This window comes from Anguilla anguilla, chromosome 2 (assembly GCF_013347855.1).
Source record: "Anguilla anguilla isolate fAngAng1 chromosome 2, fAngAng1.pri, whole genome shotgun sequence".
In the NCBI taxonomy this organism is placed as follows: domain Eukaryota; kingdom Metazoa; phylum Chordata; class Actinopteri; order Anguilliformes; family Anguillidae; genus Anguilla; species Anguilla anguilla.
The window spans coordinates 31,954,773-32,096,793 of NC_049202.1; the positions used below are offsets into that span (position 1 = coordinate 31,954,773).

At 40.1% G+C, this 142,021-nt stretch overlaps 8 protein-coding genes and 2 long non-coding RNA genes across 15 annotated transcripts; 4 read left to right on the forward strand and 6 right to left on the reverse strand.

Moving 5' to 3' along the window:
* Nucleotides 1-28,460: 28,460 nt before the first annotated feature.
* On the reverse strand, nt 28,461-30,154 carry LOC118221539 (oligodendrocyte transcription factor 3-like). The gene has a single exon (XM_035406693.1). The coding sequence runs from the start codon at nt 29,696-29,698 to the stop codon at nt 28,943-28,945; it is 756 nt and encodes a 251-aa protein (XP_035262584.1). The 5' UTR covers nt 29,699-30,154; the 3' UTR covers nt 28,461-28,942.
* Nucleotides 30,155-36,694: 6,540 nt separating this feature from the next.
* Nucleotides 36,695-37,913, reverse strand: LOC118216600. Its single transcript, XR_004763039.1, has 2 exons — nt 37,746-37,913; nt 36,695-36,955 (listed from the first exon to the last, which is right to left on the reverse strand). It is a non-coding gene; the product is annotated as an uncharacterized LOC118216600 (long non-coding RNA).
* A 24-nt stretch (nt 37,914-37,937) lies between these two features.
* On the reverse strand, nt 37,938-42,053 carry LOC118216605 (G-protein coupled receptor 4-like). 3 transcript variants are annotated; one of them, XM_035397947.1, is made up of 3 exons: nt 41,526-41,961; nt 41,183-41,253; nt 37,938-40,881 (listed from the first exon to the last, which is right to left on the reverse strand). In XM_035397947.1, the coding sequence occupies exon 3, from the start codon at nt 40,672-40,674 to the stop codon at nt 39,769-39,771; it is 906 nt and encodes a 301-aa protein (XP_035253838.1). In that variant the 5' UTR covers nt 40,675-40,881; nt 41,183-41,253; nt 41,526-41,961; the 3' UTR covers nt 37,938-39,768. The 3 variants fall into 3 exon arrangements, with proteins under 3 accessions (XP_035253838.1, XP_035253847.1, XP_035253829.1); XM_035397956.1 differs by lacking the exons at nt 41,183-41,253; nt 41,526-41,961 and adding an exon at nt 41,968-42,053; XM_035397938.1 differs by lacking the exon at nt 41,183-41,253.
* A 1,983-nt stretch (nt 42,054-44,036) lies between these two features.
* Nucleotides 44,037-46,454, reverse strand: LOC118219717 (proteinase-activated receptor 2-like). Of its 3 annotated transcripts, XM_035403054.1 has the most exons (3): nt 46,338-46,454; nt 45,902-45,963; nt 44,037-45,620 (listed from the first exon to the last, which is right to left on the reverse strand). In XM_035403054.1, exon 3 carries the CDS (start codon nt 45,411-45,413, stop codon nt 44,508-44,510), a length of 906 nt encoding a protein of 301 aa, XP_035258945.1. In that variant the 5' UTR covers nt 45,414-45,620; nt 45,902-45,963; nt 46,338-46,454; the 3' UTR covers nt 44,037-44,507. The 3 variants fall into 3 exon arrangements, with proteins under 3 accessions (XP_035258945.1, XP_035258943.1, XP_035258944.1); XM_035403052.1 differs by lacking the exon at nt 45,902-45,963; XM_035403053.1 differs by lacking the exon at nt 46,338-46,454 and having other exon boundaries at nt 45,902-46,095.
* A 1,620-nt stretch (nt 46,455-48,074) lies between these two features.
* Nucleotides 48,075-50,395, forward strand: LOC118219745 (general transcription factor II-I repeat domain-containing protein 2B-like). The gene is made up of 2 exons (XM_035403123.1): nt 48,075-48,310; nt 48,533-50,395. The coding sequence occupies exons 1-2, from the start codon at nt 48,179-48,181 to the stop codon at nt 50,045-50,047; spliced, it is 1,647 nt and encodes a 548-aa protein (XP_035259014.1). The 5' UTR covers nt 48,075-48,178; the 3' UTR covers nt 50,048-50,395.
* Nucleotides 50,396-65,643: 15,248 nt separating this feature from the next.
* LOC118221367 (serine/threonine-protein kinase 17A-like) lies at nt 65,644-83,155 on the reverse strand. Its single transcript, XM_035406388.1, has 7 exons — nt 82,815-83,155; nt 77,917-78,129; nt 70,857-71,001; nt 69,644-69,770; nt 69,486-69,534; nt 68,964-69,143; nt 65,644-67,314 (listed from the first exon to the last, which is right to left on the reverse strand). The coding sequence occupies exons 1-7, from the start codon at nt 82,925-82,927 to the stop codon at nt 67,026-67,028; spliced, it is 1,116 nt and encodes a 371-aa protein (XP_035262279.1). The 5' UTR covers nt 82,928-83,155; the 3' UTR covers nt 65,644-67,025.
* Nucleotides 83,156-108,547: 25,392 nt separating this feature from the next.
* naglu (N-acetylglucosaminidase, alpha) lies at nt 108,548-117,971 on the forward strand. The gene is made up of 6 exons (XM_035404802.1): nt 108,548-109,060; nt 111,106-111,253; nt 112,916-113,062; nt 113,149-113,234; nt 113,461-113,717; nt 113,921-117,971. Exons 1-6 carry the CDS (start codon nt 108,579-108,581, stop codon nt 115,126-115,128), a joined length of 2,328 nt encoding a protein of 775 aa, XP_035260693.1. The 5' UTR covers nt 108,548-108,578; the 3' UTR covers nt 115,129-117,971.
* Nucleotides 117,972-118,452: 481 nt separating this feature from the next.
* On the reverse strand, nt 118,453-119,606 carry LOC118220695. The gene is made up of 2 exons (XR_004764000.1): nt 119,529-119,606; nt 118,453-118,670 (listed from the first exon to the last, which is right to left on the reverse strand). It is a non-coding gene; the product is annotated as an uncharacterized LOC118220695 (long non-coding RNA).
* coasy (CoA synthase) lies at nt 119,283-132,371 on the forward strand. Of its 2 annotated transcripts, none has more exons than XM_035404804.1 (10): nt 119,283-119,432; nt 120,421-121,161; nt 122,576-122,790; nt 124,572-124,703; nt 126,928-127,117; nt 128,936-129,000; nt 129,093-129,177; nt 129,288-129,385; nt 129,620-129,766; nt 131,564-132,371. In XM_035404804.1, the coding sequence occupies exons 2-10, from the start codon at nt 120,462-120,464 to the stop codon at nt 131,633-131,635; spliced, it is 1,704 nt and encodes a 567-aa protein (XP_035260695.1). In that variant the 5' UTR covers nt 119,283-119,432; nt 120,421-120,461; the 3' UTR covers nt 131,636-132,371. The 2 variants fall into 2 exon arrangements, with proteins under 2 accessions (XP_035260695.1, XP_035260696.1); XM_035404805.1 differs by lacking the exon at nt 119,283-119,432 and adding an exon at nt 119,468-119,622.
* Nucleotides 132,372-134,406: 2,035 nt separating this feature from the next.
* Nucleotides 134,407-138,293, forward strand: si:ch73-141c7.1 (coenzyme Q-binding protein COQ10 homolog, mitochondrial). Its single transcript, XM_035403246.1, has 5 exons — nt 134,407-134,676; nt 135,244-135,396; nt 135,719-135,911; nt 136,368-136,469; nt 137,759-138,293. The coding sequence occupies exons 1-5, from the start codon at nt 134,573-134,575 to the stop codon at nt 137,915-137,917; spliced, it is 711 nt and encodes a 236-aa protein (XP_035259137.1). The 5' UTR covers nt 134,407-134,572; the 3' UTR covers nt 137,918-138,293.
* The last annotated feature ends 3,728 nt before the right edge of the window (nt 138,294-142,021 follow it).

Below are 142,021 nucleotides of genomic sequence, written 5' to 3' on the forward strand. Positions count from 1 at the left end.
AGAGAATGGACTACAAGGGTCAGAAGAGCATGCCCTTTGACCTCCAGCCATCACTTCATCTGTCAGGTCATTAAGCAGTCCCCATGGGTCAGCATGGGAAGTAAGTCATACAGATAGCTGAAATGCTACAACGCGTCCTGCAATGCCAAGCAGTGGTCCAATGTTTATCTCCTTCTCACTTGTGGCCCACCCTCTTTTTCACATCACATACCGAAAGGGGGGTTGGGGTGGGCGGGTGCTCTTTGTGAAAGATCAAAAGCTGAGTAAAGAGACATGGGCATTCATTGTTCAGTTTTATTCTTAAGACAAAAGCCAGCCATGCATCAATTTAGCCGGCATTCAATAGAGGGAAAAACTGAATGTGAAAACAGAATACTAATTCATTCGGTTAATGTATTGGATGATGGAAGTGGCATGGAGAACATATTTCCTGGAGATCAGGCTTTCAAATTGCACATGCAGAGCACTTTCATCTTTTAGTCATTGGCATATAAGACCTGAAATCCAAAAACTTGGATTATGCCTTAAAATGAACAAAGAGACAGTTATTTAGAGCTTTTATCATGCTTTTATTGTTATTGAAACCAGCATTGAATAACTTTCTGGATGTAAGAGCCTTACATTTGGAACAGACTCACAATATGTCATTCTTACCTGGACTAAAAGCTGTAATTCTAACCCTTTATCAATTTGCTGCCAATGCCCCTCTAAAGATTCAAACAGAGGTTCAGAGGTGTACATCACTTTTTCCCACCATCATCCAATTAATGAGTTCACCTTTTAACTCCAGGAGAGGAACTGTGCCCGGCTGCATCACTTGATTTACACAGCTTGTCAAAACAAAGAAAGTGTTTTTGTTCCTAATACCAATTCCTCACAACTCGTATATGCTTTGAGCGGAAACAACATTCCAAAATCTACTGTCGAAATGAAACTAATTTCAATATCCAAACCATTTAAAATATGATTCGAAAAATGTAAACAAAAAGTTCATGCATATGAAGGTTACCAAATGAGCCAAGTCAGAATGTCTGATAAAACTGTTGTATAACGGAACACTATATAACTGCTAGAAAGGTTGTGATTAAATGAGCCATACCAATTTGTTGTGATGCATTTGTTTTTGATGAAGCAAAGCAGTTTTTTTTGGAGATGCCAATTAATAATAATGATTAAAAAAATAAAAAATAATAATAATAATATATTTTTATTTCTTCATACACTTGGGGTAAATTTGGCTTTTCAATTGGCTTAATGTTACAAATCTGGCCATAGGGATAATGTCCTTGTAGCACCACATTTGACAGTTATAAATTGTTCATCTATCAGTATATCTTTCTAGAATTTTGGAGAGGAGTCTTGGCACAGGTCTCGTAAGCGTATATCGGAGAAATTTTTCTTTTTCTCTGATGTGAAAGACTGCCATTGGTTAGACGGTTACTTTGATTATGTATAATGCCTAATGGTGGGAGCTGAAGGGAGACTGTATACCATGTCGAATTGGCCTTTCTGCTCGGGGTCGAGACACTCTGTCTGGTCCATGTTTTCTTCAGGATTGTTCCCATTTGGTCACACAGTGTAATGGCCAGCTTAACAACAATCACCTAACCGAGCAGGCCAGCCATATGAATGCTATGGGGTGCCATATTGAAGCATGTCATTAAAAGTATCTGCTGGGCTAGAGACTGCTCTGTCGGTCTTTTACTCTTATACAGGGCTTTGTTTTTATCATTTCACCATCTAATATTTGCTGACTTTTGCATTTAAAAACAGGTCTGGCAAAGCCTACACAGCCAATGTAAAGACATAGTGACTTCATTAACTCTCAACATGACATTCACTCACACTTTGCAACTGCAGTGCATTTCTGCTACAAAATGTGAGAAAAATCAAATACAATAGTACAATGGCTATGTGCAGTATTACTTGTTATTGTAAGGTCTGTCAATCTATTATTACCACTGGAGTAAACTAGGAATAGCAGAACAAAGTTGAAACAGGCCTAGTAAACACTGCATGTAATGAGAAGCACTATGATATGATATGCATATAAAATGGTTGTCAGTATAGATTTTTGTATATGGTTTTAGTTCATAGCATATGTGACTGAAATAATATAAAATAATACCTTGTTCAGCCTTCATTGAGGACCTTATATATAGTTTATGGCAAAGTTCAATGGCACATTTCATGTAAAGCGATGTGTACAGTATCTGTCACAACAAAAAACCCCTTCAGGAAATTTGAGTGTGAGAATCAACTGAGATTGACAAATGCCGATGAGGGCCCTGTGTTCTGCTTATGGTCAGATCAGACCTGACACCACCCCCCACCCCGACATGGTGGGAAAATATGCTAGTCCACCGACCCATGACGGATTCATGTTGATTCCCCCAGTGATAGACTGATACCAGTGCATTTGATTGACACTCAATTCATGCCTATTGACAAAGCACAGCCTGTCAACCCAATGACAGGCACTCTGGGCAGTCACGTCTGGCCAAGCCACCTTCACCTCTTACTCAAACCCCCACAGACCTAACCCCAACAGCTTGGATTGAGGCTGACGCTTCTTGGATGAGTCCTCAGGTCATTATAGCCTCTGGTCATCTGGCTTTCTTCGACCTCAAAAGTATCAAACATTTAGGTAAGAAAATCACAGGGGTGCTGGGTTCACATGGTGCCTGTGGACCTCACACAGGGTAGCCTTTATCTTAAATTCCACCCTCACCTAAATTTGCTTTGATTCTGTAACGTGGCAGTATACATCTTGGGAACAGACCAAAAGGAATGACAATATGCAGGTATTCCCAATATTCATTGCAAGCCCCATCTGCAGCCCCTAATGCAACCACAGTGTGCATGCATGCTGAGAACCAACCTGGATTGGTCTCGGCTGCGCCGGCTGGTGGGGAGAGCACACGCACCTGAGTTGCGTTAACTAATCAACCCAGGTGCTTAAAGGTATGCTGCTCTCCACAGTTTGGGGCCGAGAATGGGAGCTCATACCGAGAGTGCATTATGATTTTCGTTTCAGTTTTGTTTATCTGAACACAAGACCAAGAAAAAGGAAGTAATCCTTAGCTGGAATGCTTGAGGGGCTGGTGCCGGCTGGGAAGTAGGTGGCGCACGGGAAAGTTGTTGCGCCGTTTTACTTTCTTTTGTCTTTGTTATTTTAGCTTGTTGTTTTAGTTCATTGTTTTTGCCTGGAACCCATGAGGGGGAAGGGTTATGATGGTTTGTGCGGGTGTGCTCTTTCTCTCTATGCGTCAACCAATGGTGTTCCCTGGCAGTGCCGCATCTCTCTCCCAGGGGTGTCACACTGGCGTGTGAATGGGATTTACATATCCCATTCATATCCTGTCTATAAGGTGGAATGTCGAAAATATTGGCAGATCGGAGTGTGAAGAAATTTCTCAAATTGTGAAACTGCAACTTTAATTGAAGAAGTTCATAACAGAAAGAAAATTATCTTTTGAGGGCCTGCATAGTTTTGTGTGAAATAAAAATACATATGTGGAGAGGCAGACAGTCACTGTGGCATTGAATGTTGCCAGTTCAGAGAAGCGCATATTAAAATACATTTTAAAAGTGGTCAACAGTTTACATTATGCAACTTGATATATGCACGTTGCCAATTTAGTACTTGATCACACATGAAGGTAATCAGAGATGGCGAATTGTCTGTCCATCAAGTTAGCTGGCATAATTATCTGTGTATATTTTGTGGAAAAACTGATCACATGTAATTTCATAACTGCACCATTCAGTGAGGGAAAAAGTGAAGTAAGCATGTGCAATTAAAACAGATGGATGGTAAATTCACGGTACTCTACTGGAATCAAACATTAGGCCATCACATATCACATATAATAAGCTAAATAACAAAAAGAAAATCATATTTACAATTCTCTTCCCTTAGCATTTTTTGATCTCTGCATAGAAAGTTGCTCAGCATCCTTTCCATGCGTACGCACCCTTCATACATGCGGCCCCATGCTCTTATACTTTGTTTTGTTTAGTAATATAGCCAAGAATTCCAAAACTGTGACTGTGTTCCGAATGCCACAGGGCCCTGTCAGATGAGATAAAATATTTCCAGTGGAATTTTGGCAAAAGATAAGGACTCTGTGCCATGAAATCTTTACCCTGTGAGAGCTCCTATTGTGGTGAGCATTCTTATTATTGTCTGTGATCACTCTGGAAGAACTGGCCCAGTAGAAAAGATCACTCTGGGGAGGAACAATAGCTGAGAGAGAGAGAGAGAGAGAGAGAGAGAAACCAACCCACTAAACTCCCCTCCACCCCCTCACCTCTCAAAACTCCAATTGTACCCCTCCACCCTCCCCTGCTGTGCAACAGCACCCCTCCAACCCCCAAAACCCAAAAAACCCCTCCAAGTCCCCCACCAACCTGTAATAAGCGTGCTCTATCAACAACCGCCTTGCCACCAACCCCTTAAACACCTGCACTGGGTCCCCTCCCCCAATCCCTTCAATTTTGTCCCGTCGTGTCAGCCAAATGGCCATTTTCACCTGCCCAAACAAAAAATTCACCAACGTGATCCTCCGCTTATTCACCACTCTGTATATTGGCCCGTGCAAGAAAACCTCATCTGAGTATTCCTCCCCCAACCTCCCACACCACTTCCTTACTAGCCTAAACAACCCCCCCAACCGTGAACACTTAACAAAAATGTGAAACACACTCTCCGTAATCCCACAAAAAGGACAGCCCTCCCCCACTGTCGGATCCAGGTGCGCCATGTACCTGTACGTGACTATTGCCCCATGCACAATCCTCCACTGAAGGTCGCTCACGCGCTTCTCAATGGGTCTCTTGTGCAGGGCCCGCCAACTACCTTTCAGAGAAAGGTCCGACCCTACTTTGTCTATTGCCCTCGACCCCTTCACCTCCCCCAGTGTTCGGAGATGCAGCACCTTCACGCACACCAGGTACAGGGCCTTCTTCGATGTAGTCTGGAAGGTTTTCAGCTGCGGCGTCCGGTATAGAGCAGCTTCTGGGCTGCACAGAGCCTAAAAGCCGCCACCCTGCTCTCTATGTCCACCAGGCCTTGTCCGCCCTCGACCAGAGGCAAGTACAGTGCTGCTGCCTTAATCCAGTGTTGCCCTGGCCACAAAAAGTCCACCAGCTTCCGCTGGATGTCCTTAACCAGCTGTCGAGGTGGGTCCAGCACTGCCATCTGATGCCACAGGGCCGAGGCAACTAAGTTGTTGATGATCAGGACCCTTCCCCTATACGATAGCTGCGGTAGCAACCATTTCCATGAGGACAACCTGGCACACACTGTCTCCTCTAAACCCTCCCAATTCTTCCTTTTAAACCCCTCTGTGCCCAGAAAGACCCCCAAAAACTTAAAACCCTCCCTACCCCACCACACCTCCCCTGGGAACCGTGGCAAACCCGACATCGTGTCTCCCCCTCCCGGCCCACACCATAACGCCTCACACTTGGCCCAGTTCACCTTTGCAGAGGATGCTTTTCCATACAGGGTCAGGCCCCTGTACACCGTGTCCACATCCCCAGCGTCCCTCACTAGCACAGTGATGTCATCGGCATATGCTGACAGTTTAATTGCCGGATCCCCTATTCCCCCATTGGCAACCCACCCCTTCAACCCACCCCTTAGGTGGCATAGCAGCGGCTCTATCGCCACCGAATAGAGCAGACCTGACAGGGGGCAGCCTTGCCTAATCCCCCTCCCCACTGTAATTGGGACACTCAACCCCCCCCCCCCCCCACCTTTACCATACACACAGCCTCCTTATACAATAATTGCACCCATGATACAAACCCCTCCCCCACACCAAAAGCCCGAAGTGCATTAAAAAGGTACCCATAATCAACCCTATCAAACGCCTTCTCCTGGTCCAGTGACACCAACCCTACCCCCTCCTCACCAAGGTTAACCCCATCAATCACATCCCTCATTAAAAACAGATTGTCCCTGATGGACCTGTCTGGTACACAATACGTCTGGTCAGGGTGTATAAGTGACCCAATATAGTTCCTCAGTCTGTTCGCCAGACATTTTGATAAAATCTTGTAGTCTGCACACACAATGGCCACCGGTCTCCAGTTTTTAACAGGCAGAGATCACCCTTCTTTGGAAGGAGTGACAGCACTGCTCGCCGACAACTCCTAGGAAATAACTTATCCCGCAACCAGTCCTGAAAGACCTCAAAGAAATCCTGCCCCACAGTCCCCCAAAATGTTTTATAAAAATCGGAGGGGATCCCATCAATCCCTGGGGCCCGCCCTGAGGACAGCTGCTGCTCTGCCCTGGTCACCTCTTCAAATGTGAACGGCATGTCCAACGTCTCCCTCTTCTGTGCTGACAGTGATGGGAGGTGCTGTAAGAGTTCAGCTGCGCACTGCTGGTCCGACCCTGCTGGCCGCATACAGCTCGCTGTAGGATCTGACGTCTCTTGCCCGTCAGGAGACCTCAAACAGTGAATTAGAGTGTACTGCCCTGTCTTGCGTTCCAGATTAAAGAAAAACGCAGTCGGAGCATCCATGTCCCTAATGGAAACCTGCTCCTAATCATGGCCCCCTTAGCCTTTTCCTGCAGGATAGAGCTCAGCTCCTGCTGCTTGGCGGTCATCATATGAGCCAGATTCAATATCACTGGCTAATTTCTGCTGCAGCTGTAAAATGTCCTGCTCCAGTGTGCAAACAGCTTGCTTGACCTGTGCTGCCAACTGTGCTGCGTACTGTCGACCTGTATTTGCACCTTCCCCACATCCCACCATTGTGTTAAACTTGCATATTGCCCTTTAAGCCCCCACCAATGTCCCCAAAACAAAACAAACTTCTCCTGGAAGCCCACATCGTGCAGAAACTTAGCATTAATACGCTAATATGTGCTCCTATGCTGTTGCACCACCATAATAAAATCAACAGTAATAAGCTCGTGGTCAGAAACAGCACTTGGCCATATAGCAGCACTTATGACCCTATTCCTCGCACTCTTAGAAAAATACAGCCTATCCAGTCGAGCTGAATACACTCCCCCCACCCCATTCTTCACCCATGTGTACTGCTGTGCCCTTGGGTTCTTATCCCTCCACATATCCGTTAAGCTAAGTTACTTTATGATTCTTGCTAAGGTCTCTGCAGATTGCAGATGCGGTTCCCCCCCATTCCTATCCTGTGTAAAATCTAAAGTGCAGTTCCAATCCCCCCCAACAACCAAAAATATCCCCAGAATCAAATGTCTTCAGAAACTGTGATATTTTCTTGAACAGTTCAATTCTCTGCGCCCCCCTATTTGGAGCATACACATTCACAAAAATAAACACAAAACTATTAATTTCAGCCCTCACTACCAAAAGATGCCCATCTTCGACCTCCCATTTAGATAAAATATTCACCCCCAGTGCTGGAGAGAACAGCACTGCCACCCCTGCACTAACATTACTCCCATGGCTGAGGACATACTGCCCCTCCCACCACAAACCCCAATCAACCTCATTGCTGTGATCGCTATGCGTCTCCTGTAGAAACGTCACCTCTCAATTTTTTTACCGTAGCAACTCAGCTACTAGCACCCGTTTCCCTCCATCTCTGAAACCATTCACATTTAGGGATCCTATGTGTAAAATAGACCTATCCATAGGGAGGAAAAGAACAAGGAACCAGCACGCGTGAAAGATGAAAAAGCAAGAGACAGGAATCACCATAAAGTTCATTTGCATTTTATTTTCTTGTTCTCTTTCCTTCTGGTTTCCCTACCCCCTTCCTCATTACTACCCCAGCCGACTTTCTGACACGCCTCGCCATAGTAACGTGCTTTTTCCAACGATATCGCTGCTGCTCCGACAGTAAATCGAAACCAGCAGTCTTCTGCCAAACTAACGCCGACAGTATAAATTTATCAAGGTCCGGAAAATAATCCGACAAATTTACTGCCTTGCCCTTCGTCTCGTCAAGAAAATTACGAATGTCATCAACGGAGTACAACGCACCCTCCGAGATATCAGACCGATATATCCGACATCGCATCGTCAAAATCAATTTCTTGAGACTGTGTCTCTTCGTCCCCATTCCCTTCAGTCTCTTCACCTCCCTCACCTGAGACTGAAGCCCCACCGTAAACTCCCTGCCCCCCCCCCCCCCACTCGCTAGCACCGCCGGCACTCCCTATCTCCCCTACGCCAACTTCCGACTCTAACCCACCGCTCCCGCTCCCTCCATGCCCCTCCTCACCAACCCCAGGCGCTTCCGTAGCCCCGTCACGACTGTCCGTGCTCACAAACACCATAAACATTTTCTCCATGAAACACACGGAAAGAGGCTTCCAGTGTTTTTGACGGCGTATTTAAAAACATAAAAACATGCCGTTCCCCACAACTAAAGCACCTCATAGTTTCTGAGCTAATGTATATTGCATAATTCTTCCCTTCCTCCGAAACGGTCACTGAAACCTCAAGGTTCTCATCAGGTTTATTAAGAATCATGTAGGTCTGTCTGCGGAAGGACATTACATGTTTTATTTTGGGAATTTTACACCCAAGAGGTATCATCTTAATCGGCCTAACCAATTTATCATAGTAGCTTAAAATCCACTCTAACACCCCATTTGCAATAAACGGGGGAACATTCCCCACCTGGTGCAAACTCCTGCCCCCTACCCTAAAAACCAAAAAAACAGTGAGAAAAACTTATCTATCCTAAAACCTAAAAAGAAAGAAATAAAGAAAGCCCCTCCACCATAAACGGGAGACCAACCACCAAAGAAAAAAGTTATAGAAAAGGGGGGAAATACAGAAATAAAGATCAAACACACAGCTCTCACTCACACAGCACTCTCACTCACAGAGAGAGAGAGAGAGAGAGAGAGAGAGAGAGAGAGTTTATGATTTATGAAAAGTTTCTGGTGATGAAACAGAAACAGAGCAGAAATGATGGTCAGATAGATGAGAGGGTGATATTGAACTCTTGATAAATCTGGTTATATTATGTTTAAACACATAAAATCTATCTAGTCTTGCCCCTGATATCTAGTTAGAGTTTACCTTAACCCGTGAATATTGTGTTTCAGATGGATGCAGAAACCTCCACACATCCACCAAATCAAAGTATTTCAAAACCGATTTTAAAAAGAGACCTTGGGGGTGGGGCTCTTCGTGATTCCTATCTTGCATGTGGTTGATAGTGCAATTAAAATCCCCAGCCATAACCATTTGAGAACAGTATTTTCTTAGATAGAGTTGGCAATGGTTGAACAGGCACAAAAGATTCTTTAAATCACAGTCCACTTTCCACCAATTTATTTACTAAATTCACCTCACCAAGAAACACAACAATCGCCTTGTTCATTCGCGAAGCAGATTTTATATTTTTAGAGAGAGAGACAGTTCAAAGACAAAGTAAATGATAGCGAGCCAGACCTGCATTGTGTTAAAATCTGTTTCAGCACAAAATTATCAAATGCATGTTTTCAATGAAAAGATTGGTTGAAATGAAAACCAGCTTACTTGAAATGAAAACCAGCTTACTTTGGGGGTATTCTAGGACAAGGGCTGGGAACGACTGTTATAGAGTGTATTTCATTCCAAAATATGGAAACTTGTCTGTTCATGTTTTTTGGATCTAAATATTGAGAATAAAAAATAATTCTTTGTAATAGAATTTAGTACATTACTGTGAAAGTAGGCTAAATTTAGCAGACTAATTTCAGAATAAATTTGTAAAGGTCTCACTCCTCTTCATGGTGATCTTATAACCCATTGATTCTCAGTAAATATAACTGTACGAGCAGTGTGAATTAATTCCAGCATCAGAATAACTTGCATTGTGTTTACAGCGGTCTCTCCTACAGGTCAACAAACTGGTCAACAGAAATGAAGTAAAGCCCTCTGCTGTATTGTGTTGAAGAACCAGCAGAAATATGAGTCTTTACCATCACTATGGTATGCTTTGCTCATTATGTTCACATTATGGTTTGTTGTGTGCACACTACTAGTGTCCAAATGGTCAGCTCATGATTTGCATTTGCATTGATCCTATCTCAGCTTCCTTCCTACTGTATGAAAAAGTATTTCAATAGAGTTAGTCTATCTGTTATTTTCCAGTCTATGTCCACAAATATGCTCAAAAGGGCATGGCAATTTGATATGTATTGAGAACTGGTTTAACTGCTTGTTTTAAATGGGTAGCGATACATTTGTTAACTCCAGTTGCCACTCAGATGAGTCACACTTCCAGTAAAATGCTGAAATCCATTATTAGGCTTGACGTAGTGAGGAGCTTAGATAATGTCTCATAATTCTGAGCTTTCTTTAAATGGTGTCGCATGCCGTGACTACTCTGGTAGAGACAGAAGAGATGAACACAGGGAGATGCGGGAATTCCGGATAACTCCGGCATTTTATTTTCAATAGGGAGAGAGAGCATTTTCAGACACGAATATGAACAAACAAAAAACCTTCGCCCATCACCCTCACGGGATTTGGGTGAAAATAAAAGAAAACTAAAACAACAAAGACAAAATAAATGAAATCATAAATCGTCACTTTTCAGCCCGTCACTGCCTTGACGTGCTCTCTTGCACCGGGATCCCCGGTCTCAGACGTCTACTGTGAAAAGAAGCACACTTTTAATTCCTGGACTGATTCGTAACATAATCCAGGTGTGTTTACTTAACCAGTCCTCTAATTGCCCTGAATTCCTCCCGCAAACCAAGCCTTGCCACAAATGGTAATAAATATTTAGACATTCAAGGCTAAAAAATGACCATGAAAAGCCCCCTTTCATACATGGAACCCACAACATAGGTCGGCTTAATTATTCAGGTTAGGTACTAGTTTTCCTTGTTCATGTATAGGTCTCTTTCCTTGTTCATGTATAGGTCTCATGTATAGGTTTGTGTATATGGAAATATTCTGTATCGAGTATGCTTATACATGACATGACCATTATGGATAGATTAGGCAAGGCAGGATGTCTACCCTCCGATGCAGGGCAAATTTTAAGTTAGTTAATCTTAAAAAAGCCAGATGAGTAATAGTTTTGGCAGAGATGTAAATCCTACTCATTAGAACAACTCATCAGAAGAGTGATGGTTTTAATAAAACTTATGGTAAAGTAACATCTTTAGCCAATTATCTCAGTTATATGATTCCAGATAGCTAATTCTAGAATCATCCTTTTGAATTTACTCCACTTCTCTGGAGTTTGGCCATCTCGAAGTTGTACTCAGTTTGTATTATTTAAATTCTCATGCATCTGATGAAATTCAGCTCATATAAAGTTAAAAGATTTTAGACTTGGAGGAGGTGGCCATTACAAAAAGTATATCAGGACTGACTCTACCATGGTGACTTGTCATGAGTGGCTGCACTAACTCTGAGTGGCACATTCTGTTGGTTTTATAACTCAGAACCAGATCCAAAGTTTCCTTCTCGTAGGATGAGGGGGCACTTATCTGCCAAATAACAATCATTTATAAAATGAAAAGCGCTTTAAAACTAAAAAAAAAATCATTAATATTTAAACTGTCATGATAATGAAAATGAAAATGTTCCAGTTAAGTCACTCATCATAATTATATGTGTTATGACCTTATCTAGGTCAGACCATAACAGATAGGAAACGAGTGGGGAACGGGTAATGGCAATGGTACTGCAGACTGACGATTAATTCCAGGCCCTATCTGCCTATTGAAAACTTACTAAACCTGGCTAATTTTTAAACAAACTCTGTGTTCTAGCTTTATTAGTACACGATACACTACAATGATGCCAATTACAGAGGTTCTAATTGCCACCATCTTTGCGTAATTTGTCAATTTGACAAGCATCCCCAGCCCAGTCTCATCTGCAACTAAACCAACAAACTGAAAAATAGCATCTGTCTGGGAGTTCATAAAAATGTTCTTTTGCGATCAAAAATTTGTGTTCCATCATAGCAAAAAGATAAATTCATCAGTAAGTCCAAAGTATGCCAAAACTACAGTGAAAAATGTTGCACACTAAATAGTGAAATAAACAATTGAAGTACATTACATTTAATTTGGCAGATGCATTTAGCCAAAGCAATGTACAACAAGTGCATAACGAAGACCATTGGAATAACAACAGAACGCAGGTCTGAAGGTATAATTCTCATTAAGCTTCAGTTGTCCATTGCCATGCACATCAAGTCTAGATCAAGCAATACGCATAGGCTAAGTCAGTAAAGTTATGGTAAGTCAAACTATTAGTGAGGCATGATTATCAGAGACATGATAAAGAGCTACAACATCAAGATGATAGTAGAAGTGAGACATGATTACAAGAGATATGATAAAGAGTTACAACATCAAGATGATAGTACATTACATTACAAGTGCAACACAAAAGTGCTGGATGAAGATACAAGTGTAACATGAATATGTTGAAGATCAAGATACAAACATACAATTGATATAAGATAGTGATCAGAGATTGAGAAGAGATGCATCTTCAGACCACAGAGGAAAATGGGCAGTGACCACTTGGTGCATAGAGGAATGAGGATTTCATTCCACCACTGGGGAGCTAGGGTGGAGAAGCTCCATGGTTGAGACGAGCAAGAACCATTCATCCAGATGGCAGGAAGTGCATCAAAGCAGAGTGGTCGAGCTGGTGTGTAGGATTGAATTATGTCCTGTATGTAGTAGTGTAGTCCATATTCAAGACTTTGAACCTGGTTATTGCAAGAAATTCTTGTGTAATTATACTATGTCATTCTACTTCAATATCACCGACTACATATGGAATACACAATGGTACCATTGGTTTTATGCATAGATATGTCCCTTTCAAGATTAAGTGGTCTTGAACAATCCATTGGTGAAAAATACACTTGTTTGCAATTCCTATGTAAACCACACATTCTGTTTATGCTGTTGTGCCCATTCCAATTAATTCTGGTTTGATCGACAATTATCCAATAGAGAACAGTATAGGTTTTCCAACGATGTATGAGATTTCTAATTGCATTTGGAACTGTGGCAATTTAATGCCACAGTGTCAGCAGGAAAAGACACGTACCCGGTGAGGCGTAATTGTTGTTTTCCTTCAATTTTTGGAAAATACTATTAATCTTGAACGTCTCACCATGGCTAAAGCATTTCCTTGCCTAGCTGATATGGATTTGGGGAAGGAATCGGAATAGGAGTGAGGGTGGCTCCTCTGAGCCCAGCAGCACTGATTCTCTCTAAGAGGAAATATACAGATGTAGCAAATATATCCTCCTCGATATGTAAGTATTACTGTTTGAAATATTTCAATAATACACATTACATTTTTCCACTCCACCTTTGCCATATTTTTGATATTGTTATATTCACTTCGGTCACAATTATCAGTTAGCCTTTGCTAACATTGCTGAGCATAATATTGCTGAGAATATTTGTATCGCAGGCTAGCTAATGGCTAGTCGTAGTGGCTCATTCAGCTTTGTCAGAATTTATACCATTCACAATGAACCTGAGTGTCTTTGAAGAGGTTAGCACCATTCTGTAATGAGGACTTTTGAAATACTGCAATGTAGCATTCATAGGTGACTCAGTCATATGTTGATACACCTATTTGCTGTGAACCTAGACATTGCCAGCATTGTCCTCATGATGGAATATTATCTTTTTATCGTACATAAAGTAGACTGTGGGGTATTAGTATCTGAATGGGCATGGAAAGTACTTTTAGTACAAATTTACTGTGTGCAGATATGTGTTAGATAAATGTAACATGTCCCTTTGACTGATTATACATAGCAACATTTGTGAAACACACTGCACAGAAATGTCATCCTTGAGCATTCACAGCAACCTTTTCAGAAACGATATCAATCCATGCTTACCATAGTCAAATAAACAGAATTAAAGGCTTAATCAATGAAGTATAATATGGGTAAAGTAGTAGTCAATCACCAGATCATGATGATTAGCTAAAGCCGTTAACTATCTTACGTTAAATGAGCAATAAACAAGTTAATCAGGTAGAATCGGCACTCTCTCACTGTGGAGTGCAGTAGGAATGATGCATGAGTCAATATTAAAGCAGGCATTTACGTGATCATATGGAATTATTATTATAAATTTTTATAAGCAGTTTGGTTCTAACTATCCAGCAGAGTAGAATAAGAATTACCTCTCCCTACATTGAACATACAGTAAATGACTTCTGGCTGCCGCAGAGTACAGAAATTGAAAAAAAATTTTGTACAGGAGTTTATGATTGCATATTTAGGTGTAGTTACCAATGTGTGTTATAATGCTTTTCCATTATGTCATTTGTTTCTATTCTAACATTTCTAACAGGGCTCTGGTGAAAACAGTTACTAATTTAAATGCTTTATAATGGACAAAAATCATTTAATTAATTTTCGGGGAAGTTTTGGATAGGTTTTTGGACCCCTATAACCATCACCTCATACTGATGAAAGGACAGTAATTCCCACTTGAAAAGGATGCAAAAGTGAGTCTTATGAGTCAAAACAGTTGATTGGTAGAGAAATATATTATTATTTTATTATTTACAGCAATGCGCAATTTAGCTATTTTGGCTACAATTGGAGACACTAAGGGACACCACTGCTTACATTTTGCTTCATAGTTCTTTAGTAGGTCCACATATCACCCATTTGCACATTTGTTTTCAAGGAGTTTCCAGGAATCTGGGAAATTTATATTTTTCCCTGTTTTAAATATGTGCCTTAGTATTTCATTGCAAAATAAAGGTGAACAACTTCATTTTTGTCTAGATTTTGTTTTTGTATTTGTGCCACTTTTTTCATAACCAAATTATGAAAATACACTAAACAAAGTTAATATTGTAAAACCCTACAAGTGTCTGGCAGAAAATATGCATTTTTCTAACAATGCCAGAACTTGTCAACACGATTTAAGATATGAAGCGTGAGAAGTTACATTTTTATGGTCCTGGAAGCCTTCTTTACAGTACGTGCTTCTCTACCAAATAACGGTTTTCAAGGGAAAGGCTTATAAATTTGGCAACTGAATTGGTGAGAAGGGCATAATGGACTGTTCAAGATACAATTAAAGCTACATTGGCAAGTTTGCTGCCAGAAAAGACAATTTTACATTAATAGTGTATTCCAGTACATTAATGTGCATCACTACAGTACAACAATTACAGTAAATTAATGTTTTATTGTTTTAATGTTAAGCGCCTGACAGATAGAAAGCGTCAATGACGCGTGTCAAGTGAGGCCACTTGTTCACATCGAAGGTGGGAGAATTTGAAGCGTCAAATGTCAACAGAGGAGATCACGATGGGTATGTATGCAGAATATTTTTGTCCTACACTTTTTTCTAATTATATTTTGGTCTGTAGAATCCTGCGGTGTGCTACAAGCTATAAAATACAATTGTTTAACCATGGTGCCATAGTCAAAGTCCCAGTTGTTCATTATAGCTAGCTATCAGCTAACAATCACTGACTAGCTAAACAACAAACAAACAAAAAAAAGGACTGTAAAGGACTGTAAACACATTATTTAATGAAGCAGTCACACCAAGATTCCACCCACTCACTTGATTGCCTACTGTGTTCCTCTCAATTGACCTTGGCCTGGGTGAGATTTCAGTGTGTCTAACAAAAAAACAAACAAAAAACCAAAAAAAAAAACACGAGTTACAGCAAAGATATCAGATTAGTGGTTCGTTTGGGCAAACGTCGTATTCTAGTAAAGTAATAAATTACAAGTTTAGCACTAGTAAATTGCACCCGAACAGCCAGTACCTCAAATTTTGAGTTTCTCCTCATCCATACTTTTACCGTTTAAAGCGCTGACGTCACCAGCTAGTACGTGCAAAGGAAGACGGGACTACTGTAGTTTCACAGACAAACCTATTATTTTTCAGGATCTGTGCAGACCTTCATCTATTTAATTTAAAAATGGACTTGTGTTTCTCAAAAGAGAATTTAGAATGGTCAAACAAGTGAAAACACAAACATACATACACACTGCAATACAAGTTTGAAATAAATTAGATTACTTTTTTCCTTCTGCGTTGATGCTCCAACTCGTCAGTGCCGGGATGCCATATACACATTGTAGTTTGGTGGTCTGTGCCCCGCGTCAACACGCAAAAATAGAACCGAGCTCTGAAAGGCGCGTCAACAGGTTTTGCCGCACCCACTTGACACCTCCAGTTTGTCTACAGCCGTTGAAAACAATGAGTGTGTCTGACACTTTGTATCTGTCAGGCCCTTTATTGCTAAGTTCAGCCCTTGGTTTTTAGCTGGCAGTATAATGTGGAAGGACTGTAAACACATTATTTAATGAAGCAGTCACACCAAGAGCATCAAAATGCTGTTTACAGTACTTTTAATAATAATGAGATTCCACCCACTCACTTGATTGCCTACTGTGTTCCCCTCAATTGACCTTGGCCTGGGTGCGATGTCAGTTTGTCTCCCTCTGACCAAAAAGCTGCTGGATGATCAAAGCAGATAAATAATTATTTTAAGTTTGTAGGAAAGGTCTGTGGTCTCACTCTTACAGAGGCTCGTTGGGTCAGTACCTGTCATGGGAGATAAATTAGGTTCAACATGTCCCAGCAGGCTGTTTTATCATTCCTTCAAGGTAGGTAGAACAGAGCCCCCTCCCTGAGTGATGGGGGCACTTGTTGTGCCCTTTACTGTGAGGGACAGAAGAAGGAATCAAAGAAGAGCAAACATAGAATGTGCACAATGGGCATTCTCTTCCTCTATAGCCAAATGATTAAAGCCTCTTCTTTCAGGCCCCCTGGAGATTATAATAAATGTGTGAGTTTACTCACTACTCATTTCTACTGCCATTTAAAAAAATTTTTAAAACAAAAGACAAGCACTTATATAGACACAAAATATGCACTCTATTAGAAAATGTAATACAGTGAATGTTTTCTGGAATAGAAAAAAAATTAAGAACACAGCTTTTGATATTTCAGTGGCAAATGGCCTGCTCATCATAGATTAGAATTTTGACACCTTTCTGTAATTGAAATTAAGTTTAATGGTAGTTTTATGGGTCCCAGAGGGTGGGTGCTCTTGTAGAGGTTGTGCAAAACCTTTCAATACACGTTTAAGGATTTTGAAAATATTTCTCAAATTGAAACACTAGGGGCCATGTTTTTAACGGATTTGCAGGATTTTTATTGACACTAACAAGACAACTAGCATTTGTTCATATTTACTAAGTTCCTGCACCAGAGTTTTGTGCTGGTAAAATTAGAGAAAAGCAGCATCTGTAAAAAATAGTGTGTTTGGGTTAATACATATGTATTTTGGGGTGTTCTGATATTGGACTGCAAAAATATGGGAGGAGAGAATGTAAATGTATGCATATGACCTGCTGAAGCTGATTCATGGCTAGTGGCCATTGCAGCAAAGGTAATTGTGTCTGTTCTTTAACTTCTGGGAACTTCTGGGAAAAGAAGGCGTTTTCTTCTTTTCGGCACAAGATCGACATGTCCCTAGTTAAATAATGAAGCAACCAATAGAAACCATTTTCAACATTTAATTCAAATAAGAACCAGAAAATATAAATATAAATAAAATAAATATAACAATAAATTTGAAACCAAGGTTGGTTGACACAATTATTTTGAGATTTTGTACAAACCAATCATGGTATAGGTGTGCAGTTGACAATGTGATAACACATGCATTATACATAGTGCTATTTTCCCAAATGTGCTAGGTGCAATTGACGGTACACATATTCAACGGAAATCCCCATCAGCAAATGAATGTTTACAGAAACAGAAAGCACACACATTCTGTCAATGTCCAGGTTGTGTGTGACTACCAGAATTTCATCACAAATGTGATTGCAAAATAGCCGAGTTGCACTGCTTCATCTTTAGGAGCAGGTACCTATTCGAGAAGCTCAGTGACAGTGACTATGGAGATGGTTGGTTATTGGGTATGGAATTGAAACTTGAAATATTAAAAGTTTTTTTTTTTTTTGAGTGGGGGTGTTTTTGCTGATGAGACATGTTAACAATCTCTCTGCGCATTTAAAGGTGGCAGTGCCTATCCATTGCATCCATGGATCCTGACCCCTCCCAAAAACCTGACTTCACCCGATATGAAAAGCTACAATGAGGTGCACATCCAGACCAGAAATGCGTAGCCCACTGGTGGAGAAATGTGTCTGGACCATAGCCTACTGGTGGAGGTGGAGGTGTTTGTGGTCTGCAGCAGGCTCCTCAATATTGCTGTGCACAACGGAATGGCAACGGAAGTGTTGGAAGTGAGAGAGCAGGAGAACACACATACATGGGAGATGATGAGACGGAAGCATGCAGAACTTTTTTTTTCTTGTGAACATTATTTGAGATTTTCCCCTTAATTTTTCCCACACCAAAATAAGTCCAGTTTTATAGGGATAGTTCACCAAAATAGCTGTCTATGGGCAGTACAGTAGTTTCCATAAACTGGCCCTTTTGCTTCTGCTGCTACGTTTCTTCTTTACAGACCTTACTTTGTGCATGGGGGCATTGTCATGCTAAAACAGAAAGGGCCTTCCCCAAATTGTTGGCACAAAGTTGCAGGTGCACGATTCTCTAGAATGTCATTGTATGCAGCAACATTAAGATTTCGCTTCACTGGAAGTAAGGGGTCTAGCCCAAAATATGAAAAACAGGCCCACCAAACTTTACAAATGGTACTATTTGGACCAGTATGGTTGTCATGCTAAACTCAGATTCGTCTGTCAGACTGTCAGATAGTGAAGTGTGATTCATCACTCCAGAGAACGCATTTCTACTGCTCCAGAGTCCAATGGTGGTGTGCCTCACACCACTCCAGCTGATGCTTGGCATTATGCTTGGGGATTGTGTATAGCTGCTCAGCCATGGAAACCCATTTCATGAAGCTCTTGATGAACAGTTCTTGTGCTGACATTGTTTCCTGAGATAGTTTGGAACTCTGTAATGAGTGTTGCATCCAAGGACAGAAGATTATTTTTATTTTATGCACTACATGCTTCAGCACTCGGTGGTCCCATTCTGTGAGCTTGTTTGGTTTATCACTTTGTGGCTGTTTTTGCTTCTGTACATTTCCACTTCACAATAACAGCACTTACAGTTGACTAGGGCACCTCTAGCAGAGCAGAAATTTGAGAAACTGACTTGTTGGAAAGGTGGCATCCTATGACATTACCACATTGAAAGTCACTGAGCTCTTCAGTACAACCCATTCCACTGGCAATGTTTGTCAATGGAGATTGCATGGCTGAACCTTATGCACCTGTTAGCAATGAGTGTGGCTGAAATAGCCAGAACCACTTATTAGCAGGGTAGTCTGCATACTTTTTGAAAAGTAGTGTATCTCCAAACATTATATGAAAATACATGATACACAGCCATTTGTTTTTCTTGCTTCAGACTCCCATAAACCTCCTTCAGTGGGCACTCACATGTTCTCTAATGTTGTTTTATGAGCTCGCTGCCAGTGAGTGCTCAGTAAAGCAGACCAAATCAGTTCCTTGGTTGAGGTACCTAAACATCTCTATTAATCATTGATTAAACCCAGGAAAAAAGAGCACCTGTGCTAACCCATCACTTGGAATGAGACTGGATTAAATATATGTCTGGCAATTAGAACATGCTGTCAGACTCCACACCTGGTGTGAGTCCCCATCTGTCAGTCAGTTTAATCATGATTAATTTTCCCTAACTGCAGTAAGAGTAACAGACTTGGCAGTTTGCTTTCTGCTGTTGATGTGTTTCTCTTATTTGCTTTCACACCTCTAATGAAGAGCCTACATAATAAACGGCTGCAATGAAATTAGAAGCCTAACAGCGAACTGGTTCATTATAAAAAATATATATATATATATATATGTGTATATATATATATATATATATATATATATATATATATATATAAAAGAGACAAGAGGTATAGACACCTGGCAAGCACAGTGGTTGTGCAACCTAAGTAGACAATTCTGAAAGTCACCTTGTCATACCCTTTTTATGTTACATTTGCCACTCCAAGTGCTACGGTTTCCCCTGCTGCAAATCCCAGCTATGACCAGCTGGGATTCCAAGCGGTTTTAAGATGGTTTAAGCTCTTTTTTGACACCTCTTGCTGGTCGTAGCTGGTCTGTGGCTGGACAAAGATGGTCAAAGCTGGTTAAACTGGTAGAATAAGTTTATGGTCAAACTGGTGGACTAGCCAGCTATATAGGCTAGTCAACTGGTTACCCAGATAAAAGTGCTGAAAACACAGTTTAAACCAGCTTGACCGTCTTAGGCTGGGTTAAGCTGGAATTTTCAGCAGTCAGAAGGCTTCCCATCTGATTGCATCCCTCTGAATTCCATTCAGACAAAACTGACATGCGCGAGCAGACCGTATGCTTAATCCCATCAAAACGCCTTTCCTCAAAATTGAGCAGATGTTCGCAGGAGCATAATCAGATTGTATTCTGGACAGGTATGCATGTATTAGCACATCAGATCATCAGCACTAATACAGATTTGATGATAATTAATGACTGCATTAAAGCTTCTATCATGGCTATGATAGATGCATGGTACGAGGCTTGATCAGCTGGCTAGTACTGTCATCAGACAGACATTCGAGCCTGTCAGACATATTGAGAAAATACTGGAGGAATCAACTTTAGTACAGTAGCATGGAGGACCTGGGTGGTAATGAGGCTAAAAAAAGTAGCAGTTTAAATGCAGTATAAATGTCTAAACTATGAGTCAGCATCTGGCCTACAGCATACACAAATAAACTTGCATTTGAAACAAATAAAAAACAAATTTGATTCCCCTGTATTTCATGCTGGGCAATGTCTTTTGCACCAGCTGTAACAGAAATCTTCAAACTTCATCATAAATTTGTGCTAAAACGGTTATACTTACGTGATTGTTTCATTGATTATCAGTAATATTCTTATTTTGTGTGGATTTACAGGCATACTGTATACATTTTCATTTATGTGAATCAACATGTTCTGTACACTTGCTTCATCTACTTTTTCCTTGATTAATGTTTGTGTGTATTTGTGCCTGTTTTAAAATTGTGTTTCTCCCTTGCCTCCTCTAGATTGTGATTGTTGGATGTGAGAGAGATGCTTATGTTGGGATCAGACCTGGGTCAAATACGTATTTGTTTTGGATTCAAATAGGTTTTTACACTTTACTGATCTTGTCTGTTGTATTGGAACCAATGAAATACACTCAAAAAGTTCAAACCTCACCTTCTGGCCATATTGGCGGGCTCAATCACACCAGGGAAAATCAATACAGCACAGAAAAGTATTTGAATCCAAAACAAATACATATTTGACCCAGGTCTGGTTAGGATATAGGGCAGAAGGCATTTTGCCCATCATAATTCTAACAGGCAGTTTAAATTCCCCCTTCCACAACTGCCACGCAGGCTCAGATGTCCTGTCGAGCTCCTCTGTCATTAGGACAGCTTCCTCTTGCATCCTTGGGCAGCAGAGCCCAGTGAGAAATCGCCTTTGTCCCCCCCACTTAAAAGGAAGACACTTGAGAATAGATGGGGAGCTACGAAGGACTGCACATACCCCCCTCCCAGAAAATAAAATAATAGATACTTGCATTTATGCAACCATAAATCAGGCACCCACTGCTCAAGAGCAGCTGGCTCATTTGCAAATAATTATAATTATCAATCATGCTGATTTCACAGCCTTCACATGGGTGTGGGCTTTCTGTTCTGTGTCAGCACTGTCACTTGGGGTCTGGCCACTGAGCGGGGCTGGAGGCCTTTGATGATTGCTTTATGACACCTTTGAAGAATGCACAATGAGCAAAGATGAAGGTCACCTCTCCATTTGGTCCCAGTTTGGTGTCGGCACTAAGAAAAACTGCCAGTTAGCCAATATTCATGATCCTCAAAGCCTTTCATGTCAGCAAAGGACTTCGGTTTAGGAACAGCCCCTTGTGAAAATGATAACGAGGACAAAAATAATTGGCAATGTTGGTGTAGGTCAGCATGTGATCTTGTCATCTCCTAGTACGAGGATGAAAAACAGATCAGAAAATCAGAATAGGTCTCTATGATTGTTCTGCTATTGTTTTAAACTCATTTTCACTCGTGCTTAAGACAGCAGATGGATGGGGGATAAGAACTGCTCATGCTGATGCAAACCACCATAGTTTAATTGTGCATTTCCAGTGTTGGCGAGTAGTATAACTACATGTACCTAAATTTCTAGTTTAAAAACATTTTGCAGCAGTGTGCTGGTAATTCAACTCCATTCAGATTGTGTAGTGGTTGTAGTAATTAATGACTTTTTAGTCATTTGAAGGTGTAGTTAACTTCGGGAACTACCAAATACTTTTGACCCTAAAATATTTATTTTTCCCCAATCCCTTTGAACTGCCTGCTCTTTCTCTTTTCCTTCTAATCCTGATTGGTGCAAAGCACTCTGGTCCACTATGGTTGCCAACAGTCAACTACCAACTGCCACACATTGTTGGTTCTCCCCACTGAGCAATATGGTGGTGGTTTTCCCCATCTGGAAAAAAAATGCATTGTTGACATGTGCATTTTTTTTTTACAAAGTAGTTTGAACGGCATTTTTTTTTTGAGTAACTGTAGTTTCACAAGCTGCATTTCTCCTTATTAGCTGGTGACTAATAATATCAAAATACACACAAAAAAGTGCAGGCCTTATTATTTCCTTGTTTAAACATGCAATTACATGCTTGTATGCTTGTTTTTGAATACCTTGTCAATGTTATCAGTCCCGGATCTAGACTGCTGTGACTGCACATGCGCAATTATGCACTTGTGTTCAAGAAGTTAGTATGAGATTCATGTTAACATAGGATTCTGCACAGAAATGAAGAGCCAAAACGCAGGGGAAAAATAATTGCAGTCTATAAACGCAGATATTGGTCTAACATTTGTGTTATTTATTGATCTTATTATTAAGACAAAGCTAATGGCAAACAAAGTGATGCACCGAGCTTGAACAACGTATTTCAGGTTAAACATGCAGAATTACCATTACTTTGTCTCCAACTAATAGCGGGAGAGTTCAACAAATATTTTGGGAGATATTGCCAAAGGTCTGTTTTGGCTATATGCAAGTGAAGTGTTTTTCGGCTGCTGTATTGTACGTATGTCAAGGAATCCAAATCTATGTGATCGTAAACAGTCTTTTAGTGACAGATCACATAGTTTTCATATAGCATCCTAGCTTGCTGGGATTGCTTGCCAGGCGAAATTGCAGACACATCCATTGCGGGGTTAAACCAAATGGGGTTGTTAGCCTGTTGTCAGTAGATATTAATAAACCAGTTGACTGGATTTGTTCAACTCAGACCAGATCTTCGTACATATATTTAACTCAACTTTAACTTTAGGCTACATGGTGACATGTGACATATAGCAGTTTGGATTGAACAGACATTATATGGGAACCAGAGAATGCACAGTCTTGTGATAGATTTTCACTGACATAGGTAGGCCACAAAAATATAAAATGTAATCACAAAATTAAAGAGTGTTTGTATCATACAACATGGAATGAGGATATAGGTTAAGTTTGACATGATCACAAACTGTTGTACAAAGAAAGCGTATGAATCAAGATAATGATCGAGATAAGTTAGCCTATTGAACAATATATAAAACAGACGGGGGCAGGGGGTGGTGGATCAAAGAAAGAGAAATCTGTACATTTGAATGTATATTACATTTCACAAGGATATCACACCCTCAATGGAAGAGGATTGGAGGTGCGACTGTCTGACGTGCTGTAAATGGTGTGTGGGGGCTGTCATTCTACACCTGCTGGGAATAACCATAATTGACACCTGTCATGGGGAGGGGGGTCTCATTGATGGACAAAGATGGATGATCTTGGATGAGCTTCATTCCAAACACTTCAGAATGTAGAGCACAGTGAGGGTATTCAAAGGTTGCTGTTCAATGAAGCCTTCATCCTGAAAACACCACATTAAACGTGCATGATATTTTATAAGCTTTTAAACAAAACAATATTAAAGTCGGTGATGGGCATGTCAGTCATAAGTGATAATTCAGATAGATTGAACAGTGGCCAGGATGCCTGGGGCCTTTGCTGTCAGGAAGTGACCTAGTCATCCCAGCATGTTTCCTCACAGGGAGGTCTCACAGGCAGTTGGCCGCACCCAGCTGGGGAGGATGACACTTATCTGCCAGAATTGAAGGTCTATCAGGGGGAGCTGAAGGCTTTTACTCCCATTAGGTACTCATGTGACAGCATCTAAATGGCTTGTTCCAGAAGTTGTGCATTTATTACATGGCATAGGCATCTGCCAGGTGATTCTGCATTCTGAATTTCAGTGAAGGAATGAAGACAGTGTATGCAATTTCATGTAGTGAATGCACTGTAGTGCAGGTCTGACAGTGTGGTACGTGGCCTAGGAAATGAAAGCACTGAGAATGAATTGTGAATGTTATTCTACATTATGCCAATGCTAATATCTTAATGGACCATCAATCGAGGAACCACATTGTCAATGAACAGTCAAGCTACTGGCACATGATTGGACAGCTTTGAACCATTATACCATCTTGTAGGCCCCTGACCTGATTCTGTGAATTTTAACTATTTGTTACAAGATTTCTGAGGGATTTATGGGTAGAATAGTTGGATGCTTTGACATTTCAACCTTACAGATCGAGATGTGTTACTCAACTCACCATTACATTTACTGTAGACTGGAAGGGCTGCAAACTATTCAGCCACAATTCTAAACAAAATAAATGTGTTTTGCATGCATTCAGACCTTCTTGATGAATGACATGAAATAGACAGAGATAGATGGAGAATGTAACATTTAATGTGTGGTGATGAGTTGTGCTATGCTTGATGGCCATCCCATTGTATGTAATCAACAATTAATAAACAAAGTGCAGATATCTTTACAGTTAACCCCTATGTAAAACTCAATCCAAAACCCCATTCGAGACATGTTCAGCACATTGTCCATGGAAAAACAACCAGTATATGACACAGTGTCTTTTGTGACAGATTTGAATCCACCAGGGTGACACAGAAGTGTGCCATTTGGCTTCTTAGTTTAAATTCCATTGAATGACAATAGCTCTCTCTGGACAACAGCACAAAGCTTGTGATCAGCTATTCACATGCAATCACAACAGTCACATTAGGATCCAGTGGAGAACACTATTCATATTTAAAACCATTTAAAGGATCACCAATGGGCTAATGAGACACATTTGTAACTATAAGAAGTGAACTAAAATTCTGTATTATCAACAGTTTTCTTTAATTCTTGATTTGGCTCTGTACTCCACAATTTTAGATTTGCAATCAAACAATGGATATGTGGTTAAAGTGCTAATTCTCAGCCAAGTACTTTAATACATTTTTGTTTCACCATGTTGAAATAACAGGAGTATTTATATATAGTATCCCCTCATTTCGCGGCACCGCAATTCTTTGAATTCTTTGGCCATCAACTGTAGACGACTTCCTTGGCCTACCAGGCCCTTTGCAATGACTAAACTCACCAGGGCTGCCTTTCTTCTTAATGATGCTTCAAACAGTTGATTTTAGTATGCCTAAGGTTTGGCACATGTCTTTGACAGTTTTTTTAATTTTTCTTCATTTTTTTATTATTACTATTTGTTCACAATTTCTCAGGCTCATAATGGCTTCCATAAAGTTGAAGAAGACTTTATGGTGGGGATGAATAATTGTAGGCATTGTAGAAATTAGTTTATAACTCTGTGGAGATAACCCCGTAGACATATGTTCAGTAATACACTGAAACTGGGACTTTGAATAAACTCTGAAAACATGGTGTCAGACCTGTGCCTCTGACTGTTTTTTTTCCATATTTCTCAGCTTCATAATCGTTTTCTTGACTTTCATTGGCACAGCTCTGTTCCTTATCCTGACAAATGCCAATAACAGACTCCAAAGGAAATCTATAGGCTAGAATCAAGACTAGATACTGAAAGCTCTCTTACACAATACAATGTCCAGTGTTAATTCAACTCTAACAGGTAACATTTGGTCCCCATTGGGCACATAAAAGCATAAAAATCTATAATATATTGACATGGTGAAACCAAAATGCAATAAAATATCCTTTAATAAAAGCTTGACCAAATATGGATTGGTTAATTACAAATCTAAAATTATGGAGTACAGAGCAAAATCAATAAAAAGTATGTGTTTGTCCCAAACATTATGGCACTCACTGCATATATATATATATATATATATATATATATATATATATATATATATATATATATATATATATATATATTGTCGTGTCTAGGAACCGACAGAATTCAAAGTCCAATTTTTAATTTGTAGAAAACAACTTCACGAGGGAAAAGACACCACAGCAGCAAGCTCTTCAGAAAAGTCAGACTTTATTTGCACAGGTGCACAAAGCCGGATCAACTCTGCAGAATTGAACCTTGATTGTCAGTTTTACACCCATTTTATGCACTGTGCACCCCACAACTCCCAAAATGTTCTTTAAAACACCACCTGACCTTCTTGGCGCCACAATGTTTTCTTGTTCTTAGGTGATAACATCATTGTGTCTAATTACCCCAACTTTCCCTTAAAAATATTAGTCTTTATTCTGTATTTTTTCATTACAAATACAAGTCACAGCCTCCTGTAATTTTCTATTGTATTCAGGTTACATAGGGGTCACTTTGTAAAATATTAGTCTCCTAGCACATTTATTTGGCAGTAGCGTATTGTTAGTTTTGGATTATTGTTCTCTGCTGTAGTTATTGGCAGTAGTGTATGATTAGTATTTGATTAGTGTTCTCTGCTGAGTGAGTAAGTGTGATGTTTAAGCCTTCTGCATTCTCTTGTTTTTTCTCTACAGTTGATACTGTGGTTTCTTGTGTTTCCATAAGCTCAGCTGCAATTACTGATATAGGTTTATTGGATTACATATTGATTATATGAGTGTATAGTCATACATGTGATGTATTTTTACCATGAAGCATCGAGAGTTTGGAGGAACCAGTTTGATCAACATTGATGGGAATTCCCTAACTTTAACATGTGATGTCATCACAATCATGGGGAGTCTCAAAATTTTCCTACAATATATATATATATATATATATATGTGTGTGTGTGTGTGTGTGTGTGTGTGTGTGTGTGTGTGTGTACAACGTCCTTCTGCCAGGTATCGACTGTCCAAATAATTAATTTCAAGATGAGATGTTGTCACTGGACAGCTAAAAGTCCAAAGTGGATTGTTATTGATAGTGGTACTGGAGCATTTGTGACGATATATTTTGCAAGAAGGAGAAGTGTAAGAAAAAGAAGGTATGTACAGGTATGGGATATGACCCGCCAAGGTGTAACTTGGTGGATGGCATTCATGCCATCCCAATTTCATTGAAGGGTTATGGCAGCAAAATGAGAGTAGTCTAGCCTAAAACTAGGAAAACCTATGGTAAATAAACCCAAATAAAATAAGAAATGAATGCTTTAAGAATTCAAATTATGGTACTGTATTTTAGAGATTCAATTGTGCATACCTATTTACTCTACACATTTCTTAGATAATTTGACAAGTGTAGAGACAGGGTCTCAACATCCATCAGTCAGTGATCATTTGACTGCCCTGTAGAAGCCATTTCACTATTCGATTATTATTATCAGTTGTTATTTTATTTATTGTATTTGTTTTTTTAAAAATTGTTTTTGGGCACTAGGGGGCATACCTCACTCAGGCAGTATATGTGAGGGCGGTAATTGGGGTAAGGAGATGCACCTGGATGGGAGGACACATGGTTTTTTACCAGAGCAAGAGAGAGCCACAGGGAGAGAGGCGTGGATGGAACTCTGTTTGTTTGTTTGTTTGATTAATGGATTAAAAAGCTGAATCCGTTTGGAAAATGAACGTTTTTTTTTGCCTGCGTACAACATGTTTTTGATGGTGCATCGGTGGCTTTTGATGAAGTTGAAATTTATTTAAGTCAACAAAACGCCACTACATGCCCCATGTGTTCAACGTTGATCGGTGCGCATTCACAGGTGCATCAAAATAGCACAATGCGCCAGCGAGTTGGTTAAAATCACAGATTTGTATACTGCCTTGCTGCATGTTAGGCCTATTATGCAATCAGTTATTTCCATTAAGTTTTAAACCGTATTTTACATACATACTTAATAAGCAGTGTGAGTGATGCAGGCAACAGAGAACAAATATTAATCTGACACAATTTTATTTCATGAAATGCTGTCTCCTGAAACGTTAAATTAATTCTGAAACTCAGCATGGTTGGCATTCGGCTGGTTTAGCACATTTTTGTCCCTTTAATTAATCTTTAAATAAAACACAGACGTCTTGTACGACATGTGACACTTGTGTACCCACGTGATTTTCAAAAAAGTTGATGAAGCCGAAGGTTTAGGTTTAAGTTTTTTTATTGATATATCATAAGCAACGCTGGGGAGTGATAAATATCAATAGATATCAAGGATTTATGAAATAAAGACACCGGGTTGTTAAAGAAACAAGCAAGCTTTGCAGCATATTTGACCACGGAAGAGGTCAAAGAATAACGTTAAACAATAAGACAGAGATCGCTGAAGGAAAACAAAACCAATTTAAGTACTAAACACAAAGTGGAAAAATATAAATCAGTTATATTTATACAGAAAAATATATAAATCATCTCATTTCAGATGTACAGTAGATTCCACGATCCTTGTTACAAGGAACTAAATAGGCTATATTCCCCTTTTGTTCAGCTGACAAATATTGATTAGCGCAAAGCCTACTTTAAAAAATCATATGCATCTTCATAACATGTTTATACAAATATACAGAAAAATAATTACCTGGAAAACGAGTCTTTCAATTAGATCCATGATGAAAATGGACAAAACTGGGTTTATCAGATTAAAATGTCCTGGAGGAATACGTAACAATTGTTTAGTCTTAGATCAGTATGTCCTTGTTTTCGGTGGTAGGTCTTGTCAAACCTGTCGTGGTTAGGGAAAGGTGAGGAGTTGGAGGCACTTGGCACATAGTACAGGGGCAAGGTAACCCTACCCAGGGGTGAAAACCGCTCCCGAGCTGGAGCGAATGTGTTGGGGTATTTTTCAGTAGAGACTGATGTGTACTGCTGGAGGTGAGTCCGGGTAAAGTCGGAGAGATCGTAGAGGACGTGCTGGAAGACAATGCACTACCAAGTACCGGGTACACCTGACGCGTATGGCTACCAGAGTGAACGACTGACCCACAGTGGAAAACAGAGTGATGCCCGCCATAAACCTCTCCAAAGAGTCGCTTCATTTCATGCAAAGAACTGGACAACATGAGAATGTAATTTCTGGCAAGTAGCAATGTCGCAATTTTTGACAGCTTTCTCACAGAAGGACCGTGCGCATAAGGCATCACTTCTCGGAGGCTATCCATTGCCAAGTTCAAGTCGTGCATCCTCTTACGCTCCCGGCAATTTATTTTTATCCTAAGTTGTTGCACGTCCTCCTCACAGAATTGCTTTGTGAGTTCACATTTGCTCCCTTCCGGCGTTCTCTGCCCGAGCATGGAGAGTTCCTCCCTCGTCATCTTGTGCAGGAGTTCTCTCTGAGTGGAGGACACGGAGTTGAGCTGTTCATGGTTGCGAAGATGCGTTCCGTTCGCGTCAGACGACGAGGCTCTGCTGGAGACGGAGCTCGTAGCTGAATTCATTGTATGCTATTACTTGGAATGAGACTGAGCTCACATAGCCTGGTTAACATATATTTTATTTTCACTCTTTTGGTAACCACTCTATTAATGTTCCTTTTTCGCGAGTGCTTTTCTTTAAGGCTCCGTTGCTTTATACACGTTGTTTCTCAAGGGTGGACCTCTTAGCCTACTCTTTTACGAGGGAACACGAGCATTTATAGACCTGATCCAGAGTGGGGGAGACAAAAGCAGCCTACTGTTCATAATGGTCTTGTTAAGATGACGTTCCAGTTATACAGGGCGGTTCGCTTTGTCTGTCCTATTTCCCAACGAACCTCTATTCATATTGTAATACCACTGTCGGGGGACACTTTAGTCCTGAACCCACTGAAACCTAGGCAACTTATAAGGTTGGCTGAAATGCATTACATGGGTTTAACTTTCCTAGTTTAAAATCCAACCTCAAGAATAACAAAGAACTTGTAACAAACATTTGGCAACATGTAATTATGGAATTTAAATAGTCTGAGTGAATAATTTCCGTCATATAAACAAACAAAAAAATAAACAAACAAACAAACGCGCGCGCGCGCGCACACACACACTAGAAAAGATTATTTATCTAAATTGGTCAATTTCTCTTTTATTTACAACACATTTCTGTGGATATATTCATAAATTTCCTACAGAAGTGCTATAACGTTATATATTACAATCAAAAGCAATTCGAAGCTTTCGTCATATGGAAGATGTAGCTTTACATTTTTAAAAACTATAGGTTTTGTCTTGCCCTTCTATTTAATTATATTTTATATAGTGTATTATATATGGGCTTTTGCAGTAGAAATACATGAAATCCACACAAACAAAATCGCTTATCATTCACTTTAAATGAAAAAGCAGTTACATATGTGTTGTTGATTTCAGCTGCAGACAAAGTAAATAATATATTAAAAAATACTTTAATTTGCAATGAACAGAAGGATGAGGTGTGAGAGAATTTCTGCATTTTTATTTTCCAAAAACCTTAAAAATTATGAATATATTCATTTTTGAATTTCAGTTACAATTACTTTAACTATTCAACTGTCCTCTTGCTTCTCTTGCAGTCTCTTCCAATTCCCTAAAAACTAATCTTTGGTCTGCCCTACTTGACCATATTCTGATTCTCCTCAAATTTAAATCTATAAAATGGCACATGTAATAGGTTGGTGTCCATGTCTTCCCCATACACATACGATTTAAAAATGTACTTGCAAACACACTTCCCTGACTGTCTTGGAGGACTTGGGAATTTACAGTAACATTATGCCTGTCCTTGAAAGGCAGCAGTGTAACAGAAAAATGTGTTCCTTTCTTCTGTCTGTGGTATCACTATTATGTTCCCTTCCACCTTGAAATTAAATATCATTTGATGATAAACCCAGTAATGCAGTTAAATAAAATCACAATTGCAACAACTTACAGATCAATTCATGTTATTTCAAGTATGCATTGTACCTCACTGAAGTATTGTAAGACAAATAAAGGGTTTTCAGATTGCTACTGTATCACAACCAGTATTTATTACAGTGATGTGATGTGTTTAAATTGTAAATGCGTATAAACATAGTTAACTACTTGCTTATTCATGTCATGAAAAGTTCCATCAGTTACATTTAAACTTGAAATGTTAACATAACTTGCCAAGTGTTTGGTTAAAAACATAAATCCTGCATACCACAACAGCATGTTCATAAAACTTCTCAGAAATTTAAGTAACATTTTGTTACATTCAAGTAACATGCAAATGCATAGATGTGCTTCTCTGCTCTCTCTTGGTGGCATTTCAAAAGTGTGGAGCTTTGAATACCAATTGCTTGAACTAAAAATATGTGAATCCTCTCTAATTCTACTAATCCTGTCTCTAAGTGTTATGATGTCTATGAGAGCAACATGCATAGATGTAAGTGAAAACCCTGACTAAATGTTTCTAATCTAGGCAATGAGTTAAAAATGACTCAGCATGAGACAGAAGGAGGGAGATGGGGGTTGGAGGGGGGTGGTGTTGGTGGGGGGAGGGGGGTGGGTTATCCTTCAGACCTACTGACAGAAAATTACACAAGGAGGGGGAAAGGAAACTCACCCAGAGGGATGTCCCCTCCCTCACATGCATATACTGAAGGATTAACTTTAGCCGCGTTTCCACCGCAGGAACTATACCCCGGAACTAGGAACCTTTTGAGGAACTCAGTGCGTTTCCACCGCAGGAACTAGGGTCTAAATTTAGTTCTGGGGGCTTTGTTTTACCCCCCAAAACGTTCCTGCTCGGGGGGTAGTACTTTCCGAAAGTACAGGAACCTTTTGGGTGGAGCTCGCAGCGCTGAACATTTCTGATTGGTCGAGTACTCGTAGCATTTGTGTTGTATTTATTTTCCGCCATTACCCGCCATGTTTGAAAATATGCAGCGGCAAACCAATTTATTTTCATAATAACTTCAAATCAAACTTGTATGTTATGCGGCGCAGTAGCCTACTTTTGGTTATAGCCTGTCAACGTCTTGGAATTATAACGTGTGCTCTTCTGTTCTTTTCTTGCTTTAGTATTCGTTTTATAAAATGCTAAGCATTCGTGCTGGGACAGCATATTACGTAGGCTACCAAAACATTCAAACGGATTAATTCGGTTGCTGAATATTTTCTTCCGGATTTTCTTTGTTAGCCTGTTGTAATTGACTCAAAACGTTTGATACAGTTATGTGAGGTATGCGGTAGTTCTGCATAATTAACATTGGTGATACAGTACAAGCAAACTGGAAATCACCTTCCGCACGTTTTATCCGGGTAAAATAACAGGTTAATTCTAGTAATCTTCCCTTTAGCTTTTTCAGACTGCCGTAATTTTACTCAATTTTACTGCCATTTTTCAATTCCACGAAAAGACCAGGAAGACTATGGACTCATTTATGGTGCATGGTTCGCATCTGGAGGGCACACTTCGCTGCTCGGCTAGCAGTAACTTCGAAGGAAAGCAAACGGTGGCTATACCACTACTAATTTACATTTTCACGCAAGTCCGAGTTTTCGTTCTATTCTTGTCATTTTGCCATTAGCCTATATGGAATTGACGACGAGAAAGTAATAAAACAGCAAATTGTTTACAACGTGTGCATGTTTTCTGCTGTTAATGAATGTGTTTGAGAGGATATATGAAAATCAATAAATACAAAAGTAACCATATATAGTCATTGTTGCTAACCCGTTGTAAATATGTGGAATAAACCCCTCCGGGCTGTCCCGGTTATTAGAAAATAATGTAGGCTACTTCGGTGGGAGTATGGGGTTACAGAAGAAATCATATGACAGATGGACCGATGACAACGTCAGTGGGCTAATTTGCCTAATCTTCGCGGTACTTTAGACCCCAGTGGAAACGCAGACAACCATTGGCTGAAGGAACCTTTTAGTTCCTGGTAAAGTAGTTCCTGGGACTGAAAGTTCCGGGTAATTTTGGTGGAAACGCGGCTATTGTCATAGTTCATTCTACAGGAACAGTAGAATTTGGAACTTCAATGTCTTGAAATGCATTTTTATATTTGTCACTCAAAAGTATATACTACAATGTGAACCTTTTAACTTAATGAATCCACAAAAATGGCACCTTTATTTTTTAAACAGTACATTCACTCCAATAATGCTTGCACCATTCTTTTGTCCCTGGTGTTACTTGTACCTTGCAACAATATAAAAAGTTTTTCAGAATTTTACTTCTCATTTAAATCTCATTTTATAAATATATGTGACAAGTCAGCAAATGCCTCATAAATAAATGGACAATTGCTCTATAAAGACACAAAAAAGCAAAAAATTTACAAAAGTAGGTTTCTGTTGAAAATAGTGGATGCTTGTGTGGCAAACTCTGTATACTGTCATTCTTTTATGCAAATAAGCGGATTCTACACAGTAAAATGTCAATTCAATTGTTAAATGTGTTAATTAAACAATTAATTGATAACATTTGGTCCCACAAGGTTACTGGCTGAAATAAAAACTAGAGTGCAGAGCACCCCTCCAGGACCAGAGTTGTGCACCCTGATCCAACACCATATCCTACAAAGTTGGCTAATTAAATGTCCCTGTTGCACCTTGGCCAACTTGACATTATATTATATATTTATGTACTGAATACGCTATGACACTGATGACTTGGTGTCAGCTTTTCTCACTGCCTAAACCTGTATGCATGCACATTTGCAGCTCATTGTGGACAGGGGCACCTGTTAAATGCCTAAACATATAAACAGGTACCATGATCAGAAAGACATTGGGCCTCATTCACAAAACTTTTAAATTATTCTTGCTTTTGTTTTTGAAAATGTTCCTTTGAAAAGCCAATATGGGATTCATGACACATGTGCAGACCTTTGTTTTTGTGCATATCCCAGGTGTATGAGATGCTGAAATGTTATGCACAGTTATGTTCATGTGATTAGCATAATGAATACAAATTCAGAAATCCATGTTTTGACACACAGTTTACGGTCAAATGTGATCGTACGCATGTTTTGTGAGTGAGGCCCAATGTCTGCAGGCCAAATGTGGTCCAGCTCACAAATAAGTACAGCCCTTTATTACATTCATCATGTTATACACTTCAGAAATCATGACACATTTAAAAAAGGAATTCATATTTCTGATCTATGCACTCACTTAATGTCTGTGTGAGCCTAACTAAATTAGTACACTGTGGACCAAAAAGAAACTGCAACTTGACATCACATTTTGAAATAGGGCTTGGTTTCATGAAACAGGGACTAGTATAGCTAAATACCAAATGAGGAAAAACACAATAGCTGCATCAGTACTACTGAGTATCTACCGTATGATGTTCCCGCGCACTAAGGGGTGCATTCAGTGCAAACTGTCACAATACGGGGGTTAGGACGCAGGCGCAGAGTGGGAAAAAACACGAAACTCAAAAATGTAGATACAAATAAAGACTTCACTTACAAAACAGAACAAACAAAAGGCCACGAGGAGCAATTCCAAAAGAAAACTATAAAAAAAAAAAAATTAAAAAAAACAGGAAACACGTAAAGGAACTCAAAATGCTCAAAAGAAGCAAAACTAGAAACTCAAACTCAAAAGCATAGCAGACAGGGAACTGTAGAGGTAGAACAGTACGGGTAGAACACAGACACGGCAGAACACAAGCAGGAAGAACACAGGCACACAGAACACAAGCAGGCAGATACATAAACGCAGGCGGAACCACAAGCAGAAATGCAGTCAGAAACGCAAGGAACCAACACCTCAGTCAGGAAACAAAGAACTTAAATAGACAACGGTAACAAGACACAGGTGAACTCAGAGAACAAACATACCAGAAAAGGAGGGGATAACAAGACACAGGTGGGAACAATTATAGAGTAATTGAAACCAATAATACAATTAACACAGGGAGGGAGAACGAACTGAAACACAAAACTGAAGTGCCGCCATCTGGTGGCCAAAAGGGGAAAAACAGAAACAGAAAATACAGAACCATGACATAAACATCATTATAACACTGCATAATTACTGTTACCATCTCCAGCATATGGAATAATTCATGTTGCTAAAAATGCTATTTTATGTACCTCTGGTGACCTCACCTCTTTGCTTGACATTTTGCTTTTAGCGCTCGAGGATGCGTCCTCAACAGAGGTGTGTGTGGGGTTGACACAAAGTCTACAAGGATGCATGCATGGGCCAGAAGAAGAGTGTCCTTCCTACATAAAATGAGGGCCAGTCTTTACTTTGAGTTGGTACCCGAGCCCTGCATCTAGGTCTCGCATTCAACATTTCAATCCTGGTGTCGATAAAATGTAATAACTTAATCTAGTTGGTTTCATATTTGTTAATGAATATAAAAACGAGTATTGAAAATGAATAAAACTGTTTTGAAAAGATTTTGTGCTGTTTGATGTGTTACATTTTTTTCTTAGAGAAGTATATTGTTAATTACTTCCAGATTTTAATTGGTGCATTGGTCATTTTACCCCTACATGGCTTATCCTACCCTTTGACAAGGATCAACTTACCCTTTACCTGGGGTAAGTTGAGCCACAGAACCACTTTTTAAAAAATATGTCATATTTTCATACCTTGTTTTTGGAGACATATTCTTGTCATTTCATTTGGAAGTAAACATTCGGAAATATGGATTGATGTTTAACACCATTTCTCCTTGTCAAGAGGACATCTTAAGGACAAATTGGGTCTTCTTACCGCAATCTCCCCTAAATGTACAAACAAATACATGGCCTAGACTAATATTGAAAGTATCTGTATGACTAACATTTAGTCACTTTGTGACAATTGCAATTCTACACTTCCATTTTTCATTTTCTTTGCTGTCTCACTTACTACTGGTACAAAATGCAATGGCCTGAGACCCCTGACCAAAACAAGCAGTAGGATACATTTACCAGATCCTTATCCCCATATTCTGGCTACCTGTTTCTTTATGATAAGATTTTATGAAATGCTTTTGAAAGTCCAGTATGGTCAATAACATAAAACTTTCTTTTATATGCAAACTTGAACTAATGTTTTTTAAAACTAAAAATGTGTTTGTATGGGTTCATTGAGTGACATGCAAACCAAACATGCATCAAAAAACCCTTTGGAAGACCAAGGGCAATCACAATGACAATCCAGTTATGTTCAACCAACATGCTACACCGTACCAATACTGATGGGAATAAATACTTAGTACGTAATAATTTGCTAATGATGACATAATGTTGAATCTGTTTAGTGGCAATTAAAGTGAGTGATATTTGCATTGCAATGAATCACAGTGTGAGGCAGCTTAGGGAAATCTAATGAATATTTCTCCAGGCATTCTCTACCATCATGGTCATTTATTGTGGCTATGGATTTAAATAACGACCATGTGGGAGGGAATAAAAAATGTAGCCTGATGATAAAAAATTAAGTAGTTGTAAACTGAACATAAAGAGAACAAATTTAGATTTTTAAGGGTTTGGCCAGCTTTCACTAAGTGAAAAAAAAGAAAGTAAGCCTTAACCTACAGCCCTTGTGGAGCAGTGAGGAAAACTATACCAAGCAGTAGGGTGCAGAAACTGAAATGCCTCAGTAAATAGCAGCTGTATTAAATTAATTGTACACAAAGAAATGTGAGCTGCGTAAACTGATTTGGATAGCAGTATCTGCTACAAATCCCCAATGAAGATGTAATAAATTCAGATTTAGTTTAACCAAGATAGCAATTAAAATGTTTTTTTTTTTTCTCTCTGTCATGGTCCTGTTTTCCTGTCTGTGTTTCCCCTGTTGGGCCGCCAGATGGCGGCACTTCTGTTTTGTGTCCTGCTCCCCCCCTGTTAATTGTATGATTGTTTCATTGTCTCGTTATCCCATCATTGTTCCCACCTGTCTTATCCCCTCCTTCTGGTTTGATTGTTTTTTGAGTTCACCTGTGTCTTGTTACCCCTGTCTATTTAAGTTCTCTGTTCCCTTGACTCGGGTGCTGGTTCCTTGTGTTTGTCTCCTGACTTTCATGTACCTGCCTTCTTGTGTTTGTTCCTGGAATCTGTTTGAAAACCGTATGTACCTGCCTGTGTTTGTTACCTGACGTACATGTACCTGCCTGCTTGTGTTTGTTCCCAACTTGCATATGTTTTAGACCCTTTGTACCTGCCTGTGTTTGACCTGTTTGTGTTTGTTCCACTTGTACTCTGTCCTGCCTGTGTTTGAGTTCCTGTTTCATTAGATATTGTTTGTGTTTGTTCCCGACATCTGTTTGTTTCACCATATCTACCTGCCTGTGTTTTGTTTGACCTTTTCTTGTGCTCTGCCTTCCCGTGTTCTGCCCTGTCTGTGTTCTGCCCTGCCCGTGTTTGTGAGTTCGACTTGTTTTCTGTTTTTATTTCGATATTTTTTGAGTTTGTTTTGGCCTTCGTGCCCTTGTCTGTTCCCTGGTTGTTTGCCCTTTTTGTGAGAAATCTTTGTTAATTTTCCCTTTTGAGTTCGTGTTTTTTTTTCCCCCTCTGCGTTTGGGTCCCCTCTACCCGTACCGTTACACTCTCAGTATAGCCTAGCGAGGTCTTGGCATTTTGAAAAGTATCATTATGAAATTTGGAAATAAAAACGCCATTCGGAAATACGTAATTCGGAGAAGTGTCATTATGAAATGAAAAAATCCATTCAGAAATACAACATGAAATAATTAAATAGCCATGAGGTGGGAATTTAATTATTTCAAAATAAAATGAAGTATTTATTTAATTCTGGCACATTTAGTCCTCCAAAAAAGGTTTGCTGGAGTCAAATAATGGAATTATGAAATACAGACTGACGAAACATCATAACCACACCTTTAAGTTCATATTGACAGTGCACAAATATGTTCAGAAGCATTTTTGCTTCTCAAAATACAGTGCAGTATCTGTAAACTGTAAAATAGGTTGAGTTTTATAAATGTACTGTACAAATAATAAAATGTCCTGGGGATTTTCAGGCAGTGGAACTTTCAGTTTTATCTTACATGTAATTTTGAACACCTAGCGAACACTCTTCAAGCATTGTCCTATAGAAAATCACCAGATGTACAGTTTGTGTGGTGTTTAGCAAGCAAATAGGAAATAGTTGCTATATAAAAAATAAATTAATGTCCACTCCAACCTGAGAGTGCAATATGAGATGGGCTGTTAACATGGTGCCGCTCTAGACTGTTGATGTGCTGTTGCTCTGAGTGGCAATGCTAGATCTACGACCTGTGCTCTACTGAGCCTGACTGTACTCAACCGTACAGAAAGACAATCATATTACTGATTTGATTTGTGCAACGTGGAGCTACCCAAAAGTGAAATTATGATTGAAAAAGACAAAGCCTGAATTTTAACTCCTGTGCATGTTTAAATAAACAGGTTATTTTCTCCAAATCTTTGTCTTCTGGTGTCCTGACAGAACATGCAAGGATCGTTATTTTATTTTCTGGTTTTATTTGAGGGACAAGTGATGTACCCAAATTATATTTGTTAGGTTTCTTATTACTATTAAGAGCCCAAGGAACACAAATAATGGAACTTTAGTGTATTTGTTCTGGTTTTTCTTATTTTTCTGTCACATTAGATCATTTCCAAGTGAAAAGCTTTAAAAATATATGAAGAAAGTTTCTATGTAAAACCAAACCGATATGAATGAAATGAATGTTACAGCATCAATGGAAAGGAGACCATATAGATAGTTGATAATAGTAGTCTATCTATAGCTGCCACATCCTTCACAAGGTACCTTGGGAAATGTCAGAGTTCAGGAAACTTGTGGATAGCTTACTATGTTTAAAACAGGCTGTAATTCCTACACGTGTGTAAATAACCTAAAATTACAGCTGGCAGTCTGCACTTTAACCTTACCTTTATTGTTTCATTTTAAATCCAATGTGCCAGAGTACAGAGCCAGAACAACAAAATTATGTCGCTCTCTAAATACTTATGGACTGCACTATAATGTTTTGAAAATATGTACACTTAGTAAAATGGTGATCCTCTTTGGCTATTGGAGGCAACCAGATTCCCTCTAATGGTCCCTCTCGTGAGAGAGCAATACCCATTCATAAAGTGTGTCTGCCCTCTTCTGGTCTATCATGTTCTGTTCTAATGTCTTCAATCCCATTTTTTATGACACACATTTGATGATTTGTTTATTTTTTCTTGTTCTATATTTTAAAAAATATTTTTAATAAAATATAATTAAATCATAATATAAGTAACATAAAATATCAGATAACAAAACAAATATTTTACATGATTTTTCTAATTAAATCAAAGCTCCTGTAAAATCCAGCTAAATGTTTTTTTTTTTTTAATCTTGTATACGCCACATGAAAGCAAAAGTAACATGAACCAGCTTTCATACTGTATATATGCAACATTCCTCAAATATAAAGAACAATGTCAACCTGAAACCCTTGATTGATTCCTGAAATGACTGCATTCAAGATCCTGAATGCCTTCCACGTATCTGCATTACAAATTCCAACAAGCTTCGGGTCCATTTAATAGTTAAACCAATAATAGTTCAACCTCAAAAGACTTGTGTGATTTTTAAACACTGCTGACAGTTTCTGAAGTAGTACCCTTAGATCTGCTCCAGCCGCTTTCTGAAGCAATGAAATTCCGGCAGCAGGGGAAGGCCTCCACTGTATCTTTGGCACCTTTTCTCATGAAAATGTACAGAAAGGGGTCCACGAGGGGGCTGAGACGGACAATGTTCCGTGCCACGGCCATCAGGCAGTACACAGTAAATGTCTTCTTTTTTGTAACTGCCCGATAAAAAGATATGAGTGTGAAGGGAAGATACAACAGAACGTAGATTCCAAGAACCAGCGCCAGAATTCCCATAATTCTCTTCTTTTCTGCATCAGATACTGAGACGGTGCCAGCCAGAGCTCTCCGGGTTCCTACATACAGGAACACTAGAAGAGGCATGGGGAGTAGGAAAAGGATTGAAAAGACGATGGTGAATGTGATATGGTCTTTCATGAGTACGTTGTAATCAATGGCTGCATATATTACCGACAATACCCAGACAACTAGAGAGGCCAGGACTGAGTGCTTAATATTGCGATAGTAGCGATACCACAGAGGGTGGACGACCACCAGATACCTCTCCAATGAGATGCACACCATGAACCCAAGGCTGGCAATGAGACCAAAACGGACAACAACCAGCAACACATTGTAAGTAACAATATATTCCTTGGACTGTATACCAAAAAATCTGTCCGTCATAAAAAAAATACGAACGATGATCTGGACAAGATCTGAAATGAGGAGGTTGATGACATAGATGGGGGCAACATGATTAGATTTGATGAGACGGTAAAGGGCATAACTGGCCAAGCAGATGGCTGGCAGCCCAAAACAAAAAATGATCCAGGCAATCACTTCTTCAAAAATGTCTACGTAAGCGATGCGCTCATCAACACCATTCACCTTTGATTCATTCATGGCAAAATCTTTCACGTAGCCCGTACAGATGGCAGTGACGTTATATGAAATGTTCTGCACAGCGCCTTGGTTGAGGGCTATTTGTCTTTTCCTTGGTGGGTGTTAATGATAAATGCCCTCCTGCTGTGATAAGGGGAGTACCCACTCCTGGTCAACGTGAGTGCTTCCTCTGTCTCTGAAATTTCTTCAGCTTTGCTGATTGAAGAACTGAAAGAAAAAAAATCAATAATATTTAGGAATCTGTTGATACAGATCTCACAGTGTAAAAGAATCCTAATAGACACTTTCTTCCACAAGATGAAGTACTACATTTTTTAAAACTCACACGCAAGATGTTTTGTGGTTTTTTGAATATATTCAAATACTGCTAGACAGAAACAAATTCCAGACAAGAAAGCCCGCCTCATAGTGACGTGCCTTGTAGCGGCTTTTCCGAAATGTCACTTCTAATGACATATAGACAAGCTCAACTAAGTTTTCTAATTGTATCGTTTCGCATTTTACCTACTTTGTCTCAGCTCTTAGATGTATGCAGATCTTCATCCAAGCTTGGAATTCAGTTCACTGAATGAATGTAGGCTATGCATTGTGTGTATGGCTTGCCACAAATAAATAATAATACCCTTGAAAATGAAAATAAGCCTATGTACATAGTTCAAAAGATTAAAATAAATTAGAAGTTTTCTGAATAACAAACGGAATCAAAGAGGTATATTAATTAATTGATGCATAATGGAACATACAAGCAAGCACTAGTTAAATGTCTAAATTCTATATAGTTATGATAAATGGCTATATACTTATATACTTATTATGTTTCAGAGGACTTTTAATAAATAAAGTATATTTACCACAAAGTGAGGATGAGAAGAGCGGAGTTTGTTGCCGTTGGGTCAGATGGGTGATTATTCACCTATTGTAAACCTTCCTAGCTTTATATACCAAACAAGGAAGAAGGAACTTTGTCCAGTTTGACGAATGGGCTTTTGGACATGTGTTTCCTTTGGCTACATTTAACCAGATTTTGTCCAACTGCACCACGCAACTGCTGCATTATGTTCTGCTGCCCATTAACCAGTGCAGTGTACAAGTTAACCCATATTTGAAGCTGTTCTCTTCCTTCAGGCAAATGCATTTAAATTATGACTGGGCAGCTGTATGTAATTATGTATTGTAAATTCAGCCAACACTTCATTTTCTGATGATATGACAGTGACAGGTCAAATCTGCTTATATTATGCCTAATCCCCCCAACAACAAAATAAATATCTTGACTTTCAAATCTCCACTTACTTGTGATCTGTCACTGAGTTGTTTTTGTCAAGTCTGTGAGCAGCACTACCAGCTAAAGACTTCACTCTGTGTGTGTGTGTGCGTGCATGTGTGTGTGTGCTTGTGTGTCTGCTTGCAAAAGAAAATAGGAAAACATTTTTGCAATCGTTGAATCAAAAACAGGAAGAGTCTTTTTAAAGTTTTGAAATCTGAACTTTCCTAACCCCAGCAAGAAAGCTGAAATCGCACCAAAATAAAAAAATGCCTCATCTTCATGTTTGATTTCTAGATCAGTAGTAAGGAAATTATGTTTACAGATAGGTTTCGTATTACTATTAAGAGCCCAAGGAAAACAGACAATGGAACTTTAATGTTTTTGTTCAGATTTTTCTTATTTTTCAGTCATATTTGATCATGTCCAAATAAAGAGCTTTGAAGAAAAAAGAAAAAGAAAAACCCAAACCAATATGATGGAGTACAGAGCCAAAACAACAAAAAATATGTCCCTGTCTAAATACTTACGGACTGCACTGTAATTTCATGAAAATGTGTAGACTTAGCAAAACGGTGGTCCTCTTTGGCTATTTGAGTCAACCAGGTTCCCACTAATGGTCCCTCTCATGAGAGAGCAATACTCGTTCATAAAGTGTGTCTGCTCTCCTCTGGCAGAGCATGCAAATCTCATGATACACAATGGCTGACAAAGCAGAGCTTCAGCAAGTTCAATCACCATTGGTCCAATAAAACCCATAAGCTACTTTTTAAAGTGTATAGATACAAAATACAATCAATCCTTTCTAATAAAGGTCTTTATGTATATTTGAAGTTAGGATTGAATAGAGATGCAATGGTCTTCAGAGGGTGGAAAATTGTGATATGTTTTCATTATTATGATTGACTATGATCTGAAATGAGGAAAATACACACTGAATTTAGCTCTGCTTTGGCTTGACTCACTCACTACACTGCCACTCTAAGAGTGGCTGGGAAAATATTTCATTCTTGACAAATATATTTGTCATGTCTTTGTAATTATATTATTTTCATTTCCATGCATGTCAGTTTGTGCATATATTATAGAATATATTTTGAAATGTGAAAATTCCAATCAAATAACAGAAAGTAAAATCACTGAAAGAGTAATTCTGTCAGGACCACTGCCATCAAAGTAGATCTTTATTGACAATAAAGGCAATACAGTTATGTTTGGCAGTATGGCTCTGTTCTGGAGCTCTCCCGCCAACCACGCAGCCCGCGTGGATAAGGCTGGGAGGCCAGCAGCCAAACCCCCCTAGAGGGGTACACACAGAACAGATCCAGCAGCAAAGCAAGTTCTTAACACATAGGGATGGAGCAATGCAAATTCTTAACACATAGGGATGGAGCAATACAAATTCTTAACACATAGGAATGGAGAAATGCAAATTCTTGACACATAGGGATGGAGCTGGGGTGGTGGAGGGGATTTACAAAGCAACATGCAGCAGCTTGCATGCAGGAGGACAGCCAAATGAGTAGAGGGAGGCTGTTTAAGTAGACCGCCCTGTTAAGTGAATGTACTGTGATAGGCGAACATCACTCAGCTGAGCCATCAGCTGATTCAGCCGGAGGGCTTGACTCTTGTGGCCTGCCAGAACTACACGATGCTCCATTTAAAAAAAAAAGATTCCCAAGAAAACAACTAATTCTGTTCAGCAGCTGGAAAAAAACTGTGACTTAGGTACAACAATGGTTCTCTTTTTTCATTTATAATTTATTTAAAATAAAAATAATAATTTATACATAATATTTTCATTTTCTCTTTGATAAATAAATAGCACTGTTCTGATCATGTTATAGTGTATCATGTTCTGTTCTATTGTTTTCTATGCCATTTTTATGACACACATTTCCATAAGTGCAACTGATGATTTTCTTCTTGTTTTTTGATGTGAAAGAAAAAAATAAAATAACACACATATAAAAAAAGATTATATATATATATATATATATATATATATATATATATATATATAATTCATCATATAAAGTAACATAAAGTATCATGTAATAAAATCACAAATATTTTACTTATGGTTTTGCTAATGAAATCAAAGCTCCTGTAAAATCCTGATAAACTGTTTTAAAATCTTGTATACGCCACATGAAAGCAAAAGGAACATGAACCGGCTTTCATAATGTATATATGAAACATTTCTCAATACTTAAAAAAATAATAAGAAAAATACAATGTAAAATGTCAACCTGAAAGCCTTGATTGATTCCTGAAATGACTGCAGGCAAGATACTGAATGCCAAATACTTTTCTACGCTGTACTGATCTTGTCTGGTGTATTGGAACCAATGAAATGCTCTCAAAAAGTGCAAACCCTGCCTTCTGGTCATATTGGTAGGCTCAATATCACCAGGCAAGTTCAATCCAGCACAGAAAAGTATTTGAATCTGAAACAAACACATATTTAACCTAGGTCTGCTTCCCAATATCTGCAGTCCAAATTCCAACAAGCTTCGGTCCACTTAATTTGATAATACAGTTACACCTCATAAGACTTCTGTGATTTTTAAACACTGCTGATAGTTTCCGAAGTAGTACCCTTAGATCTGCTCCAGCCTCTTCCTGAAGCAATTAAAGTTTGGCAGCAGGGGAAGACCTCCACTGTATCTTTGGCATCTTTTCTCATGAAAATATACAGAAAGGGGTCCACAAGGGGGCTGAGACGGACAATGTTCCGTGTCACGGCCATCAGGCAGTACACAGTAAATGTCTTCTTTTTTGTAACTGCCAGATAAAAAGACATGAGTGTGAAGGGAAGATACAACAGAACGTAGATTCCAAGAACCAGCACCAGAATTCCCATAATTCTCTTCTTTTCTGCATCAGATACTGAGACGGTGCCAGCCAGAGCTCTCCGGGTTCCTACATACAGGAACACTAGAAGAGGCATGGGGAGTAGGAAAAGGATTGAAAAGACGATGGTGAATGTGATATGGTCTTTCATGAGTACGTTGTAATCAATGGCTGCATATATTACCGACAATACCCAGACAACTAGAGAGGCCAGGACTGAGTGCTTAATATTGCGATAGTAACGATACCACAGAGGGTGGACGACCACCAGATACCTCTCCAATGAGATGCACACCATGAACCCAAGGCTGGCAATGAGACCAAAACGGACAACAACCAGCAACACATTGTAAGTAACAATATATTCCTTGGACTGTATACCAAAAAATCTGTCCGTCATAAAAAAAATACGAACGATGATCTGGACAAGATCTGAAATGAGGAGGTTGATGACATAGATGGGGGCAACATGGTTAGCTTTGATTAGACGGTAAAGGGCATAACTGGCCAAGCAGATAGCTGGCAGCCCAAAACAAAAAATTATCCAGGCAATCACGTCTTCAAAAATGTCTACGTAAGCGACGCGCTCATCAACACCATTCACCTTTGATTCATTCATTGCAAAATCTTTCACATAGCCCGTACAGATGGCAGTGACGTTATATGAAATGTTCTGCACAGCGTCTTGGTTGAGGGCTATTTTTCTTTTCCTTGGTGGGTGTTAATGATAAATGCTCTCCGGCTGTGATAAGGGGAGTACCCACTCCTGGTCAACGTGAGTGCTTCCTCTGTCTCTGAAATTTCTTCAGCTTTGCTGATTGAAGAACTGAAAGAAAAAAAGCTATGCTATTTTGATACAGATCTCACAGTGTAAAAAATATTCCAAATAGAAGCGTTCTCCCACAACATGAAATACTACATTTAAAAAATCACAAGCAAGATATTCAGTGGTTTTTTGAAGATATTCAAATATCGCTAGACAGAAACAAATTCCACCAAACAAGCACTAGTTAAATGTCTAAATTCTATGAAGTTATGATAAATGGCTATATTAATATCAAATACTTATTATGTTTCAGAGAACTTTAATGAATAAAGTATATTTACCACAAATTGAGGATAAGAAGAGGGGAGTTTGTTGCCGTTGGGTCAGATGGGTGATTGTTTACCTATTGTAAACATTCCTAGCTTTAAATACCAAACAAGGAAGAAGGAACTTTGTCCAGTTTGACGAATGGGCTTTTGGCCATGTGTTTCCTTTGGCTACATTTAACCAGATTTTGTCCTACTGCACCATTCAACTGCGGCATTATGTTCTGCTGCCCATTAGCCAGTGTAGTGTACATGTTAACCCATATTTAAAGCTGTTCTCTTCCTTCAGGCAAATGCATTTAAATTATGGGCAGCTGTGTGTAATTATCTATTGTAAATTCAAACAATCATCACACCACATCATTTTCTAATGCTATGACAGTGACAGGTAGAATCTGCTTATATTATGCCCCCCTCCCCCCCAAATCTTCACTTTAAAATCTCCACTTACTTTTGAACTGTCAGTGAGCTGTTTTCTCAAGTCTGTGAGCAGCATTATCAGCTAAAAGACTTCACTCCAAGTGTGTGTGTGTGCATGTGTGTGTGTATGTGTGTGTTTGTACGTGTGTGTGTCTGCTTATGAAAGAAAATAGGAAAACATTTTTGCAATCATTGAATCAAAAATAGGAAGAGACTTTTTAATGTTTTGAAATCTGACGTTTGAAACTTTCCAAACTGCAGCAAGAAAGCTGAAATTGCACCAAAATAAAAAATGGCACATCTTCATCTTTGGTTTCTAGATCAGTAGTAGAAGGAAATTATTTTTACAGATAAATTTGCGAGGTAGCATTTGTAACTGTGGTAATGATGCCTTGATGACCACACAATAAATGTGTTATTACAAGTAAAAGAGAGTGTTGTTGTTTTGACAGTTATCAATACAGCCGTGCAGTCAAAATTAATTTTATAATATTTTAAGGCAAAAAACTACAAGTGTAACTTTAAATAAGATTAGATAAACTGTGCCACTCTGAAATGCCTGATTTGAGGTTTTCATAACTTCCATCTATTTTCATGTCTTGTGTCATTTTGTTATTCTGAGTATATTTGCGAAATACAGTACAGTTACAGCAGCATGATTTAGTAACACGTTTTGTGCATCACAAGAGAGGATAAACCACACAGCATGACCACAAACATGCTAATAGGCACGCATTCACTCACACACACAGGCGCGCAAGCACACACACATACACACAAACACACACACTAAACAGACTAATCTGTTACATGTGTTACGTCTATAAATATAAATCTCCAATTTCCCAGTGTATTTTGCCTTTCATTTAGGTGTATTTGCCCATCGTACCGGTAACGCCAAATCCTATTTCCCTATTTAAGTTGTGAGTAATCAATAACATGCAAAAGCATGCTACTGCATTTTCTTTTTTTTTGTTGCATTTTTAAAATTAGCAGCGTGCCACTACCACCCATTTGAAACAACCGGTTAAACAAACGGACTAGCCTACTGTCCGTGGCATTAGTAAAGAAAAGGGGATTACAACATCACTAATCTTAGCGACATGCTTCAAACAATGCCTGTTTGTAAGTTGTCTTGCTTGACAAAGGAGCTATCGTTAACCATAATTAGCTAGACTAGCTTGCTTGTGGGCTAGTAGCCTATAAGATAACTTAACCTAGTCAAAAGTTGGCAAATCCGATATAAACCGGTTTATTCTATTTTAACTGCGATGTTGTTTTATGACAGTGTAAAAGGGTACACAGTAGGAAATTCACAGTATTGTTACCTGTTATCTACGGATGTACAGCATCCATAACAAGTGGGCAACTGTGTCGATCAAGACAAAATAGCAGCGCCCGGTACTGCAGCTGAGGGGTTCGTGATTTACGCATGACGCTAAAACTGCGGACCCGTGCATATATATATATATAGGTTGGTGGTATTTATAAATTGTATTTTATATACAAGACAAATTATAAATGCCATCGACCAAAACGGCACTCGTCGAATGAGAGGGCAAAAGGGCAGGGGCTCAAGCCCCCCTTGAGGTCTATCTGTGCACGTGCTTGAGCTGTGCACTGGAAAAAGAGAAGTAGGAACGCTATTGAGCAGACCTGGGCATTTTACGGCCCGCGGGCCGGATGCGGCCCTTTGGTTGACTCTGACCGGCCCGCGTAAGGTTCATAAGAAATTACAAAATAAACTTTTTTTTTTTTTTTTTCGTATTTTCTTATTACCTCATACGTGGATTAAATGTGCATGGCTTTTATTTTGAAGTTATACACCCTGTGTTTTTTACGTAGTGCATAGGGACGTAAGGTACGTACGTGATGCGTGTTACCACAGAGCTGAAAAAACTGCTAAAAAAACTTTTCGGCTCTGTGCGTGTTACTGAATGGACGTTAGCTGTCTCGACGACTTTCACCCCCAAAATGTCAACTAAAAAAAGAAAGGTAGACGCTGAATGCAGGGTTTTCAAGAAGACATGGACTGCAAAGTATTTGTTTACTGAAATCAGAGGTAAAGCGGTGTGTTTGGTTTGCGGGAACCAGATTGCAGTGTTAAAGGATTACAATTTGAGACGGCATTACGAGACGAAACATTCAGAGACATATAAAAACTTGAATAATGCTGAAATGGCGCGGATATCGGAAGATTTGGTCGTTAAGCTTCACACATCCAGGGATGCAGCAACCAGGACCAGCTTTGTAATTTCCCACAAAATCGCTAAAAACAGTAAGCCATTCTCAGAGGGCGAGTTCGTAAAAGAGTGCTTGGTGGACTCTGCAGCCCTACTATGTCCTGAAAAAAAAGAAGCTTTTGAGCACGTCCCGCTGTCCAGGCGCACCGTGACAAGAAGGATCGAGGACATTGCGGTAAATTTGGAACTTCAGCTGCAACGTGATGTGGCAAATTTTGACTTTTTCTCTTTGGCTTTGGACGAGAGCTGTGATGTCCGTGACACAGCCCAGCTACTTGTATTTGTCCGTGGGATAACGGACTTCAAGATTACAGAGGAGCTGGCAGCAATGCGCTCAATGAAAGGGACAACGACGGGGAGCGATTTGTTCACGGAGGTAAATGCATGCATGGACACGCTGGGACTGAAATGGGACAGACTGACGGGTGTTACAACGGACGGTTGTCCAAATTTAACAGGGAAAAATGTCGGGCTGTTGAAACGTTTGCAAGATAAAGTGACTGAAAACAACGCAGATCAGAAAGTAGTATTTTTGCATTGTATTTTACATCAGCATGTGTTGTGCAAGTCAGTGCTTAAAATTGACAATGTGATTGATGTTGTAACTAAAATAGTTAACTTTATTAGGGCACGAGCATTGAATCACAGGCAGTTTGTTGCACTTTTAGAGGAGCACGAGACAGAACATGTTGATATCAGCTATCACACAGCTGTGAGATGGCTCAGTCTGGGTAAAGTGCTAAAAAGAGTCTGGGATCTGAAAGCAGAAATCCGAGAGTTTTGTGAAAAGAAAGGCAGAGACATCCCAGAGCTCTCAGATGAGAAGTGGATGGCAGATTTTGCATTTGCTGTTGATGTGACCGCACTGATGACTGCACTGAACACCAAACTGCAAGGCAAGGGCCTTTTCATCCATGAAATGCACAACCTAGTGAAGGCTTTCATGACGAAGTTACAGTTTCTTTCGAGGCAACTGGAGAGCAACAATCTTACTCACATGCAAACCCTGAAAGAAGTCACACCATCAGATGATAACCTCCGCAGGTACTCATCCATGTTAGGAGCACTGCATGATGAGTTTTCAAAGCGATTTAAAGATTTCAGAACAATGGAGAGTGAAATGCACTTGATTTCCTCTCCATTTACCTGCAATGTGGATGATGTGCCTAGTGATGTCCAGCTGGAACTCATTGACCTGCAGTCTGATGCAGTACTCACAGAGCACTTTAAGTCACAACCACTGCTGCAATTCTACTCTTCTCTTAAGCAAGAGAAGTTTCCAAATATGAGGAGACATGCTCAGAAGATGTTTGTTCTCTTTGGATCTACCTACATATGTGAACAAACATTCTCAGTGATGAAGTTTAATAAGTCCAGATACAGATCCTTTCTCACTGATGATCATCTGTCAGCTGTGCTTCGCATCTCAACCTCAAACATTCACCCTGACTTTGATGCACTTGTTAAAGACCAACAGAGACTAGATTTCTCTCACTGAACAAGAAAAAACTGAAAAACGCAGAATGAGTGACAAGTGAAAATGTTTTAACTACAAATGTAGGCATCATTATTTTTCTAATATGATGTATCTTACTGAATTTGGCTGAAAATGGTCACTAATGTAATGAATCAAAAACTGTTCAAATGTTCACATTTTGTTAACCATTATTTTAGGAAATTTTATTGAGTAAATGTCATTTTTCCTAAGACAACCTCTCTTTTTCATTGCTCAATTTGAACTTATACTCTTACCAGTCTTACCAACTAATCAAAACAATTAATATTATGCAGACTTTTGTCCAGCCTTTTGGTCCGGCCCTCCATAATATTTTCTTGTTCTCATGTGGCCCCATGTAAAAAATAATTGCCCACCCCTGCTATTGAGAGACAGGATCAACAACAGTCATGCAAAATCTATTGTGAATTAAGAGATCATTTGCAAAAAGAAAGAAAAATGAGCCAGTTTTCTGAATGTAAACATTTTATTGCATCTCCGCTAACATATGTTTTTAATACGTTATAGGAATATACATATATATATAGTACACCACTATATATCACTGATGTCCAATACATACATTTCAAGGGAGATACTGTTATGAAATTTCTTTAATATTTAGATTTGTTTGTATGATTTACAATTACAGTATAACTCAACAAATAACCTCAGAAATGTAGTTCTTCTGTAACCATTATGTCTTATTTTAACAAACAGTGAAATAATACACCTATACTATACCATCACTGCAGGGAAGACCACTACCAGCAGAATGATTTACAGTCTCTTATAGAAATGGAATATAGTGTCAAGTTTAATGATTTTATATATTTCACTCACATAGACTCTAAATTGCCCATAGGTATGAGTTTTTGAGTGAATGGTGTTTGTGTCCTGCAATAGATTGGTGGCCTGTCCAGGGTGTATTCCTGCCTCTCGCCCAATGCACACTGGGATAGGCACCCAACACCCCCCATGACCCTGCTCAGGACGAGCGGGTATAGATAATGGATGGATGGATGGATATTTCACAGAAGTGTGAGTCCTACTCTATGCTCTCATCATCTCCCACCCGTAGTACTGCAACTCCATCCTGGCTGACCTCTGTGCCGCTGCCAACAAACCTCTGCAGCTCAGCCAGAATGCTGCTGCTCATTTCAGTACATTAGTAATGGGCAGCTAAAGGGACAGCTCTTAAAAACATATCTTATGGCTCTGTACTCCATAATTTAAGATGAGTAATCAAACTAACTTTTAGAATATGGACATGCCCCCCCCCCCCCCCCCCCCCCCCCCCAATTTTGGAAACAGTTAAACTTGCCCCCCCCCCCCCAATAATTGTACCAACAAAAAAAATGCTAGCCATGTACTTTTATTTTGAAAGGCATGCTGGAGTGCAGTCAACAATTTCGCCCTATACAGCAAATATCATTCCTTTTAATGGACCCCAAATTAAAAAATTCACCCAATTAAATCCATGCAGTACTAACCAGTAGGCCCAGTAGGTTGCAATTAGAAGTTTGAATGAGCACAGTATCAGTCTTTAAAAATCACCCCATTCAAATCGTGTATCGCAAGATTTTGCGAGGTTTGCAGTCTTATGGGAGGAAGGGAAGGTGAATGCTGTGCCATTCCTGTTAACATATTAAAACACATTTCTTGCGTTGTTCAAACTGAATTATTCTGAGGCTGGAATGTGTTGTAATGTTAAAAGTAAAGCAGCCCAGTGGCTGACTGGCAGTCTTAATTTCATTTATTTCCAGCATCCTTTCACTTAAAAATGTGGCAACAAAAGCAGTCCAAAAACTGATCCTGTCCAACCTTTCATCTGGCACAACACACCATATTCCCATGTTTGACACACATACACATTGGGCTGGGGAGCAAATGTGTCCCCCCCAATGTCAAACTCACTCCTTTGCCCCTGCTCATCAGTGCTCTCTTTTTTTTTAATTAATGATGGTCCATTAACCTTTTCGCACGGAAGTTCCAAAATACTACCAACAGCGTGAGTTTTTTTCTGCATGCCCCAAACTGTTCCTGAACCCCACTGTTCTTTCACAGTAGCCTTCGCATGGTTGAAGTTCCCCTATAGCGCTGACATCAGATCAGATTATCTAACTGTAATTATAATCTAAGACATACTCACCCCACATCAGCAGATACGGCCAATTTGACCGTACACCGACGTGGCCACCCCGCCCTGAACTGTGTGCAGCTGCATTTTGCACGTTATTTTTTGAAAAGCCTAATTATAACTGGCGTTGGATAACCGACAATGTCATTCAACCCAAAACGACAGCTGTCGTCGTTTGTAGGTCAGTAATTTAGCTGAATGTTTGTATATTCACTTGGACGCGCTAGCTTTTAGCTTATAATGCACACAGTAGAGTAAGAAGTAGTCTAACCATGTGCCTTGCTTTGCAAGAAAATGATTAGCAAGCTAGATACAGAACAGCCGATTTGCGCACCTGGTAATGGCTTCTTACCGGTGCATGCAGAGCAGTGGCATTCAAACTCGGTCCTGGGAACCCCCTGTACATGCTGGTTTTCGTTGTATGGAGCGCATACGGATCGCCTACTTCAGTTAACCTAGTTCACGCGTACGGATGCTATCCTGCAGGCATGAGTAGGAGCTAAGGACACACAGCTACAACCACTGATACAGATGTATCAATCGAACGGTAAATGTGAAAAAACATTGGATTATAGTCAGCGGCACCGAAATTTTCTGTCTCATCCGCAATAAATGGCAAAAGTCCCAGTCGAAGATTGAATTAAATCTTTTGAAGTTATATATTTTATGAAACATTATCGTTTCCGCTTGGCCACAGTGAGTGAAACTAGGCCATCTGAGCATATAGTTTCTGTGTAAATTACGTCAAAAGGATTCAGTCTTGTTGTTTGCTACCTAAACTTCTCAGCACAGTCCGCTATCATGATTGTAGCATGTGTCTATTTTAAAAACCCATTAAAATCATTCACAAATGATCTGGGACTTTGAAGTTAGAAGGTGGGATGTATCAAATCTCCAGTGAAAATATTGCCCTGGCTATCAGTCAGATTTCTGAGAGAACCAACTGCCATATATGAGCGCGCAAAATCAACCAAAAAATATAGTTCGCCCAGTTGCGCCGTAGGTCTGGACGGTTTCGTGCTTGTTATGAATTACGCTCACTTTCCATGCTTAGAGGGACTGTTTACCCATTTAAGCCACGTTAGGTTCGAAATGGCTATACATGTTACATATGAAGAATGAAAGTGTTATGACCACATTGTACTATACAACGATTACATAAAGAGAGGTTAAAATGTTAACTGCTTAAATTACAGACTGAAGTGAATCTTGTTGAAAACTGTATACACCTAGCCACTAAAACGTACAATTTTGTAGACGATGAATTCAAAGACACGTCAAATGACAACGAGCCAAACATGCATCAATTATGAAAGAACTAAAACACATGTGCATAACCTAATTAGGAGCCTATTTATTCACCTCGGTCTGATCAATCAAACATTTTGTGACGTTTATTCTTCATGGCATGCAATAGCCATTTCTGACAGTGTGGTTTAAAAAGGAAAATAATTCCTGTAGACATGAAAAGCACCTAATTAAGAAGAGTTAAAATTTTGGGATTGCGTAGTTGGAATGAAAATCAGCATTCACTGAGGTACCCCAGGATGAGTTCTCTCAATGTTCAGTGCACATACCTGAATACTATAATAACATTAATAATATAACACACTGGAAATAAAACAGATTGAATAAAGACAAATAACAACAGCCATTTTAGTAATTTTATTGAAATTTTAAATATCAAGAGCAAATTTTACCACCTGGGCTGCCCTACCCTGTTCCTGGAGATCTACTGTCCTGTAGGTTTTCACTCCAACTGTTTTGTTCGTTAATACAATGATGAACTGGGCCTCTTATAAACATATAAGAAATAAACTGATAACTGTATTGATCATATAAGGAGGTTACATGTTGTTTATTCTGTGTTCTTATTCTACTACCCTATCCGCTTGCGTACGGAACCATAGCATATCATCCGGTCTAATCCAAACCGCTACTGACACCTTGTGGTAAAAGATACAATACCACCTAATCGTCACATCCCCCTTTCTTTGAGGCAAATACTGTAACGGTAGACAAACAAATTACAGGTGTCAGTTATCTTAACTATTTATTTTTAATGCATATCATTGCAACAAAAGCATCAAGTCTTAATATAGCCTACTTAGTATGAGCTAATCAGCATGAACTGTTTTAAACTGTTTAAACATTAATCTAAACATAAACTTCACACACTCTTGTCATATATATATATATATATATATACAGTCTCTTAATCACAGATTCAGTCTTAAAGGCTTTCAGGCTTACCACAGGTTCACCTGGAGTGTGTTTGTTGGTGTTGCAGTCTGTGAGAGGGGGAGAGATGGACTCAGACTCAATGTGGGCTTCACTGAGCTCTCCAACAGTCTCTTGTGTTTTTATAAGACTGCGGCGATTGCGTCTGAAGATCTGTCCTTCCTCTGTCCTCACAGTGAATGACCGTGGAGCTACTTATTGAAGAACAGCGGCTTTTGTCTTCCATCCATCACGATCTTCAATCCTGACTGTGTCGTTGCTTGACAGTAGTGGAAGCTGCTTGGCTGTTTTGTCATAGAATGACTTCTGCTTCTTCTTCTGTTGTAGCTTTTGTTCCAGCTTTGGACATTTCTTTTGCTTTGAGTAGCTCGGCAGTGTGGTACGCAGCTTTGGATTCATCAGCAGCTCAGCAGGTGACAGTCTGCACTTGAGAGGTGATGCTCTGTAGCTGAGTAGAGCAAGGTAGGGATCTGAGTCACTGTCAGCAGCTTTTTCATTTGACTGTGCATACAGAGGACTAGATGTCACATGCTTGAAGTCGTACTGTTCTGCAAATTCCTGCCACTCTCTGCTCTTGAAGCATGGTCCGTTGACACTCACCACTGTGTTTGGTATGCCGTGTCTTGCGAAGATGGATTTTTTGTGTGTTATGACACAGATTGACAATATGTTTGATAGCAATGCCATTTCAGGGAAGTTTGAGTAATAGTCAATGACCACTAGATAGTTAGATAGATACTTTACCCTTGAGATGAAACAAGTCCATTCCTACCTTATACCATGGTGCTGTTGGCACATCAGCTACCATCATAGGCTCTTTGGTTTTCTTGTTCCTATGTTTATGGCATGTTTCACATCTGCTTATCAGTCTCTCAATGTCTTTGTTGATTCCAGGCCAGAAGACTGTGTCTCTTGCCCTTCTTTTGCATTTCTCGACACCGAGATGACCTTCATGGATCCTTTGTAGTATGTCCTGTCTCAATTCTTGTGGAATGATGATTCTGTTTTGCTTCAGCAACAGTCCATCAACGACAGCCAGTTCACCTCTGATGTGGTAGAACAGTGGACAGGAACCTACAGGCCATCCATTTTGCATGTTCTCAATGATACGTTGCAACTCTGTGTCTTTTGCTGTTTCTTCAGCTATTTGTCTGGACTTTGTGTCTGATACAGGAAGGGCAGCAGACACCATGTTCACATGGCTTTGAACATGCTCTTCAGTTGTACTCAATTGTACTGTTCCCTGTGGGTGCTTGTGAGAGTGCATCGGTGAGTATCAGGTGATTTCCTGGCATGTAGATCAGCTCAAATCGCATCTCTGCATTTTCATCATCAGGTGCTGAATCCTTGGCGACATCTCATTCAAGTTATTTTTGATGATGGCGACTAGTGGACGATGGTACTCCTATGCCTGTAGGAGTACGCCACCAATTCCGTCCTTTGAGGCATCTGTCAACACTTTGATCCTCTTCGTTGGGTCAAAGAATGTCAGCACAGGTGCAGTTGTCAGTGTCTTTTTGAGCTTTTGCCACTCATGCTCATATTTGGCTGTCCATTTGAACTCACTCTCTTTGTGCAGGAGCTCACGAATGCAGGATGTTTTTGCAGATAGGTTAGGAATGAATTTACGTATGAAGTTGACCATCCCCATGATGCGTAGCACACCTGTCTTGTCTGTGGGCCTTGGCATGTCCTGTATGGCATTGATTTTTTCTTGGTCTCGAGCTGTTTCCCAGCGCCTCCTTAGCTAAGGTATACCTTATGAAAGGTATACCTTTAAAAGGGTGGTCTGAGGCACTTGTAAGCTGTCCCTTAGCGATGCGCTCCGCTCATCCTGTCACAGTTTTAGCCTTATTATGCCAACATTTCGCTTTTCAAATCGACAGTTGTACTACAGTGCGCATCTAGTAGCACATCTGCATGCAAAAATGACATAGATAGTTTAATATTAACTTTACGAAAATGAATTATCCAATCAACGTTTCTGTGCATAGCACGTCATGAGAATGTTGTTTCACCTGCCTATTCCCATCATGATGGTAATTAAGTATAGGACCTATCCATAATACTAATCCAATTTGTGAAAAAAAATAATACTTTTTTAAATTTATACGTAGTGGAGCTAACTGTGGATATGGCTTTTCTGACTGCATACGCTGTAGAAATTAATTCATTTGTGTGTAAGTCAATGATCACTCTGACTTGGAATAAACCGCCGGGTTATTAAGAATATAAAACCTGTGTGAGCAAAGCTGACGTTGAGTGAGTCTACTTGCATGACCGAACTAGAGGGAACTAGAGCACGTTGATTGGCCTAGCCATAAACACACATACAGGTGCGGTGGCTCATAATGAACAAACAACAAGCCAAATGATCTACATCCCCTTCCTTTAGCTCACACCTCCTATATAAAACTAAATAGCACTGGGTAAATATCAACATTATTTCTTTCTTACCATGTTACGATTTTCGGTAAACAACCCAATAATGATATTATTGGTTAAACTTAAGATTATCCAACAGCAAATCAAGGTGAACATCAATTAGGCCTATTCATAAGGCATACCCAGTATAGAATTAATCATGATAAATTTCTACAGATGCGCTTTTGCCTTTCATCTACGATCATTTTTGCACTGCAGAGAAAAGTCCGCAGGAATCAGTGGATATGCTGCTACAGTTGCCTATATATTGTGAGACAAAAACAAATTAACATTAGACCTTTGTTTCAATAAGAACAAAATGATTCACCCATATGTAGCCTATATCCTTTTTCCTGGGCTTCCAAAAATTCCCAGACTATGGCTTATATGTCCCGATTGATGCTCTTTATTTATCTTTTGTTGCCTATATTTAGGCTACGTATTTATTGAAACTATCACAAGGTCTCGTCTTGACTCTTAAATAGATTAGCAGATGATCTTTAGTAGGCATATCCTACTCTTCTGCAATATTAGATTTATGTAAAATGATTATGACTACACTTGTTATATTAAAACGTCATTCATAAACCTTTACAAGTGAGACAATCGATTCGCTTGGCATTGATTGAAAAACTTTTCAGCACCACAGTGAAGGCCAGCTCCAACTTAGGACGTACCTTTGGAAGTGTCCCTTAAGGGAACTGTTAAGGTATAGTCTGGGAAACACTCGTAAAAAGTGGTTTCCCTTTTAAAGGTATACCTTATAAACCTTTGTAAAACGTTAAGGTACATTGAAATTGGGAAACGCAGCCCAGTTCTTTGAGGGATGAAGGAGGCGGAAATATACTTGGCACTTTGCGCTCTAATACTTGCGTTGAGGTTCATTGATGTTTGGCGCTGGTTATTGAGGAGGCCATGGATGGCACAGGACTTTACTGTGGTGCTGACGAGACCACACCACAACTTGAAGTTCCGTACCATATCATTTTGAAACCAAAACACTGCCTGCATTGGCCGGGAATCAAACCCGGGTCTCCCGCGTGGCAGGCGAGAATTCTACCACTGAACCACCAATGCCCACATGCCCATGCAAAATGCAGTAACTCAGGGCTGAGGCACAAAGTGAAGGAGGCGTTCCTGCTTTTTGCCACTACTTTCTCTGACAAATAAAAACAGCTGACAGCACCTCAAAGCATTGGTGGTTCAGTGGTAGAATTCTTGCCTGCCATGCGGGAGGCCCGGGTCCGATTCCCAGCCAATGCAGAAAGCTTCTTTTTTTGTTTTCCTTACACCTTATTACTGTTCTTTGGGAAACGCTCATTCCTTTTTCCCGTTTTCTTTCACCACTGGTTCTTCCCTGACCATAACAGCAGAGGTGAGCCATATTCGTCACACTGTAACTAGGCTAATAGGAGCCTTCCGAAATTCAAATACTGTTTTCAGAAATGCACAAATAATGCATTGTATATACCGTGAGCTACATAATGTCTCGGAAAAATTCTCAGCTTTTATAAAAGGGTTATTTTATACATTTTGATTTTACCATGTACAAATTGCAGGACGTTTTATGCATAGTCCCTCCATTTCTGAGCACCATTGTGTTTGGAACAAATGGCTTCACAGGTGTTTTTGATTATTCAGGTCTGTTCAATTGCTTCCTCGGTGCAGGCATGAGAGCTTTCAGTATCTAGACTTGTTTCCGGGCTTTTGATTGCCTTCAGAGTCTCTTACTGGCGTTTGTCAACATGAGGACCAGAGTTGTGCCTATGAAAGTCAAGGAACCCATTATGAGGCTGAGAAATAAGGAAAACTGTTTGAGACACAGGCCAAACCTTATGCTTACCAACATCAACTGTTTGGAAGGTCATTAAGAAGAAAGTGAGCACTGGTGAGCTCAGTAATCACAAAGGAAGGACCAAGAAAGACCTCTACAGTTAATGAAAGACAAATTCTCACCATAAAGAAGAAAAAACCCCAAACGCCTGTCTGACAGATCAGAAACGTTCTTCAGGAGGCAGGTGTGGACGTGTCAGTGACTACTGACCTCAGAAGACTCCATGAACAGAACGGCAGAGGCTACACTGCTAGATGAGAACTACTAGTTTGCCACAAATACTAACTGGCTAAGTTACAGTTTGCTAAGAATTACCTAAAAGAGGCTGCAGAGTTCTGGAAAAGGTCTCATGGACAGAATAGACCAAGATTGACTGGTATCAGAGTGATGTCAAGAGCAAAGTATGGAGGCGAAAAGGAATAGCCCAAGATCCACAGCACCCCCCTGCCATGGGAACTGGTTCACTTGCCTTCATTGATGATGTAACTGCTGATGGCAGCAGCAAAATGAATTCTGTAGTGTACAAAAGCTTCTTATCTGCTGAAATTTAAGCAAATGCCTCCAAACTTGTTGGATGGCGCTTCATTCTTCAGCATGACAATGATCCCAAACATACTGCTAAAGCAACAAATGAGTTTTCCAAAGGCAAAACCTGGAAAATTCTGTACTGGTAAGACAGCTGCCAGACAACATCAGCCCTCATTAGGTGAGTTCACTTGCAGCACTGCAAGCACGCACGGCAAGTGATATGCCATTGATACTTGTATTGAAATGATTTTGGTTGTGCTTGTGCATGTTTTTTTGTTGCTGATGACAAGGTATTCCTTTGTTTAGTAGTGTAAATGTAATGTGTGCTTTAATGTGACGAGTTTACAGTGTTGAGGAAACTACTCCGAAAACGTAGTTGTACAAACTACCGAAAATTTCTCTGAAAGTAATCGAATTACAGCCAAGCTACCCTAAAGATAAACTTGCGTATTGAGAAGGGCTCTATTGTCAGAGAGTGGAGGTGATCTACTAAGACTTTAAGAAGCAGGAGCATCCTCTGCTTTTGCCGTTGCCAGAACGGTTTCTGTCCTTCCTGGAATGCCCTTATACACATTCTGAACTGTTTGTAGTGCGATATCGATCCTTTCTTCAAGAAGGCGAGCCTCCAGTTCTTTGAGGGATGAAGGAGGCGGAAATATACTTGGCACTTTGCGCTCTAATACTTGTATTGAGGTTCATTGACGTTTGCCGCTGGTTATTGAGGAGGCCATGGATGGCACAGGACTTTACTGTGGTGCTGACGAGACCACACCACAACTTGAAGTTCCGTGCGTTCGGGACCATATCATTTTGAAACAAGAAATGCTTTTGAGTAACCTTGATTGGAAAACAGTCTTAGTCAACTAGTAATAGTAACGTTCGCTTGTGGTATCTAGGGAAGCTGTTCACATCAGCTGATCGCCATCGCAGTGTCAACTCAGTCTATAATTCGTTGTGCTAGTAAATAAATAGGCTACGGAAAATAAGTATGGAAGTAAATGAATACAGAAATTAATAAATGAAGAAAGAAATAAACATTAATTCTGATTTTATCTATTCATTTAATCATTTCTATGTCAATTTACTTATCTTTAATGAATGAATAAATTCATTTATTCCTCATTTAGCCATTTTTAAAATGTTTAAATAATTCTGATTCTGATCATTCTGATTATTATTATTATTCATCTTTCCAGCAGAGAGGTATACATTTATCAGCTACAGCAAAGGCTATTTTTATTAAAGTTAGCTTGCTGGCTCAAACTCTTAATAAGGAAGTATCTTTTCTATATGAAGCAATAAAGCAAGTTTTGGTTCAGTAAGCACTGTGCCTAATGTATTGTCCCTGATAATCCTTTTAATGTTACTCCAAATGGTATTAAATGTTGGCAAGAACAAAACATATGTATAAGTGTCCAGCTGTGTGCGATCTAGAAGTTAATAATATAAAGTTATGGATTCATAATATAAATTAATCCATGATGAGGTGTATAATAAGTAAGGAATGAACCATGACAGGTTCTCCCTTTATTGGAAAATAATGCACAACGGTGGTGGTGATGCGGTCAAGGCGAAGCCGAAGCCAGTATGAAAATGAATTTTTTATACTTCTTGCATTTCAAACAAAGACATTTCAATTATTATTTCTAAATTATCCTCTCCCATTCCCTCACTGCCTGCTGCCCCAATCCATGCTTACTAAAATTTGGCATTTGGGCAGCACAAGATTATTTTAACTAGGCACTTGGGGACAGGCAGGTTAGAGAGTCAAAAAGGTTGGGGGGTGCAGGCTACCCAGATGTAAGCTGTCGATGTTACCTATAATAGTAAGAACACTAATAACATCTTCTTAAAATGCTAAACAGCGGCTCCTTCTGGCATAAATACAGACCTTTGTCATGCCAGGACTTTACGATAGTTATCATATTGCATTAATAGTGGTGCTGAAGTAGTGTTTCCTATTTTTCTTTACTCCACAAAGTGGCGCTGCAGGTAAATGCAAATATGACACAAGCATGAAGTTCAAAATTAGTTTGTGTTCATACCAAATATGATAAATACAACCATATTATAGTGAACAAAGACATAGTTTTTAAATTTTTTTATTTAAAGATACATTTTAAAAATGAAAACAGTCAAAATACCTGTTCCAGACAATGACACACACACACGCACACACACACACACACACACACAAAACCCTACATTGAAACATAAAAAAGAGAAATCCTGGTAATATAATCATACAACAAGCACAATTACAGTCCCCAATTGTTCTGAACTCCAGGTCTTTGACCCTAGCTTTAAATCAATTTACAGTAATGAGCTTCTGTAATTTGTAATGTAATTTAAGTATTTTTGGGGACCATTCCAAGAAGCAGGAGCAGAGAATTTGAAGACCTTTTTTTTTTTAACCAAACTCTGTAAGGACCTTTGACTTAGTTAATGAAATATGATCCAGAAATGATGTTATTTTGAGTGTAACGTGGTTAAAGTGCAAATTCTCTGCTTTTATTAAAGCGTATTTTGGCTTTTGGATTCACCATGTAGAAATTACAGCACTTTTGTATACATAGCCCCCATTTCAGGGCACCATAATTTTTGGGACATATTAATGTAATATAAATACAAGTTACTATGCTTAGTACTTTGTCACATATCCTTTGTATGTGATGACTGTTTAGAGTCCCATAGACATCACCAGGTGCTGAGTATCTTCTCTGGTGATGCTCTGCCTGTACTGAAGCCATCTTCAGCTCCTGTTTGTTTAAGGGCCTAGTTGCCTTCAAGTTTGCTCTTCAGCATATGAAATGCATGTTCAATTGCGCTGACACATCCACGCCTGCATCCTGAAGAGTGTTTCTGAACTGTTGGACAGGTGTTTGTGAGTTTTTCTTTTTTATGGTAAGAATTCTTCAGTCAACAACTGGAGAGGTCCTCCTTGGCCTACCAAGGAAGGTGAGTTTTGTTCGGTTCTCACCTTGTGCTTTAGTTAGACTAGCTAAAATTTGCATGGAAAGCCTCATATCTTTTTACACTAAGAAAGAAGAGAGATTCTGGTGCTGTTACCTCTTTTCAGTTAATCATTTAACACTTTAATGAGGTAGCAAACTTGCCATGAAACTACCGCATCAGTGAACGAGCGTTGTTTAGCAAATGGAACTTCACATTGCAAGTAGTGTGGTAGTAGGTAACACAGATTCATGTGCTTGCTAAATCACACAATGACTCAAATCTTCATATGGAACTGAACAAAATGATTTTAATGAACAAAGCAATTTAGAATTGCCACCACTTCTCACAGTAGCCTAGACTATTGGAGTTGTGCTACCGAGCAATATGTTAGGGTTTTTGAAAGATGAATGAAAAATATATTTGGACATAATCACCACAGCACAACCAAACAGTCGATTAAACCTTGATCAATTGTTTGTTTGACAACTGAAAATGAGATTTTGTCCAAAATGTCATTCTAATGATATTTGCTCATTGCTACTCTTTAAAAGCTCTTCAGGGGTCTCCAAAACCCAAATATTCTGCTCAAGACTTGTGCTGGTCTGTGTCCAAACATAAAAGCCTATTTCTCCAGTTTGGGTCCATTGCGACCGTAGTGGGTCTACACATCTTGCTGTTTCAAGTTTGGGGTATGTGCAGTTACAGGTGATACAATCTGCACATTAATTTTTTCTTTGTTCATGTGTTTCATTTATTTGTTGACTTATTTGTTGCTCTAACAGCACAAATAAATAACAGCACAAAACATTTTTTTGTGAAATGAAAATCAATTTCTTAGTTGAGCTGGCAGTTAAAGGGTCAAATATGTGGTATCACAAAAAGAGCACTGCTATAAAAATACTAGAATAATGTGGTACTGTATGTGGAGTAGAATTACAGCTATGATTGCTGCTATCAGAAATGTCAGTAGTATCTGAAAAAAAATACTACTGACATATTTTCAATGTACAAAAATGCCAGGTTACTCACACATACAAAGCACCATAAGTCATTAATACTTGCACAATCTAGGCCTGCCATTAAAAGTACTAATATCAAAATTAGGCCAAGTTACAATACACAATATTGCCTATCTTAGTTAATACTAATTAAACATGCTGTATTCCAAAACCATGCTGCTAACCAGTGTTTCCTAAATTATTCAAGTAACTCGGCCCTGTGTTTTTACTTCTTACCATCTCAACACATTGTAGTCATTCAAACTTTTAAGTGTCACATCAACGAATCACATACAAATAAAATGGCTGCACGGTAGATCACATCATTTAAATGAATGTTTTAAACACCTGATGAACATGGCCTAATGTGACTAATTTTGGAGCCCCCACTTCAGGGCATTAAGTCTGATGGACTTCAGTTGCACCTTTCTGTCAGAATTATGGGAATTTATATTTATGTTCATTCAAATATTAAACTGTCCTTCTTTTTGGGAGAAAATGCTATTTAAAAAAGTAATTTCAGACAATTTAGAGTAGTTTGTATTTTTTTCAAGTGCTTGAATGCTATTAACATGCTCTTAAAGGCAAACTCTCTTGTTCTGTTGCTGTGCCTTCTGTGTCATTCAGCAGCCTATGTTGATTAGAAGTTTTTAAAGAACTGCTGCCACATTGTAAACCCTCTGCTTTGTTTGGTCTTGGGCTGTAGACAGAGGAAGTTATACAGTGAGCAGTCTGGGCCAGCCAAGGAGCAGGGACTGTTAAGGGGATATGGAACAGAATACGAGGCACAAGACTGAGAAGACGTCCAGTCTCGATAGTTTGAATACCTGTCTCTTAGCAAAAAAAAAATTGCCTACTCTGTTTCACGAAGCTCTGGATTTGTTACAGCAAACCATGGGGCAGCAGTGTAGTATAATTAGGGAATTGGACTTGTAACTGAAGGGTTGCCAGTTTGATTCCCGAGTAGGACACTGCTGTTGTACCCTTGATCAGGATACTTAACTTGAATTGCTTCAATTGTATAAATGGTGCTATGTAAAAATGATAAAAGCTGTGTATGAAAAATGGCAGCAGTGCTGTCCCATTTCTCTATACTCACAAAAGACATCCCTCCGAGAGTGTGCTCTACTGCCTCTTTAATGAGGAACATAAGCGCAGAGGCATTTCCACATTATGTAAGGTGTTAGCATGCTTCAGTGAAACAGGAGAAGGCTGAGAACATTCCGATCCACTGTGAACTTATATGCATACCATTCTTGTTTGTTTTCATTTGCAAATGAATTTGAATGTTGGGGCAAATTATCTCACAGTTAAATACTTCAAGGACTGAGGCGGATTGGGAAAAATGTGACCTTTGGGAGCAGATCAACTATGTTAGATCAACACAGTTTGATAAGTCCGGCCACCAGCGACAATGTCTGAAGCTGTTCTTGTGTAGAGGGCAGCAGATCCAGAAATAAACATATAGAATGAAAATGCAAAAAAGTTCACACCACTATCTAATCATCTTACGAAATGGTTATGTTAATCCCATCATTCCTATTTTCAACATGAAAAGCAACTAAAACACCAAAATACACAGCCGAGATCAGGCAGAATTTAATATTGCCCATGTAGGCCTAATAAAATCATTTATCTGCCTTCCTTTCTTTCAAGGTTTTTTTTGGTGCTTGGAAAGGTTTAATTTCTTCACATTTGAAAAGAGCAGGAGCTTCTGTGGGTCCAAGGAAAGGCTGTTATGATCTCCAAACCCACTGCATAACTTTGGGCCTAGAAAGCATGGAGCATGTAGAAGTTCATGTGGGGGTGGCAAGTGAGTGGATAGCAACCAAGGAGAAACAGAAACACCCCCTGAGAAAACAAGCGCAAACTAGGATAAAAAGGAGGGGAAAAAACCCTTTCTTTCATGCCACATATAAAGCAGCAGGATACTCCTGAGGGAAGCAGATACAGATAGGCTCGGCCTCTGGCACAAGGCCCCACCAAGAGGCTCTTTTGGTTTTTGGCTGGCCTAGGGAAGGCCCAGCCCACAGGGCCATACAGAGGAAATGCACATTAAAGAAGGAATTCAGGTCCTTGGCAACTGGTGTGATGGTTCAACCTGCTCTGGGTAAACAAGGAAGGGGGCTGGAGAAAAGGAGATATGCAAGAAAAGGAGATGAAATAGGGAAGAACACGGGGTGTGGTTTGTTTGGAGGGGGCGTGGGGGGTATGGAGTGGTTGGGTCTGCATTTGCCAGAAAAGATGACTGTCACTGACAGTAGTAGACAGGTTGCTCTGCAAAAGTATGAGATATGATTTAAAGAAATTGGCATGACTTTCATGCAAATGGCATATCATTTCAGTGAAAGTGGTAGTAGGAAAAGATTGTTCTGAGGACTGCCTGAAATAAGAGGGATCTGGCTTTAAAGGTTTACTTGCTCCCCTATACCATTAAAACATGGATTAACCGAATCACAGGAACACCAGTGAAGTAAAATGGTGAGACGATGATTTAATATAACAACTTTTATAATTTCATAGCCTTAAAACATCAAAAAAATACAATAGAAAAATATTTTTTTACAGAACGTTCAAATAAAAATAAACAAAAATATACAAAATTCAGTACTCTCTCTGTTGACAATGTCAGAAATTCAAACAAGTCTTGGAAACAATAATACCAAAACCCACAGAAAGCTGATCCATTTACTACCCAGTCTTTGTGATATTGCTGCATTCTGATCTTTATTAGACTTCAGCTTGACCTGATGGTAAAGCTGTAAGAGGAAGGAAGTAAAATAAGCTTTGGGTTTTGTGAATAATGCTATTTTGAACAGTCAAGGAAATGCATAAAACTGCGCAACATTAGCAGCAGGTGTCTTCAAAGGTTAACATCATAAAGGGTGTACTGCTTGGTACTTGGTGTAATGTTATAGAGAACATTTACAAAATGGTGTGTGCATACACATTTGTCTTTACCTGAAACAACAACAGACATGGGTGGTTTGAGTTATGTCACCAAAAGCCATTGCCGATATGAACATTCAAGAACTGTTGCTTAGTCACTAACAAAGTGCTTAGAAGCTGGATTGTCCATTGCTACAAAAGACACCAAACCTTAATAATTTTTAAAATGCTGGTTGCATGGTTCTGATCAGATATGAGACTTGAGTTAAGGGCAATAAGGGTAAAACAAACAAACAAGAAGAGCATTTGACACTTGAAACTGCATTACGACTGGCCATTGTGAGGTAGATCCCATGACCAGTTTATCATTTCTGCACTCTTTTTAAGAGGAATTTCCAACAGTGCAGTGTCTCTCCACGTAACATCTGGCAGCTCTCTAACAGACATTTCAGACATGTTTGGCAAAAAGAAAAAATATATATGTCCTGCAAGGTAAGGAGCTCCAGCTAAGCTTTGATGTGATAGTCCCTGGACATGGGCCTTCCTTTTGAAGGAAGTAGTCCAAGGTCAGCGTTAAGTGGCGTGAATGGGAGAACAAAGAACAAACAACAAACCACCAAAAGCATTCTTCCCACATTCTTCTCATTCACAGCATGGGGAGAAAAAAAGAATGCATCTTTCTTTTTTTAGGGTTGTTTTTGTCCATTTTTTCCAGCACTATGCTCAAGACTTGCTGAGGAGCGAATAAAGAGCAACATTCTCTCCTCCCAATCTCCATCTGCACCACAGAGAAGGGCTAAGCTGTTAACACTGCATTCATATTGTGCCCGCGCTGGCACGTGCACGCATGAGGCATGAGGAATTGCAAAGTGCTGAGAATGGAACCACACTAGGCCTCGCTACGGGCCTTCAGCCTGATTCACTTGGTGTCAGTTGGACCTTCGTGGTCCGTGGTTGAATTGCCGGTGCAGCTCAGCAGATGAGCTCTTGCTTGATCTCGGTTTTAGTGAGGAAGGGCTCATTGAAGCTGAAGGTGCCTCTCCCCGGCTTCATATCACTCAGACTGGAGCACAGGGAGTAGGAGGCCACAATGACCAGGTTTTGGGGTGAGGCTGGGCTCTCTGGCTCAGGGTCAGACTCAGACTGGCTGGCCTCAGGCTCATCCAGGGAGGACAGGTGGCTGGAATGGAGGTGAGGGCGAGGGTGCAGGTGCCCGCTCAACCAGGGGTGCTTCAGACACTCTTCGGCAGTGGCTCTCTCTCTGCACAGGGAAAAGGAGACGTCATGGTTAGGGTCGGGTTCACAAAACCAAGACGGACATCTCTCCGTTTTTGATCAGGTTAGAATGTCTTGGTCAGATGCTTACATGATTTATATAAGAGGTGGTTTATGCTTGGGTTAAAAAAAATACAGCAACATTCAATTATTCTATGATCTTCTATACCTCTGCTACAAATTAATTTTTCCCCTTCTATGATCAAACTAATCTGTTGGTCTACTTGACACTCTGCCAGAGTAGGTATTAATCAGTAGCCTTACAGACTGCACTACAAAACAGTCCTGAAATACTGTACTCAGTTTCTCAAACTGCAATGGATTGGCGACATGTCCAGGGCATATTCCTCTCTCTCGCCCAATGCATGCTGAGTTAGGGTCCAGCACCCTTATGATCCTGACCAGAATTAAGCGTGTTTGATAATGGACGGATGGATGGACTGATGATTCTCTAAAGTAACAGTTGAAGCTATCATATGGTTTTAGATCATTGCCCATGATTAGACAAAATTGTAATATTCTTTCCATTGCATCTAACCTCATCTTTTGATTATGAACTTCTAGTTTACCCACTACAACTGACACACAAAACTGCACATAAATTATAAACCCATCTGTATGCCAAAAACGGATCACATTAATTTCAAACGTATAAGTATTTTCATTCCAAATCTGCAGATATTTCTTTGTTTTAAGAAAACATTCCTTATTCCCCTTAACCATTACTCCTCAGGATATCAGTACCTTTATCTCAGTGTTATTCTGGATATTTTGTGCCCACTGCCTTTACACTGCCGAGTCACACCACTTTTCTGCCAGATCCCATAATGAAATGCCCCTGCGAAACAGGGCTAGGACCAAGGGGGGAGAAACAGTGGTATATGTGCTCACACATACTCCACTTCTCTTATCTCTTACATCTTATAAAGATTGAAATACCCATTTAAATCACAGAGGATGTTATGTCTAATAATGCTGCTTTGTTTCTGCTTAATTTTATCATTTTGTTTGCCACGTGAGAGCAAAGACAACTCTCCAGCTAGTTTAAGAAACACCTGCACAGTGGGTGGATAGAGGCACTGCCAATCCTTTTTCTTCGAACTCATTACAAGTACTGACACTTTTCTTTGAAACAGAAGCATACTTTTGAAATACCATGAAAGCATACTTTTCCGTCATTCTCAGCTCAAAGTGCCCTTTTAAATAGCTTCACCTCATTTCTTAAGTCTACACAACAAGATCAAGATCCAAACCGCTAATTGTGTTAATGATGTTAATCAGAACATTCGCTTCTCCATGCCCAAGCAGAGTGCAGATTTTTCACGATGGGGTCATTTTGCAGTAGTATCCTCGATTAAATGAATTAGGCTAGTGGAGGGAAACCACTCCATCATAAGAATGAAATAGCAGTAGGAATTTGAAAGAGCTTGTAACTGATTTGTACCCTGTTTTGACCCTAGTAAGTACTGTTCCCAAGCCTGTCCTGCTTTGCACCCTTGTGAACTCTAAGCATATTAGCTTTGAGAACATCACAAGACCAGGCTTCTTAAGGACAAACTATTGCAACCACTTGGGTGGGCACTGTGGCTACTGATAAAAGACTTGCAGCACACAACTGCCAGAGTCTGTGCTTACCTTGGGTTCTTGACCAGCAGGGACTTTATGAAATCAATGGCCAGGGACGAAACTCCCTCAAAGACATCTTCGGAGTAGTCAACATTGACCTGAGAGATGTTGAGGTATGTCTCCTGCTTATCATTGCCCAGGAAGGGGGATTCACCAGCCAGCATGACATAGGTCAGGACTCCAATACTCCTGATTGGGAGAGGCAGTTGAAAGGGTCAGTCGAGGACTAAATCAAACTTATTCTCCTAATTCACCAGGATCCTCTTAGGACCTAGGGACATCCCTCAGCTAATGGAGCCAGTCAGTCTAGTATTGGTTGCCAGGTCAAATTTCCTTTTGACATGCATCACTGGTATAATATGGAGATGTTTTTCCAAAGTTATTCACAAAGACTTGCAAGTTTTAAGTTTCATCAAAGTTTAATAAAATTTCCTGAGCTCTAACAAAACCTCATGTAGAAAAAAATGTCACTGTGGTTAATATATTTCCACACAGAACAAAAAGGACCATAGCTTGTTAGCTCATGCTTACCACATGTCTGTTGCTGTGCTGATTGGTTCATAGCTCAGGATCTCAGGAGCTACAAGAAAATGACAGAAACAATTAGCTCCAATGACAAACGGAATACTAAAGTAAGAAGAGATACAAAGACATGGATTAAACATCAAGGAAACGTTCAGTCTGCTTACCTACATACTCTGGAGTGCCCAAGATTTCTCGCACCTCCTTCATGTTGTCCATGCGTCGGGACAGGCCAAAGTCTACGATGCGGATGTCTCCCAGTGGCCGAGCACTGGTCAGAAGGATGTTCTGAGGCTGGAGGAGGACATCAAGCAATTTTAACACATATTCAAACAGAAGGACTCAAACTATAAACTGCAACAGATAATCTGTGATCCGGTGGAAGAAGGATGGTCGAAAGCATTATGTAACCTTCCATTTAAACAGATGCACAGATGTGTCTTCTAACTGGTGTATATACTCTTAAAAAAATAAGCCATTTTAGTTTATTGGGTTCCAGTGTTTCAATCACAAGTAATCATTTGTTTCACAAGCCAGTTTGAATGCAAAACTAAACTGGAAAACCACCAACAGAGCTTGATGCAGGCTGGCTGACCTCAGTGATAAGGTCAACATTGACATTCTGTGGTGAGATTCCTCCATTGACACAGTGGTGTAAAACTCTTAACATTCAGTTTTTTGTATTGGCCTTTTGCTAAGAGCCAACAGCATGGCAGTGTGACAACTCGTTGTGTCTCAGACATCTAGAGGCTAAACTGGGGCTCTAGTTACATCAATCTTGTGTTCATTGGTCTGCCTGGCTCATCCCTTCAACGAATTAGCAAAGGACGATAAATGTCCTGATGGCATTAATTACTTAACGTGTCAATGCTGAGTGATGGTGCCAACAGAAATTCCATGACTGAAATCTTACAAATGAATGAAAAAAAAATAAAAATAAGATTTGGTCTTATCAATGGAGACAAAAGCAAGCCACTGCCCCCACCACTTCACAATCAAGAGACCATTTCAAATATATTAAGGCAAAAAAATTCTGTTTTTCATTATGACATATTGTAGTCATTTACAGTAAAAAACAAAAACAGTTGGACAAATCAGACAGTGTGTTTCCAAACTTTCTACAATGCAATCAATTTTTAAAAGAAACTGGCAACTTTTGTAATCACTACGACTCTTTCACCTTCTAGTGGTAAACATGGGTGTTGCACCATCACCCAGAATCAAAAAGGTATTCACATTCACGTTCTCAAAGACACTTATTCCCAAGATGAATGACTGGACTTCCAAAAGAGAACATCCTGATCGAATGTGGTCACGATGCCGTTTACTCCACCCAGAACACCATGATATCCCCTCTTCATGCCTCCCTTCTCTACTGACCTTCAGATCCAAGTGAACCACATTGTTACGGTGCAGACAGGCCACGCCAGTCAGGATCTGCCTCGCCAGCCTGATCACATCCTGCTCTGTGAAGGCCTCATCATTGTCTGCCACGCACTGGTTGAAGATCTCTCCACCAGCAGCACTATGGACAGGGAAAGGAAAATGGAAAGCAGATGAATTACCAAAAGCTACAAGAAATTCTTAACACTCTTATAAACTGATGCTAAATGATCCGAGCTGAGAGTTAACAGGGGTTGCTTTCCTTCAACACTGGGAAGCTTTAAAGACGTGTTGGATACACAAAGGTCTGTTCTGAACATGAAAACAGTTCACGCTTAAATCTTTATTTCAAGCTTTTCACTGAACACAAACAAATGGTAACTCTTACTGCATATGACAACCCATTTTCCATACACTGACAAATCGCAAACAAAACTAGATAGGATTCAGGAATTTTAAGAAAACAAAACAAAAACAACCATTTGCACCAGCTCCAGAAATATGCTATAATAGTCACTGTATGTTCTTCCAAGAGGAACCACATTGGCTAAACCAATTAGGATTTCTGAGAAAAAAGCAAATGCCCTCTCATTCTTCTCTCTCAAATGTGTAACTGCAGGAACACACCAAACCTCAAATCAGATGGGCTTCTAGGCAATCAAATGAGGGGCAGTCCCGCCAAAACCATGTGTACGGCTTTTAGCCCTACAGATGTGTTTCATCCGCAGAAGGGATCTGTTAATGCCCTATGGGCACAACAGATGTAGCTTTGCCTCTCGAACCCCATCTCCCCCTACCGCATCCCTTCAACTGCTTCCTCCTCACCCCGTGTTCACCCCCCCACCCCCAGCTGTCAAAATATGGGACTTATTTTTGTGGACATCTCTAATCCTCTAATCTCGCAAGGGCACATGAATGGAAAGGGGGATTTCAGAATGCTGTGGTGTGTAACCAAAAAGTTACATAAATCAGGCTGTGCCCTCTGGTAAAACCCAGGTTTACTACACATGATGCTTATCAGCAGTTCAGTTCATAGGGTTAACTGGAAACAGCAAAGTCTCCTTCCAACATACACACGCTCAAACAAAAACAAAAAACAAGCAAGCCTGCATTAATACATGGTAGTACTGCTGGCCACTAGGAATAGAGAAATGATGAAATGGAGCATGAATGTAGTTTGTCCTGAAGGCAATTTATACAACTGCAACATGTGTAATCATAGTTATAAAACTGGGTTCTGATGATGAGACTGAATTAATATATTTAATTTTTAAAAATTAGAACAAACCTTCCCAAGGATGCAAGTTACCTGCATGTTACTATTTACAGCAGTCATGTTTCATTCCATGCCATTCCCAACAGATAAAGCATGTAAAATAGACAAGTTAAAACCAAACCCAGAAACTTAGCATACTTGTTTATCATGGTCATTTTCTCCTAGTAAGGGGAACATCAACCAAAAAATTTCCCAAACACAAAGTACGACACTGCATGGTGGAAATGAATCCACACTTTTGTATCCAGCTGTTTTCAGGGACACGTCTATCGGCCTGAATGTGCCTAAAGAAGATTCAGCACCCTGTGGTTAACCAATGCCCATGAATGAGAAGAGGAAAGACAGAAGGGGAAAGGTATCGTCTCTCTGACTTCCTTTCCCAGTCTGACTTTCTTAGGCTTAAGAGCTCCTAGGATAGGCCACAAGTGGTAAACATGCAGCACCAGTTCCTTCAGTGCAGTCAACTCATGAGGTGAGGCTGCGTACACGGACATCTGCTACACTTCTTAAAATCTGACCCCTCTGGCAAGACCTGATGGCGCTGCTCAGACTGCCATCTTTATTGAGTGGCTCATTTCAGAGAAGCACTCTGGGGCAGGGAACACAATGAATAGAAAATGTGCTGCGCTAAACAGAGGAAAGCGATGCTTGCTTCTTCAATTTGGCATGATAGCCTACAGTGTGTGGCTGGCCTTTGTTTCCTTTTCTAAAACAGATCCCATCCAGACCTTGGGAACAGTTAACATGATCGACTGGTCAACTTCGTACTTTGCTGCAAAGACATTCGCATTTGTGCCGATTTCTTTTTCCTAAAGATGATCCAGGGTGAATTGTTTTAACTTGACATTTTCACGACATATTAAAGTGTTGACGCCTTCTGTGGGCAGCAGTTTCCTGATGAAACCAGACAGAGAGCAATTTTTAAATAGTGACAGTTAAAACCTGTGGCTTTATATGTTGAGCCCACAGGCTTAGACTCTTAATAGTCCAATAATCTTAGATGCCCTTCAAATAATCAAGAACACAAGTTGATGTCTAAACCTGTTAAGGACATTCATTTCTTTTTCTATTTGTGATAACATGCTGTACTTGGCACGATTAACAGTAAAAGCTAACTGAGGTAATCACTAATGACATCAGTGAATGAGCCGAAAGAACATCCAAATAACAAAACAGCCTGGTGTACCAAGAAGAGAACAAAAAAAAAAAAAAAAAAAAGAAAAGAAAACAATGTGACACTGATCAGAAATGCAGGCATTTCCAGGTTACATAAGGATTTGTTAAAGTTGCTTGTGAAGAAAGATCAGATACCATCATGTATGAGCAGATGAAAAAGGGCTCAGAGAGGAGTGGGAGCAAAAGGCGGCATTTATTTAAATTAAAACGGGGCTGAGAAAGATCAGAGTCAGTCATATTAAAGTCCACTCTTAAACCCCAGGAATGCCACGGTCGGTCTTAAAAGTTCAGCCAGGCCTCTAGAATTACACAAGAGATGTATTTTTGTGAACAGATGCGGTTAAGCTGGCCCAAGTGCAGAGAGTTGCAATTAAGCAGACAAGGAGAGAAGGACCCAGGGTTTTTGGGCATTGAGGGGTGGATTGCTGTAATTTCAGGTATCACCCCTCAGTCAATGGCAAAATGAAGGGACACAGCAGCCCACACTCCCGTCCTGTGGGTTCCAGATGAAGGCGCATTCGCGATTGCACAGCCAGCCTTTGTGCAAGTAAATGCCTCCAAAGAAGGCAAAGTCACAGGGGAAATACTTGTACAGAAAGTGACTTTCTGGGATCACGTGCGATTGCTGATGCACTTTTCCCAGCAGGTACGCTGAATGAAAGAAAATGTACAGAATGCAGGGCCAGGACGTTCACCTCTGGTTCACTGCAATTGTTCCAGTTATTCAGGTTTTCGCATTGGTATCCCTTCAGTTTCCTGATCGACGAGGCAACGGCTTCCTACAGCTCAGCTCCACGAAAGGCCTTTGCCATTTCATTGAGAGAACACTCTGGACACAGCGGGAGTGTTCAGCTTGGAGCAATTCAGCGCTCGACCGTGAATATTCACAGTAAACTGCGGCATTTTGGTGAGAACTACAGTGGAAGCAATGGGGAGCACAGCGGACATTTCCACAGTACACAGAGGACATGTAGGCACCAGACAGGTCTTCTGACCTAACTCAATCAAGCCCTGGCAGGACTCTCATTGTAACAGACCCAACTATTTGGGAGGGGGGAGGGTGGTTGGCAAATTTGATGTTATGATTGACGATCAATATCAATGTTATATTGCTTTAAAATTTGTTCGATCTGTATGATGAGATGTAATCCCTTGCCCAACCCAAATGCAAGGATCTTGCATTTCAGGCCCATTAAAAACTGTACCAGACAGGTCTGAACCATAGCTCCAATCTGCCATTATGATATGCATGTGCAAGCCTATGTACTACACTTAAATAACCTGAAAGGCTACAATCCCACCACCCTCATACATGCCTCATTCAGATATGCTTGCTTTTCATGCTTTTGGTAAACCTGATCATCAAATGGTGCTGGTGACCAATGTTGGCCAAGTACAAAAGTCACCTTAAAGAAAAACGTTCAGCTGAGCCTTTTCTAGAGCAGAAACACAGACCATAAAGAGATCTTAACCTAAACCATCTTGGCAACCGAATACTCGAGTCACATTGCAACAATTCTTGTGTTGAACACTTGAAATCTATGGCATGTATGCATACAAACAAGTAATGGCTTCACATCTGATTGCATTACATAACCTATAATATGGACAGGCGTCTCCCTTTTCTCTGTATGGACATAGATCAGAGTGGGTGGCTTCAGTGCTGTATATACTGTAGGCAAAAATCCAGGACAATACAGCCAGAATTACACAGAAAGCAAAAGCCGCAAATTTACTTTAAAACGTTACAGCATATCAGTTCTAAGGTATCGCGCCTTCATTTCACCGAGAAACTGTGTTGGGCCTGCCAGTAAGTGCTCTTTTTTAACATGCAGAAAACGCATCAAAACTGAATGGGGAGAAGGCAGCGCAGCTTCTCGTTATCTGCTTCTCATGCAAGCCTAAGGATGTGGTTGCGGCAGTGCAAGTGCGAGCGTGCTGCTGCTGCTTTTGGGTACGCTCCGGCTCACCGCTTTCACGCCAAAGGAAATGGAACATTTCAGCTTGCTCCGCTTTACATAGAAAAGCACCCACGCTATGGTTGGAGCGCCAAAGAGAGCTGCATCTCTAGCAACCACAGCTGACAGGCACAGGTCACGTGGTTTTCTGCACTCTGGTTGTTTTTTAATTTTTTAAAAGGCTGTGAGGCAACGCTGCTTTTGAGAAGAGCCCCATAAGTGCCTTTTTGGGGGGAGAGATCCCAAAGCAAAGACGGGCAATGCAAGGTCAAACTGATACCGCTGCCCTTTTTCACATTGAGTGAGGCAGATGGGGCTTTCAGTTCTCAGAACATAAGCCATGGGGTTATTAAGAGAGCGTGCAGCGAGGTGTTGTTGGAGCACACAGGATGCACTGGCTTGCAAAAAAGTGTCACAAGAGCAGCTGACTTGAAACTTGTTGTTTGGGGACTGCGGTGTCTGGTCTGCTTCCTGGGGCGGAGCGCTAAGTGCCGCAAGCCTCGGGGCGGTGTAGCCAGGAGGCGACCTGCAGCTGGGAACGGCCCAGGGGCCCTTTCTGCACAGCGGTAATGCAAAGGTGATCAGACAGCTCAGCTTCTCCGCTTCCTCTTTCACACTTTCAGCAATGCTAAGAATGTGTATTCCACACTTTGTTCTCAAGACACAAAAACAGAGTTGGCTGAAGAACAATGATGGGAGTGAGCTGCTTCTTCAGCAGGGGCCAAAGAAGGCCTGTGTTCACTTCACACCACTTCCCTTACAGTGACAACAGGTTAAAAAACAGGACAGTGATATATGCTCTAAACTCATTCCCAACATTTAAGCACTGACCTGACTCTCCAGGGCTGCATCTGGGCCAGAGTAATGGTGCTTTTGAAAGCCAGTAACCATGCATAGCACCAGTGACCTCACGCTATCTCACCCAGCCAACAGTTTCTCAAGAAATCACCAGCTTATTTCAGCATCATGTCATCACAACCCAGCTCAATCGTGATGTCTCACATGGACATGTGAACAAAAAACCCTGAGCACCGAAACAAATGATATCTATTCATTTAAAGAAACAAAAGCCAGGAGAAGAATCAGAAGGATATTGTGATACTCTTAGCACAGAAATCTCAGGACACTCTTGAGGTAGCAAGATGGGCAATTTTAAGCAGGACTGCAAAGATCTCCTTATCTTCTTCCTTATAAGGAAATAAGCTTATTGCTGGGGCCAGCTGTGGTTTAACGGTGAGAACTGTCACGTAGCACTATGACGCCTAGCATCTTCCGTAGAAAGGCATGCTCAGATGTTTCTGAACTGAAGATCTAATCTCTCATTTCCCATCAATGAGAAACCCAAGTCAGCAGCACTACATCCTGCCAGCAGTTTAAAAACCCTTCATGACTAAAAAATCAGTCAAATCAAAACTTCTGAACAATACAAAGAACCACAGACTGCAAACCCATTTTAAACTGATTTTGACTGTCTTTTCAACTGATTTTTTAAAAAGACCAGGTCAAAACCTAGTATATGGCAGGACCTAACTCACTTCATCCGGCCGACCAATGGTGTAACTTCATAACTCGGCCGAACAATGGTGTAACTTCATCACTCAGTCAGATCACTCAGTCACTCAGTCACAGACATTCGCGTTTGTAGGGCTGGCCCCGCTGTTGCAGTCCAGCCAAAAATAATAATTTCATTTTTTTGTACAGGTAGGTCAGTTATCCAATAAATATATTTATATGACCTGGACTTCTTTTTATAAATAAATAACTATTATTAATGTTGCATTTTCTTGTATTTATAATTTGGTATGGTGCTTTGTAGTGATGCTGTGATGTTACTTCTGGTCTATTACAAGAATGCAGACATCAACAAGCCAATTATATCTATACCAAGTAATCTATTGCGATTTTAGGCTCATTACTGAACCATTACATACACCAATTTGTTGCATGGGGGAACATCTACTGTATATCTACTGCTGTAAAAGTTCACAGGAGATACGTCATTGCCAAACGGGGTTAATCACTGCACTCATTTCTAATGCTTTTATATACAATATACAATCTCAGAGAAAACTGAACAGAAAAATGCAAAAAATGATGGAGTGAAAGAATTCCAGGAATAGTACCGTGTTGTGAATTCCGTTCATGGAATGATTTATTCATGCATGGAAACTGTTAGAAGGGAATGCCATGAAAATAAACAATGTGTCAGCCTGTTGTATCTTGTTTGTTATTACTTCCAGAATAAGAACACTGAACTTGGAAAAACATCCAACACATGCTGGCCCTTTCTGATAGAAAGTAAATGCACTGAAGATGAGCAAGTCTCTTCCCAGGAGGGGGCTGAAAGAGCAGGTTAATGGTCAAATCAACAGGCTGGATTAAATCCTTTATCACCATGGTCAATCATGCAAATCATTCAGGGTGAACATTAAACAGTAATTCACAGACATATGGTAACAATGACATGTATTCCTTGAGGAAATTGTTCAGTAGTGGCCCCCCAAACAATGTGGTCAGTAAACACAATAGGGCCCATTTGGCTACAAGCGGTTTCTCCATGGCATTCAGGAAAGCTGTCAACACTGCATTCAAGGTGGGGTACGAGTTCACCTTCCCATTTCTTAGACTAGCGTGGGGATAAACTTACCACTCCAGGACAAGGATGATCTCTGAGGTAGTCTCGTAGACCTCGTGGAGTGACACGACGTAGGGATTGGACTTGGCGAACTCCAGAATGGCGATCTCATTGATGATGTCCAGCCGGCAGTCCTCGCCTTTCCTCCGCTTCCGCAGGAACTTGGCAGCGTGCTCCTTCCCCGTCTTCTTCTCAATGCACTTCTTCACCACCGCAAATTTCCCCCTGTGGAGATAAGGCAAGGTCTTCTTTCAGCAGGAAATTGCCTACCTGTTCGGAGATATGTTCATTAGCGGGAAACCACGTCATGTCTACCAAATCTGAAGACCTTGATTTAAAGTAACTGCATTAAATACTAATGCAGTCAGCTTGATCTTACTGAACTTTTCCAAATGTTACGGCATTTTAGTTACATTTTCTAGTAACCCAAAAGCATTTTAGTAACATATCTAAGCTTGGGCCTCATATATTCCTTGCCTACTAAACACAATTGGACATTTTTTGAGGTCATAATTAAAAAAGGTTTGGAAATGGAGAGCTTGTTGTGAACAACTCATGAAAGGTGGCCACTGCTTGTATTGAGATGTGATGTTTTTAAAAAAAACCTATGCCCATCAAAAACTGAACTCTTGCTACTAAGTGAGCTTATTTCAGGCTGATCAGACACATCCTCCATATAATACTTGCCAGTGTCACACTGCAGACATCACTGTAAGGGAAGAAGAGTCTGACACTCAAAAGATAAAGGGGGACGGTTAAGCTTGAATGCCTGTGAGTGAGGGAGTGATAGGACCAGTTACTGGAGTGTGGATCATTTAAGCCCTATTCATATTTCAGTGTAGACAAAAAATTATTTCTGTCTGGCGCTACCCACTACCGGAAAGTAGAAACCCCTCACTCAATTATACTGACAAACTATTAAAAAAATAAAAATAAATAAATAAATAAATAAATTTAAAAAAAAAAATAACACTAAAATCAGGAGATATTGGAGAACCCAGGCAAACAAGGGGATGACAGCACTGATGGACTGAAATAACACGTGCCCAGTACCTACTTCCCCACACCCCTCATTTCCCAATTCTTGAATTCTTGCAGCTTGTAAAAAGGACAAATGGAATTACCAACACCTCCATCCAAATCAGGGCTGAAACCATGATTCCTTGTGCCAGCCTGACAATGGGACCTCACATGGCTGCTGGGACACATTGCCATCCTTTGCCTGAGACCGACCGGACTCATCTCTGCTAAAGCACTTTCTGTATACTGCACCTACTGAAATCAGGGTGACATGAATACAACCATACCGACAAAGTATATCCAAGCTGTTTCTGCTTTACCAGCCAGTAGAGCCTTGCAAAGGAATCCCTGTACTCAAAGTCTATGGGTTTCTTTATAAAGCTGTTTTAGGGAGGGAAAGAATGATGGATTACTTCAGTGCCCCTTAAGGTTTCAACCTAGACCTATCAATGAATAGCCTGCTGTAAAATGATTAAGTAAGGGCATAGTAAGAGGTCTGAGGCCTGCTCACACTCTCAGCGAGTGGGGTGTAATGCTTAGCAGATGGGAGACAGGTTCAAGTTCACGTTTCCACTACGAGGTGAGGAGGAGGCAGGGGTGAGAGCAAGGTAAGCACTCGAGGAAATCTCACAGATGAAAAACAATGGCCCTATGCCGTGCTGCAGAGAGAAATTAAGAATAAAGTGGATATTCAGCTCAGCAATTGCATTTCACACATGTTTACTCATGGAACGTTGCGCTCTGTAGACTACAGCTTAGCTTTTTATAATAATGTGCTGCATTAGTAACGGGGAACTTGGGTATCCCACAAGTGCAAGGGCGAGCTAATGCTTGTAATTCTATAGCTTTGCACTTCAGTGAGCAGGGGCAATTGGGCCCACACTGTAACAGGAACAGCCTTAAGCTCCCTTTGAAGGTTTGAGTAGAATAATTAGTTGGAAGATGATGTAGAGAGGCCCCAGCTAGGCATATTTGGACCTTTCAGGTATTCCACTGGTTCCACTCAGTGATGTTGAAGCATAATCCACAACACAATAACCGAGGAGTGCAACCGAAACACACGCATTGATTTATTACTTAAAACCATGTCACCAATGCCCTTTTTCTACAATTCAAACCACAGCCAACCAAAGAAGGTGCAAGCAACAGCAAATATTTCAATGAACTGAATGTGCATTATGACCCAGAACAATACTCTAATCTAACACTGGTTTTCCTGTGGAGTCAGTGTTTCAGTCTCTCTCAGTATCAGTCACATCTTAAGGGCTGTAAGTGATTTTTTTTTTTTTTTTTTTTTTTTTTTTAAGAGACACAGAGAGAGAGAACCATCCCGACCACTTTTCTACTTAGACCGGTGATTAATGTGAAGACTTGACACATTAAAACTTCGCTCTTGCTAATGCTGACTGACATCTCACCTGCTGACACACGCACTCTCTGGGTTATGAACTGACACAGTAATCGCATCATTCAGAGAAATGGAGCACATCAGAGCAAACTCAGCAGCAATCTTTCCTGGCCTTCAAAAAAAGCAAACACTAGGCCTACTTGACTTTAAATTTGGCTTCCCGTTCAGTAAATATCAGCATCCCATTGTTCATATTTAAAGCACTGAGTGTAGAGCTAAGTAACAGCAAAGGTGCTGATAGAGATGTTCTCCCACCATTCAGTCTGACTTCCAGTATATCCAACCACTTCAATTAATTAAGTCTAGGCCTGCATTCATTCAGTCACCCCACAGAGACATTTTAGTCCCTCTAGATGCAGACTGAAAGTGATGAACAAAGAAGAAACCAGAACAAAACGTTCAGAACAGGTCTCCCATGCAATCCCTAGAAGTCAGGGAAGTTCCCTAAAATATGTCCTTTATTAATAAAGTGAATAGAGTGAATAAAGAGACTGTATACAAATCAGGATTAAGCATCATATAGAAATGTGTATTGAACACCCGAGAAAGCTGCATAGGCTATGGAATGCCTTACTATAATGCTCACTGGAACAGTAACAACACTTTCAGCAGCTTAGCCTGAGGGGCACTACCTTTATAACCTTTGTATTAGTATGTAGAAGTCTCCTTCGCATCCACAAGCATATAAGCAATAGGGTGCGGTAGCTGGAAGCCCATAAAGCAGTTTCAGCAGCCGGATATGGCTGGATTCAGGCCTAGCAGTAGGTGTCATACCATAGAGATAGCTTGACAGCCTTCACTGCTCCATTACTGACCTTCTAATCTTGACAAGCTAGTCTCCTGGCATCATCTGGCATTCCTGCAGCTAATTAGATTGACTAGCTGTACCTGGAAATGCATGCAGGGGTGAAAAGGGGGCAGCAGACAGAGGGCAGCAGACAAAGGCTGCACAGCCGACAGGCCCTGGGTGCTTGCCCAGAATATCCCATAATGTCTAGCAAGGAAATATCTACAACCAGTTGGCTGACATGGAAGTGTTTATTTATAAAGACCTTGTTATACCACTGAAGTTCTTAGTGAGGGTGGGTGGGATGGGGGGGGGGGGGGGGGGGTCTTCCTATTGTTCTACATAAAATTAAATTATAAGGCAAGAAAAAAAATTTAAAAAGAGCAAATATTACAAGGTCCAGGTATGTTTAATGAAATTCACACACAATGCATGTTTTTTTGGACCCGTCCAGGGTTCTACACTAACCCCCAAGGATGTATCCCATTTATGCTCCTAAATAATTTTTCAAATTAGCACACATCAAATTTCAGGAGCAAATGCTCTTGAAGGAAGCACTGTATAGTCCAGCCAGTGCACATTTTCTACCAGCTGACAATGTGATGAACGAGAAAAAGCAAACAAGTCAAAAAAAAAAAAAAAAAAAAACCTTTAAAAATCCAACTGTGTGCGCAGGCATGTGTGTGTGTTTCTTCCAGAGCCACAGACATAGAAGAGAGATCAATTACACTTTATATGGAAAGGTAAAGGGGAAAATATGGAAGCATTTTATTTCACAGAACCTACAAAAAAAGTTTTTGGAATAACCTAACGCATCCTCAGAGCAGAGCCTAAACTGCAGGGCAAATTACCCGTTTACATCAATATAAATAATGTTCTGAAATGTAATTTCGCGCACCTGAGGTCTTCCTCTACAATTCCCTCATCACCTCTAACGCACAGGAGGGTGCACCACCGTATGGGGCAGTAGATATACTGAAGGCTTTCTTTCCATCGCATATAGTACATTTTTTGGCGTTAATATGTTTTTTTTTTTAAATTTTATTATTGCTGTAAATGCAATTTGCTAGAAATTGGTGGTTGGGCGTTCGGAAGCTGATCATCATGTAATCACACAGACCACAACAACGTTATGAGAATGAACAGAAATGTGGGCGCACAAATGCATAGCGATGAAAAGTCTTTTGCCATGTCATTTCCCCGTGTTTTCCTCGTGTTATCTAAAAGCTCAACTAATAAATAAATGTAACTCAAATTCACAAAAGTCATGATTGATTGCTCTGTAAATGAGTGACCACGTTGATCACCAAATGTTGATTAATATTAGCCTACTCTAATTCTTGATCTAACCATCGAAGGGAGGCACCAGCCGCGGCGCAAAACCAGAAAATGTAGCCTAATGCTTGACATAATCCCACAGAACAATTAAGACTGAGAATGTTCACTCGTTACCGAAACCATTCGGAAAACTTGAATCTGTGCAGATCCGAGAACAATCAGCTGTTAATAATCATACTTTATTTCAATAACTGATGTTATAGCCAACTCCAACGTTAGGACCTCTCGGACTTACGGTTCGGAAGGATTTACATTCAGCTTTAAGTGCCTTCAGTTACATCAATGAACATACAAAAGAAACGGCGTGTCTGCGGCGGGTTTATCGATGGCAACATTCACTCCAACCTTGAGACTTACCTGCCCAATTCTTTGCCAACCAAGTCGTAATTGTTCTTGAATAGATCGGTCCTTATACGGGTCTGTATACTTGACACCATCCCGTTCTTGTTCATCATCCTCGAATCAAGCATTTGTTAAAAAACGCAGAGTTTAGCTACTAGCTTTAAGAAGCCTACGTTTTAGACGACCTCTCAAGTTCGTATAAGGCAACAAAATCAAGCTGATGAATAATTAAATACACAAGCTCTAGCAACTAAAACGCCAAACACGACAGAAAAGTTGTCACACCGGCAAATACTCATAACACTAGTTTGTAACCTGCCGCACATCCCCAAACACCAAGCCATTTCCCAGAACCAGCCCCTTTTAATGACGCAACCGTAAAACACCCAATAACTAACTATAGTTATATAGAAAGGGCGGGGTAGAAGAAATTCACAAATCTGCTTTAAAATCTGTTGGGCAGACAGCAGAGGAATAGACTTGATGTGACAGAAGAGCACAACTGTCATAATAACGCATTCGCTAGATACGTTTGTACATTTTAATAAAAATCATTTTGCATACAGAAAACAAACACAATATTTTACAAATACTTATGATCGTGTTGATTAGTAGGCTAAAGTTAATGCTACACATTCTTGTTATAGTGATAGGCTGTCTACCAACAAAAACAAAAACAAAATTCTCCGGATTAGTAGTAGGCTAGGCCTATGGCTTAAAAGTTTGACAAAATGGTGCACGAAATCGTTTAGCTATTAATTTAGCTAGCTTGCAAATTATGAGGAGAAAATACATTGTTAATGCGTTCAGAACCCCAACCTGAGTTCTGAAAGCTGGTTTACAAACGAACTGCCAATTAATTAGGTTTGTTTGAGATGTTCATTTGACTACTTATCTGTAACTGGTATTGCTTAACAAGTACCAGCTGTACTTAATTAGCCTAGATACTGGCTTTTGGGAGTGCTTTTGCGAAAGATACGGGTGCAGTTTGACTGTACTAGGCTACATAAGGCCAAACCAAAAGTCTTGAGATATGAAATTTACATTTTTTTTCACAAGAATTAATGAGCAGCTTTAGATAATACTCAACAAACTTGAGTTTGCTAGTGTCCACTATGTTAAAGGACTGGTTCACTTTCTTGGGGTTTTTAATATTTAAATTGTTTTATTTTGACTGTTGTATACATTTGTAGGTGTGATGAAGAATATTTTAGATATTTAGAGAAGTGGCTGCGTTGGGCTAATTTGAACTGTATTTTCTTGCTTTACAACCACCACCCCTTGAATAGCCTACCCTATACGTAAAATATCATCCCTCTATTAGCAAATGCACAAAAGACTGAGCTAATATATATTTTTTAATTACAATTAGTGAACTCTCCTTTCGACTTTCAATTTTTATTTTTTTAAATCAACGGAACGTTACTGATGAACAGGCTGTTTCAATGACCTTGTATTTATCCGAGTGGAAGAGTTGTTATTGTTATTATTATTTTGCTATTTCAAATAGATCCTTGTAACTAAGAACTGTCCATCTGAGTTGAGTTTATTGAGGTTCTCTGTGTGGCCAGTTTGATTTTTATGGGAAATCTTTTAATGGAAAAGTAATTTAAAAAATCCCAATAAGTGAACTTGCTTTTTGGAGTGTTAAACCACACATGAACAGAATGCTTGTTATATGATGAAAAAATTGGTGTGATGTACATACTCTGCTATGGCTGGTGACAGCTAATGGTAACGACATGCACGTAAGTTTTCAATTCAGGTAGAAAAGTTCACGTGCACATGTGCAGTTAAGGCAGATGATCAGGACCTTGTTTTCAGTTATAGTAAATACAGCTTCAGATTATACATTGTTTAAGGAATAATTCAGCAATTTTGTAATGGTAGCCAACAATCTTGGCTTTCAACATCCCAAAAAGTATTTACAAAAAATAGGGGTACCTCTCCCCACAAACACACATACATGTATATGTACACACAAATAATAATTTTGATTTGTAGCATTAATAATCACAAATCCCATGAGTGTTTTTGATGACAAAAGGAATGGTCAGGAATGTTACCAGTGCTGCTTTGCATAGCTGCAAACAGAATCCAGAAAGCGCTATTGAAAGTTAACATTCCAGCAGCTTGTGAAGCCATTAGGCTGAGTAATGACAGGTTACATAACTTTGTTGTGCTTTCTAAAATTGTTACCTTAAGTCTGTAAAATGCTCCAAGTTGTGACCCTGTGGCTGCCCTGTTGTTCATGAGAGGTCAGGGTTCAGACAGACCATGGTAGTGAAGGCTCAATTAGTCCCTTGAGGCCCTCAAAACACATACCAGTAAATTAGCCTGTCAGTTCTCAGCTAAACTTGCATAAGTTTGGGAAGTTTGTGTATATCCCCAAGCATTCTGGACAAGAAAAATATATTCAGGTTGAAGTCATTACTGTGAATGATATGCTTGCTTTGCTTCATTTGAACAATGGGTCTAGAGTATGGGTTTTGGATATTTGTCTAATACTTGGTGATTGTGATTCTACCAGGAAAAATAAAAGGTTCAGAAACACCAAAACAAAAATAGTAAGTTAAGACATTTTTATTGAAATACAAGGAAAAAATGTTTTTTTTTTTTTTTTTTTCTTTCAGTTTAGGCGGGAAGGATCCATGATTTTCACATACATGCCTTTTTGACTGACTGTTCAACTGCCTTGAAACTTCAAAATCCCAACTTCCTTTGCCCCTTAGTGTGTTTGGCCTTTCAGTTGCCAACAAGAAAAATATCATTAACAAAATAAATTAAATTGGTCCTGTGGTTGGCTTGTTAATTCTGGCAGTGGCAAGCAATATTTACTTACATTAAGTTCCCAACAATAATTCATTGTACAAGTGAATCTTAAAATAATTATCGACTTGATATTAGTTCTTATTACATTTGGGTTCAACTGGTTAGGAACCTTAACAAGTGCTCAAAATACAAGGGACCAGGGTCACAGGACAAAAATGTATAGGTCTATTCAGAACAACCTGATAGGATGGTTAAGCATTTATGTAGGCTGAAACATCGTTGGACAAATCTATTAGCCCCACTGACAATGTCAAATAAAATCTAGAGCTAGTCTGGATTTAACAATCTCAAGAAGAAATGCAATGAGAGAGTTGTTCACCCAAATGAGAAGATATGCTTCTCATTTTATGTATTGGGATGCATGAGCGATATTGGGTGGACTGTAATTTTTTGTTAAACTAGTTTGTGCAACAAATAGCCCTTTGTTTTCATAGTTTAAGACATTTCCTTAATGAACAGGACCATATAATGAAATGGCTATATATTTTTTTCTGCTGAGATCATGTGATAAACCTCCTGGGGGAAGTTCCATGAGGCGGGGGGTGAGCTGAGTAATAAAGATTTTCTTTGATTATGTTCAAACACTGGTTCTGTTTGACTTTTCCCTTTCTTCTCAGAAGGAACATGATGACCTGATTTTGTGTTAATGAGCCTGCCTGCTAGGGAAGGACTCTATGTCTGTCTCAGTGCTCTGGTTGTGGCAGATGGAACATTGGGGGCAGGTATCGCATTTCACACATACTGCCACAGCTTATGCAACAACAGTAACAATGAAACAGCACTGCAATTCCTGCATACCATTCATGTAACTGACATGAATCCATATGTGATACTGCACATGTGGCTCCTGTTTAGGAGATTTGTCTTCTGTGTTCAGTTATGAGACATAGTTCCTTATATGTCACTGTTATGTCATGTCACCCCAAAAACTGCTTGTATTGTTTAGTATTGTATAATCACACTGCAATTCCAGGACACATCAGACAATCACATATACAATAACAATATTCAAGAAGTAAGAAAAGGAAGAGAAATATTATTCAAGGAGGAAGAATAAAGGAAACATTATCAAGTACCATTGGCCAATGTCTCGAACAACACGATGATATCCTAACTTGAATCAGCTTTAAATTACTTTAATATTTATGGCTGTCAAAATCAAGTCCTCTAGGGGTTCAGAGTCCATAAGTATTTATGATTTCCTTTCATTCAACAGGCAGATCTTGAGAACATTTGTATTTGCATTTAGCCAGAGCCCTCCAGCACTGGATCCTGACATCCGTGATTTAGTAGATGTCATGTAAAGTGACCGAGTACTGCATTAGATGTTGGATGTCTAAGTGGTTTATTTAAGTAGAAATGGTTAATTATGCAGACTAATTGCTTTAATGAAAGGTTCAGGTCACGTATGTTAAACTGTAATCTAACAGCCCATGGGACTACTATGCTAAAGGCCCCAACAAATACAAAACCTTTTTGCCCATGCAAATCACTTTTTTGAGCAATGAAACTTAATTTTGCTATAGTGAACACCTTTAGCATATGATAAGACCTTTAGTAAATCTACTGACAAAAAGTATGAAATAATTGTCACCCTTATTTACACAGAGGCCTCTTTTCTATTTTTTATCTCTTCATTTCCCTCCTAGTCTCTGATCTGCTTGTTTGTTTTTATAGTAAGAAGCGGCATGTCTCTAATCATGTTTGATCATTGCTTCAGTTGATCTCAAGGTGATAATCATGTAAGTGCATCCTGGTTGCTGGAAACCAATGACATTCTTTAGCCTGGAATCAGGAGGTTGATTCTGAGCATGAAGAAATGTCTGCCTGGAAACTGTAACAGGCAGAGATGGAAGGGTGGTAAAGATGGTTGCCTCTTACCCATCCTTTACAGGTCTCTCCTGTTTGTCCCCTGTCCCTGAGTGGAGGACAAAAGGGAACTTGATGCTGTCATGCACTATGCCAATGCAATCACCATTGTTCTTACGAAGTATTGTGCTTCACCAAATTTCTAAAGACAGGTGTACTCATGGCGTACCTGATTGATACACAACGACTGCTAATGCATCATCTGGATGTACATGTCTTACAATCAAATTTGCAGGTGAAAAACAAATAAACCTAATACAATTTGTATTTACTTTCGGAGATAGATGATCGTAGATCCGAAATTATGAAGTACAAAATGATTAAATGAGAGCTGATTTATTTTGCTTTGCATAGATAAGAACCATAATGCAGGCACTTCGCAATTAAATTCAGTAACATGTGTGGATCTTCATATAACCTTGATAAGCTAGAAATTACCATAGGCCATGTGACAACTGACGGTAGGTTATGATATTTCTTGCCAGCCTTATGATCAGCAATATGTCCTCACTGACTTAGCATTATATATCATATGTTTAATGAAAGCAATTGATATATACTGTTGTAATATGCATGTGCACTTATGATTGTAAATCATAATGAAAATATTATGCATGATGCAAATAATTATGGACACTAATTCAAACCCGTTTAAAGAGTAACTTGGAATGCTGTAGGTCAATACTGTTTTCTCTCCAAAACGAAATTAGTTAATGTCCAGTATTAATCCTGCACTGCATGTACACATTTAACATTATGATTTAAAGCATTTAAAATGAACCCTTTAGGCTAACAAATTCACGCATACAAAACACACACACACATACACACACACGTACGTACATACACACAGACACATGTGCAGGCACGCACACACACATACGCACACACAGACACACACACACACTTTAAAGTGTGTCTCAAGCTAGGAATTACCTCTGGGGGTTCCCTGTATCTTTTAAAAGGAATTATGTGTTTAATATTTTGTTTGTACTCCCATGGGCACAGACTTATTGGTTATCCAGACAGGCCAGTTTTTTCAGTCCAAGTGTTTTTTTAACTGCATTCTTCAGTCACAGGCTACCATTCTGGACTGATTTCCACAGTCTTCATATGTCTTGCATGGGTGCAGTATTTTGCAGTTTGTCTATAATACAGGCATTAATTTGTTGAGCTGCCACAGGGCGCATTGTCCACTAATTGCTTACGGCAAAAAAATCAGGAAAACAGCCAAAGCTAACAACTTTCATTATGGATGTATAATATGAGCCAATGTTTGCACTCCCTTGCACTCTCTGCTTGGCAATATTAGTTCACGTGACCATAATACCTGCTAACTGACAAAGAGCTCTCGAGGACATCAAAGATATATGTATCAGTTGAAGTGAACTGGTCCATGACAGGGTCGTAGTTCGGTAATCGTTTTGCCTTGCACTATTTACAAGTTACAATTCTAGCATATTGCATATTTTTCTGTCTGGACCACACTAGTGTATTATAACGTACTGCTTATGCACTGTGAAATCAATATACAGTATTGGCAAGTTTCAGTTGAGAAAGTATGAAGAGCAGCTTACTCTGAAAGCAGGAAGAGGTAAGAGGTATGAGAGTTATTTTGAAAACAGGAAGAGGTTTTTCACTGCAGATGCTGGGCTCTACATTACAGGCAGATACAAACCAGACAAAAGCACAGGAAAGAGAAAATGATAAAGACTAAAGAAGAAAGCCAGAGTTGGGTCATGGTGACAGAGACATCTTTCCACATACTGTTGAACTTCAAAGCTGTCAGAGGTTTGAATCTACTGCTACAGAACTGTTTATCAAAAATCTTTCTCGCGCACCTATTCCCATCACACATGCACAGTACGTGAATGTACACGCAAACACAGATTTGCACTGTCTCTTGTGCAGATACGAAGATATGGGAAACATATGCTTCTGGGTGTAAATTGACCAAAATGCAAATGCATTTTCTGCAAAGTTCCTGATGGGAAACATTAGCAGAACACACATGCAGAGGCAAAGGCAGGGTCTCGTGCATTGTGGGTCGCTTGAGAGCTGGACTGAGGGGAATAGTGAAGCTGAAGCATCTGTTGGGTTTGTTCCCTGTCAACAGAAGAGGCCTAGGCCTCAGCCCATTGTCAAGTGCCTCCAGTGACAGGCCAGCCTGGTGTATGAGACAGGCTCTTAATGCACAGTAATGAGATTTGAGCTCGGATTGATGTGCCACAGGAAGACCAGACTGCAGGGGGTCTGGGCATCGCACCGCTACACAGCCACCACATTCAAATGAACACCTGGTTGGAGAGAGAAAGAAAGAGAGAGAGGGAAAGAGGGAGAGAGAGAGAGAGAGAGAGAGAGAGAGACAGAGACAGAGACAGAGACAGAGACAGTGAGAGAATGAATTATGCTTAAATTGTTAATTGACATCCAAAATAACTATCACATTGCTAAGAAATCTACTTAATTCACCATGCACTCACTAGTCCAAATAACATGAAGCCTTCCCAGTGGTTTATACCATGCATTTCAAAATAAAATTAATATAAAATTAGTTAAAGTTAAAGTTAAAATTTTGTCATTATATAATGGGAACACAATGATTCCCGCTGATGTCACTCAGAATCTGGGGTATCAGCCACAACAGATGGATTTGGTCATGTGATAGCCAGCCATTTTTTTGGCAGTGGAGGAATCTGTGTCCCCTGACAATGCTGCCCCAGTCCTGTATTGTAGCCTCACCCAGACACAAGGAGCATGAGCAATGTGGCAGAAGGTCCCCTTATCTGCCTGGTCTAATCTCCTCCCCCACCATCACAGACAAGACATTATAAATATTTACAAGCCTGGTGTTCCTCAGCAGTCACAAAACTACCTCCAAACCAAACAATGTCTTAATGAAAGTCAGGTTCATCTCAGCTGTTGTTGCTGATGGACCAAAGTTGCCTTGCCTTTGAAAAGTCGAGAGACAGACTGTGGAAGAAAGGGCTGGAAACCTTGCATTCAATGGCATTTCTTTTGTGCATCCTAAGCAGAGAGCTCAAACAAAGCGAACCACCATTGTCTGGATGCACAAGAGCCATTGAAAAAAAGGCATATGGTAGAAAGTCATACAAGAACTCCTTAAAGCATGATCTCCACCAACTGTTAGAGTGTCAATGTGCCTTCCTGGAAAAAATAAATAAATAAAAAATTTTGGAATGGAACTTGACCTGTCAGAACTTTTCCTTAAGGCAAAGCTTCTGTCTGATGCTGTCTGCAGGCAAGACTAGTGCCTGGTGAGAAATATGGATGCCTCCCCGAGCTTGGGAGCCAAGATTCCTGGAGAGATTGAACTGTGTGACAGTTGAAGGGGAGCAAGGGGGAGAAGGGGGGCATACCGCCTTGTCAGTCCAAAGAGAGTGATCTCCTTAGTAATTGGATGGAATCTGCACAGTGTTTAATTTGGCTATTGTGAAGCCCCAACCTGGAAGTGTGGACCACTCTGGTTGTGGAAATACCAAACAGTGGGGACAGCAGCTGGAGTCACTCAGAAATGCTGCTGCTGTCTCATAAAATTTCTAGCAATAAACTTGCACTGTAACTTCAAAGTTTTTCCCATGGACTAGCCACTTTTAAAGTGCACTAATTTTATTTCCTTTTATAGCTTTTTTCTACAGTTGGGGTTTTGCAACTCAAAGCTAACCCAATTGGGCATTTAATTTCATTTTGAAAACTAGTGATACCAGCTATAACGTGCGTATTGCTTTGCAGGTTGAATATTTAATAGGTAAATGCCGGGCACCTTCTTCATCTAAGGCAAACATAATTAACAGCTAATAACCTCTCAATTTGTGTTGTGTTACAGCAACTGCTGGGGATCAGCCTAATGCTAATGATAACCTGCCCAGGTGTATGCTTGTTCTTATGTCTGGCTACCGTGGGAGGAGGCTTGCCCGATGATTGTGTCCTGTAAAACAATGCAAGCGTGCCTGCCTATTTTCTGTCCTTTATTACTGTAGACAGAATAGAGTAGGGTTACAGAGATTACCATCACCTGCATCAATTCTGGACTGAAGATAAATAGTACCTTGCCTTGACACCGGTTTAGACCACACAGATGTATGCCAGGAGAGCCCTACCAAAAGCAGAAAGCTGTGAAACAAAGTATTTCTACACCTGAATACAAAGACATAGAGAACAGTCTTGATATTCTACATGCAGATAAGGTTAAGTGGATGGAAACACTCATTGCAAATGACTGCCAGTACTATAGCCAGCTCTTGTATCACAGAGACCAATAGGAACTGTTTTGAGGATTGGGCTTTTAAGGGATGCCCATTTTTCAAGTGCTGTGAAGAAATAATAACAGAAGTAAAACAAATGCAAAATTAAGGGGTTGTCAGGGAGAAGACTACATGCTGAGATTCTCTCCTGGCCTTAAAGAGCTTTAAGGGATGTGTGATATGTGTGAAAAAACAGCTGAAGCCAAAGTTGTAGCACTCAGGGAGTGTGAGGGCCCCTCTGTCCTGTCAGACCACACAGAGGTATCTGCCATATCTGCATGGTGGTGGGGACATTTGTCTGCTGACAACCTGTACTTTCAGACAGAAGTGGATCCTGTGTGGTCTTCACATGCGAGTGGCCCCTTTGTGTCTCCCTCACAACTGTCACCTTTCTCTGATCTACAATCACCTTCAATATGTGGACCCCTCCTCTTGACCCAGCCAATCTTTTCTGTGTCTAAGTGCAGTTCCCAGCTCGTCAAATATAATGGTGGAGAGTATTCCACTTGTGTTGAGGGCTGGAATTTCTATATTTTATTTGCATTGATTTGCAAAACACAACCATGCCTGACACTGGTGTAATAGAGCTGACCTAATAGAAGGTCTGATGCCTCTCACTGTTTTAACTGCATCTGCACTGTAAAGAATATACACCAGGGTGTTACGCTACTTAACGTGTTTAAGTTTATACCAAAAGCAGAAGCCGAAATAAATTTTGGAACTCGGCTGAATATTTGCGAGAGAGAAGCCTGAGCCAAGGATCGTGAGAGTGGAGGACTTCCTGTCTTTAAGAGGGTGCCTTTTGTCTAGGAGAGTACCTCTCAGCTTATCATCATTTTCAGGAGGTGGTGGCCTCATCTACAGAGGCTCCCCAGCCATAGCTCTGAAACTGTCTTTGTTCTTTGAGAGTTCCAAATGGATTCGAACAGACATCCGTTCAAACACCTTTCTGATGGGCTTCTATGTGGGAACAGCCTCAGACACAAAGGACCACTCAGCCCCTTGTTTCCTGGCTATTGACTGCTGCTCTCCCCAATGCAAAAAGAGAAAATAGCACTGGACATCCCCCGAAATGCACATCCATTCCTGTCTTATTCAACATGGCTCTGAAAATAGCCTTGTCAAGTCCTATTAACTGAGCTATGGAAGGAACTCAGACACCGGTCTAGGTGAAAATGTATGTCCAGTCAGCCAAAACGTTTGAACAGGGAGTTAAAGGCAAGTTCTTCTTGGTCAGACTGAACAAACCTATAGGTAAATGCTTCCTACCCCACTTGACGGCATAAGCTGCCTTGTGCTTGCAGCTATGCTAAAATTTTGTTCATGGATAAAGTAGAACAGGAAGCAAGAAGCCTTCAGTCTCCTACTGGGCCAACTGGACTGTCCTCTAATACAAAGTGTCCAACGCCTGGGTGAGAAGAACTTAAGCTCGAACACAAAAACAATCCTTGTTCCCCCCTGACTCAATGGCCACTGTGGTCTCACTTATGCAGCACAGAGTACAGACAATGTATCAGTCCATTGCTGTTCCAGGGCATCACCATAAATCAAAGTGATTAAATATTCTCTCTCTCTCTCTTGCCAAAGCATACATATAAATAATATGTAAAATAAGAGTAATATTAAAATAATAATGATAAATGTAATAAAATATAGCAATAACAGAAACAACAACAACAGACGTAAATCAATAAATATGTACATGTTTATATGGGGTGGGTGGTCACTCACCGTCCCTCAGGCTTTGGCTGGCTGAAATGAACTGTGCTGCAATTGGGGCTGTTGATCCTCTCTCTCTCTCACACACACACACAGAAAAACAAACACTTACAAACATACTGAAAACATATTAAAAGAAATTCAGTGCCCTGCTAAGAGCCCTTGGAATGCAGGTGCCTGAAACCTGTCTGCTGAAAATATGAGAGGAAGAAATCACCTCTTCTTTCAGTCCTTTGTCAAGGTGAATTTAAGTTGACCACTGGGAGCAGGAGAACAAACTGTTAACAAAGCTAAAGCTATGTGAGCCATTACTTGCCCCTAGCATTTCCTGACCTGAATTTCTCTCATTGAAGCGAGACCGCGACTTGTTATTTCAGGGGGTATTTTCTCTGGGATCTGGGATTTCCTGTAAATTATATTTCAGAGTGAAGAGGAGAAATGGGGAACTGGTCTATTTTCAGCTCACTGCTGGTTCTCCGCAAGCTCCAGGGGACCAGTGTTTTCTGATCTTGCTTTGTAGTTCATTACCCTCTGTGGATATGCATGGCAACATTCATAGCAGCAGTCATACCTCTCTCCACATGCAACTCTGGCAGGGACCCAGCACTGAGTTTTTTTCCCTTTTCTCTTCAGCTCTGTATACTTTATACATTAAGCACTACAGTTAGTGCCCTGGTACTTTGCTATCCCAATGGTTCCTTCTAAAGCTATTTTTCAATTGTATTTCATTACACCGCAAAGATAAAAATGGTATTAATCAGACGTGTTTCTGTCCTGCTTCTTTAATGTTTGCTATTTTACCTCACATTAACTATGATACATTTATTTATGAAAATAATTTCCCTAAAACCACCTCCTGATGAACAATAATGATTCAAAACATTATTTGACTTGTGGCTTGAATGATTTGGACATAGTTTTGGCACAGGAGGTACTCTCTGAGCACTGTACCTTTATATTTGAAATAATTTAAAAATAAAACCTGGACAGCAAAATTTAATGTGTTTTCAATGAAGAGAAGAAAGAAAAGCCATGTAATTGGAAAAAAAGACAGTATAGGTCCGTTAAACTGCTTTTGCTATTTTCTGTGAATAATAAAAAAAACATATTTCTCATGTAATGTGACCCTCCACAGTGAAGAGGGGTCTGAGAGTTTCAGATTTAACAAGCATTGTTTTGGCTCCAGCCCATGGACTATTGGGGCCACTGAATAATATGGCCATAAAATACTCTGGCAATAACTTTATATCTTTGTCTGTTTTAATGATTGCAATATTCCCATGCTGTACACTTTCCAGAGTGGAGATTCAACTCTGATTTATGACAGGCCCTCACCTTAGTGCTTTGAAAACACGCCATTTAAATCATCATAAATCCACTATCAAATTTGATACTCACTTTGTTCTCCATAAGCTTTTTTTGGTCAGGAATGTACACCACATCCTCAATATGATTCATGGAGTTCAACCTACAAAGCTATTTTTTCCACATAAATTGAACTCCAGATATGGGTTTGTGGTTTTACACCACATGACTTTCAAACAACCTATTTATATCTGCAACAATCCCCTATATTCTGAAAGTATCACGCTTCACATTTTAAAATTAATTGTAGAAGTAATGGGTTATTATGCATAGTTTTCATAATAGATATTTGCACTATGAGAGCTGGAAACAGGTAGATTTGCAAAGTTATGGTTCAGAAAACAGTTACCTTGTTTTTTTTTATTGAATTACAGTTCTTCAGCCCCTTAATGAATGAAAAATTGTAATTGTCATGCCTGGTGCCAGGTACTGTCCGTTAGGTAAAAGGATGAAATACAGTAGCGTCCTTTCTATCTACCTGAAAATTAAGAGTCATTCACATTGTTTTTGATAAAACATATTTCTATTAAAAACCATAAAATGGACTGCTTCCAGTGGTGTATTTCCCACTATTGTGTTGCAGAAATTTGACACCTGTAAATCTCTCCTGTTTGGTTTGGCCTGTTGGTGGCTATGATTGACTGAGTGTTACTCTGAAAATAAATGGAATGGAAACATGAATAGGAACTAGTCCGCATTTTGTACATGTAGTTAACTACTCATATTTCTCATTCTCCTGTCACAGGATTCAGTAGTAGAAAACCCTTTACCATTGGTTGAGGAGTTAGACCACTTGCTACACAAGCATTTCAGTCTTTAGAGATATCAGAGATGACACACAGTACAAGCAAGGGACAAAGCAGCCATCACATGGCTACAGTATGTCTCCTGTGGAATATTCATCTGTGGAAATTATAAGACAGAAAGAAATGAGGCTGTGGAGAGCAATCCGCTTGATTACTTTCATAGAAACACTGAACACAAGTCCTGAGCCCAGACATATTTCTTATGCTGTACAGCCGTGTAACCAGGTGCTACTCAACAACTCCGTTGTTACTTTATTGTGATAATGGCACTATAGTGCATGCATTATTCAAGAAGACAGCAGTGCATGCATTATTTAATGAAGACCAAAGGAAAGTCAAATTTTGTAACTGAAAATTACCTCATATACTTTTCTAGTTTGACATTACTTCAATATAACATTGTATTTTCATTTTTTATAAATGATTGTACTAAGAAAGTGAAAAAAATTGTAACCAACTTCTAAGCATTGCAATGCAGAGACTGAAATGTAACATAATACAAATCAATTGACCCTCACAGATGAGAGGGTCAGTTCAAACCCATGTTGGCAAAAATCTGTCCTGACCAGCATCGATTCAGCAGAGACATCAAAGACCATTAAGGGTATGTGCTGATGGTGGGAATAACTATGACTTTTGCCAATCTAACAAAGAGACAATACCTACTGTTTTTATTATTGGGATTTTTTAAAACTTATCTATTTTTCAAGAGTAGAATGGCTGCTGAATTGTTTTTTTGGAGATGAGGGCTGAAAGAACTGAAGACTAACTGATCAGCTTCATTTCACTTTACTGAGCAATTACAGAGGAGAGAGGTGGTTTTCTGAGACAGAGAATCATAATATTTTTTTAAAATTAATGCTCACAGTGGATAAGGCGTGTATTTATTGTAAAGGTGTTTTACAGACAGCACATTCTATGTGATGCTCAATCATAACCAATATATATAACAGTGGAGAATGTGTGTATGATTTCTCAAAATTTCAACAATTAATATTTGGCCCAATTTCTGTTTTTTTTTTTGTAATCAACATTTTTATTATCAGATAAAATTTTTTTAAAAATGCAGAGAATAGTCAGGGCTAAGGAACATAGACAGAACAGGTTATGCATATATTAAAGAATGAGAATAACATTGATAGTCCATTATTTCTGGACTATTTTTACACCTAGGAAATGATGCTTTTTAATGATAAGATGCAGATATGCCTACAGAATGCTTTTATGGGTACATCATCAGATGGGGAAAACCTATGAAAAAAGATGTCATTGTTCACCAGTCATACTATGGTCATTACTCGACATAGATTCTTTCAAAATCCCTTAGATCCTTTGTTGTACGCTTCTGAACGGCCTCCTTCAGTTAAAACCACAAATTTTTATACTGGTTTTTATGTCTGGAAACTGAGCTGGCCTTTGCAAAACAGTAATTTGTGGTCAGTTAATGGTTGATTTTGAGGTATGCTTGGAATCATTGTCTTGCTGAAAGATCCATGGTCCTGATGGGAGATTATGTTTCCACTGACCTTAACAAGAGCTCCAGGACTGGTACATGCAAAACAATAGCATCAAAGTTCCAATGCCATATTTCACCACAGGTTTGACATTCTTTTCTACATGCGCACCTGTCTTCTGATGCCAAATCCACTGTTGTATGTGTGGCCAAAATGCACAATTTGATCTCATCTGACCATAACACCTGATTCCAGTTGAAGTCCCAATGCTGTCTGAAACAAATTGCTTCACTGAGCATGAATATGTCTTTTGTTTAGTCGCAACATGGCTGTTGAGCATACAGTAACTAAACAAAGCCTGACATTAATCTCATTTAATCCATGTCTACATTCTCAAAACAGTTTACTCCTTTTTTATATCTATTTGTTTTTTTAAATCTAGTGTTAGAATGATTGATTCAGTTGTTTGAAGGCAACGCTAGTGCTGATGGTAGTAGGGGCAGTAAATCACTACAAAAGCATAGCTTTCTATATTGCATATACTGCATTCTCATGCTCTTGTTTACAACAACTGTGAGTCATTGTCACTCTCATCACTATTTGAATCCACACCCAGATCTAACGATAGGGAATAACAAAATCATTTCAATTCAAAATATTCCAAATATTTTAACCAAGCGCTCTCCTGCAGGACATACTGAACACCGTTTTCCTCAGGTGTCCATTCAATGGGAAGAGGGAAGATCGGTGGAGGAGAACATCTGGCCAGGCACATACTACCAGTTGGTCAGTAGCATGCACAGCATTTGACAAAACAGAACAAGAACAACTGGCATTCAAAAAATGAAAGGTCTTTCTTTCATTTTGTTCATTGCGTGCGCGTGCCAATTCAGGTAGAGGTTAATGAAAAATCCGAGAAGTCTGTTGCAGGAATGTGAAACTGTTTAAGGCTAAACAAAGACAGATAAATGAGTTGACGTGAGGAATGCAGTATGACCTCAGGTTTCAGTGGAGATTCAAGTGAATCACATTGCATAAATGTTCTCACATACCTGTCAAGAAATTGACATAATGTTTTCCGGGTACTGGGAAATGGCACAGTGGTATCAACAAGACTCCAAAAAGATTTTCATCAGAAAACAAAAAGATTACATAAATGTATATACATTCAGTTTATCAGCATCCTGGATCACTATTACTGACAATTATTTCTGCCAAGTAATGCATTAACAGCCATAATTTGCCAGATATTTGCCTGAATATCCTCTACCAGCTGAAACAGTCAAACTGAATCATTTCAGTAGTTCAATATGCATCTGTGCTTTAGGTCAAAGTGCGATCTATTTATAAAGATGTTTTTGTTGTTCATTTGCAGACTGATCTGTTATATTTCATTGGGCTATAAGATATCTGGTGGCTGAGATCACCCCACAAAGTAGTATTATTCTCACACAGAAAGCCTGAAAGGAAATAGATAATACTGGTACCTGAGAGTGGCACAAAAAGTAATCCTTTCACCTTCATGATGTCTCGAGATGGTTGTCTCAGTTCTGTACCAAAATCAGGTCCAACAGCAACCAGAAATACTGCTGTACAAAGGGCTTGGCACAGGTGATACAGGTTAAAGGAAAACCCCTTGATATTGATTGTAAACAGTCATTGGATGTAAATGGAAAAAATGTCAGATACACATAGTGAAACAATATATATTACAATATAAACCCTTAATCGGCTTTCAGGCCATCTTTGTTTTACCTTCCAGATCTTATCAAGAGCTGCCTGGCTGCCTGGAACCAGAGGCTCTTCCGAAAGGGAGGAAGCAAGCACAAAGAGGGCAAGAGCACCTAATATGAAGTCTGCACAAATATTCAGCTGTTTACTGTTTCCATGGACACAGGAATATAAACAAACTGATGAGTTTCTCACCCACAGAAAGCCCCTAGGAACCAGTGAAAGAGAAACTGTGACATTGCACTGGCATTTGGGCGTGTGAGACGGAACTGTGTTTCGGTATTCAATACACTATGTAACACCTACGGACACTCCTGCAGAAATTAGTTGCTTACTCACCGACAGCAATGTGTTTTGTCATGTCGCATTACTTTCCCACATTACTGGTCTGACTACAGGGCTTAAGAGTATCAGACAAACCATGGCTGTGACTCTTTACTTGGCAGCGTGGGTCTAAAAATCTTGTTTAACCTTAAACAGGAAAATTCTTGATTGAGGAATGCAAATATCTGTTACTATTGTTCAAAATAACTAATTTAGCATTATTCCTTGTTTGTGGCTTCATTGTCTTATTCTCCATTATAAAAAAACCACACCCCTTAAATTTAAATTATTTGAAATATGTTTAGTATATTGTATACTTAAATCAATATTGCAATCATTTGCTGAGATAGGGTTGTAACACAACACAGAAAGGTTCAGAGGGTGTATGTCATATTTGTCGCAGCCAACGTGTGATCAAAAAAATTTTTGATCTTGGCATTAAAAATGTAAGAACATACATTATTTCTATATATCTGAATCTTAAAATTGGATACTCCATTTCCACAAAGCTCCATTTAACAGCCAAGATTAATTTGTATCTTGTAACGTTTCTGTCAGTCAGTGCTGGCCTATTTAGCCTACAGATGTTTTACTAAACAGGCCTGCAGGAAGAGGATGTTAAAAATTACGGACAAGACTCCTCAGCAATGTCGCATAAATTCCCACGACACAATCCCAGGCATTTCCGGAACACTTGAACTGTGTATACTAACTGGTCCTGTGGAATTTCCAGCCTCCGAGCTTGGTTATGTTATGAAATGGGATAAAGGATGATGCTAATGTCTCCCTGGAGACTTCATAGCAGGCTATATATCCTCTGCAGCTGAGCATTCTGGGAAAACACAGAATCCGCAGAGGCGGGGAGGGGCCCACAGTCACATGTAAACTATACCACCACACAACAGATGAAGAATTAACTTTTTTTTGTAAATCTATAAAAGTATAATGGCCTTTATGTATTAAAAGTACAGATTTATTTCTGTTTTAAGTAATGTTTCCTCAACTGATTGTCCATGGCTCTTTTGGTTTTTATAGATATTTGACTATGCAGTTTCTTTCTTTTGAACTGAAATAACGATGAGTATTCTAACTTGTCACAGTGACATTCTGACTTTTCTTTTCCCACTTCCCATACTGTATATATTCTCTGTTCGTAGACAGTTAAATAATTATTTAACAAAGGTCTTAACTGGTATAATCAGTGTTAGCGCAAATATTAATTTCCCACACCGTCACACTCACCTTTTTAATACCACTGTATTACAACTAATAGGGAAATTATTCCATTATTGACATTTCATTATGTGTTTATGAGCTATTTTCCCATAAAGGCATCATTTGCAGGAGCACAATGTGCCAATATTGGTGATTCATTTGTTTTTACACATCTCCTGAACACCGATCTTTCCAAATTAATCCGTAAATAATGCTACATGGTGGTTACTCCAGCAGTCAAGATTCCAGTGATTTAAAAGTTATCCCATCCCATCTTTTGGGTCCATGTTCTTCAGCAAAGTATACAATTCTAATGCCCACATCCATAAACAGGAACAGGTGTTTAAAAAAAGATTTAACAAAGCTACGATAATGCAATTCTCACAAAACCGTTGTTCAATCAAAGGTACAGTGCCCGTTTCAACCCAGTCAGTTCTTGTCACTTGCAGTATATTCAGAGGAGCATTATACAGAGTGCATTAGATGTCACCGTTTTCACTGATCATTTTAGCTTTAGTTTGAGTCAAATCACGTGGTCATGGAGGGCCTCAGGCATGCCAGACTAGAAGGTCATCCGGTCAGCTCACTCCCCCAGCATCTTCACAACATGATCAATCTGTCTAACTGACATGAAACGTACAGCTTTGCCCAAAGTTCAGCTTCCACAAGTAAAGACTACATACAGAGATCTACATTCCCAGTTTTGGAAACATGACACCCTTCGGCTTCCAGCTCTAGATCTTTCTTTGCTGAGAGGGTGGTGATTGCTGCCATTGCACATTTACATAGCCTGTCATAATGTATGTATTGTATATGCTTATCAGTTTGTTTTAATGCTTCAATTACATTTAATTACTTGCTTTAATTACAGTATAGGTCTCCAAGCTGAGTACCTGGTGTGGTTGAGCATCTGACAATAATCTAGTCTCTAGTCAAAAGTAATTTAAGTATGTACTGAATTCTAAAATGCTTTTAATGGGAAAATACCTTTTTTATGGGAAAATACCTTTTTTATTACATTCATTCCTTATCAGCAAATAATCCTGAAACTGAAACTACTGGACTGGGATTCAGAAACACCTGAAACCCATCTAACACTGATGAAAATTATTTTCATGCTGGAGCTATAATTAGCATCCACCTAATACTGTTCTGGCACCGGTCAATCGGACACGCTTGTCTTACTTTGGAGGCTGGCTGCCTGGATTGGCAAAGTGAAAGAGATTATTAAGCAGGGCCAGGGACCCGCGCAGATGTTACGTCACACCTGTCCTTGGCCTGCCTGTGGCCTCAAAGGGACCTCCCGGGGAGTGAGACTGCTGGATTAAGAGGCAGAGGTATTTTCATAATGCTCGTCTGGCATTCTGCCACTGCCCTGCTGCCAAAAACACAAATACCTGATGCAAGGGACGGCCTGGAAGTAAAAGAATATAAGTCATTGCATGTGTGTGTGTGTGTGTGTGTGTGTGTGTCTGTGTGTCTGTGTGTTTGCGTTTGTGTGTGCATGTGTGTGTGTGTTTGCGTGTGTGTGCGTGCGTGCGTGCGTGTGTGTGTGTGGGTGTGTGGGAGAGAGAGAGAAAGATATTATTTCAATTAAAATGAATCATCATTTTTATCTGATCTTCAGAGCACATTTAATGAACTGTTCATTCAAATCAATGGTGCGATACAGATAAGTATGCATGAGCGTTTGTGTGGGTGGAGAAACTTAGGGTAAGCATGCTCTTAGTACTAACCAAAAAATCCAGCTCTGAATCACCCCCACAGGCTCAAAGGAGCACTGCAGTCTTAGATATAAACACAAAAACAAGAGACCGGAGGTATGAAAACCTGTTGTGCATACAGATCATGGTGTGCAGATTAGCAAAACCTCAATGGGTGCAAAATTCCTGTTGAGGTTTCATTTCCGCTAAACACAGCTGAACTGACTTCCTGTATGTTTTGGTACAGAGATGTACTTGCACAATTAATATTAGAAATACACTGAGAGTTTGCATGCTTGGCCTTGATATTTAAATCAAGAGGTTTCTATTCTGACTCCAGGTCCAGAAGCTTGGAGTTTGAGCAATGGTAATAGATACAATTTTAATAATGTGCAATAATATGAGTTTTTGCTTATGTTTAACATATAATCAAGCATCTTTAGCAGCCAGAATTGAATCTTTTGTATGAGTTGGGGATTGGGGATTGTCTCATTTAGAAACCCTGCTATCTCCCATTCTCATGCCCCCTCCATCAATCATCTATGAACTAATGACTGTCTACAAACACTTTGCATCTGATTAATATGCAGTTGCTGCACAGTACTATTGCACCCCCCCCCCCATCTCCCCACTCCTGGCGTTAACATGAGGCAGCTTGTATGGTTTCCACAGTTCCTCACACACAATAGGGAAACTTGTTTCTAGGACTAACAGCCCCATCTACCATTTCTTTTATATATATTTTTTTTTTATTAAATGATTTGACATCCCGCTGAAATTTGTCCATCATTTACTGAAATCTGGCATGCATCATGAGTACTTTCCCAAACATAGTACCCATCTACTCAAACAGCTCAAAGTTCAAATGAGCATTCTGTGTAGTCACATGTAGTGAGGCATGAGGCTGACAGCCCTGGGCAGCAGTCAGTGCTATCAATGCCCTCTGATTCATAATCTAGACTGAGAGAAAGTTATTCTTCCACAAGCAAGTCAGAACAAACACCGGCAGTTTCTGTGAACATCATCAGGATATGCAATGATTGTACAGCACAAGATCAGAATTTTAACACTTGTGGGTGTATGTACATGCACAAGCCCGTACAGACAGACAGATACACATACAGACACATGCGCACATGCATATGCACACACACACACAAACACATGCACACACACTCCAACAAATACAAACAGGTGGGATTGATTGACAGACAAATTATGCCTATCTGTTCTTACATGATATAGGTCCATTAGGAATTCCCCCCCTGTTTCACTTGTGGTTCTGCTAATTCTAATTCAGAGAAGGATATGCCGTTGTTACTGCTGAAATGTTCTTATCTCTCACACAGCCACTCAGCCAAGATGGTCTCAGGGGGATAAAAAATAACACCAAGAGTTTAAACAATATAAAATGACAGGAAATTCCATTCCATTTGGGTCGCTGTGACATATTCCACCAGAATAATGATCCACATTGATATTAAATAACAGCCAGGGTGGGCCAACTCAGAAGGGTGAAAATAGCTATTTAATGTTTTCAAAAAGAGCATAATCAAAGCATGTAGCATAATCTAATGTAAGAAGAGAATCACAGCACATGATGTTCCATATAAGCACATATAAAAATGTTTTTCTAAATGCACTTGCGGTAGGCAAGACCATGCCACTGATACACCTATATGCTCATTAGTCCATGCAGAACTGAACCCATCGGTCAAACTTCCCTTTTATGATAAAGATTTATGATAAAACACTAATATATTATTCTTGCAAACCATGGTTTGCAAAACAGTGCTTGAAAATGAATTACTGCCATCAGTACATCTAAATACATTGCATAGGAAGTGTGTAGGTCTGGAACTAAACTGATATCACGAAATGACTGAACTTTTATCACCACCTAGTGGACAAATAGAATATACAAGCTCAAGATCAAAGTATTCACAGATGAATTATGTTAAATATAATTTTGCATTACTGCCATAGGACTTACAGTTCTATAAAGTGCCCCATCTTTTAATCATCTGTAGAAGTGCTAAGAATTAACAGTAAAGTTACTTTGCCAATATGAACAAGAGTGCCGGCCCGTATGAAAAATCTCTGGCAATTTAACAAAATTTACATGAGCCCAACTGACCTCACATTTTCTTGCATTTTTATGTCATATATGCATTTTTATGTTATATATTGAGTGACCAGAATGCTGCTGCTTACCTGATCAACAACTTCCCAAGGCTCAGCCATGTCACTCCACTCTAGCCTGTCAGCCACCCTAGGATAGATGGCTCACTGATGATGCTGGTGTGGAACAGCCATTGGAAACCAGGGGTTGGGCCCCAATGATATTTTTCTGTTCCCCAGTAAAATAATGTTTTTGCATTGTGTTTAAAAACATATTAAGAGGGGCAAATTTGGTGGTGACTATATTTTATAGTGTAGATTAGTCCCAGATAGTGACCACTATCACTGTAAAAAATAAAATAAACAATTACTGAAAATCCAAAAGAATAGGAAGAGGGCTTTGGCATTTCTAGAAAGGGTAAAGCCGAAAAAAGTATTGTGAAGGTGCTCTTTGGAAAAAACCGGGGGAAAAACTGACAACATTTTAGCAGTTCCTATAGATATAGATTTATGATTATTTTTGTACTGTTATTGTTTATATTTGTGTATTATTACTCATCAATTTTCAGTGGATTTAGCATTACACTGACCTCTGGTGATGACAGGTCTATAATGTTTTCTGTACCAACTGATTTTCTGATGAGCTGTTAGCCATTTGAACTAATTGCTACTCCTTTGAATGTTTGCCTGAATTGCTTTCATTGTAACGCCCTGACGACGGCCGTGTGAGGCCGAAACATGGTGTAGTTTTTAAATGTTTCTATATGAACTAGCTCTTCATTAAAGGCTTTTTATTCTAAGAAGAGTGCCTTGGACTTTCTGTACTCAAAATAAACAATTAGCTGACAACTGTGTAAATCTGTAAATATCTGCTCATTAAATTAAATTAAATTTTATTTGTATAGCACTTTTTACAGAGAACTGTCACAAAGACACTTTACAGAGTAGCAAGGCAAGAGACAGAGCAAAGAAAAAGCAAACGCAGCAAACACCAGGCCTGTACCCCCAAATAGCAAGTACATAAGGTAAAAAAAACACCCAGTTGGGAGAAAACCCCTCAAACGGCAGCAAGAATAAACTCTCCAATTTGAAGAAATCTCGAGAGGAACCCAGCTATAGAGGGGGAGTCCATCCATCACTGGTTAGCCTGGTGTAAAGTAGCAGACAGAAAATAAAATGGGTTGAGCAGGTTACAGCTGAGGTGAAAGCTAACAGGAATAATAGAAGACCAAATGGTATAGTTCAGAATACTGAAATTTAGAGGAGCTGGATGATGGATCTGGAGCTCCAGACAGCGTCAAGGCATGGACAGGGGAAGAACAAGGCTGAAATTGATGGCTTTTAATTGTTAGGACACCGCACTGCATTACCGGTCATCAAACCCATTTAAGAGAGGTAATGCATGGGAAAACACTTCATATGAGGGGAGATAAGCCACAAATCGTACGGAAGCCGGGGCTTTGCATGGTACACCAATTTTCCCAGGGAGAATGTAGAAATAAAAACCTATAGGTTATCACCGGTTAGCACATACTTGCATTATTTGACTTTGGTGATTTTCAGTCATTTCACAGATCGAGTGATCACACAATGCGCTCGATCCCAAATCGATTCCTAGCATTGGGAATAATCTATGCATCTTGGGCACGCGGCACCACACGTTGAATAGAAAATGCATGCGGGCATAACAATCCACAGCAGTACCCACCTTTTTCCATAGTCTTACTGCTTAGCATATTGTGTCCATAAACACAATCAGTGTGAAAAACGGTATGATACAAAGAATTTTATACTCAACTCACAAATGTTGCACACGCACAAAACTAATATACAACCGCTTGGCTGAACAGCCTCTTCTTTGGTGTTTTATGGTAGTTGGAATCCTTTGTAGTTGCATTACCGCCTCCTTCTGGTTTTAATCATTTATTGCTGGCTGGTTCTCTTATATCCTTTTACTTAGACCAGTTGTCCTCAAAAAACTAAATATCTCCTTCTTTCCCTCCACCGTGTCCCCACATTCAAGCAGATCTGTAATCCTTGCCTCCACTCCTAGTCTCTGTAACCCTGCAAACATTACCCTTCTTTCTTGATCATACTTCCTGCATACAATCAGGATATGCTCCACTGTTTCTGACTCCTGGCACTGATCACAACAGCCAGTTGGATGTTTTCCTATAATAAAGAGTGTGCTATTCAAGTTGCTGTGACCAATTCTTAATCTGCTCATGATTACTTGCTCTCTTCTATCGGTTCCACTGTTTCTTGCCATTCCTACTTTATTTTGTATTTTATGTGTTCCTTTTGTTGCACTATCCCAATGTTGTTGCCATTGTTTGATTACTCCCCTCCAAACTATGCTTTTCCACTCTGATTTCGAAAGTTTAACATACTCTCTCCTGACTGCCTCCTTCGCCAATTTATCTGCTTTCTCATTTCCCTGGATTCCTGAGTGTGCTGGTACCCACATGAACTTTATGTTTTTCTCTTGATTAGTTATCCTTGAATTATTAAAGAAAAATTCATATAATATATCTTGGTGATTATTTCCTGATCCTGTTTTAATGCTTGACAATGCTGATACAGAGTCACTACAGATAAGTATATTATTTGCCGTCACTTCTTCCACCCACTCTAATGCTAACAGAACTGTAATTAGCTAAACAGCATATACGTGCAAATAATCTGATGTTCTCTTACTGATTCCAGTCTGGTGACTGGGAATCACCACTGCAGCCCCTGTTACCTCTGTTATTGGATCCTTTGACCATTCTGTAAAAATCTGTAAATAATCACTGTAATTCCTGTCTCTATGCATGTAATATTCCAGAATTAAATCTGCTGTTTTATTTCTGTGCTTAATATTCAATAGTTCCATGTCCACACAAGCATTTTGCAACATCCAGGCTGGTCTCACAGGCCACAACACAGTTGGACAAAATTCAATTTCATGAACTTGCATTTGTTCTGCAACATCCTTGCCTACCCATCCAAAGCTTGTTTTTTGTGCTTTTTCCCTCTCCCAACTAGTCTCCAATACCTTCTTAGTTGGATGACTTTCTGCATGTCCCCTTAGATTTATCCAGTAATTGGCCATCAGATGTTTTCTAGGAGTGCACAGTGGCATTTCTCCTCAACAGAGCACTCACTGGCTCCGTTTTCACTGACCCTAAGCAAATCCTCAGAGCACAAGCCTGCACAACATCCAGGTCTGACAGCACAGTCTTGGCTGCTGAGCCATACACCACACTACCATAATTTATTCTTGCTGACTGGCTGCTGGATGTATGCCTTCTTTTCCCGGCTGTGAAGTAGCATCTGTTCAATCAAAGGTTCAGAAAAAATCTCTTAATTCATGTGGATCGGTCTGATAAACGTAACGAAAAAACAAAACAAACAAACAAAAAAGAAAAAGAAAAACAGGGGCACATTAATTACACCCTTTTCTTGGAAGCATTAAGCAATCTAAACATTATATCCTTTTAATGAACATTTTCTTTCTCCCACTATCCATCATTTCTGAGTCTTTATTTTCAGTGGAATTGCATTCGTCTATTGTGACATTGGTGGGAAGCAGTTTGCAGTGCGGTATAATTCCTGAGAATGCCAGCCCAGCTCCATAGTATTTGACAAAGAAGTCCACTGCAACTATGGAAGTGATGGCAGATGCGGCACTACAAACGCTGAGCCCACATCCTGTTCCTCTGTTCAGCTGAGAGGGCCCGTGTGTGGCTGATAATGCAAAATGTTACTAATGTACTTGTTGCTTCCGGTGGAATGCAGTAGCTGCCTTTGGTTAGGTTTGCAGCTAAGTAGCAGCTAAGTAGCACTGCCATCTTATTACAATATGAATTACAGTCAACATTTGTTTAATTGCATGGTGGCACTATCTATGTACAGCGGAACATAAAATGCACTGGAGTATGTTACGTTTATTCGCATTGGAACCTGGGCAATTTATTATTATCAATATATGCCCTGGTGTTTTCCATTCGAGGTGTAAAACTGCAATCTGAATGACAACTGCTACAATTCTTCGGCTGTTGTGTTGTTGCCATTCAAAAGCAATACGACATGAGCGGTCTGTTAATCGCCATCTCAACTTTGGACGAGGAAAAGAGTTTTTCCAGTCAGAACATTTTTTACATTGCTTGAATGATCGTGACCTATATCAAACTAATTGGACTTCAAATGCACTGTTTTCGCCACTCCTCATTTGATTTAGTCATGTGATTAATAGTACAACATTGTTGCCGTCGTATACACATCCTCGGCTGTGATTGGTTGTGAAAGCTCTTGGTTAACCAAGATCGAACTCTGATTGGCCAATGTAAAGTAAGAAAACACGCTTCCTGTTCACTTTAAGAAATAAAAATGAATGTGTTGCATCGTCTTGCTCGGATGCACAGGCTGTTTGCCGCAAATGACTCTTTTCAAAATGACATATAACTTACAGCATTACAGTCTCTCGATTAGCCTACTCGTGATATTCGCGGTAACGTTTTCTGTAGATGGCGAGTTTCTGTCTCTGGATCATTTGAAACCTCAAGCAAGCGACAAAATTCAGACAAGAGCTGTAGCCGACCTTCTGAAGCGGCTTATAGGGAACAGAGCTCGAGAGTTCAAAGTGTTAGTCGACAGAACTTTGGCCAATGGCAGCGTTGACGTATGCGAACTCCGGTCAGCTAGTAACAACAGAATCGCCGCGACAGGAAGCACGGGGGTAGCACTGGCTACCGGAATATACAACTATCTAAAGTATTTCTGCAACTGTCATGTGTCTTGGTCAGGTAGCCAGCTGAATATTCCGCAACCACTGCCCGCCGTCACTGGGGTTCTGAGAATCAGTACCCAACACAGGTATGTGCACGAAAGCTCTGCTGTATTCAAACTGTTGCTTCTAGTTTGGCTGCACTGTAATGCGCAAGTGTCTTCTTTGACTTGGTACCTGTCATCATAATCACTTTACGCAGATAGAACTGTAAAGGTAACCAATAGCATTTCAGAAACGTCAAATTACGTTCATCGTTTCGATTTGCTGAACATTATGTCGTAGACTTGTTTAGCGCATCTCAGTCAGTACTGAATAACGCTTAAAACAAGCCAGTATAGTATAAAATCCATCGCAATTATTTAGAATGGCGTTATTGTTTCCAGTGCATTCTCCGTTGTATCTGAATGCTGTCACTGGTCGCTCACAGTTGGAACACGAAGAATCCTACTGTGCCACTAACGTGCCAAAAGTGATCATTTTGCGTTAATCTCGCACGAACGCTATTGAAACTCGTGGTGGGATAATTGCTCGTCCATGCATGACTACATAAATGGGCACATGGCTGGCTAAATGTTGCTAATAATTTGTCGGAATTCCACAAATCACACGCACAACCACACATGTAAGCACACTGAGTACTCCCCCCCCCCCCCAAGTACACAAGGAACATTGGCTGACCCGATTGCGTTTCTCTGTCTCTGGATGTGAGACAAAGAGCTTCTGTGAGAAGAATATTTTCATTGGATGAGGTGATTTAGGTATAAATTGAGGAAACGATTTCACTCAAAGCGCTTAGCGTCCAATTTCTTACTTTTCCAAAAAAAAAAAAAAATTGATGGAATGCGTAATTGCATTTGTTTGGTTAGTATTCTATGTGAGGATGATGTTATACTATACTGTAGGTGTATTGTAGAGTACGCAATGATGGAGTATAGCCAGTGTTCTCTTTCATGAGCCCCACACTGTTAAGACCTGTTTTTGGTCTCGTTCTCAGATACTCTTTTTTCATATGCTAGTATTTGGCAGTATGTGTCTTTCACAGCTTGTTTTTGGTCTTTGTCTCAGAGCTCTGGCTCTTTGACTCTAGCATTCCCGCCCAGTCGAGTTTCCCGGTATGCTTTCTGTCTGCTTCAGTGAAGGACAGGGGTCAGTGAAAAATTGAGGCACAGTTGATATTTTGTTGTCGTTGTCCATTGTGAGCACAGCGGACACTTCTCCCGTGGCGGCACTCTGTGATCAGGCTTTAAAGCCCTCTCCAATTAACTGTGGCTCATTAGGAGCGCTCCAGCTGACCGCAGCTATGCGTGGTGCTTAGGCTGTAAACATACAGCTGCAACAGCAACAACTTCACACTGTTCCTTGGAGCGTACAGGTGCTGTGCATCCTAGGCACGGTGACGGCTACACTGCACACTGTGTGTATCTATGGGCAGGACAGGACAAAAATTAGCCTACAAGACAAATTAGCTTCAGGCTTTTTGATGCAGTTTGAACAATTCCTTAGTTTACCAGTGACCACCAACATGGCTACCACACTGACGGGCAGTTTTTGCAGGGTTGCATACAGAATATATATGCTTTACAGTGCAGTCAGTGGTGTGTTCACAGAAGTCACCACATGACTTCTCTTCTCACCATTTTGGTGTGATTTCTTTCTTCTGATTTGATTAATCAGGCGACATTACTGTACAGTCACTTAAACTCTCTTCTGGAGTGTCTTACAGCAGAAGAATGTGATTATACTGTACCAGGGTAGCCTAGCAGAAAAGCAGAGACTCAGAATTCTGATTTGGAAAAACAATGTGGCAGCCTGCTATTATCATAAATGAATCATGGCATACAGTGACATAGAAGGCATGTAACATGTAAAGGATTACACAGTGCGAGTTCCATTGCTCAAATTTGACACAATGCTCATTTACACTCCTGGACCATTACTGCAACATTTCATTATAAGGGGGCTGCAGTAGCAATATCCAATCCAATATTAAAACCGGTAATCTCATGTCCACAAACACCAGCTAACCGCTGCACTACAGTACTGCTGTTTCATATTAATTGGGATATGACATTAGATTGATTTGCAGTCCTGCGTGTGGTAGCTTACTTGTTCTCCTCCGCTGTGTTGGCAGGTTCAGGTATTACCAGAATGTGTGCACTCAGAGCTACTCCACAGTGTGGTGGGACTGGCCACGCTGGGAACAGGAGATTGACTGGATGGCCCTCAATGGAATCAACCTGCCCTTGGCATTTAATGGGCAGGAGGCCCTGTGGCAAGAGGTGAATGACTTTCCCAACATTAATGAGTGTAGGTATTTTAGACTGCAAGCGTGATTCTGCTTTTTGTCACTCATATTCCCAACCCAGGGACAAGACGACAATGTGTTTAAAAGGAAGTTTCTCTAAATGAATCTGCATCCTAATATAGCACCAGTTACAGAAATCCTAATATAGGCTAACGCCTGTGCAGTTCAACCAGGCCATCTGCAGCATGTCAGTCTTTTAATATTTATGTATTTAAACTACTACATTCCCCAAAAAAGCTAGCACCCTTATTAACCTTCTGCACATTTTCAAGGGCTGCAAGCATGTAGCAGAGGGCATGCAATTTTTTGGAAGGGGAATTCCAAGAGTGAAGAGTGAAACAATGGGGACAAAATTGAATGACAAAATTGCTCAAGTGTGAGTTTTGTTGTCACGTGTCCTGACGTACGTTCAAGATGACGAACGTTTGTGGTGAACTATGTTTGCTGCTGCCAACAGTTACCGTTAAACAATTTTAAATGAAAATTCCATTTAGTTCACCACCAACGCATTTTAAATAAAAATGGAATGCGACTAAACGACAAAAGCTACTTGGCCAACATTACCAGAAGTGAAAAAAGCTTGGTAGATTAGGTCTAACAATTTACATTACATTACAGGCATTTAGCAGACGCTCTTATCCAGAGCGACTTACACAACTTTTTTTTTTTTTACATAGCATTTTTACATTGTATCCATTTATACAGCTGGATATATACTGAAGCAATTTCGGTTAAGTACCTTGCTCAAGGGTACAACGGCAGTGCCCTACCCGGGAATCGAACCTGCGACCTTTCGGTTACAAGCCCAGTTCCTTACCCACTGTGCCACACTCCGTCCTGCTAGCCAGCTAATTTTTTGCTTACATGGAATTTTTTTAAAGGTCAGAACAAACATATTAATAAAAGTCAATTATAACAGCCAAATGATTTTCAACTTATTTGTTCTCTCAGTGTCTTTCCTGTCAGCAGCCATTTTTGTTTGTGGCGCACTACCTTCTCAGACTGTTAGGTAACGTTAGCTAATGTTCGCAGCAAACAGAAAAAAGTTTGAATATGTTTCAATATGTTCGTGAACATTTGGGAACGGTCGCTGTCTTGAACGCACGTCTGATCCATAAGGTTCTAGACTGCAGTTTTTGTACGCAACAGAGCTATATGTTATCTGCCATTACACTCTCTGTGCCTGTTGTCATCACCCAGATACTGTATCAGTGAATATCGTACATTCCTGCAATCAGAGCCTTTATATGTCTGTTTTGTACACTGTATCTTCTGACATCTTCTCTTTTCTCCCTCCCTAAAGTGTGTACATGTTCAAGAATTAATTCTAGCTTTTGTATCACTGATATTTCATAAATATTGGAATTTTGTAGAGCTTGACAATTGTTTTGACATACTTTGAAAACATTTACCAACGTTAATGTCTCTGATATACACAGTCTAATATAATGTAGTGGCATAATATACAAATGTAAAAAGTCGATGGAGCTTATCCAACTTCTGTCCAGGTTATACCACTGACCAGTTGTGATTTGTCAATCAATACATTTTCAGCATTGACATTTTAAGTCTGTTGACAGGGCTTACCCATCGCATTTTGAATTTTGGCTGACAATGCAGCGTCTCCTCTTCTCAGGTGTACCTCTCCCTTGGCTTGAATCAGACGGACCTTGACGACTTCTTCACAGGCCCCGCCTTCCTGGCCTGGAACCGAATGGGTAACCTGTTCCAGTGGGGAGGACCACTGCCTCAATCCTGGCATACCAAGCAGCTGTACCTCCAAGTACCGTTACTTGTCAAAGTGCAAAGTGTCCTTCTCTTTGACCGTGTGCAGTTATTTCACTCATTATGATTTCTCTTGTCCTCCAGTACAAAATTTTGGGTCGAATGAGAGCATTGGGAATGATGCCAGTCTTGCCTGCCTTTTCGGGGAACGTGCCTCAAGCCATTACCAGGTTTTTGAATCTTCAGTTTCTGCAGTAACCTGAAATATAATCAGATTAAGTACATAATGTGACACAGACCAAATGACTTATTGCAAAAACGTGTAGTTTTATGGTTTAACTTTTATAAATGTTTGTGTCATCATCAATCATCTAAATAAAAACTGCAAAATATTCTTTTGGATGAAGAAGCATCTCGTCATCAGTGTATAATCAAGTGCTTTTGCACTCTTTACAGGCTGTTTCCTCAAGCAAATGTGACCAAGCTGAACCCATGGAGCCACTTTAACTGTAGCTACTCCTGTGCTTATGTTCTGGACCCTCGTGACCCCCTCTTCCAGCGTATTGGTGGTCTGTTCATGTCCGAGCTAGTAAAGCTGTTCGGGACGGACCACATCTACAACACTGACACCTTTAACGAGATGACACCCGCTTCTCCAGATCCGGCCTATCTGTCCGCAGTCAGCAGCTCTGTGTATTCTGCCATGACATCAGGTAAAAATGGCAACCAAGCCATCCCGAGTTGCTATTGTTGGACTCACTGTGGCTCGTAATTGTCCTAGTTTCATGTTCCAGTCCTGGTCTGTTTCTTATGTGGGCCCAGATGGTTTCTTTGCCCCCCCCCCCCCCCAACTGTGTCTCCAGTCGTAATGAAGGCCATGCTTTTCTTCTCTCTCCCACCATGTCTTTGTCTACAGTTGACCCCCAGGCAATTTGGCTGATGCAGGGCTGGCTGTTTGTTCATGACGTGGTCTTCTGGAAGCCAGCCCAGATCAAGGCCCTACTACATGGTGTGCCCATTGGCAGAATGATAGTGCTGGACTTGTTTGCAGAGACCGCACCGGCCTTCTCCTCCACCCAGTCGTTCTATGGCCAGCCTTTCATATGGTGCATGCTGCACAACTTTGGGGGCAACAGTGGGCTCTTTGGCACAGTGGAGAGCATTAACATGGGACCCTTTGAGGCTCTTCAGTACCCCAACTCCACTCTGGTGGGGCTGGGCATGGCCCCAGAGGGCATAGAGCAGAACCCTGTGGTGTACGAACTAATGAGCGAGCTCGCCTGGCGCAAGGAGCCTGTTAATTTGGGGAAGTGGGTCTCCCTTTATGCTGCCAGGCGCTATGGTAACACCACTGAGAACCTGGCCACAGCCTGGAAGCTTCTGTTTCGAAGTGTGTACAACTGTACTGTGCCACACTATAAGAACCACAACCACAGCCCCCTGGTGCACAGGCCATCCTTACGCATGTCAACTGATGTGTGGTATGACCCCAGGGACCTGTATGAGGCCTGGAGGCTCCTGTACGAGGTCGCCCAGCCCCTCGTGTCTGTGGAGACCTTCAGGCATGACCTGGTTGACGTCACACGACAGGCCTTGCAGCTGCTGACCGCCGAGTTCTACAGAGAAATTAGGGACGCCTTCCAAAGCCAGAAGTTGCCAGAGCTGTTGACGGCCGGCGGGGTGCTGGTGTATGACCTCCTGCCCGAGCTGGACCAGCTCCTGTCCAGCGAGAGCCACTTCCTTCTGGGGGTCTGGCTGGAGCGAGCGCACTCGCTGGCACTGAGTGAGCAGGAGATGCAGCAGTACGACTTCAATGCCAGGAACCAGATCACACTGTGGGGCCCAGAGGGGAACATTCTGGATTATGCCAGCAAGGAGTGGGGCGGACTGATGGAGGACTATTACTCCCAGCGCTGGAGCCTGTTTGTCAACACCTTGGTAGAGTGCCTGGATAGGGGCTGGCCTTTTAAGCAGGAGACATTCAACAAAGCTGTCTTCCAGGTGGAGAAAGGTTTCGTTTTCAACCAGAGGAAATACCCGTCCAAACCGCATGGAGACACCTACGATATTGTCAACAGAATCTTCTTGAAATATTACCCACAAGCCTTGAAAAGACTGAACTGACTTTTTTGTCAGTCAAGTAAAGACTGTTCCCTACTGCAGCACAAAGAATGTCTCTGCGTCCGTCTTCCCTGCTAGATGAACAAGGATAGGAATCAGTGTTTAGCAGATGCTGAGAAAGACAGTGCAGTAGGGATGTTTTATTCTTTTTTTGTGGGGAAAAATGGATGCTAAGATGGGATGAATGTTGTTGTGGCTTCTCTGTTAGTCACATACTATGTCCTGAGAGCAGTGACACAGTGAGACAACTTCATATACAGTAAAACCTCAGAGATATGAACCTTGAGAGTTATGGACCAACCAGTCAGTGGAACAGAGTATGAACCTGGAGATAGAAGGTGCAATTATGCCTTTTCAAGCTCTTGTTTTATAGATTCTTTTTTTTATTATGACTGATCCAAAAAGCAGTAAATGGAAATATGTCAATGTTTAAATTGATTTTAAAAGTGGTAGTACACCTTGCATTTTATCTTTGCGTGGTGTGTTTCTGATGGAATGAAATGAAAACAATGGCATTTACTTTGGTGCAATGAAGTAGCCTATGCTTTTTTGGTGCATTGTTTGACAAGATGGTGGATGTGCTTATTCATTAACTGTGCTTGAAGCAGTGTAAGGGCTAATATAATACTTTTTGTTACTTACAAGTTGACTCTTCCAATCAGTTTTTTAAAACATTGAGGTGGAACACAATTTGGAAATGTAATGGTTAAATACAGTATAGCTACTTTTATAAGCAGTGCCGTTCTGCTGCCAAACATTCTGCCTTTGAACAGACCAGGGATCACATATAGCTCTGCAACAATTTCTCTGGAAATAAATGTGCCAATTTAATAAGTATAAACCCGATACTGCCTCATGCAAGATGCATAGTAAGCTTTTAATTGTGGAATGAAAATAGTATGTGTTTTTCTCACATATTCACTAAATGTGAATAACTGCTTTTGCATTATTCATCAGTGGGTGGAGTCTTTATTTAGTATATTTTTTACACTGTGTCAATTTATTGCATTTTCATGATCATTTATCAGACCAAATACAATGTTTGAGATGGAAAGAAAGTAATTCTGCTTGGTGCAGAGCTGACATCAGTGGGCATTAATCTAGTGTGATTGTTGTTGAGATTACATATGCATGAATATTTTTACTGAGTCCACTGTATTTAGTTCTTAACAGTAATACATAATAATGATTATTATAACTATCCGAAGAAAAAAGGAAAGAAGAGTTTCTACTTATATGCCCAGGTATCAAAACTGGTTTAATAGGGGTGGGCATTGGAACAGGCTGTGATATTTTTATTTGTGTCCATTGAATAGTGGCAAAATGTAGGCACATACATGTGCAAGAAAATATTTTGTGAGAAATCGTCAAAAATTACACATCATAGATAGTCATTTTTCATAGAATCTCACATATTAGTGGATAATCACCAATGTTTTCTTTACTTTGTGTGAACTGACAGTTGATATATTGTTTTTATGGTTTTGTTGCATGCCATTTGTATGTATCTCCATTTCTGCCTAAACACAAATAATGTTTACATTTAAAATGCTGTATAAATATTTTTTATGCTTACTCAACAAATATGTTTGAAGAAATTCCTCTTAGTCATTTTAAGATATTGCAAGAAAATGTGATGATCATTCAAATGATATTGCTGCACTTTAAATAGCCCGTGGCGGTGTACTGTATATACAGGGCGACTGGCACATGCATACTGCACAGTTGCACAGAGGCTGTTTTATGCAGCATCAGATTGTTTTAGTTGAACTTGATTGTGTATGTTTGTATTCAGAGGATGTTATGGGTTCCCTATCCGATACAGTTTAGTTGCAACAATCAGAATGCTGACAGTATTGTATTGAGGATTTGTCCCCATAGGTGATTTTTAGGGGGGGGGGGGGGGGTAAAATGCCTTCTCTTTTTTTGTTTTATTTGAAAATTGTGTATAAATAACTTGTATAAATAAAAGTACAAATTCAAATTACATGAAGTATAAAAAGCTTTTACAGTTATTTTAATGGAAGACCAATGATATTACAGGTCATTTTACTTTACATAACTTGTGGCTGATTATGAACCCACAAGAATTCACATTTTTTCTTACCTCTATGCAAAATGACTGATTTGTTTCACTTTGTGAAAAGTTGCATATTTGCTTGTCAATGCAGTAATCAATTGTTTCTGTCTCTAATAATTGACTCGTTGATCCCTACCACAGGAGAGGACAGGCAACATTCAATCTTAAAATTTGCTTGAAGCCAATGGCATGTTGCACAGCTAAGCAGGAACAAAATAGCATGACTGAGGTCATGAATTCCACTGACTCATCTGATCACTTAATCATCCCCTACATCTGATTGGCTACTCAGTCTCTTGTATTTCCTGCCCACTTTGATTCCCCATGTTTTCAAATGAGACCAAAATTCTCTGTTGACCTACCTGATTAAATAGGGGGTAAAATGTTTTAATGGATAAACCTAAAATTTTTACTTCAACTTGTTACCTTTTTTTAGGTTTTCTGAAATTCAAATTTTAAGTCAATTTATATGAACCACTGCTAAAACTACTACTGGGATGGTAATGTCCTCATGTGAACCCCTTCAGCTGAAGAGCATAAATGGAATGCTAAATTGTTCCATGTGGTTACTGTCCACAGATACTGAGCTTGACTTGTGACAATGCTCTGTCTGGTCATTGGGGGATCAGTAAAACCTAAATCATATTTTTAATAGCTTCTTTTGTTCTGGTTTGAAACTGATTTGTGTAGGTGCTGTTGCTCATGTCATGCATGCCAGTTGACTGGTAAGCCAAATAAAGTGATTCCAAAAGGGCCTCTTAGTCAACATCTGGTCACCAGTACCTCTTGATTTTGATGTGTGCTCCAACTTGATGCAATGCCAGGGCAATGAGGCAACAACTTGAAACAATGTGGGGTTGATAATCAGGAGAACCAGGGAGATCGTTGGGCCGGTGACAACAGGGTTGGGACACTGTGATTTTATAAGTAGATCGTGTAGCGTGGGCTTACGCCTTGACTTTTTACCCAGCTGGTTCTCTGAGCCTCACAGAGAATACTCAGCTGACATAACTTTGTTCCCCTGGAAATCAGCTGCACCAAAAGTGTAGTTACTGCGCTTTACATTTGTTTCCACTTTGGCTCCAGTTAATGCAGTCAGCCTTGGGATTCAACTGGGGAACTACTTCACCCTCTCACAATTATTGCATGGTTTCATACAAATTTAAGAAACCATTAGACTTTATGAAGTAAAGAGTAAATAAATTCAAGTGAGATCACCTTATTCTGACCTGTCACAACAACTAACACACACTCCTCAGTTTCTTTATTATCAGAACTTTTTTTTTCTTCAGTTAAGTACACATCATGGGTGACTCTGACAGGTATCCTTTTTCAGTGTACAGTCTTATAGTTAAACACATTTGTAGCAAGTTTTCAGTAGCAATTCAGGACCTGGCTCTCCAGTCACTGCACATCATTTGGTCTCCTGCTGTACAGCAGCATTCTGGGAGTTTTCAGGAGCAGTCTAAATAGGTAAAAAGAAACCGGCGAGAGAACCAGTTCAGGAAACACAATTTAGGCAACACTGCAATATCACATATTACAGGCTTGGGGTTTATTACATTTTAATTAAGTAAATCTGGGAACTGCAATTCAACTAATGAATTAAAAAGTTCATGGATGGACATCAAATACTGGTAGACCAACCGCCAACAATCTTCACTGATGTTACTGCAGGTCTAAATTAATTATGGCAATCCATCACTTGCCGCAAATTGACCACAAATTACTATTCTCGTGCACAAGCATTTTATTCATGAGACAACGGCGGCCTCTGTCGAAAGATATCGAGACCAGACAGTCTTGCATGAGCCTAACTTAGCTGGCAAGCGAACTAGAACTGGATCTACCTACTCGAAACCAGAGACTGTAAAAAATATAATACTGCTCGAAACATAGACCTACTGCCGATAAGTCATATGTGACGAGTCTGATGTCAGTTTGCTTACAGTACAACGACAAAAAGTTTTCGTTGCTTTCACAAAAAATGTATACGGATGACGACATTTCCCAGAAATACATGGTCATATTGGTCATGTGACAAAACCTGTGCACCAATCAACATGCAGTACGTTATCAGACGGCTGTGTAGGTCAAAAGCCGGTTCTCATTACGGAAGCAAAACAAAACCCCTGCAATCGAAGTGTAGTTTATGAAGCGATTGAGTATAAAAAACATGCCCATCGCTATATTATTTTAACCCTCCCAGTACTTACACTACGATACGGTAATATATCATGCTGTTCTTTATGCATCAGATCCTTTCATTATTTAACGCCTAATTTTAGCTAGCCAACAGGCTAGTTTCTGCAGCTAACATTACCTTAATTACTAACTTGGCTAGCTGAAATCAGAAGCTGCCTGAACTTCGTCGCAAATTCTCTTCGTCGGCTGGCAGACTAAATCGGCGCGTTTGCGTAACTACCTAATTCATACTATTAAGGGCTTGCTTGACAGCTACCCTAGTCTTTATAGCAACCAAGTAGGCAAGACACGAGGTTTTGGATGTCCGATTTTCTGTGCCTTTTTTCAGTTCTTACTCTGTGGTAGCCAAGTCTGAAGTACTTTAACTTCCAGAATGTCTAGTTAACGGTGCTTTCTAAAGCCGTTGAAATAAATAATTTACAGAGGTGTAAGACTGGTCCTGGAGGGCCACGTCTGCTGGTTTTCGGTTCAGTGCTTCAATAATTCATTTTAAGTAATTGATTGGCTAAAATGTCGACCCACCTTGTTTCCCAGGAGTACATTGGCTACTGATTGAAGCAAAACGGCAAAAACCTGCAGACGCTGACCCTTGAAATAAAACTGGCTAACGCTTTACCTCGTTAGAGACTGTTAAAATACTAGTTTAGACTTTAACGTACTAATATAGAAATGCAGTCTTTTGACTCGTAAGACTGGGCATACTTCAAATGCAGATATATGCCTCATCTTACTCAGTCTTCTTGGTTTTTTAGCGTTGTTAGCTGGACAGGACGTGGACAGTTACAGCAATAATTTAAGGAGATTTAAGCTCATATTGAACTGGAAAGATTGACTGCACTTTGCCCTTGTCTTCAGCTGTTAAGTATTGTCTTATTGCAGACATGGTTTCATTTAGTTAGGATTAGCTTTCGTTTGTCAGTCAGACTTTGCACTGTACATCTACTGCAATAAATCTGGTCTTTTAATTATTCATCAGAAAGTTGTACTGGTCCATTTTTCCTGACTTCCAGGCAGCCCCACTCCAGTGTGTGTCTGTCACCGGCCAGGCAGCATGTCTATGTTCAGCACGGGCATCCTGGTCCTCACGTCTCCACTGCACACCCTCCCGCTACGCATCGCACCCGTCCTCAGCTCGGCCGCCCAGGTGGTGGAGCGCACACTGTACGTGCACCTGCACCCGGGACTCAACCTGGGCAGCGCAGGCCAGGCCCGACCAGTCTACATCCCCCCGGCGGCGGATGTCTCCAGCCTTATTTCCCGTCTCTACAGCAACGCAGCCGACGTGTGCGGGCATCTGGACGTGCGGGTGTTGCTGACCAATTTCCGGGCTCAGCAGGGCCTGACGGGGACGAGGGGAACCAATGACCCATTCCCTTCCCCGCAGGCCCTGTCCCACTCCCCGGAAGTTGTGCTGACTGACTTCCCCCTGCAAGACCCGGGCCAGTCTTCGCTGGTGGCCCAATGCCTGCAGAGATATGCTGGGTGCTGCTACACTTGCACCCCGGGGTTGACTTCCGTGCTGCTCCATCCCCAGCTGAAATCTCTGCAGAAGGGTGGGGAGCGGCCAGAGGAGGAAGACCTGAAGCAGGCTGGGGAAACTGAACCAGAGCTTCTGCAGACCTACAGTGACGTGGTGGTGGGTGGCACATTCGACCGGCTCCACGGGGCACACAAGACCCTGCTCAACATCTCTTGCCTTCTGGCTAACAGACGCTTTGTGATTGGGCTTTGCGATACAGAACTGTTGAAAAGTAAGTGGATGGGAAGGGGCAAGTGGGTGTGACGTGTCAGGACTTTGACTTTAGATGGTTGCAGATTTGAGTTTCAGAGCATTTAGTGTACAGTCCAGCAAGGTATCAAATTTCTATTTCCCCATTTGTAAATATCTGAGTGTCAGATGATAGAATAAACAATGCAATAGTGTATTGTAATGGTGTTATGGCTAGCTTAATTCTCCAGTGTTGCCATGTTTAGCAATACAAAATTATATTCATACCTTATGAAACACTTTTCATCAATGGGCTTATGCTACAACTATTGAGGTTGCAAGATGGGTCCAGTGTCCAGTTCTGAAGGTTCTTGGTTGCTAACTAAAATTATATCTCCACCATGTGACCTGTAGGGATTTACACTTGTATTTCATTGGTTATACTCCAGGGTTCCCCATAGGCACTCCAACAGACTAGTCTAGTGCAGTGGTCTCTAGCCCTGGTCCTGGAGAGCTACAGGGTCTGCTGGTTTTCATAGTGACTCTGCACTTCATGAATCAATTAGAGCAGTTGATTACACAGTTAACTCAACTCACCTGGTGTCTTGGGTCTCAATTGGCTGCTGATTTTAAGGTGAAAACAAAAACCAGCAGACCCTGTAGCTCTCTAGGACCAGGGTTGGAGACCACTGGTCTAGTGACTACTCATACAGAGTTTCTAAACATTTCTGACATTTATAAATAAATAAAAAATTAGTTTATCCAATATGGGAAGAGCCAGGAAGGAAAGTGAACATGGATAAAAGTTTAAATGTTTTGAAAAGCATGTCTGTGAGCCAGTGTCCTCATTCCTGGTCTAGTCCTCCAGGGTCTGCTGGCTTTCGTTGTTACTCAGCACTTGAGGAGCACAGCAATTGATCAGTTAAAGCAGCTCATTACACAGTTAATTCAAATCAACTGGTTTCTTGGGTCAGAATCGGTCGATCTTAAGAAAAAACAAAAAGCAGCAGACTCTGTGGCTCTCCAGAACCAGGAATGAGTATCACTGCAGTAAAAAGAAAAACGCATTTGTTTAAAACAGCGGGGTCCAGTCTTATTTGAAAAGGACTGGTGTTGGTGCAAGTTTTTGTTTTAGCCCAGCACTAAAACTCCTGATTCTCTTAAATTACTGAGGTGGTGCTTTTGGGATAATGATTTGAGGAGGGGCTTGACAAAGGGGCTGTCGCGACCTCTGTCTGGTGAAGGACTGAAGTATCATGCGAGAAAACAAGGGGAGCCAAACTGGTGGCCCTAGATAGGAATTATTGTGCCATGAGTGCATATGTTCCTCGGCAGTTGTGATTATGCTTAGAGTTAAACTTTTACCCCCCCCCCGTCCCTGAATCCGTCCTCTCCTACTAAGTGGGCCAGGGCAGTCCAGCCAGCTCACGGCACTTGTGTCATCTCCCTCACCCCAGAGAAAGTGCTGAAGGAGTTAATAGAGCCCTACGATCTACGATCCGAGAGGCTCCTGGAGTTCCTCCGAGACATCAAGCCCTATCTGCAGTATGAGATTGTGCCCCTCTCCGAGCCCTTTGGCCCCTCCATCACCGACTCCGAGCTGCAGTGCATCGTGGTCAGCGAAGAGACGAGGAAGGGAGGCGAGGCCGTAAACAAGAGGCGCCTGGAAAACGTGAGTACCTCCTCTTCCATCAGCGGCGTCTGAAAAAGGACCTTTCATACATCATGCCCTTTCTTTTTCTGCTCTTTCTGAGTCATGGCTAAGTGGCTGTGCTAACGGTTTCAGAACTAGCCCAGATATTGCTTTGTATAACAGATTTTCCATTCAGTAGTGGTTCAGATCATATTCTACAGGGATAATGATTAATTATTGCTTACATTGAAAGGGTATTCATTATTGAAAGTTGAATCTTTGTTTTTCAGCTGTGTATGTTTGTCATTCCTTAAAGGGGCAATTAATCCAAAAATGAAATTAAGGTATGATACCACTTATCTGGTATAGTATCTCTCTATCCAGATAGTTTTGCTGAAATGTGATGAGTTTTCTAGATATTCGCTACAGCTTGTCCTGATAAAACGGATAGCAACGTCTCTTCCCAAATATAATCCTGCAGTTACTCACGAACATCCACAGAGCCTTTGGTTTAACTGCCCCTTTATAATGTGATGGCTAGTTCTGTTTATAATAGCATGATGTGGTCTTATTCCTGTACACAAATAGCTGTGTATAAAAGAAAGCTCTAATTACAGTTTTGTGTGTTCTGGCTGTGCTGCGTTACACCATTTTCTTCAATCTTCAATTAGTGAATCACTGTGTTCGCTGAACTCAGTGACTTACTTACTGGGTCCAGTAAATCACTTGTGCTTGAAAGTAGTTAAAATACAGGAATGTTACATTAATAAGGATTATCAGAGTTACCCAACATTTGCTAGGTCACTAGTTAGTCAAGCATTGAAAAAAAAAAAAAAGTGTTGTTTTGCTAGGTGAAAATAAATACAATTAATTTTGTATATGTCACCATACAATTACAGTGTCCCAACAGAAGTTCAAGCAGCATGGCTTCTACACAGTTAATTGTTTTGTAAACTGGTTTCCTTATTTACTGAACATATGTATAAACTCTTGGTAGCTAACAAATCTAAAGAAAATTGCCTTTTCCAAAGTTATTGCATATAATTAGGGCCACCAGTTTTTCTCCACTTGTTTTCTTGCATGCACTTCAGTCTTTCACCAACAGGTGCTTGATTGCCTTTTTGTTGAGAAATATGTCAACTGCGCCACCCAGTCATTTAGCTTGATGAAGCAATTACCTCTAATTAAGGTAGTTGTATAATTAGTCACTTGTCTGTACCATTTGAGGTCCTCCAGTGACCCCTTGAGGATAACAGTTGAAAAACATGCTTAAGGCTGTTTTTCGAACTGAAGCAGAATCAAATTTCTAATGGCATTTCTAATTTCTAAAAGCCTCAATAAAACCAATGGTAACAGAAAGGCTGACAGTATAATGTTGTGAGTTTGCAGGGTTTGTGTGTGCGCCTACATGAAATGCTCATGTGCTGATTGTTCAGGACGTTCTAATTCTGTGGTTGCAAATGTGTATGTACAATAGGTTATAGCCGTGCCTGTTTGCTTGCGTGTGTGTGCGTGCATGTGTGCACATCCGACCTGGGTCAAATACGTATTTGTTTTGGATTCAAATACTTTTTTCTACACTTCACTGATCTTGTCTGGTGCATTGGAACCAATGAAATACTCTCAAAAAGATCAATAGAGCACAGAAATGTATTTGAATCCAAATGAAATACGGATTTGAACCTGATCTGGTGCGCATGTATGTAGGTGGCAGTATAGTGCTGTATGATCACAGTACCATGCATGTGGTATGTGTGGCAGATGGGAGTTATCTGACTGTGTTTCTGTGTTTGTGCATGTATGTGCTGTCACTGTTACAGGGTCTCTCAGAGCTGGTGCTGCATGAGATCCAAGTGATCAAAGATGCCCACCACAGTGAGATAGAGGAGGAGAAGATCAGCTCCTCCAGCTTACGCTCCAGACTGCTAGGAACTCTGCTCACGCCCCCCAAGGTACCGACACCCCTTCTCTAAAGCACAATTTAAGGGCTCCCTGTATTTCAGCTGCCAGACAGAGTGTTTCTCATGTGACACCTTACAGCACACACACAATATTTTTCATCTATCATATTTTTTTCATCTATTTAGATTTGGAAACTCGCGCTGAACTTTTTATATATAATTTAGATTTACTATTCTTATCTGTTATTTCAATGAACAGCATACATGTGTTTCTCACATAGCTGCTGTGCATGTGAAGGTGTTGAACTGCAGTACACTGCAATCGTGCTAGCCACATGGCCGGCTCACAGAACGCTGAGTAGAAGCTCCTGCATTATTTCTTTCCATTGTGTTTCGTTGGTTTACAAATACCAGTTCCTAAATTGATCAATGGGGACCCTCCTTTGTAGTAAATAATTTTTATTCTTTAGTCGCTCAGAACAGGAAACGTGCTCTTAAAGTTCATCAAGAAGTCACCTGTTGAGAAATCTATGATTTTCCCCCATTTCTTTCAAATTATGTTCTTTCTTCGGTTGCTTGTTTATTTAGTGTCTGAACGCTATTTCATAAATTTTGCATTACACGTATTATGCTCTGGCTGTTCTCGTTATTGACTTTTAGGTAGTGGAGAAAATATATTTCAGGAAAAAAGGTTTTTAAAGATATCAAGGGAACATGAGACTGAAAGCCATCCATATTTAGCCGTGGAACACAACCAATCTTGTGCAAGAGTGCATATTTTTGTTTTTTATGAGGATGTTGTTCAAATACGATTCCAGGATTATTTAGTCGTAGGGCAATGTCATACTGCCCATTGCGTGTAAGTGTTGAATGGGGAGCTTGAGTCCTGGGAGGGCCTTTGTTTCCCTGTTCAAACCCTGTTTCATATCAAAGTGCAGTGATTCACCATGTTTCCTCACGACTAACAATGAGTTCATGGTCAGAGAACTACACAGATGGCTCTTGTTTCTTTGTGTGAATTTATGATGTCATTTTTCTGAACCCCACCCCCTTTTCTTTGCTGGACTAAGAAAGTGCCATTTTTTTTCTTTGTTAATAACGTTAGGAGGCTTTGCTCTAACTTGGTTATTCATTGTCCTTTGAAAAGCAGCAGGGTTTCCCTTTAATATTTTCTTTCCTGAGACAAGGCAGTTGGACTTTTTTTTCCTCCTTCATGGAGCTCACTTATGATGAACTTTGTCCATGGTATCTGCTGCCTTGTGCCTGGGATCCTGTTTTGACTCTTCACAGCAGACCATCACAGCAGTAAGGCAGGGTATCCTCCCTGTCAAAATAAAACCTTGTTTCTTCACCCTTTTGCCACTCGACACCATCCTTCTTTTAATCCTCTGGGGATAACTTGTCCTCCTTGTTGTTTGAAAGCAACTTCCCCATTCTTAAAATGACTCCTACAGTCCAGTCCTGCTCTGGAACAAAGGGCAAGGTCACAGTGAGCTATACGACTGCTTGCTAGTGGCAAATATGAAGCTCTGCTCAGGCATCAGAAGCAGATGGAATATTTTTGGCCACATCTCTTAGCTTGCCTATGTTTTAGCTTGCTTGTTGTAAATGCAGTTTTTCTTTGCGTTTGCTCTGGTTGGTGTTGTCAGGAACAGCATCTGGACACTCCTCCATTCATTCTTTTGTGAATTAAAATGACAAGGTCTCTTGAAGAACTTTACCATTCCTGTTTCAGGGTTAGTTGGGTCATCAACACCTTCTCACATTACTACCCTTGTTGTGGCTGTGCCTTTCCTGTTCTAGAATTGCAGTTTTGAAAACTTCACGCTATTTTCATACATTAAATTCTTTTTACTTCAGAGAAAAACAGGCCATCTGCCCTCCTTTTGCATTTTTTTGCTTTATACAGAGAGATATAGAGGAGAGAGGGTAACAGATAGAGAAAGGACTATGGCTAAGAAAGTGCTATAGTGGGGATCGAAGCCCCACCCTCATTGGAGGACCACATATGGCTCAAAAGTCAGCCGCCCTACGGACTGCTCCACACAACCTTTTTTCTAGCAATTTAATCAGCCTCAGTTAATGAGTCCAGATTTTTTTAAAAATTAGTATTTCAGTTGAAGTGGTTAAGTAATGTGATTAATGAAGTTAATTAGGTTGTTTTATCCAGGACAAGTAGGGCAATACACATTCCAGCCCCCCAGAACCTAGAATCTTGGAACCTCGAGTTGAATGCGTTTAGCCTACTCTCCCATCCCCTCTGTTACACTCACAGGACAATCCCCTCCTCCCCCCTGTTCCGTATGTGATCGGGCTGTCAGGGGGCAGTGGCAGCGGAAAGAGTTCCATCGCCCGACGTCTGGAGGCCTTGGGAGCGGTCTGCATCGATGGCGACCAGTTGGGGCACGAGACCTACCGTCCTGGGGCTGTCGCATACAGGAGAGTGGTAGAAGAATTTGGCGAAGGTGTGAAGGCCTCCTATGCTGTTCTGCTCTACATAATGATCCACTGTAGTGCTTAGTTAAGTGCTCTTAATTGGGATGGTAAGTATGTCATCCTGTCAAGTTACGCCTTGGCGGGGTGGCATACTATTTCAGGTTCCCTATAGAAATAACCACAATGACCACAGACTGTCAGCCCTTAAAAACATTAATTTCTGTACCTTCTGACCCCATTTCAACTGACAGAATTCACAAACACCTTCATATGTCCACACAATAAAGCCCCAAACTTAGGGGATTTTGTGTTTTTTGATTTTTCTCCTGCCTGATTACATCATCACAGATACTCCAGGTCCACAAATAATACGTATGTCAGCCAATAAAAACATTTGATGTGCATGCGAAATGGCATATAGAAGTGCACTTATTCAAAAGAGCAAAACTTTGCTGCTACTATGTCTCCTCCTGTGGTAGCTCACCGGGTAGCGCGTCTACCTGTGACGCTTTTGGATGAGTGACAGGCTAGGTTTGAATCCCCCCTCGGACTCATGAAAACCTCTCACTCATTACACTGCCTTGCAGGGTAACGAGAAGTGAAAGATTTAAACTATTGCTTTTGCATCTGTATATTCTTTGCGGGAAACTCATTATTACCGGTAGGTAACATTACCGGTCGTATAGAAACGAGCGCAATTATAACGACTTCTTCATGGCAGGTATGTCAATTTTCTTAAGTGTCAAGTGCAGTGTCATGTCAAACAGACTGCTCTGCTGTTTCTACTGTTCGATACTTTTTGGGAAACATTGGGTAGCATTGCTTTGGAATACAGCTTGTTTAATTTGTGTGAGGTAAGAGTCAATATTATTTCATGTAACTTGGCACAATTTTGATATCAATACTTTTAATGGCAGGCCTAGATCTGAAGTAATGACTTATAGCCAGTGCTTTGTATGTGTGAGTAATTTGGTATTTTTGTACTTTGGAAACATGTTTCTCATCAGATTTAATTCTAATGGATTCTTTTTGGACATCTTAGAAGGTCTCGCAGAGCTTAAGGCACAGAGACTGCATATCAGGGCCAAAATATTTAAAAGCATTAAAGGAGAAGCTTAATATTGTGGATAACTACTGGTTCTGCATTTTTCCTCCATTACACCGCTAACAAATTGTGTTCAAAATTCAGACATCACGCAATAGGCCAGATTTACGTACATAAAACTCACAATGCAAAATTGTGCGTACGCAGTCTGCGTGAAATTAAGGTCTTATTTACTAAGGCTACAGCTACAGCAATCAGCGAGTGGGACTGTCTACTAATCACATTTTGCGTATGAAACAAAACTTAAAATGTGCAGTTCAAAAAACTCCTGTGTAGTGTGTGAATACCTTCATTAGATGTGGGGAAAATTGATGTATCGTCTGGTGTGGCATAAGAGTGCATCCAGCACAAAGTTCAGTGCAGGACAAAATGCAGATTGTGATATTCCAGCTGTGGTGGCAATTATCGATTGAAATGATCCTGATGTGAGAGTGCAATGATGCAAAGCTTGACTATTGATGGGATGGAATGGCAATGTTGTGTGGGAGATTCTAGGTCATCTTTTATTTCTCCCAGAAGGGTAATTATTTCTGTGGCTGGGTGTTTGTCACAGAAGTTGCAGGATGTCACTGTTTCCATGCAAAAATCAATCCTTGATACTTGCGTAATGTTTTTGACACAGAATGCATCATATCTGTGCCTTAAAATAAGTTGCACAAGGCTTAGTAAATCTAGTCCAATGTGTTCTACACAAATGCCTTGTATGACTCCTTCCTGCTTATACGTTTATGCTCCATTTTAGATATTCTGAATGAGGACAAAACAATCAACAGACGTGCCCTTGGCAAAAAAGTCTTTGAGAACAAGGTACAGTGTGGTGTCGAATTAAATTAATGCCCATGGTGTTGTGTAAATGTGCCATGTCATTGTGTGTTGATTGTGCTTTTACGGCATTGTAGGAGAGGTTGAAGACCCTCACTGACATCGTGTGGCCAGAGATAGCACTCCTTGTCAAACAGAATATCCAGGAGGCCAGAGAGGAAGGTAAGAACAGGACTGTGTGTGGGTGGATGGGTGTGGATGTACCTGCATCTGTCTTTGGAGGATTTCTTTTGAATACGCGTATGTATGACCTGGTTCCTTGACTTCCTCAGGTAAACAGGTGTGTGTTGTGGATGCAGCTGTACTGCTGGAAGCTGGCTGGACTGATATGGTGCACGAGGTTTGGGTCACCATCATCCCAGAGGAAGAGGTACCTCCATCCCTTACTCTTCACACATTTCCATTGCCAAATTTCCAAGATTACCAAGGTTCATTTTTCAAAGAAGAAGTCTCTGAAATTGACATTTTATGATGGCAGCAAACAATGGAAATGCAGACATGACCGCTTGTGTCGGGTGACTCGCATCACTATCAGACCATCCCTCGCCATGCCCTCTGAAAACTGAGCGGTTCTCTCCCTGCTTCGCCCCTGGCGGTTCCGCAGGCAGTGTCGCGGATCACGGCGCGGGACGGGGTGAGCGAGGAGGACGCGCGGAGGAGACTGCAGAGCCAGTGGCCTAATGCCCAACGAGTTGAACACGCCAACGTGGTGCTGTGCACACTGTGGGACCCTGATGTCACACAGAGACAAGTGAGGATTCTCGCAAAGTCATACTTGAATGCTGGGAATCTTGAATGCTGGGAGGATGAGGCTTCATGATCGCCAATAGGCAGATGTACCATATGTAAAGAAGCACCAACTTTTGTGAGCCATAAAAAACGTTTTTACGCTCCATAGCAAAACAGACTTATTGGTTATTAATGCACAACACCACTACATTTCTGGGTAAATGAAGCCTCATTATCACCACTTCATGTAATTTTATAGTAGATGATTGCAGTAAAACTGCAAAATGTGTTCACGATAGCAGTCGTTTCCACATTGCGCAGTGATAACCGATGCAAAGTCATCTCTAGGGGATCTTACAGTACAGTAGGTAAAAATTGTGAAGTGATTGGTATTGACTCGGCAGGTGGGTTGTTGAAAACTCCATTGTCTATAATGCCTAAATTTTTTAAATGCTCTGTTAAGGGTATACTGTGTAGGATTTTGTGGCCCTTGTAGATTGTGTTTGTAAAGCCCACTCACCTCAGTTGAGGACACACCCTCGAGCGCTACAAGCAAAATGTCAAGCAAAGAGGTGAGGTGGTCAGAGATACTTAAAATACATTTTTTAGCAAAAGGAACAATTCCATGTAGATGATAACAGTAATTATGCAGTGTCATAACGATCTTTACACTGAAGCTATCCGTAGCCTTTTCAAAGTTGTTAGCAACTTTGTTAGCTTTGTTAGTGAACTTTGTTTTCTTCGCCACTGAAGAAAAGCAATTACAAGGTTGACTCGAGTTTTTGAACGAGCCCTGTCGGCTCGTCTTTTTTGCTTCGCTGTATCTTGGCATCTGCCATTGCAGCACACTAGCAACAAACACTTTGTTGAAATCTGATACCAAACCACAGGCTCTGTAGCTATGCCCACCCCTCCCCACACAGAAAAGGGCACCAAGCCCAGAAACATCCCAAACACATTTTATAATAACAAATACAGGTAAAAAGGTGCACACATTCCCTAGTGTGTAAAGACTGAGATTGCCAGTGCATCATAGATGACTTATCTAGCATAGTTATTTATTTTATCCTGTATTCAAATCCCCACCCACATAAGGAGCTCTCTGTCATGACAGGGTTTTTACATCTGCTCATTTGGCGTTACCATCTTGCCAAACCCTCGTACAATAAATCTGGACTGTATGAACATCTTCTCCCTGTGTCTCTGTGCTGGAGGGCCCCTAGGAAAGCCACTTCGGTGGCCTGTGGCAGGCGTGTTTGCCACAGTGGCGCCCAACGTGGGGCTTCTCCGGCACAGGAAAGAGACACAGGGAGAAGATGTTCATACAGTCCAGATTTATTGTACGAGGGTTTGGCAAGATGGTAACGCCAAATGAGCAGATGTAAAAACCCTGTCATGACAGAGAGCTCCTGATGTGGGTGGGGATGGCAGATTTAACCTGTGCGCAGTGATTACCTCACTACGCACAGGTGCAGCCACTCCTGTTCCTGGGTCCAATTAGCCTGGCCAATTATCCAATCGGCCAGGTCTAATTAGCTTGACCCAGGGCAGGTGTGGCTGCTTAAACCAGCCATCCCCACACCACAGAATCATTTGAGACCCACCTCTGTATTAGCTGCACCACCCTTTCATTAGACCTCTAGTTCTGGACAACTTCTTCAAACCTGTACTGTGGTACATTGTGAACCGGACTGCGGTAAATGTAAATGCACTTTCTGTATCTAAGAGATAATGTGGAAAAGCGTCAGCCCGTTGGCTATCCTGATCTTGTCTGATGCTGTCCTGACTCTTTTTGTTCTGTGTGGGTGTCCATCTGTAGGTTCAAAAGGCCTGGGCCCTCCTACAGGAGAGGATTCGCAAGAGTCAGGAGAAGAGCAACCCTCTGTCATGAATGGTGTTAACAGTGGCATTATAAAGGACATTTCAGCCTGGGTCTGGTTGAATATAAAGCCTGACATGTATAATGGGTTGTGTCATTGGTGACAAATAAATTGGCCAGCAGCGGAACTGTGTGCGAATTTTGAGAAGTGAGTGACTCAGAGGTTTGATTATGATATTATGTAATGTCAGCATCAGAGTCTGTGTACCTGTCATGGTACCATATCCAGGCTTGTTTACGACCTAACATTTGATACACAATGTGCCTGTATTGTAAAACTTCATGATAGCTGGATATGTTTCTGAGTTAATTGTTATAAATTGGATATGTTTCTGGCATTGTTTATGAATGACACTACTGCTGTGAGGAAAAATACGAAAAAAAAAAAAAAAAAAAAAACTGGCCAGACTGTTCCTATTCTTTGTCACAGAAGTATACCTGTTATGTATGGTAGACAATCTGTCAGATTGCATTTTAACAGTGCTGCAAATACCATATTTTTGGGACATCGAACTGTAAAGATTGAGCGAAAGAATGTTGCACATGGTTTATTATTTCTATTTAAGACCGAAACATGAGTACTGCTATTTTAAACAAATGCACAAACACCAGTGTACAACACAAATGTAAAACTAATATTTTTTTTCCTTGGGGGCGGTTGGGCAAAAAAGCATTTATTTGGTTTAAGATGGACTATTCTAGGATTGAATATTATTGAATATGTATATAAAATGTTCTAAAAACAAAACTGAAAATCTGTGTTCTTTTTGCTTAAATGATGATTATGGTAATTCATTATTGGTTGAGTATCAGGTTCGTGGTTAATAAGACACTTGTAATTATGCACTTCACTTCTAAGGCGACACATTCCTAACACAGAATGAGTGTTGCCAGGTCATCATACAGCATTCATGCATCTCAGAAACAATTCAAAGAGCATCACTTCCAATGTTTCTGGGCTTCTCAAAATGAGTAAAAAGGGTTTAGGGTGTACCAGCCATTATTACATAACTTCTTTATGTGATTGTGTGTTGTAAAGAATTAAGGATTATGAGATTAAGGTTTAATTTGGTGGCTTTGAATTCTGATACTGTATTACACTATTGTAGAGAGGATTCCTCAGGCCTGTACTTATGTAAGACACTGTTCTGCCATTGTCAGAGTAGATTAAGAATCACGGATAAAGTGGCTACAGTATTCCATAATTAGATGGCCCGTCTTTTTCACTCACTATTTATAGTACAGGTGCAACTTATTCAAATTCCTCTGTTTTTGGTGTAGTTGCTCCCTACATAAAAACTGGCATTGATGTCGATTTAAACACCGCTGATGTGTGAGGACTATTTAGCTATAAACCTTTGCACAAATTGTGCCTCAAATAAAAGTTTATATTTCTGGAGAATCATTGCCTCTACATTTAGACCGTTGAGGCACGTATAGTTATGAAACTGTAGATAAAATGAACTTTTGGCACATGCTGATCTGCTATTCAATGTGATCGACAATAAATTGTATGACTAAAACTTATTACTAATACATTGTCTTACAATGCTCTTTTGAGTCATTTAAGTAATTTCTCATGAAAATTGCAATAAGAAAATATTTTTGTGACTTTCCACCTCCACATGCTTGTTTTGTCCTTTAAAAATGTAAGAAACCCCTCAGATACACCAAACGGCGCTTTCATGTCACCAACAGCAAGAAACAAAAACTTGTCACATTGAGGGAACCAACTGTAAGAAACCCCTTCACAAACCAAACAGTATCTGAGTGGCGAGAGAACGTGTAGTCTGCTACAGGAACGGGATTAATTTAATGTTATCTTGATAATCTGGCTCCAAAATTGTGTTTTAACCCTTTCTCTGTGCTAACAGTTATGCATAGACTGCTGTCTGCCAGTGGTGTGGCTCTATACGGACCGCTGTTTAACTTGGTAGATGCGAATGCATCTCTGGCTTGTGTAGCCTGCACAAATACAATTCTGTATCCTGCTATGACACTGTGACTGCAGGGTGCAGATATCTTGAGTTCTACTGTATGTGTATGTTAGGACCTTAAAACCTCTCAGTGTGCAGTGATAAGAGTCAAAGAGGAATGTCAGGTTAAAGTGAATGCTATTTAAAGTGAATGTGTTTAGTAATAATGACACTATACAATGGTGCAAAATGTGAGTGGTGAAATAGCTATGCACATGTGCTTATGCGCAGGAGACCGTGTTGACGAGTCTGCTCAAACCATTGCACTCATCTCCTTATATACAAGAAGAAAAAAAAACAAGTCATTAAATAAAGACACAATGATGACAAAACAGTACAACAATGAATCCTGCGTGTGCCATCTCTGTAAGCATATCACACTGGTTTAACCTTTGTAGCTGAGACACCAACTTATTCCCCATGACATCGGTTTTCCAACTATGCAAAACATGATTACACTATTATGTAGAACCTTTTTTCCAAGAAGTTTTGCATAATGCTGATCCAATCGGATGCTTTGCAACTGAGCACTGTCTTTTAATCACACTTGCTAAGTCCCTGTCAGCACAGCAAACAGTCTGTTTTCTTACAGGGTCTGATAAGAGGCAGACTTCTGTGAACCGCCCAACAAATGTATTGCTGAAGTTCATCTGTATTTACTGTTAAAGCTGTATACTCACAGTCCTAATTAACGTTTGACGACATCTGCGTCAGTTATTTGTTGCGCAACCATCAGAGACAGTTTTATCAAAGTATCTCTGGTACAGTTCAAACACTTCCTGTGGACGTCCCGATCCTGCTCCACGACGGAGAACATAATACGTCACAGTGCAAGGGTTCACCCCAGTTAGGGACAGCACTTAATACGACTGAGCTGAACTAGTGTAGACACCGGTTTCAGAGGCACATGTCTCGATTATTGCATTATATTTAAAATTTATTAGAGGTCGTTCTCCGAATCTAAAACCATAAAATGACGAAAAAAACTGCTCCAATTTTCATGAAAGCACTTGTTGAAATGACGGATTTTCACTTTTCCAAATTTTTAAAAGGAAACTCGGGGAAAACGAATTTAAGGTAAGATCACCATTGTGTAGCCATATAGGGCTAACATTATCATTTAAATAAAATATAGTTTATGGCGTAGCCATATAGGTATATAGTCAAATGACCGATATTAATGTACTGGTTTATTTAAAATTCGTTGGTTTGAAATCGAATTGGGCTACTGATGTGGTAAATGAATGGGGATTTTAAGTCTGGTATCGTATTAATTGTAAACCTATAATTCAAAATAAAGTCACGAGACGAGCGCACGAGACAAAGGGAAGGCGTACGCTATTATAGTTGTCAAATGACTGAAAAATTTGAACAATCCCTTTAAAATCAATCCCTTCATATACCAAATAGCCCATTTTTACCTACTGCATATGGCATGTAGACGACGTACTCGGATTTGTCAATAAAGAAGTAATTAGACCAATAGCTGTTAAATATCAGGGATAGCATCTCTCGACATGTAAGAAATATAAAAATTAAAAATAATAATCAAAAGTAAATTAAGAACATAATCGTTGTTTATTCATTGAAGTTCACTACCTGTTGACTAGGTTGAAACTGAATTTTTACTTTGCGCCCCCTCAGGCCTATCAGTTCCTATGCCATTCTGGCCCCCAAACACGCGAGTGTACTTCCCCCTCCTGCTAACCCAGCATGCACGCCCAGCTGTGGCTTCATCAGCCTGGCCTCTCCTCTCACCACACGCAGAATGGAGTACTCTGAGAACCGCAACCTCAGGTGAGAATCACTATTCACTATTTCCTCTCACGATAAAATGCTCATCCTGTGTGCAGTAAACCTCATAGATGCATGTAGGACTAAGATAAATGTGTATGGCTTGTATCCAGCCATCACTTTCCCTATATTTTTACGCATAGTTAAATAAAAACCTTCTCTTATCAATTAACCTGTTCTCTTATCAATTTAGAAAATGTGGTGAAACAGAGCACAGAGAGGAGACTTTGCACCTCATTTCCCAGCAGGGCACAGAATCATGGTGTGTCATGTCAGGGGGTAGCAGTGGCTGTTAAAGTAACATTGTGGCATTCCATCACTCCAGATACTCTCCTGAGCAAATGTACAATCTGGTGGCCAGCGTGGACAAGTACCATCAGTTTGTGCCATGGTGCAAGAAATCAAGGGTGCGGAAGGGGCTGAATGGGGATGTGAGGGCTCAGCTGGAGATCGGCTTCCCTCCCCTTGTGGAGCGCTACACGTCAAATGTCACTGTGGTGCCCAACCACCAAGTCAGAGTAAGTCTGTCTTCAAGTTTGTGCCTTCACTGAGGAGGTCACATAATAACAGAAACTGAAACATTTCATATTTGCCGAGGTTCAGAGGTCCAGGGTTCAGAAAGTCCCACCATGTGTTTCTTCCACCTATGAACTCAGCCAGCTGATTTCACTAATTATTAATCCCGGCTGAAGAATTGTCCTAATTAGAAAATCCAAGTGATTTGGACAAAATACTGGGGAGGGGAGGACTTTTACTTTCGGAACCTGGATTTTACACCACTGCTAAGATCTGAAATTAAATGTACCTTCCAAGATCAGATAAAGATCATTCCAAGAAAGATAACCTTGTGGTCTTAAGTACATAAATTTGCCTTGGTTACACTTCCACAATTTCAAAGATTAGCATGGCTTTTTTAATTGATTAGCTGATTTGTGCCAGCATTGGAATGGTGGTAATATAATGTTTGTTTGCAGGCTGTCTGTACAGATGGGTCCCTTTTTAGTCACCTGGAGACAGTGTGGAGTTTTCTTCCTGCGGTACAGAACCAGACCAACTCTTGCAATGTGGAATTCTATGTGAGTCCTCAAATTTACACAATTTCTGATTTATTCTTTGTTTGAAATCATATTATCTCAGTGTTACCATGTGTTACCATGTGCTGCATAGCATTTGTTATAGACATGGCTCAAGATAACCAACATCACTTAAAACGTTGAATTTAGGAAATAACAGAATATACACATTTTTAAAATGCTTATTTGAAATCTAAAATATTTTGCAACTGTCAACAAGGAACATATATCCCCTGAACCCGCTATACCTTTGAACACCTCATGAGGTCACATGGTGATCCAGGTTCCAGACTTCATCCCAGTCAGTCTTCTTCATTTTCATTTTTAATAAATTGGGTGCCCAACATGGAACTGAGCATGTCCAGTGCCCACCCTAATTTGGAGCAGCCAACTGTCTGCAATTGTAGCTGCATTCATATGCAAACCCCACTGTCGATTCAAGAGAGTGTAGACAGCCATGGTTCTCCCCTGAAACACACAAGTCTCCTTCATTTAGCACCGTAGAGTACAGCTAAACTTGCATTAAGTGGAGTTGGAGAACTGTCATATGCGGCTTTAAAATGCAGTCCACCATTGGCAGATCAATCTGCAGGGGTTGCTAGATAGCGATGAAACACAGACCTTTAACTGCCTGGACTGACTATACCCTGGGTAACATGATTGGCAAATGTGTATCACCCCATGGAGGTACCAGCCACAGTCGGCACTCGGCACTGGCATGGTCGGGATTCAATCCGAGACCATGCGACTCATCCATGCACTAGTGTGGTTGTGTTAACCAAATGAGCCGCCCATCTGTTCCATTTCAGTCTTAAACATATTTGTTCTTGAATTTCTGATGTCTGTATCCTATGCATACCGTTTGGATCTATTTTTACTGAACCTGGATAATCCCTGAGTTCCTCAAATAGCTGAATTTTATGAGGTAATGCTGAAATGCTGGACTGGGACAGCTGGCTGGGGCATTGTGACCTAAATACTTGGCAGGATTACCTGTGAAGGATTGCTGGACTTTTCTCTGAATGTGGCAGGATTACCTGTGAAGGATTGCTGGACTTTTCTCTGAATGTGGAAGCATTCAAGTACACTCATTGAGGAAAAACTGGTCAATGCCTTTCAATGGGAATTATTGCTAAGCACAAACTGTTTATGTTAATTAAAATTATTCTAGGGAAATTCCGTGTCGGCCTTATTATGTGATAGTGACTTTTAGGACTTTCAAGGGATGAGAGGTACAGTATCTGCCAGTTACCTTTATTTACCAGTGTCTAAACCACTTGTTTCATTTCCAGGTTTGTTTTGAGTTCAAGTCCCTACTGCACACTCAGCTAGCATCTGTGTTCTTCAACGAAGTGGTCAAGCAGATGGTGAATGCTTTTGAAAAGAGGGCGGACATGCTGTATGGACCCCAGTCTACCATCCACGAGGACCCACTTAACAGTGCAGTTTGATCCAGTTTTAATTGACTGAACTGACAGAAATGTCTTCTTTAAGACCCTCAATGCCCATGTCAAACGTGGTGCTACATAAGAAGACTGGCTCTTCGACGTTCAACTCTTCTGTGTCTCCAGGAGACTTAAAATGCTGCTTATTCTACCTACTTTGAAGAAATTTATTTATTTTTCTAGAGTAAATTATTGACTTGAATGTACATAACTTTTGTTAACGGTGGTTTTTAATTTATATTAAATACTGTTTTGAAACAAGATCAAAACAAATCTATGTATTAGTATGTTTTATTACTCTGCCAGACTTTGTAATTGCACACATTTATAACATATGACCTGTAATTGCTGTACAAGGTCAATATATGTTTTTATTTAAAGATGTCCATTTCCCTTTGTTTCCTTGTACCATGGTAGAACTTCATGACTAAAAATTGGGCAAATTCAAAACAGTTGTTCATTTTATCTATCTGAACTTACGAGGAACTTAATTGCATTATCCGAAGAAAAAAATTCAGTGCCAACCAAGCTGGATCCAAGTTGGATCATATGAACCAAGCTTGGTTCAGATGCACTTGGTCACAAGCATATTTGTTAATGCTTTGCCCCTTGTTTCTGTTATTACAAGCATTCATTCCATGAAACTCACATGGCTGGCTGTTACTTAATCGTAGTACACACACAGACCTCCAGAGGATTCACATTTTTATCGCAAAAACCATTTATATATCTTTTTTTAAACTGTCTTCTTCCCTGAATTTTCCAACAAAATATTTACACAAGAGTTTTGAAAATGTGATCCCTTCAATTAGTCTTGCCATCCCTGATATTCTGTTCTAATATCAGTATCACAGGTAACTAATTTTACATTGCTGATCTGAATATATAAAACTGCCCATTATACATATCCATTTGCAATACTGAGGCTCTGTAGAAACATTTTCTTACCTAACAAATTGAGTTAGGCATTGATTTACAATAATTTTTAAAAACAGCAAACTGAAATACTCCCACACACTGCAGAAAACAAACAAGGGAACTGACATCAAGTGCTTTCTGCAGATTGAACTTTGGGCCTTGACTACTGAAGGGAAAAAGACAATTTATTACAGGAAAGTTTATTTCAAGCAAAAAAACAAAATTATAAACCCTGGTAGATTGCAATAGGCTACATTTGTGTCTGTATTATGACCCTTTATCACCCTGGCCCATTTTCCTGACTGGTCATATAGAACGGTCCACTGATTAAGAAGAAAAATGTTCCAGTGAGAGATGTCACATGCACATCTCAAGCACACAGTACATGTCTTGAACCTGTTCTGGAACACAACAGTAAAAACTCAACGTAGACAGTGCTTCTCTTGGTATAATTAAGCAAATGTGGGGGAAAATTGTGTACAGTTATTCTCTCGTTAGTACCCGTCAGGGCAGGATTGAGAGATTCTGGTTGTGCTTGTTCTGATGACACTGGAAGAAGAAATCGCATGATTTACTTTTTCACTGCACATACCTACTTATGGTTTGTAGCAGGGACAGCCTGGAGGGCCGGTGAGTACGCAGGTTTTTGTTTCCACCAATTACCATAGCTAAATGAACTAACTGGCTGTATACACCAACACTGGCAGATTAGATCGCAGTAAAACGTTTCATATAGTGATACAAGAACAATCTTCGTCTGTCTTTCATATGCTTAGCAAGAAATATAGCTAAAATGTCAGGATGTGCTTATCAAGAAATATAACTAAAATGTCACAATGGTGTAAATGTTGTGGCTAATTGAAGCCAGAAGTTGGCATGAAAATCAGAAACAGATATGACCGAAGTTGCCCTCCTCTGGTTTAGAGCAGTGGTTTTTAAACTCGGTCCTGGGGATCCCTTTTTATGCTGGTTTTTGCTACAGCCAATCTGTTGCTCAATTTTGGTTGTTGAACATGTGTTCTTTCATCATTTTTTCCTTAACGTTAACAGAATGCAGGTTTGGCTCGTTATCATTTGCTTTGTCTTTGAATTCTTCCAGATGGTTAATTTTGGTGGCCAGGTATCCACACTTTTTCTCATGAGGAGTGTATTGATTAACCTGTATATAATTTGGTTTAAAACTTATTTTCATGTAATCCTTTGCAATACAGCACAATTAGCACATGAGAACATGGGCCTTTTATTCTTCATGGCATGCATAGACATTTCGGACATAATGTGGCTAGTAGGCTAAATAATACCTCAAAACATGAAAAGCATAAATGAGAAAAATGAACAGCTTATTAAAATTTTGGGATTGTGGTTGGAATGAAAATTAACATACACAGGGGTCCCCATGACCAAGTGGTCCCCATGACCAGAACCACTGGCTTAGAGGAATTCCTAAAACCCAACTAGAAAGTGAAAACTGAGAATCTGCAAACTGCCATGTTCAATTGGAAACACTTCTGAAATGTTATTTCAGAGTAGTTCAGAACCTAATTTCATTTAAATAAAATAAACATTCCCAAAAACCAGGTATAGGAGGGCATGATGCAAAAGTATAAAAGAAAAACTCAGAACTTCACACATGCCACCTCTCTCTCCTGCAGTGCTGCTCATGGCTGTCTTACTCTAATCAGTGTTCATTAGAGGATCTATTATTTCTGCCCACAGTGCTGGGTTTGTATGAAACTGATAAGCCAGGTGCAGCTAAGCTCCATGGGTTCAGATAACAGCAGCAATCTAACTGAGGTCAACACAGTCATGGGACTCTCCTTATCAACTAGAAGAGGAAGTAACTTAAAATAAAAACAAATGTTTATGGCCACTGTCAAGCATGTTAACACATGAACATTTCTGCAGAAAATTCCTCCCATAACATTGCCAATTTCTCAAATTCAGATGAATCACATACACATACCCTTGCTTTATCAAGCTACCCTTTATATAATTTTTGTTTAAACACTTTGCATGCTATCTTTTAATACGCATGACCTATTGTATCCTCACAGCAACCTGGGTTATAAATATAGATATTTAGAAAGAGAATGTCGGACGTCGAACGATGTCATTCATTGCAAACAGAAATGTATGGTCACACACTATATGCCATTTGAAACTAGACTTTTAGATATTTAAATATGTAAAAACAGACATCAGTAAAACATTAACTCAAAGCCTCGTGTGAGCAAATATAGCAGTTAGATCAAACCTTCATTAGTAGGAAATACAAAATGTATTTGTTCTAGTCCCAATATTTTAATTTGAAAAGGAGTTACATTTACATGATGATCTTAAAGGGTTTGTAAGTGGTGCGTACATTTTCTATGGTGAGGCACCTTTAATTCCCAATTGAATCCTTATTGTACAGTGCAGGCTACAAACAGGAATCCTGTAGGGTGATGCCTAACTGGCCATAGCTTTGCCAGTGAGGAGATGGCATTAATTAGTCTGGCGTTTGCATATTCACTGCTCACTAGTGACAAGTGCTCATGTGACAAGTGATCAATTTGGTGGTGCGGCAGTGGTTTATCTAACAGATTGCAGTGGGTTTTTTTTTTTCTTGAATGGGAAGAACACACATTTGGGATTCAGCCTTTCAAACTGGAGAGGACTACACATTACAACATTAAAAAGGTCAGAAGAAAGAGTTTAATCTGAAATGGAATAAAGTACATGATATGCTAAAAATATTATTTTGAATGTCCTCCCTGTGTCCACATGGGTATTCCAGTTTCCTCCCACAGTCCAAAGATATGCAGGAAGGCTAATTGGAGACCGTTCCTGCCTATTGCCCAATGCATGCTGGGATGGGGTCCAGCATCCTCTGTGACCCTGCCCAGGATAAGCTGGTATAGATAATGGATGGATGGCTGGATTTTGAAAAAAAAAAAAAAAAAAAAACTTAATTTAACTTTGAGCACTAGCAATATCTACATTTGGGCTAAAGTGGAATCTCGTGACCACAAATAGACATTCTAATTTTTCTTGTTTATTGCATACATTGTACAAACATATTTTCATGGCTTCAACAGGTGTCATATTGCACACAGCTTTGTGATAATTTTTTTTTCTCAAAACATGCATCTGATGATCAATGTTCTCCCATAGTAAATACCATTTGCAAGGTATTCATATTCGATTTGGTTC

Coding starts and splice junctions, on each gene's coding strand:
- LOC118216605 (XM_035397956.1), bottom strand. CDS start 40,674: ATGAATGAATCAAAGGTGAATGGTGTTGATGAGCGCATCGCTTACGTA.
- LOC118221367 (XM_035406388.1), bottom strand. CDS start 82,927: ATGCTTGATTCGAGGATGATGAACAAGAACGGGATGGTGTCAAGTATA. Junction 78,130..82,814: donor GTTGGCAAAGAATTGGGCAG/GTAAGTCTCAAG, acceptor TTATCTCCACAG/GGGGAAATTTGCGGTGGTGA. Junction 69,144..69,485: donor AGCACAGCAACAGACATGTG/GTAAGCATGAGC, acceptor TCTCCCAATCAG/GAGTATTGGAGTCCTGACCT.
- coasy (XM_035404804.1), top strand. CDS start 120,462: ATGTCTATGTTCAGCACGGGCATCCTGGTCCTCACGTCTCCACTGCAC. Junction 127,118..128,935: donor GGTAGAAGAATTTGGCGAAG/GTGTGAAGGCCT, acceptor GCTCCATTTTAG/ATATTCTGAATGAGGACAAA. Junction 129,767..131,563: donor CTGATGTCACACAGAGACAA/GTGAGGATTCTC, acceptor GTCCATCTGTAG/GTTCAAAAGGCCTGGGCCCT.
- LOC118219717 (XM_035403052.1), bottom strand. CDS start 45,413: ATGAATGAATCAAAGGTGAATGGTGTTGATGAGCGCGTCGCTTACGTA.
- LOC118219745 (XM_035403123.1), top strand. CDS start 48,179: ATGCGTGTTACCACAGAGCTGAAAAAACTGCTAAAAAAACTTTTCGGC. Junction 48,311..48,532: donor AAAAAAGAAAGGTAGACGCT/GAATGCAGGGTT, acceptor CACACATCCAGG/GATGCAGCAACCAGGACCAG.
- si:ch73-141c7.1 (XM_035403246.1), top strand. CDS start 134,573: ATGACGAAAAAAACTGCTCCAATTTTCATGAAAGCACTTGTTGAAATG. Junction 135,397..135,718: donor TCTGAGAACCGCAACCTCAG/GTGAGAATCACT, acceptor CCATCACTCCAG/ATACTCTCCTGAGCAAATGT. Junction 136,470..137,758: donor CTTGCAATGTGGAATTCTAT/GTGAGTCCTCAA, acceptor TTTCATTTCCAG/GTTTGTTTTGAGTTCAAGTC.
- LOC118221539 (XM_035406693.1), bottom strand. CDS start 29,698: ATGAATTCAGCTACGAGCTCCGTCTCCAGCAGAGCCTCGTCGTCTGAC.
- naglu (XM_035404802.1), top strand. CDS start 108,579: ATGTGTTGCATCGTCTTGCTCGGATGCACAGGCTGTTTGCCGCAAATG. Junction 113,235..113,460: donor GTGCCTCAAGCCATTACCAG/GTTTTTGAATCT, acceptor CACTCTTTACAG/GCTGTTTCCTCAAGCAAATG. Junction 113,718..113,920: donor GTATTCTGCCATGACATCAG/GTAAAAATGGCA, acceptor CTTTGTCTACAG/TTGACCCCCAGGCAATTTGG.